General features: G+C 43.5%; 3 protein-coding genes across 10 annotated transcripts; 1 reads left to right on the forward strand and 2 right to left on the reverse strand.

Moving 5' to 3' along the window:
- Positions 1-8615: 8615 nt before the first annotated feature.
- On the reverse strand, positions 8616-58286 carry PTEN (phosphatase and tensin homolog). 2 transcript variants are annotated; one of them, XM_030030218.2, is made up of 9 exons: positions 58118-58286; positions 41921-42005; positions 38434-38478; positions 33204-33247; positions 29579-29817; positions 24009-24150; positions 21517-21683; positions 13091-13315; positions 8616-12215 (listed from the first exon to the last, which is right to left on the reverse strand). In XM_030030218.2, exons 1-9 carry the CDS (start codon positions 58194-58196, stop codon positions 12030-12032), a joined length of 1212 nt encoding a protein of 403 aa, XP_029886078.1. In that variant the 5' UTR covers positions 58197-58286; the 3' UTR covers positions 8616-12029. The 2 variants fall into 2 exon arrangements, with proteins under 2 accessions (XP_029886078.1, XP_040983264.1); XM_041127330.1 differs by lacking the exons at positions 41921-42005; positions 58118-58286 and adding an exon at positions 32162-32301.
- A 7537-nt stretch (positions 58287-65823) lies between these two features.
- Positions 65824-85564, forward strand: ATAD1 (ATPase family AAA domain containing 1). Of its 2 annotated transcripts, none has more exons than XM_030030219.2 (10): positions 65824-65946; positions 68257-68432; positions 70108-70206; positions 70487-70607; positions 72270-72470; positions 73622-73728; positions 76649-76738; positions 78845-78895; positions 81877-82013; positions 82556-85564. In XM_030030219.2, the coding sequence occupies exons 2-10, from the start codon at positions 68271-68273 to the stop codon at positions 82674-82676; spliced, it is 1089 nt and encodes a 362-aa protein (XP_029886079.1). In that variant the 5' UTR covers positions 65824-65946; positions 68257-68270; the 3' UTR covers positions 82677-85564. The 2 variants fall into 2 exon arrangements, with proteins under 2 accessions (XP_029886079.1, XP_029886080.1); XM_030030220.2 differs by lacking the exon at positions 65824-65946 and adding an exon at positions 66608-66680.
- Positions 85565-86315: 751 nt separating this feature from the next.
- PAPSS2 (3'-phosphoadenosine 5'-phosphosulfate synthase 2) lies at positions 86316-116796 on the reverse strand. Of its 6 annotated transcripts, XM_030030211.2 has the most exons (15): positions 116694-116735; positions 116243-116326; positions 106314-106448; positions 100796-100901; positions 98373-98608; positions 97512-97650; positions 97132-97250; positions 96895-97008; positions 96334-96445; positions 94322-94342; positions 92721-92926; positions 91576-91711; positions 90480-90748; positions 89509-89738; positions 86316-89006 (listed from the first exon to the last, which is right to left on the reverse strand). In XM_030030211.2, exons 1-15 carry the CDS (start codon positions 116712-116714, stop codon positions 88865-88867), a joined length of 2070 nt encoding a protein of 689 aa, XP_029886071.1. In that variant the 5' UTR covers positions 116715-116735; the 3' UTR covers positions 86316-88864. The 6 variants fall into 6 exon arrangements, with proteins under 6 accessions (XP_029886071.1, XP_029886073.1, XP_029886074.1 ...); XM_030030213.2 differs by lacking the exon at positions 116243-116326; XM_030030214.2 differs by lacking the exon at positions 106314-106448.
- Between the last annotated feature and the right edge of the window lie 17117 nt (positions 116797-133913).

Below are 133913 nucleotides of genomic sequence, written 5' to 3' on the forward strand. Positions count from 1 at the left end.
GTTTTTTCCAACACTAAAGAGGTAAGTATCAACATAAGGAAAGCAAGAGCAGCAGCTAGTGCATACATCACACAAAGCGGCTCTACTTTTATTTATTTCTGCAATGAAGGAGGGAGAAAGGCTAAAGGAAAACAGACTTTCTGAGATCGCAGCTATTCTGCAGCAGCCTTGCAACCCGCGCCGAGCACGGTGGGTCTGATGCACCGCGCAGTGCGGCAGAAATCAGAGCAGGGACCACATCAGCTCGCGGTGAAAGACCACAGATAAGATAAAAAGTCAACTTTCAGCAGCAAATGGAACAAAAAAACCAAGCTTGCAGCCCTGGTGAGACCGAAGTGCCCGGAGGCTGTAGCTGGGTGATGCTCGTGCACACCATGTCTGCAAGGGCGCCAGGCACCTGTAGGGACACAGAGCAGCCAACAGGCTGTGAAATCCCCACTGGGGCTTTGATTGAGCCCTGACAGCACAACCACCCGCCCTTATTTAAGTGTGCATTGGGGAGACAACCCTGCAGGGGTGATTAACCCTTTCCCAGCTGCCTGCACAGTGCCGAAGCAGCACACTGGTAGGAGGGCAGCAACACCCGATGGCCCTGACCAAGCAAAGGCTTACTGGGAATAAAAGCCTGGGTCATCTCACAAATGCAGCAAAGAGGGGGAAAACAGGTGAGGACCAGCTCTCATGTGAGATAAAAAAGCAGTATTAGCCATAAGCACTGCTAAACCAGCTCATTAATTCAAAACGCTTATTCAAGAGCAACTGTCTCCTGATTAAACTACCTAATAGGTGTCAATTAAAAAAAAGGAAACACATGCTTGAGATAAAAAGTGCTGACTTTGATCTTACAATTTTAAATTCAACACTCAGACCAGACAGAAAAAGCATTTTAGCAATAATACCGCATCGCCTGCGTTGGTAAGCAGCCGGGACACATGCAACAGCCCATAGACCTACGGCAACCGCACACGCAGGACTTCCGCCACGTAAACCCCCCAGGGAAAGCCATCTGCGCCCGTCTCTCCACCAAACTGACACTACTCCACCACTAACTACACCCCCCCCAAGTCACAAAGAGGATGATGCAAAACTGCATGATCTCTTGCCAAATGCAAACACTGCACAGGTCCAGTGGTCACAACTGCACGTTAAGTGACAAGGTGAAATACAGTCGCTGGGCAAATTGCTCCTAAAAGGATGCTTTTGCCATGGCATAAAACTTTGGAGATGTCTTTCTTCTGGAAGTATTGTGTGAAGTTCAGACTACAAGTCTTCAGCCTGGAGAAGAGATGTCTTTGCCAGAGATGTACAAAATGGCAAGTAGCACAGAAAGGAGGAGGAAGGACTAGACTTCCACTGTCTCTTCCAACACAAGGACTAGGAGCGAGCAACTGAAGTTAAGCAGATGTTTCCTCACTTCACCCAAAAGGTCACAGGACCTGTGAAACCCCTTGCCCGAAGATGCAGTGGATGCAAAGACTTTATACATCAAGCTGAGGGGAAACCAGACCTGTGCTTTGAAGATGAATACATCAAAGGTTGCTAAATAGACAAAACCACTTCAGGCTCAGGAAGTCCCTGGCCACCAACTGTTTTCGGTTATGGGCCAGTCTCGTATATGCATACCCTGTTCTTACTCATCCCTGAACAGTCATCTCCAGCCACAGAGGCAGGACACCCATTTTCAATAAGCCAGAAACCCAAATGGTTGTATGGTTACACAGATGTACGTTCAAAACTGTTATTCTTATATTTTAAGGCTTTACAGCAAGATGCTGAGCTAAACAAAAACAAAACCCTAAACCAACCATCCAAAGCAAGTAGTGGGCAATGGGCCATTCAATTCTTGTATTTCAGGTTTTCCTTCAGATATTCAGTCATGTGGACATTCAGCATCCTTTATCTCCCTTCCGCCTCCTTGTCCAGACACCTCACCTTGCCTCTGCCACTCCTCCTGCCTTCCCATTGTCCCTGCAGTTAAACCAGGCTTACTTTGTCTGAAGGAATTCAACTTTTTGGAAAAGTCAGAAGGCATTAATCAAACACGCTATTGTGCAACTATTTTCATCATCAAGTTACATCTGGTCCCTAAGGTCTCTTAATTCTTCATTAAGAAAGTGTTCCATGTGGAAAGAGGCGAGAGAGGAATTGCACACCACTTCACAAGCTTTGCTGTACATGAATATCCACGATTTGAAATAAATCACCCCAGCCCCACAAACAGATGTGCAAAGGAGCCAAACACCAATGGTTTTGTCAAAAGGAAGCGACAAGTAGCAGCGGGCCCACTTCTGCCATGAGTCATCTTACTAGCAGCGTTATGGAGAGAAATCACGCAAAGCTACAGGTATCAAGCAAGAACAGAGCATCAAACCAAAAGCACCAGAGAAATAGCTGACCCATTGACTACCGTTCTGGGTCTGAAACGATGCAAGACCAAACCAGCTCCTACGCAACTGCTGCAGGAAACAGGCTGGTTTATAAAAAGTTCAGCTATAGACATGCACCAGATGAACTGGGCACAGCGTTTCGTCTGAAAAAAGGTCATGAACTTTGTTAGTAAAATGCACTCCTCAAAAGGTAGACAAGTATCAAAGTGAGAACACCAGGCTGCAGCCACTAATATGTCAAAACCATACCCTGAACATCTTAACACTAACAGGTAATTTGATTTTTGGAAAATACTTCTTGGCCAGCTCATGCCACAGCATCTAGATGAAGGTGCAGTCACTGGCACAGGGTCCCAAACTGCTCTCAGAAGAACGTCTTATGCTTAATAGATCCCAAACTAATTTCCTTTCCCAGCCGTGTTGCTTTATACAGCCCCTCCTTGGTCAATGAAAGTGGGTCCAGTGCACACCCACCTCCTTGCACTGCACCTTCCCACCTCCTTGGCAAGACCCAGCTGTGAGCACCAAATGGAACAACCACCGCAGGGAGCGCATATGCACAAGACTGCATCCACCCATCCATCTCCTGGTGTTGTGAAATGTGTCAAATCCTTAACAAACGAGCCCTACCTCCCCAGAGGTGCCGGAAGTCGTGCTCTTGCACTGCTCTGAACCAAAGTAATCAAAATTTCCTACTCCAAAGTTTTTTACTATGAGGACAGGGAATAAGAGGGACAAAGGTGAGCAGGGAAGGGAAATCTCTGCAAAGTACGCAACCAGCACAAGCAACCCCAGCTAAGTTCAAGACCACATGTTGGGACCTTCTCCAAAGACAGAAATGCACAGAACCCGACTTCTCACGGTGCTACAATCTTGCCATCATCTACAAGAACAGCAGAGGAGCCAGGCAAATTAACAGCGGAGAAGTTGATCTTGTTGACAGTGGCTGGCATCCCCAATTTCAGTCCTTCACAGCAAAGCAGTGAGATTCTGCTTCCCCCTGCTTGGTTAATGTCGCAACTGGGCACCATGGGGCAACATTAATAACAGGCTGGAATAAAGTAATTCATACTTATACCACCAGCATCAAATCGCCTTCCAGATATCGGTCAAGAGACGCTCTGCCAAAGCTAAGATTTTTATCAAACAGGTATCCTATGTGAACATAAAAGTTTGGCAGATCTTATCTTATTCCCCTACTATAAGATCTCCAGATCTTACTCGCCTGGAATTTAAGTTTGCCAGAGCTTCAGAGATGAAGGCAGCAAAGCTTGCTCCTTGCAGCATCTTCCTTCTTTGCTTCAACCTGCAGGGAAAGGCAAGGGCAAACCCCTGGAGTGCTGCAGCACAGACCCAACCAGAAAAGGATACCTTGGGTGCCATCCCTTCACCTGATTCAAGATAGTATGAGTCAAGAAGCTGGCAACCAGCAAACAGCCTCTGATGGGCAGAGAGACCTCGGATGGACTCAAAGTGGGAGACCATTCACAGAACTTAGGAAGAAAGCAGGAGTCAGAAGAACAGTTCACAGCACCTTATCTCCCAGTCCCAAAGCTTGCTGCCTCCAGCACAAGGAGCAGAAGTGAAGGAGAAGCAGCAATGTTGGAGGTAAAATCCCTGTGACAAAACCAGTACAGGGTGTGCCATTCTAAGGAGCAAGCCTTCATCAGGGAACTACAGAGCCACCCCAGGTACCCAAGATCTGCATCGCCAACTGCTAAGCAAAAACAGCAGATACCCCCCAAGGAATGTGTTCGCACAAGGTCAATCAGCACAAGAGATTCTCAGGGTTGACCTGGCAGCACCAGTCACAGGGTATCTTTTCAGTGCACTCAAGCAACAAGATTCAGAGCTTAAGCTCTTGTTGAAGGCTTGGGAAATGGCCATCATTCTGGGCTGCGGAGGAGCGTCCAGAGCACAAAGATGTCGGAGTGCCACTGGTGAGAGTATGAAACTCTGGCAAGGAGCACATGGTTCAAAAGGAGGCCTTTGAAGAAGACATGAGAAGCCAAATGGTGAGAGAAAGCTAGCAGCACATCAAGAAGTAATCAAGCAGCAAAATACTTTCCACTCAAGGAAAGCAACCTGTATGACACCAAGTGTCATCCCTCTGTACTCAACAGGAAGAGGTGAGGACATCATCCTGGAGACACTTGCAAGAAGCAGCTTTCCAGATTCATAAAGCAGGGCACAAATACACAAGCTGTGAGCTTGGGTTCTCATACAGAGCTTTTCCTTCCTTTATACACAAAAGAGCTAAGTTGAGAGCCAAGAGGATGGACAACCCTCTGGGGTTAAAATAATCCCAACCTGTTAGAAGCACCTCCTTCCTCTTCTGCTTTTTATTATTACTCTGTATTTCTGTTTAGTGGTTCCCACCTGCTTCCAGCCCTTTCCTCTTCCAATGGGGTACAGTTTATCCAAGATGTCATCAGGCCCTCAGCCCCCTCCAACATCTCAGCTGCAAGTTGGTTTGCCCCAGTAGCCCATCAGTAAGTCAGATCTGAGCAATACTGAACCTTCAGATGGTCAAAAGTCATGGACCAGAGCTACTTTACTGTGTGTCTGGACTTCAAGAAGCCTTGTGAAAAAGCCACATCCTTCCCAAGTGCTAATATTCACGGAAGGGAAATAACTCTCCTCTTCACTTGCGAGTGGATGTTATCAGTCTACTTTCACTGCTGCGTGATCTCTACAGAGCTCTTTGCCATCCTCCCCATGTGAATGCCAACATTTTTGTAAGATGGTTGCAGTCCTACCTACACAGTCAATAGGTGTCAGCCATCCTGTTTCCATAGTTTCAAACACCTTTAAAGCAAATGATCTCCAAGCCAACCTCTCAAAGTCATCTCCCGCCTAAACTCAGCCCTCCAGATGCCTGTCAGAGACCTCTCATCAGCTGTTTATACCATCTTTGCAAAACCTCAGCAAATTTGTCTAAACATGTGCCATCACCCCTTTTCTCACAAGTTCCATGCCTCCACCCACAAGGTTTCTCTCTCCCATTACCAAATCCTGCTTCACATCAATGACTTTGCCTTCTTATCCTTGAAACTCATTAATTTCCATTTAAAACATTAATTCATGCACATGTTTCCATTACAGAATCCTTCCGATTTTCTTCTGCCATTTTCCTTCTACCACAAAAATATTATGGAGGATGGGCACCCCTGATATCTGCCCAGCCCACTTAAATTTCTTCATCCAGCATTTCCCATCTGCTTTCAGGCCCTTCATCTTCCAAACTCCACATAATCCCTATACTATCACTAGTTTGTCAAAGGCCAAAAAAAGTAGTCTTAAGCAGGCTGAATTATACAACAGGTATTTGAAAGTACAAACTTCAGCCTCTAAATACATCATCTTTTATCAACTTAAAACTCTTACATGAACAGGCTCTGAAGCAGGAAAAGGATGCCGCATGAAGGCAAAGTGCCACCTATTTTCACCATGTGGAATTAGCTATGGGACACAAAGTTATCAAGCACAAGAGTCTTAAAAACAAAAAAAACCCAACAAACCCAAACAAAAAAAACCCCCACTAAAACCCTCTTCTACTTTGCCATAGCCAGTATAACCCATACAGAAATATTTGCAGCTGGAAAACATAGCCCAACAGTTAATTAACAAGTTTTTTTTGTGCAGGTTGCTCATCACAAGTCAAGTACATGTGCTCATCGTTCCCATTAGGCTGAATAAACACGTGCAGGTTCGTACAGCACATCAGCAGCTCAATGAGGCAAACACATTTGCTGAACTTGCACAACCCTGACATTTTTCAGAGCTATTCTTTTAAAAAAAGCAACCTAAAAGCGTTTCTCCTTGCCATGCCTTCAGACTGAAGCTTTGTATAAAAAAAAAAGAAAAAAAAAAAGACAAAATAAGAAACAGGCAAAAAGAATTACCTGTCCTATATGGCAACAAAGATACCAGTGGCTAGAAAGTTTGAAGGCAGAGAAGAAAAGCAGAAAATGGGAAGAAACACACAGAAAAATAATGAAACACCATAAAAAAAGCCCAACTAGAAAAAGCCTCAAAGCACAGGGAGTGAGAGATACCACAAAGGCAAAAAAACAAGTATGGGTTTTTATTCTAGTAGACACATCAGTTCAAAATAAATGGATTTTCTCGTCTGCCTAGCACAAGACACTTTCAATTGTACGAAAAAAGGACTAGAACTACCAACGATAGACATGGAAAGAGGGGGGTTTGAGAAGAATAAGGTTGAGAAGAAACCAAAGCAGCAGAAGTAGCAAGCAATTCATATTATGTTTGTGAGAAGACATCTTCCAAAAATGGAGCCAGCTCATTGACCTGCCCTCCCTTTGTATCAATAGCGTCAATCTGTAGGGCTGGTTTGTTGGGCTTTTTTTTTTTGGTGCACCCCTCGTGGGGGTCCAACTGCACCTGGCCGTGCCTCCCAGCTCCCGCTGCACCCAGAACACAGACACCATCACCTCCCCGCAGCACCGGGCCGGTGATCACAGCAGCACATCACCTTAGGGAATCTGGTTAGACTAATATAGAAACATCGTCACTAGCGGATGTCATCACTCATTTCATAACCAAAATGCCAACCAACTGCAAAAAAAAAAAAAAAAAAGTGTTTTAAAAGAGTCTGCTACCAGCATAACTCCTTCTTAAAAGAGCGTAATTTATAACTCCGGTTGCAATTTTTAAAAAGATGCAGTTAATTATTAACAATCACTCCCTGGCTGTCTAAAAAGAGACCCACATAAACTCAGTTGCTGTTTGCTGCCGACACCAGAGGTAGCAAAAGCTCACCAGGGCACCTGCACTGAAGCTTTCAGCAGGAGAGGTTGTCAGAGGAGGAGACGGAAACCACAGGTGCAGGTATGGAGCACATGGGAGTGTCCCCCATACAGGCACCCAGCACGATCCTGGGAAGTGCAATTATCACGTTAGTCACCAGAGCAATCACATGCTTAGCTGTAAATGGAAAAAATGAACATTTTTTTTATGGAAGCAGCTTTTAGCTGCTAAGGACTGGAGCATGGGACTTTTAGTCAACAGGACAAGAATGTAAGTCAAATACAATACTCTATCCACATTGCAACAGCACTTTTCACCTGTCTTCAGACTAGAATCCCTTCGTATATACAGATCTCTATATTTATAGAAGCTACTCAACATATTGAACACCATCCAGACTACTTTCCTTAAAGCTTCCCAACCTTCCTTTCTACACCTTCCCACTCCACTTTCATTTTCTGGATGAAAAACAAGCTTACCCAAAAAAAAGAACATGTATTAACAGACTGGGTACTACAACCTGCTGTTTTATTAAAATGGTGTAAAGCCCTTAACTGTGTCATTCACCTGAAAGGGCCAGACACAGCTGGCAAACACTCCACCCCCATAAAGCACCAAAACTACTTTCTACTCCTCTTACCACCAAAGAGCAGAACAGGCCACAGCACCCAACCTCTACTTGATACGCACACTCTGTGGAGATGCTCAGCTAGATGTGATATGGGGCTGACATTAACACCAGCAGGAAGAAAAGAGGAATAACAAGAGCTACCTAAAGTAACCTGGTTCAGCATCCCTGGGACTCACGGGGTGCAGAACAGTGCCCGGGTTCCTTGCCATCACTAGAAACGCAGAGGCTATCGGTCTCTCTTTCCTAGAGGCTCGAAGGGTAACCCTATCACACAAACTGAGAACACCACGTATGCTTCAAATAAAGTGCTGGTTTAAAGTCCAGTTTGAAAACAGATGAGCAACAAGAATAGAAGAAACCCCAAACCACATACTCAATATGCTTTCCCACTTTCCACTGGGGAAAAACACATCTCATTGCCGATTTAAAGCTACTTTAGGAAAAGACTTTCCAGGTTTGACTCGCGTCTCATTTTGCTGGAGATGCCCTGGTTAACATTAAAAATTTTGCACTTTGGAAAGAGTTCTCTTACTTGGAGACTAAAAATGGTTTAGTTCCCTAGGAAAGCGGTCCTGCATCTCACCATGACAGTATCACGGTAAAAGGTTTGATCTCCCTGCACACAATCTGCACTTCCAATGCCTACACTTGTTTAAAGCTTCTGAACATAAAAGGGTTTTAAGCTGCAGTTCCCTTAAAATCCCTTGACACACAAGGAGCATCCTTTGCTCTAATGATCATACTCAAAATTTCATGGCTTACAAGCAAAATATTTTAACTGACCGTTTCCATACTCAAAATACTTCAATAAAACACCCACACAGTGACAAGAATGAGACTTTAATCAGTTTTAAGTGGAGTTTTAACACTAAGAGATAAAGGGTTGTTAAACACAATAACAAACGGACATCTGATTTGTATGAGGCATTACCTGTACATGTCATACTTGGTTTTTGTGTATTCTCAGTGCATAGCATTACACACAGAGCCACTGTTGCACAGCACAATAGTATTTGAAGAGGCTGAATCAGAGTAAGGCTGCTTAACAGACTGATTTTTTTTTTCTTTTAGTAGCTATATATATATGCTATATGAAAACAGACTGAAAATTTGAACTGGCAGAGAAAGGCAGCTCTGCCAAACACTGCAGTTGGAGCCCCTTTTAGTGCACAGTTCCACCCCATCCATCTGCATGCATGACACTTTCTAACAGTATTTAAAAGGTAAACGAGGCACTTTGTGGCAACCACAGGCATCGTTAACATATTGCACACATTTGCTATGACTAAACATGGAACTTGCACACTAGCATCCTATTTTTTTAAATTTTTTTTTTCTTTTTTTTGAAAGCTGAAACATTTGATGCTGCATGTAAACTCCACTTCAGTTTACAATGTGTGCCACAGGAACGAATCCGGACGCTATTTATACAACTGCCCTTTAATAGCTGTGGCAAATATTTTGAGTGGGGCTACCAATGACTAGGGGATGCTTCAGGGCCTAACAGTAAGCTCTTACCGAAGTGATGCCTTCAAGTAGTTTCAGACATGTAAGCTGCTGCACATCCAAAAAGGTTTAAGCATACAGTCCAGAAACTCAAGGAAAGATTACCTACAGAATGCAGTTCAAGCTAATTATGAATACTGTCATAAATAAAGTTTTAATAAGGACTCAAAAACCTTTCAGTCATAGTAATTCTTGTCAACTTCTATGGGGGTCGTAACTGAAATAAAGTATAGGAGAGTATGTATAATATATATTTATATATATAATATATATATAATGCCATTTTTCCATTTCCAATGACTACACCATAAAATGTAAGCAAGGCTTCTCAAAGACATCGAAACATTCAAAAAAATCAAAACCCTCATTCCAACCTTCACATTCCAAAGGAAAAATAACAGTGCAAAAGCCCATCGCATCATGATTTCCAATTCGGCCCTCAGCGTTACATACCGGAACCGCACCAATCCAATTTTTATTATCCAAAGTGGGACACGCAGCAGTGTCAATATCCGAATACTTTTAAAGCATGAACATTTTTGTTTATTAGCCAACACAACTCTCAACTGTTAAAAAACAGACAAGGTGAAACATGATTCAAAGGGTAAGAGTTAAACGTCACGTCCCAAGGTAACCAACTCCTGCTTGTCAATAACAGTGGGAATAATGAGCACTGGAACCAGCAATCTTGATCCATTAAGCTATTAAAGTCTAATTAAACCTATAAGTCAGAAAGTATTTATCAGCTTTGTTAGAAGTTAGAATCATGAATCTGATGAGCAAAATTGACCAACAGATACCGGAGGAAAAAAAAAAAAAAAAAAAAAAAGCACTTTATACCTTCGTTTACCAATAGTAACTACTGGAAGTCCTGCTTTGTCTCATTCAAATTCTTACCATTAATGCTGCTGTACAGGGCCCTTACAGATTCCATACACAGTTGTTATCTAGGCGAGAACACAGCTAATGAACTTCAATGTCAGCACCAATAAGTTAATTAAAAGGGGGGAGTTGTATTACATCCTAAAAAAAGTATCAATTTGGGGACAGCTATTCATGGCATACTTTAGAGAGAACAATTTTGTCAGCTACTTCACATTTGTATGCAACAGTAGTTGTACTCTTAAGTCATCTGCAGTCTGGGCATGTCAATTATATAGCAAAAGTGAATCTCAAGCCCAACTCCTGGCTATATCCCTACGAACAAATAATACATCACTGCCAGTTTAGAAATCTAATTTGTTGGGTGGTTTGGTTTTTTGGGGGTTTTTTTTTTTGGTTTGGTTTTTTTTTTCAGTAGCAAACAATATATTTGGGACACACTCTGCTTTTTAAAAGTACACATCTTCATATACACACAGCATTGAGAATTTACTGCAACACTGGTTTCCTCTATATCATGTGTAATGTCTGTTTTTAAAACATCATAGGTACTGAGTATTCAAGTAAAACTCCCTAACAGTTAATGACATTTTTTAAAAAAGTGTGCAAAACTGCAAAACTCATTGTAATAGAATGTGTAAGGTCAAAGGGGTGGAACAGCTGACAGAGGTTTGATTGAATAAATGCATCATAAATCTTCAAAACAAACACTAACCTGGAGAATCTCCAATTGAAATTTCCTGTGCACCATTACAAAATATTTTTATATTAATGAGAAAAAAGCTTGCAAGGCAGCATATGAAGTATTCACAGCAGGAATATGATTGAAAAACTAATAATATAAACGTAAGATGTTGACTGATGTATGCACTAATAGCATCTGACTTTTAGCACTGGCCTTGATTACACAGGAGATGGAGCAGCCATTACAATTCAGAAAAAAAAATTAATATATCATTGTCAAATTTTGTAACAATTTGTTTCAAGCCCATATTTTAGTTGATAGCCTCCACATTTGTATGGTTAAGTCATTGTTGCTGTGTTTCCTTTCTGTGACCCCAGTAATTTTTCTCCCTTCATTTGCGGGTCTTTAGGATGTTGTGAAGGTTCATTCCTGTACCCCTATACAGAATCACTCCCTCTAGCTGCCTTTTCTAGCACCATTACACTTAAAAAAATAAAATGCACACACAACAAGCAGTGACAGCGGCGACTCTTCAATTGTCCAGGATGAATTACAGTAGCATGCTAAAGAAAGGTGCATGTAAATAGCCGGATATGGTACACAGGCCAAGCTCCAGCAGACTATATATTCCTTTCTGAGCATTACTTTCCATCTCCCATCCAAAATACATGCATTAGAATGTAGTAAAACCTTCTAGAAACATCTCTTAGCCAACTGCAGACTTTTCTGTTGCCACACAAGTGCAAAAAAAGGGGCAGGATGTGAACCTGTATATTTCTGAAACTTCATTTGGTGACAGAACACAAAAGGAAAAATTCCTACGTATACACATTAGGTCTGTCTCCACTTTTATAAAACTGGAATAAAATGGGAAAGTGCCATGTTTATAGTTCCTAATTGAAGTTTTAATGTCTTTTTGACACAAAAAGGTATATACATATCAGACCTACGTAACCTTTTTTTTTCCCAACTGGACAAGTGTCAAACCCTGTAGATTTATAGGGCAAAACAAGATTGGTCAGGAAAGAATTGTTCCTATAATTGGTAATCTGACACTATGTCTTTTTGCCATTTAAAAAGGTCCTTTTTTCAGTTTATTCAAGTTTGTCACTCTTCGTGGTTGGTTTTTTGTGTGTGTTTTTTTTATCTCCGATAAAAAAAATATTCAGACTTTTGTAATCTGCGTATGCTGATCTTCATCAAAAGGTTCATTCTCTGGATCAGAGTCAGTGGTGTCAGAATATCTATAATGATCAGGTTCATTGTCACTAACATCTGGTGTTACAGAAGTTGAACTGCTAGCCTCTGGATTTGATGGCTCTTCTACTGTTTTTGTGAAAAATAGCTTCACCTGGGAAAGGAAAAAACAACATTTAAAAAGGGAACCTGGACTTTAACCAAGCATAGGTAACAATGCAATTTTTAACAGCATGGCTCCTTTTGCTACACTGAATCACACGAGTGCTCCTCTCTCTACTCTGGAGAGAAGGAAATAAAGAAAGAGCTCTTCTGAGGTTAGCCAGCCTCTCCCTACCACCTCTGACAAAATAAAGAACTGGCAAAGCAGCAGGTTTTTCAAGCCCAGCTGAAGGAGTTCTGCATGTCTGCACCAACCACTGGTACTCGTGAGTTACAGCAGCAGGATGCACCACTGCGGCAGGCCATGCCGCACTAAGCTTTTCAACCATCTTACCTTCTAGACCTCTGCGAGCATAAAAAGAGATTATAATAAGAGTGCACAGGAATGAACAAAAGACTATTACTGGTGACGTGTGTGTGTGTGTGTGTGTGTGTAAAAATGCCTTTTTCATTTTTAAGGCTCATATTCCTCAAAGCTAAACTTACAGGTTAAGGTATTCCCGTCAAGCAGGCACCTCTGCACACCAATTCCGGAATTACTGTGTAAAGCTCAGAGCTCATGGCAATGCAACTGGTAGAGGAAAGATGCTACCTGCGTCTCCGAGTCTCCTACTACACGTCTCTAATGGCTTTGATAAATACCTAAAACAACCCTAGGCCTTTACTCAGTTTCTCAACATCTATCGACTTCCCAAAAAAGCAGATAAACTTACAAGGTTAGAACCTATTGCTAAGTGGCAATACTAATACATTAATTCAATTTCTACATAGATAGCAGTTTCAAATGGTTCCTCCATAAGGCAAGACAGACAAATCAGATAACGTCATGCAGCTTTTCAGCTTTGTTTACACATAATATATACTGACCTTGAAGTTTGGAGAGAAATATCTGTTGGCTTTGTCTTTATTTGCTTTGTCTAGATCGTTTTTTGTTAATGTAAGGATTAAATATTCCTTATCATTATCTGAGCGCTCTGTACTGAAAATACCATCAAGTTCCTGATCTGCAACTAGACTTCCATTTTCTACTTTGTCTGAATTTTCATCCAGTCCTATGAAGAATGTATTTACCCAAAAGTGAAACATTTTGTCCTGGGGAAGGAAGAACACAAAGAACAAGCTTGCTTTAGTATTGACTAGTGGCACATTAATTAGACTAATATCATCATCTAGTCAAGACCAAATTGGTAATATCAGACAAAACTTGTTTGGACAACAGTACATCATTGATTACATTGCATGCAAAGACATTTTCACCAATTGTCCTAGACAATATGCAAAAATCTGCATTAATCAAACTCAATTTTAACCATTTAAGCTTTCAGAAGTCACTCCTTATCAAAAGTTGGTTTTAAAACAATCTATCATACCTACAAATAAAGCAGATGACAATAAATTAAACAAGTGTTAAACTTGTAATCACAAGGCATAGAGATTTTTTTGCTCATACCTTGCCAAGCAGTAGCCAAACCCAACAGACAACCTGTGCGAACCAGCTTAGGTGAGTAGTATTTATCAATAGAGAACATCCTCCCCCATAGCTTCCTGCATAACAGAATGCTTTGTTTTTATACAGAAATAACTGTAATTGAACAAAACCACCCTACAAACACAGGACTCCTAATGCAGTGGATTCATTACTGCTTCATGGAGATGGTTTCTACCAGTCAGACGCTTGCTGGTACTAAGAGCAAGTCAGACTCTGAAAGTGTCTGCTATCCTTCTACTCAACAGGAAGTTTTTAATGAGAAGATGAGGCACTGACAGTTTAAGTATATTCAACTAAAGCAGAACTTGATAGACGACCATCAACAGCTGCAAAGGTGCAAGTTAGATTATCCACTATAACACTGCAACAGGTATACCTGTACAAAGAGGCAAAATACAAATGTATCAGTGATTTTAAAAAGTCACTGGAAAACTAGCTGGTATCAGCCAGTATATTACATGCTTCTTATGACTAGCAGGGTCATTGTGAGTGTCTATTTCCATATGTGCTACTGAACAAGCAGCAACGTTTTGCTCTTGGCCAGACAATCCCTGAAAATGGCATGCCCAGGAACTTCACCTTTAAGCTCTCAGGTAAACAGCTCCATACTATGCACTGAATGCTCTTGTTTTAGTTTTCCATCACTTGCCACACTTTTATCAGTCAAGAGTTGATGTTTCCAAGATCAACTACCATTAGCAGGCTGGTCCTGACTAGCACATTAAGCAGTTCTCCATCTGAAACTGAGCTACATGTACTTCCTCTTTACAAATGAAACCTTCTGTTTTACTCTGATTTGAGTTCTCACGCAAAAGATCCAAAGTGCAAATGGCCAGCCTTCCCACAATAGTTAATATTTCTGCATTTTTGTTAAAGCTGCAAGGGTGACAAAGCTAGCACATACCAGAATCTAACATTCCTTGGTACTACACAGGACCAGTAAACAAACCAACTCCTTCTGAGCTAATTTACATATTTTGGTTTACCAGAGAGAGCTAATTCTAATTTCTTATTGGAAAACCCAGGTCCTGCCCCATCTTCCTAGCTATTCACCTCTGCTGGTAAGTGAGGGAGGAATCAGAGGTGGAACAGAAGTGGTTCTAGTGCGTATCATACGAGCATGCCTCCCTGCTGCAGGCAATTTGGCACCAGCAAAATATCACAACATTTTCTGGGGCCAACAAGAAGGGGGCAGGGAAGAGCTGGACTACTGCTTAACTTACATTCTTCTTCCTCACAAATTAATAAAAACACATACACACACAAATACTGGGAATTCAGAAGTGACTGATGAAAGAACTTCTACCTGCCTTCTCTACCAAAGGTCAGTAGATCCATTTTCAGTATTTTAGGTAAAGCATACAAAAATACTTCCAGCTTGTGTGCATTTCTACAAGAACTTAAGAGACCCCCAGGCTGTAAGGAAGTGCAACAGCAAAGACAAAAGTTAAATAATTCAGTCAGAAACACTTCTGGCAGTTAAGAAGTTATCCACTTCAATGCATGCCTCTCCAGTACCTTTGGGAATCAAGTTAATCTACCAAATTAACATGCTGTAATTACAGTTGTCTTGGGAGACTAACAGATGTTTGCCACTGCCACCAAGTCCCTTCAAGCCATCACATCTATGAAGAAGCCTTGTTGGAGCCCATCCATGCAAGGCAGCAGTCAGCAGGTTCTTGCCAGGCCCAAACTGCTCAATACACTTAGCACCCTCTTCTTCTTCACTAATACTACCTCAGAAACAGTCTTAAAAACACCCACCCCTGGATCTGGAAGTACAGGATGGACATCCTGGGCAAGAAGGTTTATTCTGCTGTAATGCTCCAACAAGTCATCAGTCTGCCTGCTGATGTCTCATGAAGAAAGTGGCAGTAGGCAAAATCCCCAAGAAGACATCTTCAGGGTCACCTGGTCCAGGCTCCTCCTATGCTCACATGATGAGTCCCTCAAAAGATACATAGTCCTCCAAGGAGATGAGACGGCTACTCCTGCTCAAACCAAAAGACCAGTTCAGGTCAAAACTGAAACAACCAATGGCATCAGCTTTCCAGCTGCAGAACAAGAGTGCTTTGGAGTCCAGGTGCTGCCTGCAATAAAGAGCAGGAAAAGGCAAGCCTGAGCTGATGTTTCCAGCACCCGACAACTATGTAAGCAGGTGGATATACCAGCTGCAGTCTCACAACTGGTGAAGAGGCCATCCTTCCAGTGAGGATTTAGAGAAGAAAGCGCCTTTCCACACCATGACCACAGTTAACGGACATCCCACCTCTTGTAGTTGGGGTAATGGTACCACTACATTTCACCCTTCTTCAGGACCACAACACAGAAGCAGCAATGCACTTTGGTGCTGGTCCTCAGTGCCACACATGACACCAGCAGTGAGGTCAGCAGAAGAGAGGACAAAGCTGTTGAACACGCTGCAGCAGATGGATGAAAAATAGCCTATATCAATAGTGCTGAAGCAGCTCTGGAGGAAAGCAGTGCCAAAGCAAAGGCAGCCACTGGATGTAAACCAATGCCAGCAGAAGCAGGAGGCATGGTCTTGTCACGCCTCACCTTAAACTTCATCAGGTGGAGCAGAACCAGGAAGGATTTACTTGGCACTTAAGGGCCTGCCTGAACAAGCAACTGCGAGGCCTCAGCTTTACTGATAGAATCTGGAGAAGACAAGACAGACAACAAACTTCTCACTACACATCTTTTACTCTGTTTTCCTTGGGATAAATTTGCAGAGGTCTTCAGGGACTCAAACTAAACAATAAAACTTGGCTGAGCTGGTCATTTATCCTTTTATCTCCCTCCAGCTTTTCAAAGCATCAAGTTATTTTCCTTCCTTTCCCACTATACTAACTTAATTAGCTTAATAAACTAAGTTCATGGGTACTGGAACACGGCATGGCCACTCAAATTGAGGGAAGACTTGGTCATGTTTTTTGGAATTGGCTCTTAAGGTTAGTAACTGTGTCAGTGCTTTCATTGAAAAACAAAACTCATTATTCAAAGTGAGGATTCAGCCAGCTTCAGCATCAGGCTCCAAGATATTTCATGGGAGACAATGAAGAAAGTTGATGTAATATGGGCCAAAGACAGCAATTTCAAAAATCAAGGCATGAACTGAACTTGGGCTTTATATAGCAAATCAGAATACCAGATCAAGTGCTCACAGGAACACAATTTAATGAATAGGCTTCTGAAAACAAGTATTAGCTAGAGGCTTTTTTTGAATGTGTCTTGCTTCACTTCCAGTTACATCACAGGCATCTGCCTTAAAAAAAAAAAAAATAATCACAGATATATTTCTTCCCATAACCAAATCTGTATCATAAAATCTACGGTAGAGTATCAGACACTTGAGACAGAAGCTGATTTAATCACACTATTTTGACATACAATACTTATCCCTACCTTGTGCAGTTTTTCAGTTCTCAGACTGACAGAAAAATATACCTCACTCTAGAGCCAATATCTGCCTCTAACTGCAAACTGAGATCCAAATCCAAGATCATTTAAGGCATCAGCTAGGAGTTCCCATATCCTCCTGAGAGTTTAATTTTGTGGAGAAATCTACAGGCGCTTATAAATCACTTTGCAGCACCAGCTAAGGGTTTTGGAGATGCTATCCAGCAATCAGAAGATGAAGACCATGTTTCAACCTGTTCCATGCTGGCCTCACAGCCTTCCTGTAGTCACGGCTGACAGAACTTCTTGTACCATTTTCAAATCAACGATTAAAGTCTTTTGACATTTTCAGAGTTCATTCTTCACTGTTTGCTAAACAGCAATCACCCAAAGTTCTCTTGAACTGTGTAGCAAAACTTATCTATACAGACTCAAAAGATGAAATGGCATACCCAACAGCTGAAACAGTGCTGTCAGCCCTGCCTACGCTACAGTCTGGGTATAGAACAGCAGTGACTTACAAAAAAACCCACACCACCGTTTCCCTCTCATCTGTACTGGGAGGACTCCTGAAAAAGGTTTCCTTTACCCCCAGGCTCTGCAGGCAGAAGATTACGAGAGCTTCTGTAATATTTTTAAACAGACTCTCATTGAACCAAGTGATATAAGGATACTCTCTTTAAGATTATCATGTCAACATCAGTAACTGGAAGAAAAAGGCTTCACGCAGATACATAGAAGTGCAAACCTATCTGAGATGGAAGAATAGCCAAGCTACAAGTCAGAGAAACAAAAAAACATGCTCAGCCCCAACCCCCCCTCCCAAATTACTAACTTCTATCCATCAAAAATTTATACATAATAACTGTACTCAAGCCTCAAACCATTTTGTTCTCATATCAGCATGCATTTCATTCTTGAAAGGAAGCAGCCACATCATACTGAAGAAATGGTCCAAGAATAAAATAAACAACTTTATTAGACAAGAAAAGACCAAAAGCTATGGACTTACTAACTGATGCCAGGTCGAACAGATTATGGAAGAGCTGAAACAGGGTAACTTTTTCAAAGCAGTCACCCTCTTACCAACATCTTCTCACCAGCACCAATAATCCTTTGGCTGAGGCCAGCTCTCACTAGCCACCGAATTTGCTTAAACTAAGTTTTGCCATTAAAAACCCCATGACACTCGACTGCTTTAAATTTCACATTGACACTGCAATGCTACGTGCTTAAAGTCATTTGGTCATTCAAGTTTGTTTTGTTTCATGCACAATAATTTTATCCAAGAAGAGCTTGATCAAAGTTGAGGAGGACCCTCCGTACTAGAGAGCTCTGCTACTGTTCTTCAGAGAATTAAGAAATTTGAAAGCAAGTACAGGTGAGCAAATCTGGAGCACTTAGCTGAGATTAGTGGTATCAAACACAAAACCAGACCCAGGAGGAGGACACAGAAGTTTCCTTTATCTCCAGAGATGAGACATGGCCATTCTGCAGCCTGAGGCCCAGAATGGACTGAGAATTACACTTTTAATTAATGTTGTTAGTTTTTTGATTCGGTTTCTTACGGAAAGTTAAAATGCAGATTGGCAGATATGTGATGCCTTTTAACTGTGTGCAAGAAAACTTGTTTAGCAGCTACCTATAAATCTAACAGAAAACCTTGGAAGAGCAAGAAGCAGTGACAGGCAACAGACCTGTAATTCCAGCTTTCATAAACACACATGAATAAACCAGAATCTCTGAAAGATAAGATCCTGTTAGTCCTAACTACGCTGTTCCTCGTTAATTAGATGATCATTGCATAGAGGTGATCTTCTCCAAAATGCAACAAGTCTCCACAGTGGAAGGCCCTCTCTTTTGGGGTTTTGAGTAAAAACTGCATAGAGTCAGTTTATCTAGAAAAGGAACAGGCACAGATGTGAAACACTTGTACAGAGAAATGTGTTCAACTTTGTGCCAAGGTAGGTTTTCTGCCACAAATATTCACCTTTGCCCTATTCCCATCTCAGTCACTTTACATAACAAGTTGTCAAAAGAACCACGTGGAAGGATCTCCTCTACTGCCAAAGCACACGTCAGAGATGGAATATTTCACTAATTCTCAATATGAAGACCTCAGCAGTGGTTTCGTAAAAGAGACTAACATGCTTACATCTGAGAGGATCCACGGACCCAGTCCCATATGCCCTCCATTCATGTCTGCATTTACAGTAGAGCTAACAGAGGTGGTCTTACCACAACTGTGTAACACCATATACCTACTTTCTTTTGTCCTCCATTCTTACACAAGGCTGAGGGCAGTTAGACACCAGATTCAACAAATCTTTGAGGCAGATTATCAAGGTAGTTTCTTTACAAAAGACTTCCATCTGGTGAAGGGACAGCTTCTCTCAGAAAAGCTTGCAGATGTGGAAAGAAGAGCTTTCACCATCTCAGCATTTCTTGGCCCTAGCAGTCCAAAAACACCAAGAAAAGGAGCATCTCTGCACTATCTGTAATCCACAGAACCTGAATAGTTAAGGGTACTTCTTAAGAATAGACAAAAAGAAAAAAAATAAAAATCAACCAGCTACTCAGAAACTACAAAGAGATTCTTAAGAAATGAAACCATGGCTGATATGACACTCTGAAATGAAACTACAGCATAGTAACATGTTTGCTGCGTTTCTGTAGACAATTTTACACACTCTTGAAGACTGAATTTATGCTACAGAAATTGTATGTGATAATGAGGAGCTCTAGTTTATGCTGTCACTGGATCTCAGTGCTCTCTATAGAGGTAAAACAAATACAGGAGTTCATTCCTGGTGCTACAGAGCCAAGATCCAGCATCTGAGCTGAGCACTAATGTTTCAGGGGCTTACTTGCGGGGGGACAGACAGTGCAGCACAATGCTTCCTACAAAGTCCATTCACAATCCATGTATTACTGAAGATAGTAAGGAAACAACAAATTCACAGTTAAGCTAGGACAGAAACCAGATAAAACAGGACCTTGTCTCAGATGTTTGGGTTTTCTTTCATCTCCTCCCTGCATCCCTCACGTCTAGCCCACGGTACTTATCTGTGTGCTCCTTTAAAAGTCTATTCGCAAAACTTGCTCCTGTGCATTGCAGTTTTAAACATCAGTAATTTTAATGTTGACTTAAAGCACAATTTCAACTTTCAAAATGCTTTGTTTTGCAGTTCTCTGTATTGCATATAGCCACATTGACAAAGTAAAACATCTCACGACAAAAGGCAGAAGAAAATATTCCCATTAAGAAACTGTTTAAAAATTTTGCAGACATCAGTGCATAGCAAACAACAGAACATGACATTTCCAGCTAGCGAAATTACACCATTAAACTAGTTAACAATTCCCTGTAACTGAACAAGCCCACAAAATAGCATGCACGTGTATTTAGACACATATCTAGTAGGTACAACTTGCATGCACAGTTATAAGAGACTTATCTCACATTTATGCTTGTCTCCCAGTCCACTCTTATTTTCATGCTTTGCCTGTACACAGGATTCACTCAGTGATGCTCTTAAGTTTTATAACATCCATTAAATAATGAGCAACTATCCATAAAGAATTTTAAGTAGTGAATTCTTTACTCCAGAACATGGTTTAGTGGGCATGAATGATGGTTGGACTCGAAGATCTTGAAGGTCTTTTCCAACCTAAATGATTCTATACAAAGGTAGCCTTTAATCAACGTGGTCTCACCCTCACCTTTCACTTTGGTAGATGCAAACTAGCTCCACAAACACCAGAATTAATGAAACCCAGTGATGAGACATTCATCTTTAAGAACCTGTTGACTTTGGTGTCAAAACAAGTTCTAGATTAATTTTTTCCACAATTGAGAGACTAATAAAATTCTCACTTCTGAGTGAATTCTCTAAATGTCTACTGTTAAGGCATTGCAGCTGGGAACCAAGAGATAGCTGAATAGATTGCAGAAATACTTTCAGAAAGTGCGTAGGAACTCAATTATCTCAGAAATTCAACCAAATTTGACAGATGGGTAGACATCGGCCAACAGCACACAGACAGGATCTTCTGTGCTTGCTCAAACCTTAGGAAAATTTAGTGAAGAAAACAGCTGGAGTTAACTTGCTCAGTATGCAAGGCTATTTTTAGCATAAGAATGTTTCTTCCTCAATTAGATTACTCACTACTACCCAAACGACTGCAAAACATATCCAGTATAATTTTTATCCAACCTTTGTACCAATCTCACCAACTCTCAAAACATCCAGCTTTCATTTTGTGGTAGATTCTCTCCTTGGGAAAACCAGACATCAAAGAATGAAATACTGTGATTACACATCACTGAAGAGTAACCAACATCCCAGCCCTGCATCAGCATTGGCTCAACAACATTTTCCAGAAAAGTGAGAAAACCAACCTTTTTCAACATCTTGTTCTGTTTGTGGAAAAATTCCACTTTGATATCACCGCATACCGGCAACGGTTGAGGGAATTCAAAGTACATATACTTGTCTTCACGTCTTGAGGGTCCTGAAGGGGAGGTGAATATCTTTACCTTTAGCTGGTACACCACAAACTGAGGATCTGCATGGCAAAACAGAGTGTCACTTCATAAGAAATGCCTTGAAGTGTCAAAAAGCACAATATTAGTATCAGAATCACAATCATGAGTTATGATATTTTGAAAGTTAAATAAGTATCTATTAAAAGTTAAGTACAGCAGGGCATCAAACTTTGCTAGAGATTACTGGAAACAACCTAACAGATTTCTGTCCTTTGTAGCAATACTCTCAGGCAACCATAGGGTTCCTAGAAAGTTGCTGTTTCTCTTTAATATAATAAGAAATGACTGTATGAAGTGACAACTTCTTGACTTTTCCTTGCATATTGGCTGTCATCTCTATTATATGGACATAATTGAGAAGTTTTATTCTCTCTCATCCCTTCTTTGAATTGCAGAGTGGGCAGTCATGTCAGCACAAACTGATTTCTACACTCACACAAACAGAACTGTTATACAAACAAAAACAAGGACAAAATTTAACATTAATACACAAACCAGCCACCACTGACAGACTATACAGACACAGACCGTAAGTCTGTCCTGTAAATCACCGTCACCAAAAAACTGCCAGCTATGGCGTAACTTTCCAAATTAAATCTGCAGGGGTAACAACTGAAGTTATAAGGGTTTTCTGGGGAAGCCTAAGCAGATTTTCTTTGGAAATCGCCAGACACCAGCATGAAAGCCAGAAATATTAAATGAAAATTATTTGAAGAGGTCTTTCTGCAGTTGCTCCCGATTTCTGTTAGAATCAGATGCAGACTGCTCTCTAGACAATACACACTGAACCATACCCTGCCATAGAGTCCGTAGCCACCCTGAAACCACCCCTGCAGAGCTCTGGAAGTCCCTGCAGGGCATACCCACACTATCTTGCTGAATGGCCTAGCTATAAAACTGCTACTTATCTCCCTCAAATCCTCAGAGCCATGAAATCCTGTTATCCTTTCGTTTTGCCTGAGAGCCATGACTCTGCTTGGTCAGTGACTTCAAAACAGAAGGAAGATAGCAAGGAAGTCAGATTTACAGTTATCGTGTTGGTAAAATTACTACCATCGCAGTAGATAACACGACTAAGAAATAACACAGACCATTGGTTTCACATTCTGAATAATCACTGAAAACTCCACAGAAACATAAAATATTGTGGTACACAAAGAAGCTGAAGTTGATAGTTACTCTATCTTCTCAGGTGCTTAGCAAATCTTTTGTTTATGCCAACATCCTACTGTGAAAATAGCATGCTAACAGCCTGGTACGGACAAACGAGTTAATGCTCACGAGAGCAATTCATACTTGCAGCTTGATTTCGCAAGTACAGCACAGTTTATCCAAAACATTAAATAAGTGGTAGTTGCAGAAATCTGTAACCTCCACACTTCTACCCTAGAGGCAGAGGTTTTTTGGCAGAGGCTCCTCCCTTCTTCCTCCTCCTGTAAATACAGCTAGCCCGACAAGTAGCTAGCCCGACAAGTTGCTTGATTGCTTCTTATGTGCATTACATGTTCAGGTACTGTCTTACAACAATATTAATAGTGCAGTTTTAATCAAAGCCACAGGAGGCACTGGAATTAATTACACACTGCAGTAATCCCCATAGCAAAACCATTAGAAAGACTTTTTCCACTAACAAAAAATGAACACACAACACTAGGCAGTTACTGCCCTGTAACGCAGCCCACAGAAGGGCAGAAGTGAATTCATATTTATACTTCAAAGTTTCAAGGAATCTGCTGTTCCTTACTAACACACTGTGTATCAGCAAACCAGATTAATCATTTACAGGTGTATTAATACTTTACAAGCCTTCATATAAAGAAAAGTTTATTCCAGAGTGAATTAGATATTTACCCAGTTGAACCGATTTTTTTTTTTTTTTAAACATCATGGGAAGAATGATGTTGCTGTATTTGAAGCCAACATGCCATTAAGCAAATGTTTTTCAGCAATTCATGTTTCCCAAGAGTTGCTATATTAAAAAAAAAAAGGCTTTTTATAAAAGGAGCAAATATCCAAAAATATATATATATATATACACACACACATACAGCATCACTTATCTTCAAACCATTAAATACTTCCCAATTTAAAACTGTAGCGGAACAACTATATGAGTCCTTCACAGACCTCAAGTTACTACATCTGGGAGGATGCTAGCAAACAGACCACACTAACCCAGCAGATTTTGGAACGTGAAGTGTTTAAGTATGATCTCCGCAATCAAGGTGTGCAGCTCTTCGTGTCACATAACAGAATGGTAACCATCACATAACCAAACCAAGTTCAAAGGCCACTGTGTTTCCTTGCGAGAGCTAACGGAGGTTAACGGGGTGCTGGGTACTTACTGCAAGTTCCGCTGCTGAACATGGGAATTGTTTCAAACATCATCTTGTGAAACAGCAGTGCCACTGGTCTGTAATCCAGGTGATTCTTTAACAGGTAGCTATAGTAGTACACGTAGCGTCTCTGACTGGGAATTGTCACTCCCTAAACAGAGGGAAAACAAATGTCAAAAATCATCAAGACCATTTATTAGCATCACTAACAGAGCTCCTGCCAATTACCTCAGAATATAACTAAAGGCAAATAAACCACAAATGAAAACGTAGCTAGAGCACCTGGAATAAACGATCGTGATTTATGCTGAGTATACCTCAGGAGCTACACTGGAGACCAGCACACAGAGTAAAGCATCTAAGCTGGGTGTATCTAGAAAGCAGGGGATTGCTGCACTGCTTCCTACACTGTACAAAAACCCAGCCATGCAGGTTTTTAGTACAGTAACTGGTGACAACCCTCAACAATTTCTTCATTGTGGACCATCCTGGGCACGTTAAGGACTAGCAAAGACATAATCCACCTCCAAACCATTCCCCAAAACAGCCTCTGTACGCATTCCCCTTTTCCCTAGACACATGTCCACATCTCTTGTACTTGTCCTGCTGAGCATTTAAGAGGAAGCTGTTTGCATGCGTTATCTAACACCAGGCAATTAACCGACCAGTCCCCAGCACAGAACAAGCAGGACACTGGTTTTCCAGTTACTTTAGTATGTATCTCCAAACATCCATCCCAAGCAATGAGGCAAAGAATGCAGATTTTTCCATATCTTAAAAACAAACACCTCAGACACCCCGAGGGTCATGTAAAAGATGCTTTCATGCTGCTGCTTTTTTTTGGGCTGGGGAGTTAAGCAGGTGGTGCCTTGAACATACTCTAATTTTTAAGCACCAATACAGGAAGTACATTTTGACAGCAGTTTTAAGTCAAAAGATTCTAATTTTGTTTGCTAATATCACTGTACTCAAGACTGACACTACCTTCTATTAAAAAATGCCCTTCTGAAATGTTTTCACAAAAACCAGAAGTGGAAAGCTTCATTAATACAGGCCAAAGAGCCCAAACTGTTAAATGAAGGACTCCTCAGTTGAACTGCAACTCTGAAGTAAACACTTGCTTTGAGAACATATAACCAAAGAACGTTATTATTACTGATTTTAAATCAACTTAAACTTCCAAGTGAGGGAATAGTTTTAAAGCTCTTAGAGCTAATATTTTTAAGCAAAAGTGATAAAGATGAAAAATAATTTAATTTCCTAGAAAATGCATTACACAGTTTATAACAATCCATACAATATACTTGCAACAGCATCAGTATGTAAACTTTCATATTAAAACTGTATGTGAAATTGCAATAAACAGGTTTTCATAGAAGAGTCTATGAGCATTTTGGTTACAAAACCTGGAACACAGTATTTTCTATAAACTGTTCTAATACCTGCCTCACCTTACAACAGCCATAAGCTAAGAGTGGCCACAGCACTTTTAACTTAGCAAGCACATGAAAGTATTTACTTCCTGCCATTATTTTTAAAAAGTGTTACCACTTCAGCTGTTTCTAAATTACACAAAAGACTTTTCCCTACAGCACTTCTACAATGATCTTCTTAAGCAGCCTTGTACACTGACCGTGGTTTTGGTTCAGATGTCATCTCAGTAGTTATCAGACCCACTCCTTACGGGAGCTTTAAAGTTTGCTTTCCTAGGATCTGAGCTTCATGACTAAGAAAACACCAACCTCAGACCAAACCATCAGTAATTTGCCAATGCTGCCAATCAGAAGAAAACCATGCAGGTAAGGAAAACACATCCTTCTCTGCTCATAGCTTTTTCATGCTGTAAAGGATGTGCCCCATGGAGAAACCCCAGCACACATTATCAGGACAACCAGGGCTGGGACCAGAATGAAGGGAACAGTCACTTTTGCGGCTACGTAAAGTGATACTCAATCTCAAAGCAAAACCAGTTCTCAGCCAAGGTGGCAGTTTTATCCCTCCAGCCAGAGATTTTTACTCCCCGGAGGCACAGCCTTCACCCTGAGATCCTAAGAACCAGCCACACTGAAGCAGAACAGAAAGTCCTCCATTTTCCAAAGGTCTGATTTCAAAGCAGAACACTTTCATAACAAGCTAATACTCAGGGAGGTGCAATCAATCCCCACTTTTACTTAACAAGAATAAAGAACAAGGAGGCAGTTTAAGTACTTTCTCCTCAAGAAGCTTACATTGCCCATCTATCACCATCATCGTTTTTTAAATGGACATTAGATAAGCTGCTCTAGTCTCTATGCCAGAGTTTCACAGGGCACCGTGAAGCTACTGAGCTGTGTAGACATCACAAAAACTGTCAGGTGCTGCTCCTGGTTCTCCTCTCAATATAGCACAGGCAGTATTATGAAGAACAAGTATTTTTGGAAGCAATATTCCCACATTCACTTTAATAACATGCCCTACTGTGAGAGTGAAGCTAAAGCTGCAACCTCAGACTAGGCTTATGGCATCTGGTTTAGCAGAGGTTGTCACCTGAGTACATCGAAGAAACAGGCATCACAACTGATCAGCTCTGACACATAAGACATTGGATATCTACCCTGCTCAAAGAGTCATTCTGAGACTTCCTCACACAAAATAATTGGTTTCCATTTCCTGTTCAGTTACACCACTGTTAGGAGCCATTCCTAAAAATACAACAGTATGATGGTCAAAGAATGTTCCTGAATGGATAATCTCCAGCTCAAGCACTTCAATAGCTGTTCCCAGCTGATACCTATCCGTTGAGTAGACTATGCTTCCTTCCAAGTCTAATCCTCACCATAAAACCCTTCAAGGCAGAAACAGGAATCAATAAAGACCTTCTCCAGCTGTATGAAGGTAAGTTGTCAGTCTTCATCAGTAGTATTTCAGTGTGCATCTTAAGGGAAAAGCGGGTGATAAGCTAACCATTTCAAACACTGGAAGCAGCAGCTTTTTTAGAAGACTTTTGGGGGGGGTTTACTTCTCCCCCAGCTCTGAAAACAGGCTGGACAATTACAGTTCTTTATCCAATTTCAGAAAACAGTTTGTCTTCCTTGGTTCAAAGAGAAAATAAAATTCAGTCCTGTTCTACTACAGTGGTGGTGACTGATAGACACAACCATTTAGCCAATACTTTCTAATCTTCATTTCCTTCTTCTGAAAAAGTTCCCACCACTAGGATGAGTTATGGAAGTCAAAAGAGGCAGCACACAGCGGGGAAAAAAAACCCAGACCAACAGGTTTTGGTCAGAGACAGACTTTAAGACTCAGTTCTGCAATGTCTTATTCCCCACTACCTCTTCCAGGATAACACTACATTAACAGACTATCTAGCAACTGTCAGCCTCATCTACGACTCTCACTTAATGTTGCAAAGGCCTCCGTGAAGCTTCTTCTCCCAGCAAGCACTTGTGAAAAGCTTGCTACAGAAGTACTGAAAGTTGTTCTCTTGACCAATTAGTCACACTTCCTCTGGCAATTAGACTCACACTTCCTGCTGGCATGGACTAAACCCTCTGAAGAATTCACTCTGCCATGCACATCAGTGGCAACAGCGATTTTAGCTATACTATTCTGAGCAGCTATATACAAAGTGCGCCCCTTGTGCTTGCTTTAAACGAAGAAACTTCAGTACCTAATTAAAACCAGTTTCCTTCATCATACACATGTTGGTCCAGCAACAAAAACAAAACAACAAAAAAAAAGGCATTTTCCTGTCTCTAGGTCCTAACAGCTCTTTGGATGCCTCAATTACTTTGAGTTCAGCAAGTCAATTACATAAAGGTGTGGTGAAGAGTCAAATCAGAAAGCAGCACTTGACATATAACACTGAAATATGGGCCACAAGGGAAGAAAACACTCCCAGAACCTGCACTGGAATACCTGTTTATAAATACTACTTTAAGGATTATGTGAATCACATGGTGCCCACTGTCCACATAAAGATAACCATGCTCAAGTGGTGCTGGGAAAAAAAAAAAAAAACAACAAAAAAAAACCAAAAACAAAAACAAAACAAAAAAAAACCCAAACCCAACTCTTCCAGTAGACACATCAAAAACCAAAACAAAGTTGCTGGTTACAGGCAATATTTACAGTGAAGCTAAACAAGCGTCTCACTATTCCTGTTTATGACATTCTCCGTTACCTCAAACATGCCTGGGGTACCGATGAACACCTAACTGACCTTACCCTCAACACACTAATGTGCAGAAATACTACCCTCTTCTAACAGAAGGGAAACTGAGGTACAACATGCTTCACCCTCTATTTGTTAAGTTTTGTAGTTTTCATCATATTTTATCTGGCTCTTTAGATAATCTTTATCAGCAGGAGTAATCTATACTGTTTATTCATCACACAGCTCATTCCTATTCACTATCATGCACTCTTACCAAAAGCCACAAAGTTTTGATGGGAAACCTTGACACTGTCTCCGCATTAGTATTATACCACAACTATCTTCTCAGCAGTTACATGGAAAAACAGCTCCATCTTGTAAAGAGAGCAAACTGAGAAGTTATTTGCTCCTTCCAATGAATTAACAGCCAAATTCTAGAATTCCTTATGTGACACTTTTGCTCTCAAGAGCCTTCAAACATGAAGCTCTGCTTATTAGAGGTCTATAACTGTGAAATTAATACTTCATGCAAATATTACAGGAACACAGAGAGCTCTGTACTTGTGTAGGCTGAAACTGGCCTGCCAGGATGATCCCCCTGGGCTGCTCTACTAACATACACAAGGAAATGATGGAAGATGAGCAGGGAAGCCTGCTGAAGTGACCTTGCAAGTCACACCTTATATTTGGAGAAGATTTCAAATAAGGAGGTTAAATTCCCACTAATGAGGCATAACCATGACAGAAAGGTCCAACAAACAGTTACTGCTAAGTCTGTCTGTACCACTGACAAGGTCTTAACAGAAAGCTCTTGTAGCCATGAACATCATTTCTCTGAAATGAGATCCTCCCATTTCTCCTCAAGAGAAATATAAGAAACTAAATGGCAGCACCTCATGAAGCAGGCTCCAAGGCAGCCAATGTCTGGGCTTAACTACCCTTTTATTGAAAAGGGGCATCCAACAACAGACTCTTCCAGTAGGGATATTCAACTGTAACATGCACTGTAATGACTATGCACCTCCGAACACCACCACAGAAGTTAAGAGAACCTGAGGAGATGAACAACTCATCCATTCAGGCAAAACAAGCTAGAATAATCCTCTTATTTGGGCTGAAAATGCTGAACTCATCAACCGCCTATTTGATGCAACACAGAGCAGAATGCTATTTAAAAGGCTATTTAAAATAAACTGCCCAGATCTTCTTGAACAAGAGATGGACAAACCAGATTGTTTTAGTGTTGTGACTAATTGCTAGTGCTGCTTAGGCAAGCTTTTTCATTTAGAACAACTGCACTGATCCAATAATGTTAAAGCAAAATCAAACCAGATATCACAACTGATGGAAAGTATTTCTTAAAGGGCTTGACTATTCAAATCAACCTCAAGCCAGAAAAGCATATACAGGTAGGAGAACAGAAGAACAGAAAATAGCTCACCTTCTTGTCTCTGGTCCTTACTTCCCCATAGAAATCTAGGGCTTCTTGAGCCTTTAAAAACTTGCCTCGATGCAACAAATATGCACATATCATTACACCAGTTCGTCCCTTTCCAGCTTTACAGTGGATTGCTGCAACATGATTGTCATCTTCACTTAGCCATTGGTCAAGATCTTCACAAAAAGGTTTGATAAGCTCTAGCTGTGGTGGGTTATGGTCTTCAAAAGGGTACTGTGCAACTGCAATGAGAAGTAATTTATCAAAATCTCAAAAGGAAATCACAGCAAGCTCAACTAGACAGGTCAACTTTGTGACAAGCATGCAAAAAATTAACTTTCTAAATAAACCCCCCTGTGTTTCATATAGATAGGTAAATTTTTTATTCCAATACTATTCAGCAATGTACTGCATATGATATGCATTGCAGACATTTCTCTAGTAATACATAAGCAAGCATCCTGCTACATGAAGAGACTATTTCACACCGCTACTTAAATGAGTGGCACAGACTCTGTATCTTAAATCATGAATTTTCTAGAATTTAAGAGTGCATTGGCACAAAGAATAACCTTGTGAAAACCCATTACTCTAGCAATAATTAGACTACCTGCTGAGAGAAAACGGGGCCAGACCACAGTCACTGATCAGACAATAGGAATTTTGCTGAAAAATTCTGAGCACAGTTGGGTCTACATTGGGAACAAACTCTCAGAATTTGCTCAAAGGGGTTTTGAAATAAAACCCTGCAATTTCCATATTAAAAAATGGTAATCGAAAAAGAAATCTCATGTAAGGCACTTGCAATACTTCTAGCTTTTAAAGTCAAACCCCTGAACGAAGTTGTCCTTTTTCTTACATGAATATAAACACGCACACAAACACTTTTTTCCATCTAGAGATGGAAAGAATTTCAAGCGAGCATGCAGGAAATGAAAGAAAACTCAAGAGAGCAAAAAATACGCAATAAGCAGAGACAAGCACCCAAACCTCTAACACCTCAGATAAGATGACAGACAATGCCATGCTAACTGGCAGAATTACATAGGGCTGTACTAGTTTCGTCAGGAGAACAGGACTTTATAAAGTGCACCCCAATTCTTGATCGACAGACTTGGGATCTTATAAATACAACTCTGCTTCACTTAAAAATTCTCAGCTAGAAACAAACACCATCTCCTTTTCTGGTCTAAAAATGAATACATTTCATTTTTTGGCAAGTGTTTGTATTCGTTTCGTAAGTTCTACCCCCTTGTCACACACAAGACTCCTTTTGATGAATCCCCAAGGACTTAAACAGCAGAAGTAAGGGATGAAGTTATGGAACAGCTAAATTACTGCAGCATAAGTCCAAAGCCTTTCAGAGGGACCTGCAAGGACAGTTTAGTCACTCATAGTACAGACCGCCCACTTAATCTCCCAGAAGACCAAATAGGGAAGCCTGAAAAAATGAATAATCTTTGCTAAAGAAGCAGCAAAGGTTAACGAATATGAACACACACTAATAAATTCTTCCACATGGAAGATCCAAAGACTCCCCAAATGATCTTTTTATGTGAACTTAGAGATGTCACTGTTTGCAGCAGATGTAAATGAAAGGATTTATTTAGAAACCCCTAAGAAAAGAAGCTGTTAGGAGATGCTGCGAATTTGTCCGTACAACTTTGAGTCTATCTTAACTACATCCAGTAAGGTTCCCCTGAAAAGGAGAGACAAAGTAGTCCCGAAAAATCCCAAGTAGCAACAGCATGCTGAAGATGCTCTCCAAGATTTGGGATCAAAGGTAAACCTTGCAGTATTTTCTTCAAAGATGGAATGAGGAGCAGATTAAATGGGTGCCCTGTGATGGTGCAAAGGGATTAAGAGTCAGAAAGCAACCTTAGGAAACATTAAGCTGTATAATCTTGAGCAGGTCCATGGGAGCGTGCAGATCCTCCACAGATTTTGGTTCCTAACACTGGAGCACACAGCATGGAGAACTGTTCTGATTACTCTCTCCAAGCTCAGGGACATTGCAAGAAAAATCTCACAGCACACAAAGGAGGGAAAAAAAAAAAAAAAAAAAAAAAAGGAAAGCCTGTGGCAAAGCAGAAAGCATTTCCAGCATAGAAGTACTTCGGAAACTGCAAAAACCCTAGACAGAAAGCTAGCATCCAAAGAAGATGAAGAGCTTTCAACATTTGGTTTTGAATTTGATGCAAGAGCATCCAAGTTGAATAATGAACTACTACGGTGTTTCATGCTAAGTGTACAAACAAGAAGTTCCCTTTGAAATTAATCCACTTCAAAAGATTTTAGAGTAGAACTGTTGTTCCTCTGCTAAGGAAAGTCCTGAGTCACCAATTTGGTTATCTAAGATAACTAATTTGGGGATGAAAAGAAAAAAATGCAACATGTAACTCCGTACAACAGTGTTGGTTTATGCAGAGGAGCTGTGAAAGGTGCTGTCACAAACAACATTTTGGATTAGGATTAACAGTGAAGGCACCTGAGCACCCCCGTTATAAAAAGCATAAATTAAAGCAAGCATATGTTCCGGACATATCAGAAGCACGTCCTCTTCATTTAAGCCTTTTCTCGTCTTACCCAAAGTATTGCTCAAGCAGATCTTAAAATACTTTTTTTCTGGCTTGTATGTATTGAGTGAGGTTTCAGGACACTGTCATTCAACATCGTAAGAGCAAATCAGAAGCGAAGATGACTTCAACATGACAATTTCAGTCCTTCTATATTCAGACATTAAAGCAGCCAATTACATTTTGGTCATGTTCTAAACACCCTCTTTATAACTAGAAGGATGGTTTAAGATAATAATAACAATAAAAAAAAAAAAGAAGTTGAGCCCTTGCTATGATGTAGTATTAGCCAGTAAGGTCAAAATGTATTCATCTCCTACAATTATGTACACACAAGTACTCCTTATCTACCCAGCATTCTGAAGCATTGCATGAAGAGGAACTACAAGCTCTACTACTGTGCACAGAGATGTTTCTCTGCACAAAGAATAAAGGTAAATCTGTATTTATTACCTGGCGAGTTAATACTGACAAAACAGGTACATCACTTTCCACTCACCAAGGATCTGATCAAAAGGAACCCCTAAAAGTTTCCCCATTAGTTCTGGTAGCTCTGCAAAGTGTCTAAGAACCAAATCATCTCAAAGAGGCACCACATGGGAATTAATTTTTTTTTAAAGCAGCTGTAGGTTTGTTCCAGATCTTCAAAAACTTGTTTTATATGAATACTGACAGTGGCTTAAGTGTTCTCCATTTTTATTCCAAGTGACACTTCTGCATAAAAATCAGACTTCTCTAAGTTTCACATCTAAATTCTACAATAAGTTTGCACACTGAATTGAACAGAAACTTTTATATAACCCATTCCGCAAAAATTTTTGCAACAGTAGACTTCTGATTGCCTTATTAAATCTTGATCTAGTTAACTATCAGGAACGTACTTTATTGAAAGCAGCAAGAATATAGCAAGTTTCTCCAATGACTCAAAGCAATCTGACAATCATTCCCTGTGCCCAAATCTCCTACATGACTATTCATCAGCTCCTCCTTTACACCTTCATTCAGAAACACTGAAATTTAAAGAGAACACATACTAGGCAGTAAAAACGTACCTCTGCAGTTAAATTTGGCGGTGTCATAATGCCTTTCAGCACATCTAAAAAAGAAAAATAGACAAGGGCTCAAGAAACATGGGAAAATCATGTATACCCATCATGTTTATGATTTAAAAATATAGCTAGAGCTTACATACCGAAAAACTGTTTTGTTGCAGATGTATAAAGCTGCTCACTAAAATATCAGTTATTTTACTGAAAAACAATTACTTACCCTATGGTAATTGTAGTCCATCAGCATGTTTTAGTCAGTGTGACTCTCAATGGAGACATTCACGCAAGTAATGCAATACACTATTACTTTTTAACACTGCAGTATTAACAGCTCCAGCCGCTTGAGCAGCTTTATGCTCCCACAGAAACACATAAAGAGCAGACAGCCATGACCTTCATCCAACTGACTCTGAACTCAAAACACATGTCAAGACGCCTCAACAACAACATGGGTGCTAGGGGTGATGGGGATCACAAGGACATTTCAAGGACCCTCAGCTAGCACAACCTAAGCAAGCATTCTTCCTCCAATTACAGGACCACAAGACGACCACCACAGGCAACTGAAAGCACCACTGAATATTATAATGGAGATGACTTGTATCAAGCAGAGATTGTGATACTGCTCTCCAAATTGGCATTTGTTCTTGAAATTAGGTGAACTCAAAAAACCCAAAAGGCCAGTCAGCCAATTTTCCCCTCACAGACTCTGGAAAATGACACATTTCTGAAGACTCTGGAGTTGCACCAATGTCCCTCTCGCCTCTCTGTAAGAGACCCACTCCAGCTAGCTAGTAGCACAGCAAACCACAGTGTATTAGTCTTGCAGGATGACTTGCCTAGGGGCAAACATCAGTAACCAGATATAAACAATTCAATCAGTAGGGCTCCAATACAGCCAAAATGGCATGCTGTAAGGGAACAAGCTAGATCAGATCTTGGGGGTGAGGGGCAAGAAGGCAAGAAGTGGATGCCCTCCATAATTTTCCTTGGAGTTGCTCTCTGCAGGCAAAATGACGTGCCCCTACACAATGCAAGTGAAAATGCGGTTCAGAAAGGAAAATGAGAACAATCCTGCCTGAAACAACAGGACTCCAGGTTGAAACACAACGATTTGGAGTCATTTCAGTTGACAAAACACATCTAGATCTTCTGTTCTGATTATAACCTGTACTCTTCATAGGGTTCAAATACCCATACCAGTTTCAGGACTGGTATGAATTTACCTTTCCTTAATAGGTATGTTATGACTGCAGCCTTTGGAGGCAAATGGAGCTTACTCGACACTTTCAGACAAGCAAACTTTTAGGCTCCTATTTGTTATGACTGTTGCATGTAACTGGAGCCTCGCATGTGCTGCACTGACCTTTGTCCACAAGACTCATACACCAGGGACAGAGGCAGGTCTGCTGGGGTTGCACATGCACTCAGCACTTCCCTTTCTCTGAGTTCTAGAGCCTTCTCAACTCTAGCCTCTGCTAGGGAAATTCTGGCAGTTTTTACAGCTCTGATCACATTGCTGACACTTTCTCTGGGTCAGAAGTGATATGGCACAGGTTAAGCTGGCAGATGGGACTCAAAAAAACATTATCTGCACTTGAGCCTTTGAGAAGAAAGGTTAGACACAGTAAGTCCACTCAAGATGGAGTCACCACACCCGGAGCAGCTGTCAGCCATGCCAGACAAAGCCTGTTACAAGCTAGCCAGCATCTGAACTTTGGAAGCTGAGCCTGCTAGGAACCAAAACAGTTAACACAAAGCATCTTATCCAAAAAAGTTTCCTTGTTCCTTTAAAGAAACATCTGGTTCAAAGGGGTAGTAAGAGATGAAAGTCTTGAAAACATAAAAAAAAAATTTTTTAAAAATCCACATATGGGCAAAAAATTTTTTTAATTTTTTAAGGCATTTAAATGCCTTTAAATTTTGAAGTTTGACAGAGTATCAAGTAGAACACCATAAGGGATAAAAAATAGTCTTGTTGATACCAAGGATAGAAACTGAGCACAGAACATAGCCATGTCACTCTTTATGCCCTCTTATGGGAGCCGTACACAACAAATGCAGAGCTCCAGACATGGCTGTACAAAATACACTGCCATTTCATTACACGAAACACATATGTATCTGCAGCAGAGATCCCACCAACACATACTTTGGGGGATGCTTCCATTGCTTAGCATTTCAAATGCATTGGGGTTTTTTAAATACTATTAGACTTGTAATACAGTCAGATCTCCAGATGAAACCTGAACATTTTCTTGGATTTTGGGGGTGGGGATTGGGTTGGCATGGTTCTTGCAGTCTTCCTTACACTTAAAGTTAGTTTAAAGCAACCCAGATCCTACATGCTGCCAGCCTGGCACCTTTCTGATCATAACCATGATCCCACTGAGGACAGGACTATAGGCTGCCAAAAATATGGCAGCCCATGCCAAAGCCCAACCCCATGTACACAGAGGTACAGAAAGTATGCACATAAAATCCACATTTATCATTATACCTCCTTCCTTTAACTATCTGTCTGTAGGACAGATAAAAGAAATATACTGGAGAAGACGGAGATTATTACAATAGGGGAGGTAACAATTTGGCAGTACATGAAGTTAGGAGATGAAAGTAGAAGAACATGTTAAAATAAAGAATACAGAAGAAATAGCAAAGGGTTAAAGGAACACATGAGAAAACCAACACAAACAAGAAACAAAATGAAACTGATTGCTCAAACATTCACTGGGAAGTTAAAAGCCAAGATGCAAGGATGAGGCATAGCTGACATCATTTAACCATCAGTTCAGAAAATTCTCTCTAAATCCTTTTAAATAAAACTGCTCAATACACACATTATCCCCAACTTCATATAACAGCTACCTTAAGGAACTTCAAACACTGTCCTGGGGTTTGAGTTAATTCTGAATATAATCACAGAACTCCTCTGAACTCCCACCTCCTTCTTTGAAACACAGACAATAGGTTGATTATTTACAAAGGATCAGCTTAATCTAAAGAGACACTGTTCTCCGAAATACCTGAAGACTGCAATTTCTTCCCAGCTCATGACCAAACATTGCAACAATTCACCTAGTGGCATTTATGTACTTAACATGTGTATAAATTTTGCCTGCATAAAGTCAGAGATAACCTGGCCTCTCTAGCCAGAGATGTACAGTTTAAAAGCTATGCTTTCCAAGCTGTGCAGTAATCACTTGAATCTTCATTTGCAACAGATCCATGTTTTGGGGAAGAAGAAAACCTGCACAATTTAAAAGGATGTTTTACTCTGCAAAAGTTTTCATCTGAGGGTGAATATAGTAATTTTAGGAAGTTTCACTTGTGGTTTTTTTGAAGTTAGCAACAAGGAAAATCGATGGGGGGTTCTTGCACCAAAAACTGAAAAGTTAAAATTTTTATGTGAAGAACTTAAAGACAAAAACCTTTGGCACACCTGGACAAGTTCTTTCTACAGTTGAAAACACATGTATCAGCAACGTAAATGTCAAAAGCATTTGTCCCATCACAGCTCTTCTCACTTTAATACTTTAAAGTTGTTCCTGTGTAGGGTTGGGGGATTGGTTTTTGCTTTTTTCTAAAGTAAAATGAGGTTGCTAGCATACAGCAAAGTGGAAACTTTTCAAGCACCACCTCCCTGAGGAGCTACTTGTGAAGATGCACAGAAGTCTTACTAAACTCTTACTGTCTGACCAAGCCTAGAAGTTTACACACAGCACTACACTGTTGTTTTCACCTGTCACCTCTCAAGCCAATTTGAAACAAGTTCAGTATCAGGCGGCTCAGCAAACCCTGGTCTTGTAAGTGATGCCAGAGCCACACTTCACAGAAGCTGACGGCTGAACTCAGCCCAAAGAAGCAGGAAGAAATTAAGTTGTATCTGTCCTATTCTGCTTTGCACCCCAAACCAAGCAGAAGCTGTCAGGAGGCTTCGGGGGGGGTCTAATAAAACCACAGTAGTTAGATTTTACATGATACAAATCTCTGTCGCTGAGCTCCCGATTTCAAAGGAAGATATCCAGAAAGTTACCCCTTAGGGAGCTGCACCTACATGCAGAAGGAGCTATCAGCTATCCTCGGAAGCACTGTCCTTTCCACCCGTAATTATTAAAAGGCTAACGTTCTGGAGAGCTTCTACACTGGAGAAAATAACTTTGTTACTGAACTGTATGAAAAGTGTCCAATGAGTTTATTTTAATGCATATTTTATTTGCGTATCTTTTTCTGCCCTATCCTACCCCAGGCTTTACAGACAACTTCAATAGCCAGTATACAACTTCTCAGCTTCTAGTATCACTTTGCTCCAACATCAGGAAACAGAGTTGCTTGATGCATAATCCTTCAGCTAATTTAGATGCATATTTAAATATTTACTTTTAATGACCAACAGATTACCATGTAATGCATTGCCTGGATTTCCATACTACAGTAATTTTTCCATTAATTGCAGATATTTATAAACATATTCATTTTTTTAAAAAATAAAGCCTTAACAGCTCAGAGAATCAATAAATATTCAACTTAGATTTCTGGGGAAAAAATGAGGGGTAGGAAAACCACGACCTACTCTTCAGCATCAGCTGACATCACCAAATCATTTATATAAATGAAATTAGCCTAAGTTAACATATAAAGATGATCAAGGAACAACAACAACAACAACAGAAATCCCTTCTGTAACAAGAACAGCTTTCTGCATAACTAAATTTTCAGAGGAAAACATTACACTTACAAAAGTGAGAAACCATCACATTACCAATTGCTGCAATAGATTTTTCAAAGTAATAAACAGGGACAGTCATGAAGAGTGAGGAAGCAAACAGAACCTGGGTACCTATACAGTTCGATTAAAAAAAAAAAAAAAAAAAAAAAGAAAAAAACAGGAAAATACTCATTTGGCAAATTCTTCACTCCAGACATTAATACACTAACAGAAAGCCTGCTGTGAATTAGTTTTCACTTTTTAATCACATGGTAGAAGCTCCAGATGGGCTAGATGCCAAGTCATTTAAAAGCATTCAAGTAATAGGAATACACACCAGCATTTCATTTAACCTCACTCAGCTCCACTAAATGAAGTAACAGTGCTCTCAATCAGGCTTAATTGTTGTAAGAAATGTGCAAAACATCTCTAGCTCTGCTTCAGTACAGCAACAAACCACTTTCACTCATAAGCTATTTTTAGAACTCATTATTTTGGAAAATACATCTATAAGAGCATACTTACAGATTGTATATCTTGTAATGGTTTTTATGCTTTGAATCCAAAAACCTTAAGTAGGGAAAAAAAAAAAAAAAAAAAGGCATGTATTAATACACATTGCAATAATGTTGACCTTAATTTGCAGCATCATTAAAGCACCATCCAGCATGTGCAGCTCTGCATTCCAAGTCCCAGCTGGCCCTGCAGTGCCTCAAAGTCAAAGAGGCAGCATGTTGCAAACCTCACTCATACAAATAATCCAGTCTTATGAGTAAGACTACTTATGCAACTGAGGAGACCAAGATCTGATCTGCAACTGAAATATTTATTGTTTGGACCAATCTGCACTAATGTCTAAGATACCTGTACATCAATATATTAAACTAAGGAAGGGTTGTTTCTTTTTAAAACAGAAAGCATTGATTACATAAGGTATCTGTAAACACTTACTTCCAATTTAATCATCTACACAAAATGTTTTGCCACAGTGGTAATTGCAATGAAAAAAAAGCAGTTAAAATAACTTCCGTATTCCAGTTATAACAGCCAGAATAATTTATTTTAACTCCAGGTTTTTAAAATGGCCATTATTTGCCACTGAAGTCTGAGGACAGTGCCCAATGACATTCTGGGTTCAGAAAAGAAGAGGAAGACCACTATACTATTTCATTTTCATGCTCACTTTGTAACAAAAACTTCCCATACAAGCCTCAGAGAGCCAAACTGCAAACATGATTCATCAAAATTGCCATGATTATATATGATGTGTCACCTGGCAATGTTCAGGAAGAAATAACATACAAATGTTTACACTCAACATCATCAACAGTGTGTATCTGCACATCAGCCAGAAGGAATTTAATTAGCCATGACAGAACATGCTGTTCAAATTGAAAAGAAACACTAGCTGCTAAAATCCTGGAAAGCTCAAGCAAAAACAAGCTCTAGTTATCAGTCATAATATTCCAGAAGAACCTAGAAGAACTCTGTGGTTAAACCGATGCGTTAAAATAAGAACAGATGTGAACGCTCCTTGTGCAGCATTGAGTACAAGATTCCAATTTCATCGGGAAAAATATTTCATGACTCCCACTGGCGTCCCTGTTGGCAGACTTTGAGAGATTAAAGAAGATGGTGGACATGGCCATTTGTTTCAGGAGATGTCCCCGCTTATTTAAAACACACTGGAGAGCAAGGATAGCTGACTCCGCTTCTGCTAGTAATATCCACAAAGCTGAGTACAAGCTTTCATGCAAGTATTTTTCTAAGGACAAAATACCATCCAAAACCTCTCAAAGCCTCAGTCGCAGGAGACAGCCAGCAGTCCAGGTCATACTTCTCATACAGTATTAGCATTAAATTTGTCAGGATACCAGCTATTCAGGAAAAGCTCACTGGCGTATCCTGGCTCAATACCAATTGCTCCAGAGCTCAAACGCATTGAATTTCTGCATAAAAGGCTCTTGGAAAAAAAATTCCACAATAAAAAGATGACAGGAGCGGATGAGGACCTGCTGATTGCAACATGCAGAATGCTGCATGATGACATTTTGTGCATTATTCTCATTTAAAAATAGGGGGCAACAAATATAACGCTACTTTAGCATCCAGTTCCCTACAGCCAGTTTATCTGCATCTCTCCATATCCTAATTTGGTTGATTACACTTTTAGGTGATCACTACTCCTTTTGATCAGAGTGTTTATGGACAACTTAATAATTATATAGTCATTCCCCTTCAAAAGTCTAATTTACACATATCTACATACTTAACCAATAAAATATATTTTCCTTCATACAGGAGCAACTGAAATCAATGCTGTGAATGGAAGAGGGCCTTCAAAGACTACTGCCTGTTACTATTGATTTGGATTATTCCCATGTCATTTATTCCAAGTCCAGACTTTGCCCCTACTACAATTTCCAAAGGTGGAGTCCATCAGGGACCACATATTTCACGTAGCAGATGCAATGCCCACATCAACTTAATGAAAAGGTGGCTCTGACTGCTGGTAAAGAAAGATTTGAGTTTGTGGGGGAGCCCATAACTGTCCCAAAAGGACAGCAAAAGCTTTTTCTTGTATGCAAGCTGTGTGCAATGATACGATTAGAAAACACAACTTCACGCCTCTGTTAATTCTAGCAGAGACATACACACTCTGCAAGAGTATTTACAGATTGGTATGCTGAACCTCACTGATAGGACCAGCTCTGGAAAAGTGATTTCTCACTACAACGTGACAGAACAAGGTCACTTCAGCAAGCCTCGTCAAATCCAGCCTCTGACATTTTCAGTACTATTTGTAGATAGCGAGCTTCATCACAATGGTTAAATATACAAAAACAAAACCCCCTTGAACTCATCTGAAGCTAAGCACAGCTGCGCAGGGAAGTCGCTACCTCCAGACGACTGATTCTCAGTTGAGGGTTACAATTCCTCCCAGTGTGGGAACTGAGGAGCCGTCTCAACTCATTTCTGTACAAATCTGGATGCAAACAATTACCAGTGACATCCAAGCAGCGCTAATTCTGCCTGCCAGTGATTATGAGAAACTTCTGTGGCATCTCTAGCCTGGGAGCAGCACCTTCCTGTCCAGATACACCTACTTCTAACTTCACTGCATAACCATGCCCCTTACTGCATTATAGCCCCATCCCCAAACATCAAGTCTCTTGGAGAGCTACTGAACTTCTGACCTCAGATGCCCAAGATCTCAAAAGCACCATGCATGACTTAAAAAATCAGAACTCGGGATCCTAAAAACACTAACATTTGGCAGCTTCTGCCAAGAATTCAGTTTTTAATGCAACCTCTCACACTACATTCTCCAGGGAGGGTGTTGACTAAACAAATTACAACAATGCTCCTGAAACACTAAGTACACCTCCCCCAGTTGTATCCAGCAGTTCAGAGTAGATAACTTTATTTGATGTTAAAAACGACAACCTGTAGGTTTTTTTACAAAATGTGCTATAAAGCATCACCAGCAATAACGAATTTTAGGTGATTTTTCTCATCTGCAATTATTGAACACAGCCAGATGTAAAAGCCTTTTGATTTACTACTTTAAATCAAAATTAACTTATCAAGCACTTCATTTATTGATTGAAGAAAGGATATGGGCAAACATATTCTGAAATGCCATCAGCTGAGGAAACTCTCAGCACTGTGAATAGAGGCATAGACTGACATCTTTCTAAAAGCAAAGAACCTCCTTTTACTCCAACGCAATTTACTGAAGTCAATTTTTCACACTGTAAAGCAGAATACATGCATTTGAGATCAACCCAGAACAGCAGTCTGGTCTAAAATTCCCGAAAATATCATTTTTGTTGTTTCCAACATTTTTCAGAAAAGCTAATACGGCATCATCCACAAGATGCAAAATCTTGCATCTTGAATTCTACGAGTCAGAACATGCATCCTTTCCTTAGCAGAACATAAATGAGTGCAGAAAAGGATACTTAAGATTTACAAGAATAAGTTAAGGAAAAGAAAAATAAAGCCTTACCTTACTACATCATCAATGTTGTTCCGGTATACCCCTTCAAGCCTCTCTGCAGGAAAACCCATAGCAATTATGTTTGGATAAATATCTGAATACGCAAGTTATGGAAACATTTGTAAAGGATGCAAAGTTTCTACAATAGCATTAAATGGACATTAATCAAATGTTTAACTCTGTCAAAGTCAGAGCAACAACTCCAACCGACTCCCATATGCTAACAATTCAGCTTTATATATGCAGTAATAAGGGATCTTTTCCAAAATGAGCTGAGAAAAAGATTGCGGGGGGGGGGGGGGGCGGCAGGGAGGCAGGGGAATCCGGAGAAACTTTTGAAAACACAGTACTTCGACCACAGCCACTATAACAGAAATTTTCTTACATGTCAAACAGGTAACTTATTAGAAGTCTATGCTATTGGACTAATAGGTTAACATCCATTAGGAAGGCAATCCACTAGAAAAGCAGAGTCAAGTAATCCACTTCTATTGTACATCATCTCGCTAGTATCACATAGATGCTACGTACTGGTCTTTCTCTACAGTTTGAGTGGCATATTAAATTCAAGGGGAAACTATTAAAATAGTCTTGTGTGACTAAATTGCAAGATGTTCCAAATTAAAACCCATGTCCAAGTCGCCAGCGATGCCAAAATAGGTATACCATGCAAAACAGCAGAACAAACAAAAAAGTGCATTTCAGGCATGTAAGCCCTGGCAAGGCTACAGAAACACTTATGTTTTTATCACTTCCCATGATTTCTACATAACAGACCACTATAGCAGCTGCTAAGGTAGCTCTGAATGCCTAAATGTAAGATATTGTAATAGATGGGAACATACAGATCTGAAAAAGATTATGTTATCTTGTTTATTAAAAAAAACAATTCCCCACTTCTGGAAAAATATTCTAGTTTCTTATTCTGAACTACCTGTAATTCACTTGCCAAAAGCAACCTGAGATAAAGAACTTAGGAAAAATACCTCTTAGCAAAAACAAATTAGCACTAAGGAAAAAGGCCAAATAGGAAAATTGTAAGTTTACATCTAGAGCCGATGTAAAAAATTCACAACAAATTGCTAGAAAATTACTGGTATTTATTTTCCTGGTGGTGTAATGATATACGGATTATTTTTCTTTTTAAACAGAACTCAAGAAAAGAAAGTACTCCCAAGGTTTAAACATTATTAGAAATGATAATGTAGTGAAGAAGCTTCATTGAAAAGCAAAACAGAAATGAAACTAGCAGCTCGAAAACAGACCATACCCTACCACATTACCATACTCCTCCTCAAACTAATTTTAGAAGGAATAAGAACAAAGCATGGTATGGGTGAAGTGGGTCCTGCTTTAAACAAGGGGGCTGAAACAGGTGGTTTCCAGAGGTCCCTTTCAACCTAAATTATTCCGCAATTGTAAGAATCACTTTTACTTTTATGGTTAAAATATAACACAGCTCCAAAGAGTAATCATCAGAATGGAAGACATTGTAGCAGCTTCCAAGATATTAATATTCCAGTTACTTGTACACAAAGAAAAGCCTGAAGTAGGATACAAACTACTTTACTCCATCCTTGCAGGATTCCCACAAGCCTAAGTACTCACAGGGAACCAGCATGGACAAAGTTCCACATTTACACAGTCAACTAGAAGACTTAAGAAAAACATGAAGAACTGAATACACGGAAATAAAGTTTTCTACTCTCAAAAAAAGAATTAGCATTTACTATGTTTAAATCCAAGTATTAATAGACATTGGTTTGCTTGGACTATTCAAAAGATGATTTATGCAGACAATGAGAAAAATATGAAAGCTTTTGAGAAATCCAAATAAATATCTATAGCTGCCTTAAATACAGACACTGAAAGGAGTTTGTGTCTGGTTTCCAATTTATTCTGCACTTGCACAAACCCTAAAAAAAGCTTATCTTGAAAAAAAAAGTTGCCTAACTTTCAGAGCTTGTCATAACTTCAGATACTATCAAATCACATAAATCTTAAACTTTGAACTTCACTCAATGTATTTTACTCCGCAAGCAGTCCACACCTCTTTGTTAAACTAACAAAAGGCACTATATAATTAGCAATGTATTTACTATTTTACCAGTTACTACTTGCCATAAGCAAAAGAAACTGGTTATAAATCATGTGCACCTGCTGTATGCCTGTGAATAAAAAAAAAAAAACCAGTGAATTTCCTTTCACCTAGCACAATCCATCACTCCATCCTTGTTCCTGATTTTAACCTGATTTCTTCCTACTGCCATTTCTAGCATTTATATTCAAAAGCACCTCCTTTTGTGTCGTGCTCTGAGCAGCAGGGCTATATGAATTACCATAGCAAAATAATCCAGTATATTAGCCTGCTTTCCACAGCACTTCTCCGTAGAAGACAAGCATTCATGTTAGCAACAGGGGTAAAATAAATTCATTCTGACATTCCACATCAAAATAAAACTCAGTTTCAACTACAGTATCACCCATGAGACAGATGCCCAAACCTCACCAAATTACCATGTAACTTTGCAAATTTCTATTTGCAATCGTGAGCTTTACTACACATCTTTTTCACACATTTTAGCCTGCAGTTTATGTTCAGATGCTTTTCTTCTGCTGTTGGCTTTTCCTCTCCAAGAGGCTAAGAAACAAGATACTTTCCAGGATTCCCAGCTGGTGCAAGATGGAAGAGAAGCAGACAGACACCCCAAGTGAAGGGAACAGAACATCTTAACAGCAGCGTTTCCAGTTTGCAGGCTCACAGACTTGTCCAAACACCAAAGCTTCAAAACACACAGGCAAAGAGAGAGATAAAAATTTCCAACATAACCGGGGCGGTCTCATGCTTTTGGAAAGTGCAATCCCCTTTTGGCTCCCGCATCTCATGTGACTGCTCTCCCCTCCCTTGCTCCTCAAGGGCGATGCACGAGCAGTACATGCACAGGTCGCATGCATTTCTTCTTTTAAATAGGAGCAAACCAGCAGAATTGAATGCTTAAGCTTAACCCGTGCATCATTACAGGTGCATTTTTAAACCCAGAGCTGGTATTGCAAAAGGTGTTCCACAATATGCCAGTAAGCAAAGAAAATGGCAAAACACTTCGGGGCGGGGGGGGGGGGGGGGGGGGGGGGGGGGGGGGGGGGCGGGGGCGGGGCAGGGAGTATGAATCAATTTACTGATGCTGATTTAATAAAAGTGTTGTATGCTCTGGGGTTTTGCATCCTGATAGCACAAAAACTGAAGTGTTGCTGAAAAACAAATATTCAACAGTAAGCCTGGGAGGGGGGGAGGCTGTTTTCAGAAAAACACGATTGTTGTTTTAAACAGGCAAGCCAATTTCTCCCCCACCTAAATATAATCGTCCTGAAGTACCTTACTTACTATCTCAAAGTACTAGACTGGAATGCAATTCACAGGCCACTGCTGACTCACTCTCCTGTCTGCAACAGATCTGGTGTTAAAGGACACCAGCCCCAGCAAGCAAACGACACCCTTCCACAGAACCCGTGTGAGGCTGCAGGCTTCACCTGCTCCAAACGAAAGCAAGCAACAACTATGACAAATGCATTCATATTGCTGGTGAAGATTATTTATTCTTTTTCATATATGCTCCTGACAAGCATGCTGAAGAAGCACGTTGTTTTGAAACTCTTTTGTTGGTTCAAGCAACTGAAGAACGCCTTTTGCTTTAAGGAGCAACGCAAGATGGAAGAACAGAGTGGAAGTGCTGTTGCTGTTTGTACAGATGATCTAAATCTCTGAGCAGAAATAGCAGTTTCATCACTTAATTGAAAAAGCTGCCATGAAAACCAAGCTCTTTCACCCTTTCCTCTCCTGCAAAAAGATGTCCCAAGATCTGCAGCAAGTGAAGGGGATGGTTGTTACAGCATTGGTACTAGCTTGCTTTTTCCCTGATGCTGGGGAACGAAACAGTCCTCCTCAGGGACAGCCTGTGATCACTGCACAGAAGGGTACGGAGCCAAGCCAGTTTAGGGAGCAACTCTCCACTGAGCATCATCTTCAGCAAGTTCTTTTATCACCAGCCGTGCTCAACAGTTCAGAGACACCACTTTTCACAGTTCAGAGACACCACATTTCACACCTCAGTTAATTTAACATTGATTTCCAAAGCTGAAATTAAGATATTTGCTACCAAGACAAGATTTCTTACAAAGGAGCTTGGAAGCTGGGCTTACATTCAAAGCAAGAATTCTGAGTCATCATGAAATTGGTAATGATACTGATAATTTTAGAAATCTGGAAGAACTGATGACTTAAAACATGCAACAAGTTCATTATCAATTCCAAGCTTTTTTTTTTTTTAGACAGGCAAATGAAAATGGAAAAAGCCTCAGCCATTTATTGAGGCAGTTCTACAACACAGGTAAAACAAAGTTAACCAAACTGTCATAACTACCAAAATTTGAAATGGGCTTTCTAAAAAACATAAAACAAACCCTGCCACGTTTTGCAGAGGTAGCTCTTCCCTATGAAACCCATTCTCAGAAATGGTTTCAACAGTTTTTAAAGCACTCATTCCTTTCTCAATGTTGTAAACGTGGAGGCTGGGATTTTAGTTAGCAATTACAATAAAAAAAAAAATACAAGACACTCATGATACACAGCAGCAAAACACTAAAATGCCATCCTCTACTCAAATTCATACTTCTTACTAACTACCAAACTTCAGCTTTCAAATGAACGAAGACAACACTACTCTATACTCAAGGAACCTTAAAATGAAAGCAACCAATCATTTGCTAAGTTACCAAATGCCACAATGAAAAAGCAATGCTTTGTCTGTACTGAAGACATACCAAAGCAAATAATCCATACACCACTTCAGAAACACCTCTGCTCTAATGCTGTTCATAGATTTAACAAAACACTGTTCTTAAAGCCTGAAATCATTCCCACATGCTAAAGACGACAGTCTTTCCAGTTGCTATGAGAAAAATCCTGTATCATTATGCAAATCAGCAGTTATAATCATTTTCAAAAATAGCTGTCTATATATTTACATTATGCCAAGATCAAATTAAAGAATATGCAGTATACACTTTAAATTTTACATAGATATAAACACAAATTACTCATGTTGGTCCTATAACTGATTCTGCTCACAAATTCAGCTTTTTTCCTAATAATGGAAGGTGGCCAAAAAAGCATACCAAAATATTTACCAATTCTTAAGTTCTTAAACAGCCACAAGAAAGTTGCAAAAATATACAGCTTAGTCTTTCTTGCAATGATCAACATTCTCAATTAATATCTAGAACGTGAGTCACTAGAATTTCTAAGTAATTTTATGAAGTCCTGTTTCAAACAAAGTATTTAATCCCTTATCCTCGCTCTGCTCATGAAGGCAGCTATAACTGAAAAACAGAAAGCAAATGACCTAATCTTCCTATTTTATAAGCATGCTAGAGCATGCAGTGCTTAAGAATTTACATATAGCTTTACTTTTTAAACCCAACACTGATGACAGATTTTAAATCAAAATGCAAATAAAAAACAACTTTAAAACTATTAGCCCTTTACAATCAAAGGCTTCAGGAAGACCTACCAGGCATTAGACTTCAACTTTCTTTAAAAAGGAAATTTAAAACAAGCTGAGTGTGCCTGAAGCTGTGAGTGATGCCCACTGTTCAAGTCATGCTTTGGAGCTAAAAAACTTACTGCAAATCCTGAACCTGACACCTTCAAACAAAAGGACAACAGTCCATTTTTCCCAACCCTCAGTTTCCAGCTTCCAAAATATGAATCTCACTTAAAGAACAGATATAAATTGGTGACTCTATTGCCTGAAAAAAGCTTCACAACTGCCAGGAATGCAAATTTTCACTTCCAGTTCAGGCAAGCAAGGCATGTACTTGCTTTAATCCGCTCCTAAACAGCCCACTCCTCATTCGCGCACAAGCTGCTGTCAGTTTTGCTCCACTATGCATCACCCATCACCCTCCCGGCTGCGGAGAGCCACAGTGCAAAGGAAACCAGCCTCTAGTATTGGGTGGCCAAGCTGCTGTCAGTTTTGCTCCACTATGCATCACCCATCACCCTCCCGGCTGCGGAGAGCCACAGTGCAAAGGAAACCAGCCTCTAGTATTGGGTGGCCAAGCTGTCAACTGCTATGTCCCATTTGATAGTGACACTGAAGAGCAGAGAAACAAGGTGACTTTGAAGTCTCCGAAAGTTGCTTTGTTGTCTCAATTTGTCTGCAATTTTCAGGAACTCTTGACTTCAGTAACCATGTGGTCTAGCAGCGCATCTGGCCCTACCAGCTATGAAATGTTAGCGTGCTAACCTCAAGCCCTTTAACTCCAGCTTAAACAAAACCATATAGCAACAGCAAGAAAAAAAGAACTCTTCTTGCTGTTCAACAGCTTGACAGCCTGAAGCTACAGGGGGAGTGTTACGAGAAGTGTCCACACTCCATCCTCAAACAGATTTAAGAGTCCTGACAAATGGCCAAGCTCTTATTAGTGCCATTTTCTTGACAGCATCCCTAACAACAACAAAAAAGACATAGGAAAATATACGCAGCCAAATCTAGAAAAGTTTCCTAGAATGTATACTGTTTAGCCTGTACACATGCATACCTTTTGTTGGGTTTTTTTAAATAGGTGGCATTTTCATTAGCCAGCATGAAACGCAAAATAAGTTTACTATTTTTCTATGAGTCTGGATAATCAGGAAGTATAGAGGAAATGAACAGGAAGAAAGTTCTTCAGAGCAAAGGAGGATTCCTTGTAGCCAGCCAGCCGCACTTGCCAACTCTACCATCTGTGCCTTAAAGAACAAGAAAAGAGACCAACTCAGATGTGGCTGAAACATTTTATGATTTAGAAGAAATGCATTTAACCCCTTAATGCTCAATATTTCAACTACAACCCTTTTTTTCCTTCCTTTTTTTTTTTTTTTAATTTTTTAATCTTTCAGCTTGTAATTTAAATGCAGCAACCTAGACAAGGAACAACAAAACTGCAGCTCCTTCATTTCCAGGAGGCAAACCTGTCCAGATGAGGTCATGGGGCTGACAACAGGTCTGGAGAGGAACTCAAATTCCTGCAGTGCCAAGAAATATATCAGAAGTTGCTTGAAGATGATACTGCCAGGTTGTCTCGGGAACCAGCTATATCCTCAACTCACTTCCATCCCATAGCAGGGCTGTTGGACCTGCTTACTATATTGCACTTGGGAAGTATTCCCCGCGCAAAAGTCTCTCCCTTCAGCTGTGAGGTGTATGAAATGTGTCCTGCAGCTCTGAGCCATATGGAGGCTTTGCTGAACAACTAATAGGGTCAAGAAGATTGGAAAAAACCCACACATAATCTACATAATAAGCAGGCAGCATTTTTTTTTTTGCAAAACATGGTATCAACCTCATAAACCTCACAGCATAAATACAAAAAATAGTAACAGAGAAGCATGAAAGAAGATGACATCTTCTCTATAGAAGAGCTTGTTCTGACAAATACTGAGAAAAAGATGCCTTAAACTTCCATTTCAACATGGTTTGGAATCACAAATAAAGATAGGAAAGCATGCAGATAGTAAAGGAAACATGAACATGTTCTGAAGAGCTGCAAATCCCTCTAAAATAGCTGATGATACTATAGGACACAAAAAAAGCTACCCTTCCCATTAAGAAAAAGCCAAGTCCAAACAGGAGCATAACAAATGATGCAACAGCACACTATATTATTCATATAAAATTTGATAGAACGAACTCTTCAGCTTAGGAGTCAAAGATTGGGCCTCAACTCCTTACTCAACTTCAAGTCCAGGTCTACAACACTGAACAAAACCCTACAATCCCAACAAGTTTCTAGATGTGATAACACGCAGAGGTCCCGTTAAGAAAGCTTTTTGTTTCTGCTCACGCTTTAGAAGCCACATCCCATCTTACCATGCCTACCCTGGCATCCCAACTAGCTGCAGCAACACACAGCAGCCCAAGACCTAGAGTATGTGCAAGGCTGAGCAGCTGTCCTCAAGGTAATGTGTCTGCCGAGTGCATCTTCTCAGTAGGAGACAACGTATATGAGAAGCTTGACTGTCACATCTCAGTCTGAGACCCCTGAAGTGACAAATTTACCTATTTTAACCCACGAACCAAATTCAACATGAATGCTTTCAAGGCAGAGTACAGGACCTCCCTGGTACGTGTTCTCAGCACACTACCACACTTTGCAGGATCTCCTTTAAAGAAGCACCAGTGTGTACTTAAGCATATCCTAACCTCAAACACCCACAGAAAAATACAAGAATTTTATTCATTAAAAAGAAGTCAGCACATAGAGTCACTACTTTGATATTTACTGACAGGAAGTGAAAAATGGCTCAGTCTCAACTTTCTGCAAGTCTGAAAGGACATCCAAAACTTTCAGAGACAAGAGAATTTCAAACAGCTATCAGGCTGGAGGACAAATGTCACACTAAAAAGCTTTATAAAACTACTATAAGCTACAAAAACTAGGACTTGTATGAATTTATCAAACCTTAATTTGGGGGTGGGGCGTTGGTGATCCAAGAGAAGATAAAGGCAGCAAAACAGGACATCAGGCCATCCTAATAAACCATTTCTCAACAACAAGCCCGGACTAGATAATGTTAAATTTCATTCTAATGAGATTCAGCGTTTTCCTCCTCTAAATGTTAGTACAAAAAAAGGACACTACTTCTCTAACTCACACACACAAGAAATTAAAGAATAGAAAATACACAACTACCTCAATTCTAGCCAGATATATATCCAGACAATGCAATGAATTAAGCAGAGGCTTCTTAAGAAAATTAATCATGCAATTATAAGCTATTATACTGCAGCTCCACAAAGGCAAAATTAAGTTTATAAAGACATTTCTTAAGCTCTTCACTGCAAAATACTGGATATTAAGCAGTTTTTATGCACTGGTGCATGTTGGGGCTGTGAAGCTGGGACTTCATCTTTAAAGGGAACAATGCCAGCTTTTGCAATAGTCATCATCCCAAACACAGACAAGTTGAGTTTAAATTTTTAGCTGCACAGTCAATTACCATTTGAATCACAGAGCCCACTACTTTAGCTACATTGCCTAAAAATTGTTATGAAGATAACCTAGATTTATGCAGCATGATACATGGCCTAACTGCACAATTACTTACTTCCATTCTACAAAAATTCCTTTTTTTCAGGGCCTCATAGGCGAGATGGTAAATGAGGCAGATGACAACAGGAGCAAAGAAGATGCTAACTTGAATTAGAAACTGGAACAAGGGTTTGTTTACATCTGAAATATCAGTCTGGGACTAAGACACATTCAAAAACCAACGGCAATCTCTGAACCCAAAGTAGAGTCAACCACCCACAAAGCATTCGTGTTTCAGAAGAGATCCTGCTCTACAAGGCCACTTATGAATGTTCCCATATTTTCAAATAAATTCCCTTCTTACAGTCCGGAAATCACCATGCCAATAACTCACACAAATGCACAAACGCGCACAGCTTTAATCCCAAAAACCTTCATGGCAGTGCCAAGACAAAAGAACCTACAACTACCCTAGTGTTTTAAGATGAGGCATCAGAAATACCCAGCAATCACTACTCACAACTCCAGGCTATATCCCATTCACCCCCCTCTAAAAGGTATGCAATAATTAACCTTCAATATCTACCCTACATTAGGCACAGTAAATGAATACAAATCACATGTAGCTCCGAGTTCCAGATTACTTGCTGGGTACTTGCACTAGAAAGGAGGTGGGCTTTAAAAGGGAGTTAGCTATGACTAATGACAGCAACTTTGGTCTGTAACATAATTAAGGGATTTGACAGCTCAACTGCCTATTCCCTCCCTTTTCTCCCAGTTTGTCTGAACACAACTATTGTCCCTTAAATCATTATACAAGAACCATTTTCTTGTTTAAACACGTTGTAAGGGAAGACTCTAGGCTAAGGTACCAGGGGTATAATTTGTCAGTTTATGCAGTATTAATGTGGCAACAACATTAATCCATTAAAAATATAATTTCATTTAAGAAACTATTCAGAGATTCACAACTGGCAAAAACAACTTGGTAGACAAAAACTTTATAAATAAAATTTCAACTTTGTAGTTATTAGACTCTGAAGTTTAGTTTTGGCATGGCTTTACCTTTTCGAACACAAGGGTTTTTAACATAATGTGTTAATAAAACACATTCTTTCAGTCACATTATTACTGAACAAATTATATCAATTGCTTCCACAACAAAGAGGATTTAGGTGTCCAAATCATACTCCAAGGAAGAAAACAGAAAATACAGTCACCTCTCTTCTGAGAGAAACTTAGAAAATTCTGTACTCCTCTACACAGCATTTTAGCACATCATTTAGCAAATACTAGCTTTCTCTCCAGCAGCCACTGCACTTCAAAACATTTTGGTAATAAAATAAGAGTTCTTAAATGAGACGCCTTAACTGTGGCACTGGATAACACAGGAAAACCTCAGCTTTGTCCCAAAGAAATCTGCTAACCACCAGCCTAGCAGCCATCAAGAGCCAACTAATCTTTCCACATGTATTATACTGCGGCAATAATAGCCGTTTCAAGCGTTGCATAAGCTCCACACTCAAGGCCATATCCTTTCCCTAAATATGCCGTAACCGTGTCATGAAGTCAGTGGAAGTCACATGTAATTATCTTGAGGACAGAAAGGCCTTCCTGACTAGCAGAAGTTCCTAGAAAGATGCACTTTCAGAATTCATCAACCTTCTTCAAGACACAAGTTGGACCCAGTGTTGATGCATGGCCAACCAATTACACCGAGAGGTAAACGAAGAGCTTAACAGGTGGGATTTTCAGAAGTCCTCAATACTGACCTAACCAACCTCACCAAAGTCACTGACCAGCCTCAACAAAGATAATTTCTCAAGGGCCTCAAGTGCCAACATCTCATCAGTCTTATTGTAAGAGATAATGAAGATGAACTTGGATTTTTCCTTAAAATAGGAACGCTCAAAACCAGACCTACTAAAGCTTGCACTTTATTCAGCATTACCCTCTTAATGTTTAGTGGCAAAGCCTTGGATGTTCTGAAAATTACACACACTTAACCAAGCTTACAAAGAGATTTCAATGAAGATTAGCTTCAGTTTTGTTTTTACCAAAAGGTCACCGCATAAGAAAATTTTACAAAGTGTCCACATTAGCTGTACTCCTTTCTTTCCCCACCTTGAAAAGAACACATAGCCATCACTTCAACAGCAGAGTGACATGAAACCAAGAATCGGTTTGCAGCTTTTGTCCATTTAAAAGTGTGCACAGGCAGTTATTTTTTAACTTCATGTTTAGCTTGTGCAAACAGTCTCCAGCAACACTGCACATTGATTAAAAATTTCTGATGATGCAAGATCAAATAGTTCATTAGGAAGCCTGCACTACATTTAAGCAAGCACAAAGAGATGAGCTGTAATTTGTCAAGCATCTTTTAAGTCTCTTTCCAAGCAACTGCAGTCAAAAAGCAGGGCCGAAAGGAGCTGGGGTTACTTTGAATGGATGCAGCGACGGTTGCACAACAGAGCACTTGCTTGAATGGTGGGGATTTTGTGTGTAGGCTTCAGCTGTCAAACAACGCTATCCACAAATATGCACGTACTATGGCAATATGTCAAAGGGGTTTTTTTTAGGTTGTGTGGAAAAGTAAGTGATCCAGCATGTCTCTAACCCAAGAAGAGAAAATGCATGAACACACTTGCATCTATCACCACCTTGCCTTCTCCATCTGGACAATTCAAAAACCTTTATCCTTGGTAAGTGCAGAAAGACCAATTTTCCCAGGATCAAATACATCCTACAGCAAGCAGGTAACTGAATCAAACTCTGAGAAGTCCCCAGCCAGCACCGTTTTACTGCTGTCTATTCAGACTTCTTAGATGAATTCAGAGCAAAACTGGCACTAATCTTCTTGTCCAAAGCACAAGATCGTCCCAGGCTCCAGAAGCAAAACGAGTCTGTCAGGCTCTTAACACTGCTAACATGGTTTACTCTGGAACAAAGAAATACTTTTCCACCAACAAAATGCATTGCCAGTCGGTTTCTCCTAGTTTCTACTAAACCCTTACTGCACTTGCGTGCAAGAAAAACTTGTTACAAAACATCTAACAAACTTCAATTTTAAAATGAAACCAAATATTTTAAACAAATGGCATTTCCAACTCGGGCTGTATTTTTAAATGCGGTATGTACCTCATGCCACTACTTCATTTTTTTCCTGGAAGCCGAGCCATTTTGAGTGAAGTCACATAATTTAAAATTTCATTAAAAATGCAAAGAGCTTTAGGACTGCAAGTAGCATAAAGCAGTATGATATTCTAAGAAGCTTCCACTCACAATTTTAGCGTTCTCTGCCTATCATTACATGAGACAAACTACATGTGAAATGTGTAAATAAACTGCACCCAACATCTAATCTTTACTGAATATTGCTGCAGTTTATACGACTATGTAGGTCACAAACTACACACGCTTCAAGTAAGCATCAGGGTAGGCAAGCTCTACCCTATGCCCAGGCTAGATGGCCATTTTCATACATAACAGAAGGCCTGGAAATATGAGACAAAGTTTAACCAAAGCTATAATGGGCACAAGAAGCAGTTACAAGATTTTTTTCCACTTTAGTCTCAAATGGTTAAGCCACTTGCTAAACTCAGTTACACGTGGATCTCTTAAGACACAGGCAATCAATGCAATGTACAAGACTTGAGTGCAAGCATTCTCTCTTCACTGTACCCTGCAGTAAAATGGTCAACAACCAAGCCGCACCATTTCAGAAACACCAAAGACTACAGTGCCTCAGAAAATATACTGGTCATTGCATCATAAAGAAATGCAGCCATCTTAGAAGACAGCCATTAATCCAAACTTTCCTTCTCACCCATCTGCACCAAAAGGTATCCAGTATCACAGAAATGAAATAGAAACCCAAATAAATCAGGAATAAATACAATATCTGAAATAAAGTATTAAAAAGCTGATTTAATGCCTCCACCTTTAAAACTTTTTCCTCTTCTAATTTCAAATTTTTTTTTCCAAGAGGTGCATAAAAAGACTGCTCAGAGAGAAAAGAACATTTGATAAGTAATGTCAGTATGTTTTTTAAAGACACTTGTTTCGTAATTAACACATAGGACTATTCTGTGTATGTAAAGCTACTGATTTTGAGAAGTCACCATTTCCCTTTCCTAAAACCCTACATTATCCACACAAGCAGAATTCTTAACCAACTCATCAGGAACTGGGAGTCCCAAGCATGATGTACCGTACCATACATACATCAGTACCAGTTTTAAAAAGATTTGACACAGCCCAACAGGAAAAAAAAAAAAAAAAAAAAGAGGTCCTCAAAGGGGACTTTGACACTCCAGCACCTAACCCAGCCTGCCTTTTGGCACTCAGGTGTTCCCTGCAGTGCCTTGGGAGAATCAGCCACAACCAAAATATAAAGACTGCAAGTCTTTGTCCACCTGGGACACTGAGACACAAACCCTGCCTCAAAGATGGGTAGAAGAAAAGACAGACCACAGAATATAGGCTGGAAATCAGGCACCTCACCTGGATTCACTGTAGATTCATTTTATCCCCACTGAGCTATCCAACTCATGTCAGTCTTCCTCTTCTAGCTTGACAGAAGCAGCTACCCTGAAATAACCAGTAATCTGTAACAGAGGACACTCCTACAGATATGGGTGCGCAGGGAAGCAAAGCTAACCAACAGCAGAAATGCAGATGGTAGCTTGTTTCGTTCTCAAAATTTTAAGCTCCAGCACACGGTGAGAAGTACCTTTGAGAACTTAAACCCTGGTCCTGCTACCATGCACCACATGCCTTCCCGAACAGCTTGCTTAAGTTTCGAGTTTTCTCTTTCTTCATCTCACATCGCATGGTAGGAGAGCTAACTCCCAGCTCAGTCCTCTGTCTACACATGTAAGAAATAAATAGGTCATTTTCCAGCTGCCAGCTATGATGAGCAACAATTCCATGAAAGCCCTGCAAAAAGAACAACTCCAAGCCTGCACAAAGTGATAAAAAATTAAACTTTCACTTCTACAGCAATGTCAACCTTCAAGCAAAGCTATTATACTGTACAGGCAGCAGTCTTCATTCATTAATTACCCGTTCAAAATGTGCAGCTATGAAAAAAAAAAAGACTGAGTATAAGCTGCTTCCAAAGATATTTTTGCAATCATGAAAAAAACCACCTTCTCCATAAATTTCATTACAGAACTGCAGCTAGCTACTCCTTTTAGAAAAACTTGCCTAAGCCCAGTGTTCAGTGGCCTACTTCTAATGCAAAATTCTAAGAATAAAATTAATGAGACAAAAAAGTAAAAAATAAGCAATAAACTCCATCTGGCATATCATTAGCAACCTTGAGCAGGAAAATCCAGGTTCAACATTCACCAATTTTCCTGCCTGGAGCAGGTGACTAGCTAAAAAGATCTGTTTGGGTCAAAAAAATCTCTCCCTACCACTGGCACATCTGGGCAAAGATATCCAAAATACCAACCTCTCCAACTGCAAAGCCAAAACCTCATTGTTTTGCCACCACTTAACACTTTTCACAACCCCAAAGTTCCCAGCAAACCCATCAGGCAGAGGATAAAAAATCTAACTCAGATTTCTGTCATTAAGGCAGCAGTAAGTGCTGCGCTGGCCTATGTCAGCATTACAGCTGCCCTAGTTGTAGGCCAACAAAATGACCAAGTGCAATTTAAGTGCAAACGACCAAGTGACGTTTAAAAATGCAAGTCTAAAATTACATTTTATCAGTACCACGAGCAGAATGCAGGAATTATGTACTAGAGCTGCTGGTTTTTAACTAAAAGCTCAGCAGCCACCTGCTAAAGTCAAGAACCTTTCAGGCCATTTGAAAGCCACCAAAATTTTAGGCCAAGGCTCAGTGCAACAGGACGACATCTGCATAATTACAGCTGTAACCAGTTTTGATCCTGCCCAAGAACTGCATTTATTTGTAGCACTTGCTAGGACACAAGCGTAATTGCTCTAAAACCCAAAAAATTTCACCCTGGTCTTGTTGCAGAACAGAAAGCACTCTCTCTATAGGGGTAAGTCTAGCTGCGAACACTACTGTCAATATCCATTTTTCCTAGGGCAGTTCCAACTTTTAAGTGAGGTTCTTGCTCCAAAACCTCTCAAACGCAGTAATGATCTTTCTCCACCACCAAGAAAGACCATGCCCACAGCACAGCCCCTACATACCATTAACTCTGCAAAGCTTTCGAAGCTAAACATCTGCCTGCTGCTGCTACAGCACATCTGTTCGAAAGGCCACCGAAACTATACACTAGCAACCCTTCTCTATAGTTTGAGTCCTTATTCATAATTGCATACTACTTCCATATTCCAGAATTAAAATCCTCCTTGCCGAGATCCAACGCACTCCCGCCTGTAACACATCCTCGCGTTTACTGTATCCAAGATCATGCCTAAGCGCAGTTCCCGCATCGCATTTGGAAAAAAGAAGTGGTTTTTAATTTGGAAGAAGCGATTGCCACCTCTTGTCATCAAGACCCTTGCTGCATTGTACGGCAGCCGAGCACAAGCTCTGCCTTACTGACTGTACGACAATCAAGGCAGAGGACACAGGCTTCGCCATTCCTGCCGCGCAGACTGAAGCAACCCGGGTAAAGTGATGGGCCTGCTGTGATTATATTTGCTATTCAAGACGAGTTACTAAATCAGAAGAAAGAAAAAAAAAGCGCTGTGGACGTGAGTCACGGCAGGACAGGCGTATTTGCTATGTGAGCCGAAAAATCAACACAGCCAGAGATAAGCGGCTGACCCACGTTGCTCCGGAGCGGGCAGGGGCTTCCCGGGCCGGGTTGGGGGACACGGACAGACGGACACAGCACCTCCGCGATCCGGGGGTGGCAGCAGGCAGGCCCGCTGCAATCGCCGAGGAGCGCTAACGTTAATCCTCGCCATCGCGGAGCTCCCGTTAATCCGCCCGGCTGCCGGGCCCCGCTCGGCGGCCGTCCGGACAAAAGGAGGCCGAGGCGGCGGCGGGGTAGGGCGCGGCGGCCCGGGCGAGTCCCGGCGGCAGCCGCCGGCCTCCCGGCGGAGCTGCACCGGGAAGCGCGTTAGGTAACCGCCGCGCAGGTCTGATGCAATAGCTGTACGTGCAGCGCCCGGTGCCGGGCCACGTCCTCGGCGAGAGGATACAGGTCAGGTCCAGGTCGAAGCCATCCTCTTGGTATCGCCTTTTGTTCCTGCTGACGATCTCTTTGATGATGGCGGTCATGTCTGGCAGCCGGGGACCGCTCCGGGACAGCGCGCAGGGGCCAGGAGGCGGCGGCGGGGCGCGGGGCCGGGAGGCGGCGGCGGGCCGGCGGCCGGCGGGCGGCCCCGGGCGCGGGGCCTGCTGCGCCGGCGGCTCAGCCCCAGGCGGGCCCACCTCCCCCCGCGGCGGCAGCTCCCGGCGGCGGCGGCGGCGGCTGCCCCCTCCTCCTCCTCCTCCTGCCGCCGCTGCGCCGAGCGGGGCGGGAGCAGCGGCGGCGGCGGCCGAGCAGAGAGGGTCCGGAGCCGGGCCGAGTCCCTGAGGGTGCCGCCGCCGCCGCCGTCTTTGAGGCGAGCGAGGCGGAGGCGGAGAGAACAGCTCTCCGGCGCTCCGGGCCCCAGCAATGGTGACAGCGGCGCGGGGCACCCCCCCGGCCCGGCCCCGCTCCGCCCCGCTCCGCTCCGCTCCCCGCCCGGGGCGGCGGCGGTAGCGGCGGCGGGCCCGGAGCCGCGCGGTGGGGCCGCGCCGCCGGGCGGGCGGGCGCGCGCTCCGCGGCGGGGCGGCGGCAGTGGCTCCTTAGGGCGTGCGGGCCGGCGGCGCGGCCTGGCTCATCCCCCCCCCCCGGCCTGCTCCGCGCCCAGCAGCGCCGCGCCAGCGCTAGACTCCCATCATGGCTGCAGCTTCCGAGAGGGGAGGCAGCGCCGCCCCGCCCCCCCCCGCCGCCTCCGCCGCCCCGAGAAAGTAGTCCCCCGTGAACGGACGAGCCGCCGGCCCCTCCCGCCGACCCGCCGCCTCTCTCACCCCCACCCGCCACCCCACCCTCCTCTCGCCGCGCCGCACCGCACCGCTCCCGCCGCCCCGCGGGGGCGAGGAGGCGGCGGGCGGAGGGATACGGGCGGCGCGGGGAGACGCCGCCGCGCCGAGCGGAGGTGCTGCGACAGATCACGTGGGCGGCCCGCTGCGCTCGCGGCGGCCCCTCCCCCCACGGGCGGAAGTGGCCGGGCCGGGCCGGGCCGGGCCGGGCGGTGAGGAGCGGAGCGGGGCCGGGCCCCGCCGCCACCGGGTCGGCCGGCGCGCCCGCATCGCCCGAGCCCCGAGGGGAACGGGAACGGGGCCCGTTCCTGCCCTTTGCGCTCCCGCGGCCTGCCGGCGCTCGGGGCCCGCGGCGGGCGAGAGGACGGGGCTTTCTTCAACCGCCCCCCACCTCCCTCTTCTCCAGCCAGGTCGCCCTGTAGCGCGGGTGGGTGCCATAGCGGCTGCCCGCCGCCCCCGGTGAGGTTCCTGGGCCTGGCAGGGGCCCTGCGCTTAATGTAACCGGTGGGGTGGTTGGGTGTGTAAAGGACACGGTGCGGCCCCGAGCCCCGCGGGGAAGGGGCGGGGGGGTGTCAGCCCATCGCCAGGGGCCTCATCCTCCCCCCTCCGCCCCGGCGCCACCGTTGTGCGCTTTAGCGTAAAGCTGAGTGAGCCGGGCTGGCTGGGAGCCGCTGCCCTCCCTTCGCCCGCCGCGGTACGTGAGCACCTACTGCCCCCTGCAGCCGCCCGGGCCCGGGGTGGGGCGGGGGGCGCTACCTGCTGCCCTCGGTGCCTGCCGGGGCCACCGGCAACCGAGCACGGAGGTAGGGACATGGAGGTGGGCCCCTGGGTCACGCCGGGCTGTCTCACCGGTCGTGGCCGTGCCGTTTTCGTGGAGTTTTCTGTCCCACTGCTTCGCCCATTGGTCATGATTATCCTGATGGGGGGGGGGAAAGCGCTGTCTCTAGATCTCCAAATCGGCCTTTAAATTCCTTTAAAGCTTCAGCAAATAAATCCCATTGTACAAGGTTCTTCATGCTTTATGCTGAAAACTCCTGTAAGTCTTTGGGAATTGCCGGTGTTAATGATTTGCAGGAAAATGACCATCAGGTAGCCCATCGCAGCCTGAGCTTCTGAATATGAACTCTGGCTGCAGTCTCAGTTACCAGTTTCCATCTTTCTCATAGTTTGGTAGGGCATGTTTGGGGGCAGGGGCGGGGGGTTGTGTGATTTTTTTCCTTTTGAGTGCAGATAGGTGAAATACTAGCCTATTGAGGTAACACAAAACAAAATTTTAAGGCAGCTTGGAATGTATGACTTCTTAAAGCATCAGGAATGGAATCTGCTGGAGATCAGCATCTGCCCCAACTGCTAAAGGATCAGGAGAGAGCTTGCCGGATAATACATTTGAAGAAACGGGGTTACCAGGCAAAATAAATTGGTAAATCTGCCTTCCTCAAAAATACTACCTTCATGTCATTCTCTTGTTGGGCAGTATGTAATGTGAGGGATAGCCCACAGAGGTCAAAAATAACATACCTTCAAAGGAAGCCTATTTAAAGGGAGCGAGAAGGCCGTTGTTTGGTTTACAAAGGGGTGATGGACGTCTCCAAAAATCCACAAGGGACAGAAGCAAAAGGAAAATGAAACCACTTCCTATACAAGTAGAAAAGAGACACCATGGAAAGGACCAGCCTGACGGGAAGAGGAGAACCCATGCACCCCTTTTTCCCTTCTCTCCATGAAAAGCAGATGACATAAACCAGGCAGGTGTCTCCCTAAAGAACAGATCCTGGGTTCAATTCCTAAGTCCACCTCAAATGTTTTTGAGGCTGACAGGGAAAGACACCTTGCCAAAGAGACTTTGTATCTTGCTAGACCCATCAGACCACAGTAAAGATGGCCCTTGCAGGAATACGAGCAGGAAATCTCTCCATGGTTTGCTTAGTAATTGCATTACCCAGGGAATGGCTGTCAGATACGTTTGAGCAGGGCAACTTGGAGAAAAGTAGCACTTGCTTATATATTGGTTGGATGCTATGGGAAATTGGTTAAGTCTGGCAAGTAGGAAAAATTGGGTAAAACGTAGTACTCTGTGTGTATGAGAAGATTTATTAAATATCAATTTTTGCATATATAAATTAGGCAATACTTCACAAAACTTTCCTTTTCCTTTCTGAGGAACAGCAAAAAGGAATTCAAAAGTGCTCGATAAAATCAGTGTCTTGTTTGATCTTTAAACAGCTTTTAAGAGAGGTGCTGAAGTCCAGCTGCAGATGGCTGGAGCAGGAAGAGGAATGGGAGGGTGAAATGCTACGCTTTGCCTTTAAGGGCTCAAAATAAACTAGAACATAAGGTGGAGGGATTTCCTGGGTTGCTGCAGCCTTCAGCCTTTGCAAATGCTATATTACATAATTCCTTTTATAAATGTATCAAGTTTCATCTTAAGATCTTTTGCCACCATTATTCCCACCGGGAAGCTGTTCCCAGAACCTTCTTCTGATTTTCCTGCTAAATATATTTGTGACTGGTTTGCATCCATTTATTCTTGTGCCAGCATTGGCCTTAAATAGCTTCTACTCCATAGCCTTTATCCTTTTTACCCTTTGTGGGCTTACAGGCAGAAATGTCCTTAGCCGACGTCTGACTATGCTAAGCCAGCTGAGCTCCCCTAACTTTCCACTCTCCCTCGTCTCAACAGCGACTTTCTGCTCCAGTTTCATTATTATTTATTTCTCTTTGATATAGGTGACCAGAATGGCATGCAGTGGTCCTAAGGGTATCTTGCCAGCACCAAGGACAATGGTATTAATCCCTTCCAAACTCTGCTAGGAACTTTGCTCCCAAGACCTCTCAGGGCCTTGTTTTCGTGATCACATTGGCAGCTCATAGTTGTTTTGGGACCAACTTGTGTGTGTGCAGTGAGATCGTACTGTTACTTTCCCAAACTTCAAATGTGTGAAATGAAGCCATGAAACCTACTTTTAGGTCCTGGACTGGGAGGTTTTCCATACATGAATGGGCAGATGGGTTATCCAATACAGATATGGCTAGCAAATCAAGACCATCTTTGAAAACATTTCTGAAAGTCCTCAAGTCCCAAGACTGGCCCTTTCTTTCTAACATCTGACTACGTATATGTCACTAGGAAGTTGATATAGCTTAATTGAAAGTCCTTTTGCTAGATTCCCAATTCCAAGTCAGACTGAGGCTAAAAAGCAGTCTGAGTAGTAGATATCTATCTGTGACCATTGTGTCAGCAAGGCCTGAGAAAGATTTTCATCACACCATGCAGCGATGATCTTTGTAACAACAACCACTGCTGAAATCTCACAATCCAACCTGCGGGACTATGCCAGCAATTGGTAGGATAGGGAAAGAGAACGTAATTATGCCACCGTGAATATTCATGCTGTGCCTCCATCTTCAACTCTGCATACAGTTGAGGGCCCACTTTAAAAAGTTAGCTAGAGGTCTATAAAATCTTAAGTTACGGAAGAGGTTGGACAGGGACTGTTTACTTTGCTATTTCTTCAATATAAAATGTAGGGGTTCCAGATGAAACTAGCCGGCAACAGGTTCAAAGCAATAAAGAGGGGTAGGTAGTGTTGTGGCATGAAGTTAAATTGTGGGACTCAGCTACAAAGTGCCACGGGTGCCCAAAGTTTTTAAGGAGAGAGTAGACAAATTCATTTAAAAAATGGCTGTAAAATACAACACATTCTCTGACTGAGGGAGTCTTTGATCTGCGAGTTGGTGAAGCTCGGAAGAGTCTTCTGGGAAAAAAACACTACATGCTTTTGCCCAGTTATGAAGCTGTTCCTAGGCATCCCCTTTCCTCCAGCTTGTTCTTTACTTTCCCATCTCTCATTTTGTTCTTTCCATATACTTTGCTTTGCTTTCTATTTATCTCATTTCTTCCCTATTCCCTTTCTTTGTGTGCTCTTGTTCCCTGTGTCTTGCAAACCCCCTTCCTACCTCCAACCACCACAGACACTTCTGATTTTAATATACCACTCCTTTCCCGTCTTGCTCCTGTTCACATCACTGGCAAAGCTTGGGTCAGCCTGCACTGACTGGAGAATGAAGTTCACCAGAAGTAACATGTTTCATAGCAAAGCACTCAGCAGTCAAAAGCAAAACAGTACATATGCCCTGCAGCTTTCATCTTACCTTCTCTGATGGGTTTTCTAACTACACTAGGTCCTTTCAGTGACCTGTTAGTCCTGTATTTGAGAGTTACAGTCTCCTAGAGTCCAACCGAGTCATCCATATGTTTGATTTGAAATTTTTCAATTGGGGGGGGGGGGGGGGGATTTCCAATCTCATTTTTCAATATCAATCAAAAAAAAAAAAAATCCCCCAAATGTTCTCTTTTTCCACAGCTGCAAAACCAAAATTGATAAACAAGTATGCCAAATGAGTTTTAACTCCCGTTACCACTTTCTAGATCTGTCCTTAAGTAGGAAGCATACTCCTTGATCCAAAGTAGCCAAGGCACGCCAAGCACTTGCAGACAGCAGCTGCCACAAAGACCTTTTTTCTTTCAAGTATAAACCCATGATTTCTGGTACCTTCCTCTTTCAGATGGATACTTTTACTAGAAGATACGAATGGAAAACTAAGGCCCAATTCACATGAACACTGGAAAGGAACAGTCAGTCAGCAGTAGCCTGGTTGTGTCTCCTGGCTCCTGTGGCTCCTGATCAACCTGGTGCATGGACAGCACAAGTGACGGCAAAGCAACACCTCACCATGGCCAGGTCTGTGCAAACAGGGAAAGCTCCAGCCGTACCAGCGGGATGGAGACTTCATGGAGACCTCTGTAGGATCAGCTTCTAGAAGGAGTTAAGTCCTACGTCAAGCCTTCGGCAACATAAAGGTTTTAAGACTGTGTATTTAGGAAAGCAGGATGAATTTGGTGTTTCTTACCACTTTTAAGAAATGTTTGTTCAAGAAATTAAAATCTTTTCATATTTTGAGAAATTAGGACCCAATCCAAGGTACGCATTCTGCACAACATAAACCAGAAGCTTCAACCTGACCCTGGTCGGCTTCTGAAAAGTTGCATTGCTCAAAATTTTTTTAAGTGTTTTTCAGCAGAGGATTTCTTTCAAAGGTTACCACCACAGCTGTCAAATAGCAGTGACAAAATGTACGTTTTAGGCTTTTATTACTTGTGTGTGTGCGTTTGCATTTCTCCTTAATTGCAGCAAACCAGATGTCACTTTTTAAGAGTGGGAGAAAAAACAGAAGGGTCCTAAATATTTTCCTACAGTAATGGTAACTGGAACACAATAGTGTTTTCCTAGTGCGTGAAACGCAGACAGTGAAGGGATTGATTATCCTTTTTCTGTTCAAAAGGAGTGATTGCAAGAACGAGTATAAGCCTCAAATTAATAGCAAAAGTTGTCAGCATCACTGATTAGTTTATTTTTAAAACATCAAAGGGAAACTTCATGTATTCTACATAGATTGGGGGAAAAAAAATTCTCTAGAAGATTAGAATTTATTTATCGTCAAAGACTGGAGGAGGAGCAGAAAAGGAAGGCCTTCTGTAGATCAGTAGGTGCATTTAGACGTTGATACATTTATTTTCTGATTAAATAGACTTTTTATTTGGAAGAGCTGTGGCACACAGAAGAGGGAAATACTGATTCGTCTATACTGATGAAGAAGCAAAAGTTACTTCAAAACTTCTGGGTTTTTTTTAATGTTTTGGATCAGGGCGAGGGGGTGGTGTATATTAATCCAATAAAAGGAACCGAACCAAAACTGCTGGAACAGTACTTTGGTAAAATCACAACCACTTTGAGAAGGTATTTTTTTGCACGTGGATTTGATGACAGAAACACCACGCACCACCAATGCGGTGATGGATGGATGACATCCCAGCCAGGTCACTGGAGAGTGTGCCTGGGTTTCGGCACGAGCCAGCTTGGCTGCGGGAAGGAAATTTGGTGTCACGTTCTCTACCTGAGGTGGCATTGGTGGAGAAATGGCGGAGCAGAAGCAGCAGATCTGCTCCGCAGGTTCTCGTCTGCATTAGCCACCGGGAGTTTCAGTAGACTCCTCAGCGGGTGAAGCACCTGCGTTCCTGTGCGAGGGATGACGTTTAAAAATAACCCGTAGTAAGTGTTGTATAAAAAGCTAACTGCTCTTGACAAATGAGTTACGATCCCCAGTGAGCAGGCTGAATTTTGTTAGGGAGCCCCTGGACAATGTACGAACTGCAGGTAAGAACAAGACTACGTGACAAGGGACTCTCTTAGGAGCAAAGCTTGGTGTGAAGGGCTTCAGAACTTCAGTGGCATTGACCCAGGAGCAGAAAGGTTGAAGAGAAGTTGCACAAACTTTGGATTAATTACACTTATGCTGGAGATCCCCTTATTTTAACCTTTTTCTGGCCATTTTTCTGTTACTGTACACGGGGAGAGCGAGTTTACTGTTTTCATTACAAGCTGCAACGGGAAAACTATTGCGTCAGTATCTTTTGGTAAACTGCTGATAAATTCTTAAATTTCGATGATTTTCATTCCGGCAGACGCCTGTAGCAGCACAAAGCTGCCAAATTCCGCGTGTTCCACGCTTGAGCTATCAGCCTCTGAAACGCCGCTGCTTCCGAGAGGGGACGGAGAGCGTGTTTATTAGGAGGCGGGTGCCGGGGCAGGCTGGGCTCGGGGCAGGTCCAGGTCCAGGTCCAGGTCCAGGTCCAGGTCCAGGTCCAGGTCCAGGTCCAGGTCCAGGTCCAGGGCCCGCGCGGAGCGGCGGCTCCTTCTCTGGCGGGCTGAGGGCCGGCGCCGGAACCTTGGTGCGGGGCGGCGGGAGCCGGCCGGAGCGGGGAAGCGCGGGACGCGCCACCGCCGAGCCCGGGCCCGCGCTGCCGCCGCTTTCGCTTTCCTCCGCCTTCCTCCCCTTCCTCCGCTCGCTCGCCGCCGCGCCGCGACCCGCCGGCCGTGCGTCCGAGAGGCCAGCCCGAGGGGTGAGTAACGCGGCGGGAAAGCGAGGGGCCGCGCGCCGGCCGCTTCCCGCCGCTGCGCCGGCACCTGCCGGGCGGCGGGAAGGTCACGGGCGGCGGGTCCGGCCCGGCCCTCTGCGGTGCCGCCTTCGCCTCAGCGCGCCGCCATGGCCGCCCCCCGGGCGGCCGCCGCTGCCGCCGCGTCCTCGGCGGGGCCGGGGACCCACGAGGCCTGCTCCTGCCTTCGCCGGGGCCCAGCGGGCGGCCCGGGAGGCCAAGCGGGGCGGCGCGCCCCGGTGCCGGCTCGGCTGGGCTCGGCAGGCCGGCCCTACCCCTTCCCTTCTGTCAGCTCCGGCCTCCGCACCCCCCCCCCCCGCCCCGGACCGCGGCTGAAGCGGTCGGTCTCGGGGGCCCGGTCGGGAACCGGCCCCGTGCTCTGGGCCGCTGCGCCGGTCGGGGCGGGGGAGGGGGGGCGTAGAGCCGAGTCCTTGACCGGGAATCGTTTGCTCTTGCCCGAGGGCTCGGGGAAGGATGAGGGTTCCCCACCCGAAACTGAACTTTCCCTCTAGCTGCGCTGTGGGAGCTGAAGGGGAACCAGCACCGCTTCTCCTTTTGGTTTCTTTTTAATTGCTGGAAGCGTCGGGGTGCAGCCAGGCAGAGCTAAACCAAAACGCGCTGGTAGCCCCACGGACCCAGAATTTGCTGTTCAATTACCTGTCCTTCTCCTTATCTCGGCGATCTGAACTTCATGTAGAAAGGTTGGGCTTAAAATTCTTCCCTGTTAAAGCTTCTTCTTACATTTGGTATTCAGGGCAAGGGTTGCATAAGAAGTGGGTTTTTTTCACTAGTTTTTGGGGCTTTTTTGGAAGCTTTTTTTCCTTGTTTGCTGAATATTTAGTGGGTGTGGTTGATGGTTGGACTTGATGATCTTGAAGGTCTTTTCCAGCCTAAATGATTCTATGACTCTACGATATATAGCACTTTTGTTTTAATAAATCAAGCTTAGGACAGCATGCAGAATCTTCTCGTGCTGTATTACTTGCTTAGATGCCTAAGCAGGCAAATTTTAGTTGATTTCCAAGCAGGTACGCACAGCAACAGCCTTGATTCTTAAATTTCTAAACAGAGAATGGAGAGTTAAAAAATCCAAAACTGTTTTAGTGATCCACACTGGAATATAGCAGCAAGCCGTTGATGTCTTTTGGTAAATGTATCACGGTACTTCTCCTAATTCCAGTCTGCTGAATCCTTGTAAACAGAATCTGTGGTATGGCATCGCCTTGAGTTGAATACGGGGTCGACAGAACGCGACCACTAGCCAAGTGAGGGGGAATTCAAGGATATCTTGGCTGTAGGTAGTCCGGCTTTTCCCTGGCTGACAGCTCAGTTTGGAAACCAGCCAGGGAGTGTTGGAAGCTGCCAAAGGAGTTGCCACTGATTTTGCCCTTGCAGCAGGAAAATCGGGCAGTGAACAAGGAGAGCTTTGGGGGTTCTCAAGCGGAAACCCCGCCAGTTGAGGAGAAAGTAGATTGGGGAAAGAGGACCCCGATTTTATAAGTCATTTTTCAATGTTTTAGGAAGGGTTTTTTTCCTCTCTGCAGCACACTTCCTTAACTTGAAGGTGCTGTACTTTCTGGGTTTGGCTCGTATAGCAGCCAGCCTTTTCCCTTGATAGCTGTGTGCCACATCCAGCATTTTCAGTTTCCCAGGGATATTAATAACTCAAAATATATTCTGCTAGGTGCAGGCTCCAGCTCTTAACCTCATTTTATTCAAATACATACAAGTCGTTGAATGCTCCCTAATGTGGCAATTGGGTGCCTTTCCTTTAAACTTCCTCTTGGGGAAAAGAACTCCCTGTTTAAATAATGTAGTTAACTTTGTCTCCACGGCTTAGCATTCTTGGGGCAATAACAGTCACAAAACACCAGCCTTAATGGAAATGTAAACTTGGCACTGAAATAAAGTAATCTTTATTACTTTGGCTATTGTATAGCTGAAAGGAATGCAGATTTCTTGAGGGAACAGTGAAATCAGGACCTTTTTGCATGCAGTCAATCAAGAAGGAAGGCCTCAAGTTGTTGCTGCTGTTTTTTCTCTGTTTTACTGAAACTGAAAATGAAACTGTCGTTATACTTGGTGCTGTGCTTTTTAATCTTATGTGCTTTTATATGTTGGGGTTGTGCTATTGTTGAGATATTTCATTATAACTTCATGGTAAGCTTTATGCCCACAGTGTGCATGGGAAATAGTTTTTATAAAATGGTGCTTAAATACAAGGCAGATATTTTTTCAGCTTTAATTTTCTTTCTTTCTGTTCCTCCCTGCACTTAGTGTTAAACGGCAAAATGGTCCATGCTGAAGCATTTTCACGTCCCCTGAGCCGGAATGAAGTGGTTGGATTAATTTTTCGTTTAACCATATTTGGTGCTGTAACATATTTTACCATTAAATGGATGGTTGATGCCATTGATCCGACCAGAAAGCAAAAAGTAGAAGCTCAGAAACAGGTAGGATTTTATTCATAAATATTTCTGTGAAATGCTGTCTGGTTCATTACTGTTCATACGGAGAAGTCTGCTAATTGAAAACTGGACTTGCAATAACCAACAAAAGAATCAACAAAAGCGTGTGGAATAATCAAAAAACCTAGAATTATTTTTTAGTAAATCTCAGGATCTAGGCTGTTAGTGTTTTCAGTGCTTACATTTTATAACAAGTTAAAATCTCTACCTTGAAGTGGTGGAAAAACTGTTGAATTGGAGCGTGATGTTGTCTCTAATTACCTGCAAGTATGTGGTCCCAGTGCCGTTTCTGCTTCTGACAACTTTGCTAAGCAGCAGTCGCATTAAATAATGCTCTCTTCAGTCTCTTGGTTGCTTTTTCATACCTTGAGCAGAAATAACGTAATTCTCTGCTGCTTTTTGGCAACTTAATGGCAGAGGCAGGGACTGTAGTTACTCATGACAAAGAGGAACACTGCTGTCCAGTTGCCTTTTTAAGAATAGCTTGCACTTTGTCCCTCTCCCTATGTTCCCCTCCCCACCTCCAGTAGCAGTCAAAATGTCCTTGAAAGGGGAGAAGAGAAAGTGAAAAGCCTTATTGCTTAAGTTGAACTAGAATGATTCATGGGGGTTAATGCTCTGGGAAAAGATTTAGGTACGTTTCAGAACCAAGTGTTAAATGTTTCCTTTGGAAAGTATTGAAGGAAATGTTGCAACTTTTTTTTGTTTTCTGGCTGACGCAAATTTCATGGACTCAAACAGCAGTTTTGAGTAACCTAATTCTGTTTTGGGTGGGTTTTCTTTTTTAATGAAATCTTTAGTTAAAAAATTGGCTCCACTTTAAAAATCAGCTTTCACAATCTGTGCTAGTGCCAGCTATTATATAAGAGGTTGCAATATCCCAAAAGCATGTCAGACTTAACCACAAGTTTGAGTATAAAGAGAAGCTGAATTGTGAAAGCGTGTTGACACAACAAATGACTTTTCCTTTTAAATTGGAAAAAAGAAAACATTGAATACATAGAAAAAATTGACTGACTTCTGTGAATTATCTTTTTTTTTTTTTTTTCCTTACAAATATATTAATCTCTCCTTGATACAGTGCTGTGGAGGTTTGGGGGGGCATGCTTTTTATAATAACACAATTATATCTTCCATTAAAGTCCATGCGTATTATTTGCAGCATTGTGAGTGAAGATAATTAAGCATGTGAAAGAACTCTAGAGTTCTACTTAATAACAAGTTTCGGGATTTTCATCTGAAAGTTTTTAAGTGTAACATACCTGTATTAGTTTAGAAAACTCCTGTAGACATTATGGAAATGATTTTGTATAGAGGTTACCTGTGTGTCTGCAAACCTGTACTGAACAGCAAACTCTGTGTCTTAATGTTTATTTTGGTTGCTTTTCAGGTCATAATGTATGACTCGTGGATTTGGGGGTGGGAGGACTGGTGTGACGCTTATTTGTTGGGAACTGAGACATATGACTTAGTTTCACTCAAGTGACAACAAGTCATTAGTAAACAGCAGAACCTTCTACTTCAGAAAGATTTAACTTCTTTTCACATGTGACTTCTGGAGCAGCTTTTCAGACTCCAAATAGCAGTTCTTGAAAAACTAATTTTTGACTTAAGCATTCAGTTTCTTTGTCTGATATTCTTGGCATTTTATTTCCCCCAGGCTGAAAAACTAATGAAGCAAATTGGAGTGAAAAATGTCAAGCTTACTGAATACGAAATGAGTATTGCTGCACATCTCGTAGACCCACTTAGCATGCATGTAAGAAACTGTTTTCCACATTACTCCGATGAAAGCACTTCAGACATGGAAGATCTTGATTTTGGCTTTGGATTACATTATTTGTCATATATATGTATCTGTGGAAATACATAGAAAATATTTCTGTAATTTAAAACTAAAATTGCATCATTGAGAGCAGAGTTTTTTTTAATCACTCGTCTTTTTTCTTTTTGAGGCCTTGCGCTACTTTTAAGCTTGTGGATATTTTTTGTTGGCAGGGACTATGGTGATCATTTCTAATAATTTTTTTCCATATTAGGTAACCTGGAGTGATATTGCAGGTTTAGATGATGTTATTACAGATTTGAAAGATACTGTCATTTTGCCCATCAAGAAGAAATACTTGTTTGAGAATTCCAGGCTCTTACAGCCACCAAAAGGTAGGAAGGAAATGTTACAGATTTATATGTTGGTATTAAAAAAAAAAAAAAAAGAAAAAAAAGTTACCATTACCCAGAAAGGAAAGAGGAAGTGGGTTGCCAGTCTGAAGTGCAACCATTAGGACTGATGCCAGGGAAAACCCTCAGGTTTTTTCTCTTCTCTTGCCGTGAAATCAAGTTCTAGTGAATAAGTTTCGTCTTAATAATGCAGCAATAATTGCTTTTCAGTTATTGATGTTACATTTTGGTGCACTGATCTATGTAACCTGCATTTTTAACTGCCTACACTGTCAATTTTTTTTCTTTTTATACCCCATCTTGTCCTTTGGCACAGGTGAGCTATAACTGTGCTGTACAGCTTTGTATGCAACCTTCGTTAATATTTCTACAGTGTCACAGAAACATAAGTCATAAACATGAGACGTCAATATAAGCTAATCTTGCAGTCATGTCTCTGTTCTAGTCCTAGAAATTCTGGTGATTCAAAAAGACAGAGATCCAATTTTTATTCTGGAGATCTCTTGATTTTCTCTGGAGTCGAGTTGCACAGTGTTGAGGCAGTAAGGAAACTGGTGGGTGACAAATTAACTTTCCAACAGTAAAGCAGAAGTTGGACTCTCTCTGCTGGAGTGCTTACAGCCATATTTGCTGTATGTTACTGCAGACAAGCAGAATTTGAACCTAAAATGTTGGAGAAAATGCCAAAGTTTATCTTTACTGCTCTGATCCCTGGAATATTGTCTTCTGAAAGTTCTCTGAAAATTATTAATTACTGCCTATATCTGTGAGCATCTCAGTTTCGTGTCCTAAGTGATGGAAAATGAAGCACTTTTGTAACTGGTCTAGTTTTTCCAGGCTACTTTCTGTTTAAGTCACAAATTGAAACTGTCTGGAAAATTACTTTAATGTCATGATCTAATAAGCTGAAGGAAAAAATTATTTTTTATTTATCTTTTGAAAGTGGACTTTCCATATAGGGCAAGCTCCCCAGTTTTATTAGTGGCTTGCACCATGTGTTAATAGGAAGTCATTGCTTCAGAGTAGTTATGTTTGTGGTTGTCAGTGACATGAACAGAAAAAAAACCCTAGTAATTCTCTGTGTTTCAGGCTTGTTTGACTTAATTTTTTTTCTTTAAATTGTTTTTTTTACAACTATGTTAGAAAAACACTACTGTGAATTCTTTCACTATGACAAGTTTAAAAATAATATGAAATGTCATATTTAATTGGGAGTAATTTGTTTAAAATGTTTGTGGGCTCCTTTTTTTTTTTTTTTTTTTTTTTTTTTTTTCTCTACCCCTCTGTGCTAAGTTTTATTAGCAAGGCTGAAACTGGCTATAAACAAGGCCTGTCAAATGCTTACAGGAAGTAAAAAGGGTTTTAGTTTTATGTAACCTTTATAGTCACAGTAATAGAAGTAATCTTTCAGACAAATGTCTCCCTTCAATTTCACCATACCTGGTTTTAGATATTCTTAGCTTTAATTTTATAATAAGGATATCTTAAATAACTCTGTATTTGATTTGATGGAACACTGTGTAACTTGGTTTCTTATCTTTTAAAACTTGGATAAAATACACGCCTGGACACTATCAGGTCTGTCATACTAAAGCATGTTTTCTGTACAGCGACCAGAGAGCATTAACACCATTACTTTTGCAGGAGTACTTCTCTATGGTCCTCCTGGTTGTGGCAAAACGCTGATTGCCAAAGCTACAGCAAAGGAAGCAGGTTGTCGATTTATCAATCTCCAGCCTTCAACACTGACGGACAAATGGTATGGAGAGTCTCAAAAACTGGCTGCTGCTGTCTTCTCCCTTGCTATAAAGCTCCAACCGTCCATCATTTTTATTGACGAAATAGGTAAAAATCTATCTTTTTTTGTAAGTAACTATAGCAGAGTGACATTAAACTGTAGGTTCAAGTTGATGGGTATATTGATCTACTGTCATCTTTTCCTTAAAAAGAGTGATAATGGAACAAGGTTTAGCAATATAAATAGTATTGTAAAGTAATGGTGGCAAACTAGGAAAACCAGTGTATTTCTTCCTCGTGTTAGTGGAGGAAATTACAAGTAGAACAAGTTGCTGCTTATTTTTGGTTGGGCTAAGGTGGTCCATGAGGAAAGCTTTTCTTCTGTCAAGGGAACTCCTTATTCAGGAAACCCATCACCAAATACACTTCAACGCTTTTGCCGTGAGGGCGCATAAGGGAAAAGAAAATACGGGTTTAGGAGAGCTCAGGAATAATAGTTTAATAAGGCTGAAGAAGTAGGAGGGGAGGTTCAGCTAGGAAGACAGCAAAGGTGCCAGTTGTTTGGTGCATTTGGACTTGTCACATTAGTGTTGAAGTCCCTGTGAACTTGAGCAGGTCAGTTTAAACTTGCTTGTTGTCTTGTAGCACTGGTGCTTCTTAGAGCGAGTTGTATGTTTTGCAGAAACAGAGCTGACAAAGCTTTTGCTCTTTCCACAGTTTAGGTTTATGAATGGGCTACATTTTCAAGATGCTTTTTATCCTTTTGTTTGGGTGCAAAAAATGTGGTGTTTTTCTAGATGTTGGAAATTCTTTAGGCAACCACTAGCAGAGTTAGAGGTCTGCATAACGAAGTGTATAGCCTACTTTACGTTAGTCCTGCAGCTTGCTGTTCTCCTGTGCTTTGGTGTCTTCTAGCTTGCCAGACTCTGAATGCTTCCATCTCTGCATGAGAAATTAAGGTGAAAGTTACACTTTCAGTGAATTCAGGAAAGTGAAAAATTGGAGCACAAGATTTGGGACAGTCTTGTGTGATAGGTACATATTCATGTAAGGTAGTTTAAAAGATGTGCTTAAAAGTATGGTGAGATTCTGCTTTCCTATTCTTCATTGTAAGAAATACTTTTCATCTGTTGAAAATGTTTATCGAAAAAAGTATTTACAAGGTAGAGAATAGCACAAGTCTGCACGTGAGGAATCAAACAGCATAGTTTCTATGGCAGGCTTGAAAGTAAACTGCTATACTGAATCCCTTAATACAGATTCCTTCTTACGAAGTCGATCGAGTTCTGACCATGAAGCTACAGCTATGATGAAAGCTCAGTTCATGAGTCTGTGGGATGGACTGGACACCGATTATAACTGCCAAGTAAGTACAAAGGATGACAAGAAAAGTAATGTGATTCTTCCCTTGGTTATTGTGCATTGAGCCATTTGGGAAGAGTAGCAGATTGCACGTAGTAATAATTGCCAAAAGAATTCCTTTACCTGTCAGTGATTACCAGTATATTATGGGAATGGGATGAGTTATAATAATAGATCATTTTTCTTCTTGAGAAGACTGGTTTTTTTTAAGTATTTTGGTTTTAGTTAAGAAGTGTTATTTTCAGAAGCATCTTAAGTCTCAGTAATATAGCTGTATAGTTTGAGCTGCCAAAATTGGGAATTTTTAAACTGTTTGGAAAAACGTTTTGTCAGCAATGTTTTCTTCAGATGAAGTGAATCTCTGATTTCAGGAAAGGTATTGAAAGATCTGAGTATTCATCCCAGTTGCAGGTTGGTTGGCTTGTTTCCAGAAAAGCATTGGACTAGCATAAGACAAACATTAGACTCTGGAGTTAATCTGAAAGGGTAGAGAAATTGATGCTATCAAAAGACAAATTCTGTTAAATGGAGCCGTGCTTTCATCCCATTATTCCTGTAAGCTTCTGTCCCCCTCCCATAATCTCAACAGAAATATTATATTTTGGAGAGGGAAAAAAAAATAAAAAAGCTGCTGGTGCTGTAAAAACAAACAAACAAAAATATTTATGAAATAAATGACTTGAATGTAGCATAGACAAAGCCTGCTTGGTGTGTTTCTGAACTTTCACCTGGAGGAATCTCTTTAAGGCCTTTGAAAAGGATGTTTTTTTCTTCAATTTTAAAATTTTCAACCTTTTTAATCTATATTATTTTTGTGAATGAGTTCCAATGCTCTGACCTCCGTTAACTCTTTGTAAAATCTGCTTTTCCTCCTCTCTCAAGCTTGTGCTAAAGATTTTTTTCGGTTGATTTTTTTAAAAACTGATTAGAACACAGTGAATATATGTACTGAGGAGCTTTAAAGCAGAGTGTTTGCTTACCATTAATAAGAGGCCAATGGTATGAACACTTTAACTGGAAGCTAATGTGATCTTGCAAGCACACATTTCTTCCGGTGTTTGAATGTATTATCTTTTTTCCCAATATACTGACAACTTCTTGGAGCAAGTCAAATTGTTCATTCTCTGCAGTAAGACAACGCTCTTACCCATCTCTCGCATTCAGCATGCAGTGCCTGAACACGTCACTCCTGTCCTTTACTCGTACGCCTCTTCAGGGTAGGGGGCCACTGAAGTAAAATGCAATGCAAACAATTGGCTGGGGACACTGCAGGGGTTGATTCAGGTTTCTGGGGAGTTTTTCAGCAGGAGTGTTTTGTTTCAATACCATACTTCAGGCTCCTCCCTGAGATGTCATTGCAATTAAGGAAGTCTTCTTTAAGCAATGGTTTTGACATTTGCATTGTCTCAGTTTTTGACAGCCAGCTCGCTGGACTCTTTCGTTAATTACAAATGTTTACTTGGGAGCTTTGGGTTGCTTGTCTGATTCTTGCCAAACAAATTTCCTTTGAATAAGGATTAAATTTGGCTTTTGTTACAGTAACAAAAATTCCAAATGCTAGGAGGAAATTGTAAGTAAGTGTTGTGATGAATGTTATTTGTTCCTGTGTTGACTGCACCTGAAAAGCATGTTCAGCTTTGGGCTAAACCTGCCAAGGATACAGTCTTGAGTCTGGCAGGAACTTGGGGCACAGTGCCTGGAAAACAGAGCTGTGCTGCTTGAAGGGACAGTTCAAGTCTGGAAGCGCCATACAGCCGCATTTGTGCCCTGTGGGGGTCCCACATTCACGGAACCTGCAGACAGAGCCAGTTTTAGGAAGGCTTGTCAGCTCCGGGGACGCAGAGGGGCAACGCTTTGGGTCCAACGTTGGGCCTTGATGCAGATCCTGGGGAAGTACAGCATGGGTATGGTGATGCCTCTTTGCAAGAGGCAACTCAGCCAAACATTAGCTTGTGTTTGGCACGCAGGCAAGCGCAAAGCGCTTGCATGTGTAATGCTATCTAGAAAGTGAAGACTGCCGGAGCCTTGGCAAAAAATGCACCTTTTGGCTTTTTCTGGGCGTAGCAATTTGCCACCGTGTAATTAAGCCTCTAGGTGGCAGGGTGACTCTGCTCCGGGACATGAAACCCAGCCTGGCCAGGGGCTGCTGCAGAACAGTGACCCCAGCCAAAAGACCAGAAGCATGTCAGGAAACCTTATTGATATGAGATTAATTTCCCTGACACTTTCTACTTTCGTGACTGGATATTACAATGTACATAACTTACAATAACAAATGAGAAAGCAAGGCTGATGTGAATGGGAAGTAAATTTGTTCTTAAACTAATAACTGGAATGCAGTCAAATGAGGTAAATACTCTCCTTGTATTGAACTTGGCTTGTACACATCTAATGCACTGCTGTTACAGTATACCAGTGCGTATAGGTTCTTACTGACTTTTAATGCTTTTTTTTAGTGCTTAAAAAAAAGAAGCAACATTTTAGTGCATGCAAAAGCTGCCAGTTTGGTCGTCCTGGTGAACTGATTGCCTTTCTTTTTTCAACACAGCACAGAACTGCCACATTTCTTAATACCTTATCAATACCTTCCAGACCACCAGGAACTAAAGAGACATCGCCAGGACTTATAAGCAGAAGTTTTGGGTTACTGCTTAGAGTTTGAACTTTCAAATTGGGCTCAGAAGGCTTCAGACTAATGTAAAAATCTCCACCCAGCTGGTAATCTGTGGCACCAATGCTCTCTTAAGCTGCCTGTTTAAATCCAGTTGCTGAAATGGGTACCAAGAAACCTTATGTAACTTCTTTAAATGTCGATGTTCTTGATAAGCGTGGAAGAATCACATGTTTGGTTTTGAAACTCCAATACGGCAATGTTTTCAAAAGCTGGTTTCAGGCTGACTAGTTTTTTCTGTTGGTATATACAGGTAATAGTGATGGGAGCCACCAACCGTCCTCAGGATCTTGACTCTGCAATCATGAGAAGAATGCCGACCCGGTTTCACATCAACCAACCTGTAAGTCGCGCCAGGTTTGCCTGAACAGTGTGCCTAGTGGCTGAGCTGCAGGCAGGTGCCTTATCAGCCAGGAAATGTACGTTTCGGGGTTTGGTTTTGGTTTGGTTTTTTTTCCAAAGAAATAGTGTATTATTTTGATCTGGGTTTAATTTTTTAGAAGCACGTATAGAACTTTGCTTTTTAAGGTGAAGTTGCTTACAGAAATCTTGATTCTTTGGGTCTTTTACCTGAAACAACTCCATGTACTCTGAGAGCTTCCCACCTATTTTCTTCATCTGTAAGAATGGAGGGGCTTAGACACCATGCTCTAGAAAGAGCTTAGTTTTAACTTGAAAACAATCACAAAAAGCACAGAAGCAACTGCACACACTTGCCTACAGGGAGAGTGGCACACAGGTCAGATGGTATCAAGAAGCAGGTCTCAATACATAGTATTTTGTTTTCAAGTGGAGAAGAGGGAATGAGATCTGCATACCAAAGCCTACATTCTTCTCAAGCCTTTCCACAGTCAGGCGCTGCAAGCAATCTGGAAAACTGTTTTTATTCCACTTAAGATTTATGCCAAACATGCAGAGTTTGGTCTTTATCAGTTATGCTAGCCATCACAAGGTTACCCTTCCTATACATTTTGCTATTGCCATCTTTTTCAAGGCATTTTAGTCACGTCTGAACACTTAGGGATATCACAAGACATTTTTTATATCAGTATTATAAAGACTTCAGTTGTGGTTGTCATTATTCCCTTCTGGCTACAGAAATACCCTTCATTATTCATTTTTTGCAGAAACTTAGAGACAGAACTGGAGGAGTAAAACTCCTATTATTGTGCAAGAGAGTAGTAATGTTCCCAGACCCATCGTGTTTGAACTGGCTTTCAACTCCTTGTGGGCGGATACTTTTTGAAACAAAGCATTTATAACCTAGTAACTGCTTTTCTGCAATGCCTGCTCATAGGGTTTCATACACCTTACTCATCTTCAAGTTTTCCTTGAATTAGTAATGGGCAAGGATGTGTATTTTAGTACTTTATCATGTCTTTCTATCAATAACTGTCGTTAGAAGGGTGAATTATCTGCAGGTAACAGCGCCTCAGGATATTACAGGGGTTGGCTCCCTCTCCCAGGATCAGAATTACAACAGGAGGTGTCGTTTAGGGCACAGACACGTAATTTTCCTTATCCTGCTACAGCCACATCATCAACTTACTGCTTGTCTCTTGTTCTTGTCTGCGGTACTTTGCGATACAACCAAGACTGGCTACAACTCTTTTATTGAGGGCCAAGATAATTTTTGTGTGCTGTGGGTTGGAAGTGTGCACAGGTAGTATCGCTGTAGAGTAGCTAAAGCCTTGCAGATTTTATAACTAAGTTTGAGATTAAGGTGCCCAAAATTACTTATAAGAAATTATCTGCAAGGCAGGGGGAAATGGAAGAAGTATTTTTTGAGACAGAGTATGAACTGTTCAGAATATCTATGGGGTAGCTTTTTCCCTTTTTAACAATGAAAGTGAATTTAGGACAAATTTGGTTTTGGGAGACACAAAAAAGAGTCTCTGCTGCCTGTGTTTTACCATGCTATTAAGGATATGCTCACTACTTAACTGTTTCTTTCAGTAACCTCATCACAGTATGTTATATTGCTTAACATTTCCCAAGCATTATCTGTAGAATTAAATTTTTTTTTTTTTTTTTTTTTTAAGCAGAACAGTTTATCCTCTTCATCTGATTTAGCAAAGTGTTGAAAGCATCCCTTAGATCTAGAGAGTCTGCCCTCCGTTAAAGATGGTGGGAAATCTTTGGAGACAGCTGCTTTCACTTAGGGCAAAGTAAGACTAAATGTCAGTGCATTTTCCCTTTCCCTGTAGTTAGTGTAAATGTATATGCTCAAATGTTTAGTTTCATGTGCTCCTGTAGTCAGAGTACCCTAGATCTCATTTTGCTGAGTGATTTGCCGTCAGATAGGTTTCCTTAGCATGTATCACACCTCATGTTTGAGGGACCAGCTTGTGTCACTCAGTTGTGACTGAAAGCCCACGCTGTGCAAAATCGATAGGTGTTACATATGTTTATTTTTGTACTCTAGTAACTTTAAACTCTTTTGTTTAAGGCTCTGAAACAACGAGAAGCAATCCTGAAGCTAATTTTGAAAAATGAAAATGTAAGTAGACTTCTTTTAATGGTTAATTTGCCTTATTACTGTTGTCATGAGTGCAAGCTCTGGAGTTGTAGAAAACATATTTTATAATTGACTGTCTTGGAGTAAGGTAGAGATTATCTACCAGGGTGTTTCTGATTATAATTTAGGAATCTTTCGTGGTTTTAGGTGTGGCGTTCAATTAAAGCAGTAGAGTTGCCTACTGCTTTAAGCACGAGCCTCAGTCAGGGCAGCAGTCTTGGCTTTTGTGGTGAATCACCACCTCCGAGGAAAATTACTTAATTTCTTAGTCTCCATTTTCTTGTTATATAATAAGATAATATATTTATCTCTAAAGATGCTGAAGGTGAATCGTATTTGGAAATCACTTTGATCAGTGAAAAAAATTTCAAGACATCATGAAGCAGGGAGAAGAGATACTGATTTTTTTTAACTCTGTACAGTCTGTTGGCTCAAGCCAAGAAAGGAGGAATGACATTTTTTGACAGTGCTGCTTTTTGCACTTTGATCCCTACTTCGTATTTCCTTTAGAGGAAAGCTACTATAGATATTGTTACTAATATTGTATGGTGTTTGTGCCACCATCTGCATTCCAAGATGAGGGGAAGGAGTAGCTGTGAGCACATCTGGTACCGTGTCTGTTGGCAGGATATGGGACCTGTGTTATCAGAGGTTCCTGCCAAATGTAGTCTGCAGCACTAATTTGTCTTGAAGTTAATATTGCAAAGTGTCTCTTGATTCAGGTCTATCCTAATAAATATCATTTGTTAGTAAAACCAGCTTACATTTTTTAAGAGGCCTAAAAATCACAGCTCATCACTGCAAATGGCTGAGATATTGGGGATGATACTTTGCAAATGGTCATTTTGGATTGTTTATATAGGATTAGGATATAGGTTGGGTTTTTTGCAAAGTACTAGACGTAGGTATGAAAACAGAACTGATATGAAATGCCAAAGGAGCTGTGGAGGAAGAGCTGACCTATTTGCAGAAAATCTCAAACAAACTAAAACGTCTCTTGCGAGTGGTGATTTCAGACTTCAGACTTTCAGATTTCTTTTCAAGAGCTGTTAGGGAGTTGTGCCAAATAATAGACCTTTATCCAGGCTCCCTGAATATCTGCAGCCACCCAGCCCTCACATGCAAGTGGACTCTGTCTCCTTTGCCTCAGCACCTGGGCCTGGGAGTTGCAGCACCTTGGCCTTAAGGCCTTCAGCAGAAACATAAATTGGCTCCTGATTATGGACCTGAAAGAACACAAGGTATATCACAGTGAATCACAGCCACATAAATAACATTTTTCGGGGCGTGTGGGGTGGTGGGAAATCAGCCTGTATTGGTTATCCTGTAGGAGGAGGAATTGGATCTCTCAAGCCCAGCTTATTTCCAGCCAGGGTGACAAACTTCCTGGCAGTCCTTCACATGACAGGTGTAGTCATGCCCTCTGTTTTCCCTGCCTGTCTTAAAATCTTATTTCTTCTTTCTCACTTGAAGGGAAATCCTTGTTAATGCCTGCTATACAACATGCTCATTTTCTATTTGTTCAGCTGTGCTGCTCCATTCAATTCTTGATGGCCTTCAGCCTGACACTGAGCAAACACATTGCAGATCCACAGCTGACTGGTACTGGCTTTGGTATTTCTGTGCAGGATGATGCTTTAAAGCAAAGCATTTCAAGACAGCCGGGCTGTAGTGTCTGTCGGAGGCACTTTGGTGTAAGCCAGATGGCTCACTCCAGACCCAAACCAGAGCACTGCATGCTGAGTCATAGGTCGGGGAGCTGGGGCTCAGGTACAAGCTCAAGAGACAAGCCAACAGGACAGTATCACTGTAACCCTTGTCTTTCAAAAAAAGTGGGAGGAATGGCGGGAATTGGAAGGGTGCTCAGTGGATGTTGGTGCATTCTTGGGTTATCCTGGGGAGTGCACGGGTTGAAGGGGTAGTGGGAAGCAGCAAAGATTACACTTGGGGCTTTGCCTTCATCACCACAGAATAGTTTCCCTCTTAGAAGAAGTCATCCCATAATTCCAGCCTTTTACTAGACTAGTTTGGCTTTAACTTTTTGAAAGGGAAATACTGATGCATTGGAAAATATGCTGAAAGGGGCTATTATCAGAGATTCTGTAAACAGACTGAAAAAACATGGGGTCTCGGCTGGAAAGAGTTCAGTCTGATCCAGTGCACAGAGTTAGACATTTTATTTTGCCTCCAAGTTCCCCATTTTGTGGTTGTATAAAGTAGGAGCAGTTGTTCAGTAACTCCACAGACAACTGAGTTGCTGCGATAGTGAACGACTGCTTTTCAACTTCTTATTCTGCACTGAAAGGTGGCAACAACAAAACATAAATGTGACGGGAACTTTTTCCAGCCTTGCTGTGTTACTGGTCAAAAGATATGTTCATGAAAACAAAATGCACTCTTTCAAATAATGTGAAAAAAGTGCTGTGGCTGTGAAAGGAGACCCGCTGGGTAGTGTTTGTTGTCTATAGATAAGATAGCACGTAGGGTCTGATCGAGCCTTTTACCAAAAAACGCAGTGTTGTTGCAGGAAACCTGTTTGGGCATTTGGGAAAACTGGTCATTATTTCTGTGATCCAGTTTTTGCCATCCAGTAGGCTTCCAAAATGGCTTTGTCAGTAACAGAATATACCGATATGATGGTGCACTTTCGGTTGCCTGTTCTTTTTTCTTAATCAGCTACAGAGTTTTATGAGATGAAGCATCAGTTTTATTTAATTAAATGAACTACTTGGAGGGTTCAAAGTGTAAGTTAATAATTTTCTTTTAGTTCTCAAAAGAAGTCAAGGCTGAAAAAGATCTTCTTAGGGCAGGTAAAAATACTTGGAGGTGACTTTCTTGTCCTGGGTGAACAAAGTAAATAACTTCAGAGTTCTCATGCTCTGACCTTTTTTGGGTTTTTTTTGGTGTTTTTTTTTTGTTTGTTTGTTTTTGGTTTTGGTTTTTTGTTTGTTTTTTTTTGACAGGTGGACAGGCATGTAGATCTCCTAGAAGTTGCTAAAGAGACCGATGGCTTCTCAGGCAGTGATCTGAAAGAAATGTGCCGGGATGCAGCACTCCTCTGTGTCAGGGAATATGTTAATTCTGCCTGTGAAGAAGAGACGTATGTGTCTTTATTCTGTCTGTTACGATAGCTGAACAGCAACTGTGAATGCTCCTGGTGCTACACACTGTCCCAATTATTAGTTTGAATTTTCTGATTTGAATTGCGAATTTATAGAGGTTTAAAAAACCTTGCTGTGATTAACAGAAAGCAAGAGGTTCTCTTTTTCTTGACAAGTTGCCACTATATAACAAAAAAACCCGAACAAGTAAGTTACCTTTATTCATTTTGACTATGAAAATAAGACTGTTTGTTCCAAGGTGTCAAGCTTGAGGTGGCCTGTGCCAGCAAGTGGTATTACTCCACTGTATTTACCAGGCTTACATGCTGGTAACGCTCTTGCACGCACGTAACTCCACTTGCTGTGATGTTCCTCTGATGATGTCCCATACTTGCTGGTAATACATGCACGGACAGGGGCGTGTTTCCAGTGTAGTGCTGGATCCATGTCGGAGCTGCTATTGTCAGTGATTGCTTCTCGTTGTTTGAATAGCTGTTACACAGCACCTGAATCTTGCTTTTTTTCTTTCTCTCTTTTAAAGCCATGATGAAGATGAAATTCGGCCTGTGCAGCAACAGGATCTCCACAGGGCAATTGAGAAGATGAGAAAATCAAAGGATGCCACACTGCAGAATGTTTTGATGCATGTTAGTTTAGATTAAGACAAAAGAGTGTGTTTGCAGTTTCTGATGTGATTTAGTTTGACTTCTGTAATCAGTTAGCAAAAACAATGTCGGGGGTGGGAGCGGGGATGTTCCTTGAATAAGGGAGTTCTGTTTCTGGAATTGTTTTTATACAACAAATTCTAAGTTATTGAAATTCCGTCATGCGCAACTAGAAGTGTAACAATAGATCATGAAGTGGAACAATTATAGCCCAGACCAAGAGCAACTGCCTGTGTTTTGTCCCATACTCAATACACTGTGTAGCCTTAAAGCAGGTTCTGACGTGGTGCATGGGTTCAGCGGGTCACCGGTGTGGAGGGGAGACGATCCATTACCAGTTTGTGTATATACGTACGAGTGTGTGTGTATGTATTAAATGTATATATCCACACCTTTTTTTATATATAGACATAATCTGTAGATAACTTGAGTATGGAAAATCTTTTCTACTTACTGAATCAAACCAAATCAGAAGATGTATAGATTAAAGATTCGTCAATACTCAATTCACACTTACTTCTTCCTTTTAGCAGCAAATATGAAGATAGAAATTCTGCTTCTAGAATAACTTTCAGGCAAATTGAAACGTTACTGACTTTTCTTTCACATTACCACTTGAAATCTGGTGCCATTTAGTAAAGATAGTAAACTGCTGTAAAAATGTCTGAATACTTTTCATTTTGTATGAATTCTGCTTTTTGAGGCTTTTTAAACAAATGCTGGTTTTATTTTTATTTTTCCCTTGATGTGAGTAATTAGAGTAGAATCTTAACTGGTCTTTCATAAAGCCCCACATATTATAAGCTCTCTGAAATTGTGGCTTTCTGATCTATTATGCATTGTAACGAGGGCTTGCTGCTATTTAACCTCCTCTGAAGACCCACTTCTGCACCGTGGCATTGTACCATGAAGTGTCATGCGCATAGCTCTGAGGCGCGGGGTGAGGGGGGTCGTTTTGTGATGTTTTGCTCTGTCACGTGCTCTGATCTGCGAAATTGAAGAGAAGAGAATGGGTTTTAGGTTTATAAATGTGACTTGGTAATGTTCTGCTGTACTTGCTGGTAACAGTTTTAGTAAATTCATGTAACGTTACGTGGTGATAAAGGCAAAGGGTTAAAAAATGTAAGTGGCAACAGTGTTTTGGTAAAGTTATTGTCAGTAGGCTTTCAAGAACTTGATTTTTCTTCTTACAATATTACGAATTGTGCACTAATTAAACACAAGTACATAATCGGAATTGTTCAAACCCCTGGGGTGGTATGCTGTGTCACAGCTCTGCTAGCTATCGAGGGAAGGTAAGCACTGAAAACGAGATAAGGATGTAAAATGAAATGCACTGCAAAGTAAACCAAAGACAGCTGGAGGTGGCCATCGGAGAGTATCAGGTGCTGGTGCCAATTTCTGTTAAGCGCAGCTTTCTCATTGCTGTCCCTTTGTCTGGCATGCTGGTTGTGTAATGCAGCAGGTGGGTTTGACCTGATTTAATCTCCTTGGGTACCAAACAGGGGGAGGTTTTTTAATAATTTAATAATTGCTTTGCTTTTTGATATGGGGGTAAAAGGTCTATGGTAAATGCATGTTGCTCTAACACAAGGATGTAGGACGTTAGGCATGCCAGAAGTACTGGGCTGTGGAAATCTAAAAAGTCTGGGGTGTGTGGAATGCTAATCCCACTAGTCATGTTAGGAAGTGATGTAAGCCAGCGCTAGCTCTGGGAGAGCCCGAGTTCAAGCACTAGCCTTAAACATGCAAATCGTGCTACTTTTATTGGAAGCTGGTTTCTTGGGAGGTTTGAATTATGTGTGTGCCTGATGCAGGTCTCCAGCTATTCAGTTTGTTTTCAGTGCCTGCTCTGACTCCGATGTTCTCCCAGCCCCTCGCGGTAGCTGTTACACCTGAGAAAGGCCAGGCTGGTGCAATAATGCAGCTTGTCCTGCGCCGCCTCCTTTTTTTCAAGGTGCTTCCTACTTAGTGAAGACCTCGTGTGGGCAGCCGAAGAATGCCATCTTAATAATTTAATAGAGTGAGTGCAAAGTGTGTTCTCAAGCAAATTTAAATGTCAAACTGAGCGCACAGGAATAGGAACAAACCTTTCACTGTTTGTTTGCAGATGCTGGGGACATCCTCTAGTCACTCCGGTTTGGGTGTTTCTCCAAAAACCTGGCTGTTTGCATGCTGGCTGGATCTTGCCTTTACCTCATGCCTGTAATGCATTGCTGCGGGTTTCAGGGACTGATTTGCAGAGGCGCAAGAGGTTATTTGTAATTGCCCCTGAGGACAGTTCCCACAGCTGGAGTGCGATTTCCACTTTTCCAAGGACTTTTCCATACTTGCCCGCTCCTGCTGCTGCTTTGGGAGTCTTTGTCAAAGCGCAGATCCTCTTGGCAGCTTGCTCAAAAGGTGGGGAAGCGGTGGGGTTTGTCATGCAGGAACGTGGCCGCTTTCATTCCACGGTCTCCAGGGGCTTGGTCCAGGCTCCTCACCGTTTGATCCTGCCTCTCCTTAGAGCAGGGACAAGCCTAACCCCTCTCCTGCGGCTCGAGGGCCAGTTGCCCAAACCGAGCATTGTTTCACAGGCGTGGGCTGAGGCTGATCTAGTCTCCAGCACTGAGCTCTGAGTTGTAATGCAAAGTGCCATGTGAAACAGGTCTTTCTTGGGGGTTTAAAGGTGGAATCCGCTGGCAGGAAGAGGCATAGACATTCCCAGCAGGCAAATAATGTGCTCAGGACCTGTTCAGCTGTAGCGGTCAGCAGCAGACACTGTGTACAGTACAGACTGTACCTAAATTGTCCCTGGGCTGTATCTTGCCAGTCTGATACTGCAGCGCAAACAGAAATCTTTGGAGTAGTCTTAAGTAACAGGTAAATAAATGTGGTGTTTGTTTGCTCTGTGTCTTTGTTGATTTGTTGTCTGTAACCTTTGCCAGTGTGTCCATGTTTGAATTCTGTAAATACAGGGGGGTTTTGTTGGTTTTTTTTTTTTTTTTGGAGACTGGCTTGGACAAGGGCATCTTTTCCCTGCCTGGTGCTTGGGAAGCCCGGGATGTGGCAGCTAGGCAGCCAAGGGTGAAACCCAGGGTGCTGCGGGGGATGGCTCTGGGTGAGCAGGGTGCCAGGAGCCCCGGCAAGATGAGCAGAGGGCACAGCTAGGGCAGGCGCAGGCCAGTGGCCAAGGGCCTTCAGCTCCATTGAACAGAGGCTAGCAGGGCTTGCAAGCTCTGCCTTTGTCAGTCCCAAAGCAAGGAAGCATAGGCTGTGGTGCTCTCCAAGACCCCCAGACCCTTTCCAGCAAGTCTGCGGGGAAGAGACCAAGTGATGCAGCATCATCCCTTATTTCTGCAGGGTTTTAGCAGCTAAAAGGTGCACAGAAGACAGCGCAGTCACAATGTTTAAGTGTGACTTGTTCAATGCTACCCAGTCCAGACAGCAAAAAAGGTAAATTAGATGAGGTTTCTGAAAGGACACAGGCTCTGTGGTCAGCCTTGTTGCTCGCTGGCCCAGCCCTCACCCCACCCCAGGCACTGAGCATGCAAGGCTAGAACCAGGCAGGGGCTCCCACTGCTACAGACCTGTCACAGCCCCAGATGAACCATGTGGTTGTAATTTCCCCCCCCAAAATTACAAAGTGAGAGTTAGTTACATGTATAAATATTTATTTGTACTAAAAGTGAGTGTTTTGTAGCAGAGTATCAAGTTCAGAATATATTAAATCATGAGATGCATCAGCTGAGGTACAAATTCCAGTCTCATGTCTTTAATAAATACACTATAAAAAAACTAGTCCACATACTCTAGGTTTATCAGAGGTAATCAGTACGCTACACTATTTTAAAAGGATAATACAACATTTGTGTTTTGCTGTAACCATTTAGATTTACTGCGGGGGTTTTTTTTAACCTTTTGATTATTTTAAGAGGAGCTGTGACAGCACTATTTCACTACTTAAAAACGACAAATATTGCAATTTGCAAAATTTGAGTATTGCTTTTGTCTTCCAGGTCCCTGCCAGAGGGCCTGAATGTAAAAGGCACTGGTGCTAGTGTGCTTTCAGCTACTTCCATGGGCGTTGCAGCATTTTTCTTCAGGTATAATACAGCTTTGGGCTCTTTGCTCGGGATACTTAGAAAAAAAAAAAAAAACAAAAAAACAAAAAAAACCCTAAAACAGCTGCCAAATGAAAAAACCTTTTTGCAAAAATATTCCCAATCGCATACATAGTGTCGGACCCTGTACCATGGCCACAGCAAAACAGGTTTTTAGCTTGCGAATGTAGCTCACTATCCTAAGTTACAAGCGGAAGCGTGATTGTTTTTACTGAGCATAGATCCATCTGTAATTAAAACTGAAGTACAAGAAGAGGAGAACGCTATTTCCATTTCATTTGAAACCACATTCTGACTGGTCCTCGGGCGTCTACTTAAAAAAAAAAAGAGGAGTACAAAAAAAATCATCAATTCAGGTTGTTGCAATAACTAACAAACAGGTGCATAGCTGTCTTCCCTCCCCTAAAAAAACCTCACACCAGAGCGTGGTGGCCGGGGAGGCGGCACGCTCCTCGTCACCAGCACAGCGGGGCCACAGGATCAGCCCTTTCCTTGGGAAAGCCTCCTCCGACCCCAGGCAGGATGCCGAGGCACAGGCAGGGGCAGGCAGGCAGCTGAGGGGCTCCCAGCCACACAGGGCATTGCGCTCAAACCTCAACCACCCCCGAGACATGCACTGGTCCCGGTGGGACGTGCTTGGGGTGAGACGCAGATGGGACCAGGGAAAGCTTCGGTGTTCAGTCATGCCGCTCAGCCTCGTCGGAGGTCACCACAAGAGCTGCGAGTCAGCAGAAAAGGCTCACGTCACACACAGCAGCAAAGTCCGCTTTGGGGAGGAAAAAAAAAAGGCGGCAAGGTCTGCAGTAACTTTCCACCAGCCAGTGCCGAGAGCAGCACCAGCCACTGGCTCTTGGCTCGGCACCATCGCCCTTCACACAGCAGCACCCCACGTGGCTGGGGGGACCCAAGAACTTTTCTGTCATCCTCTGGCTGTCCCCCAGCTGGAGCCAGCATCACCATCCCACAGATACAAAGTAAAATCAGGTCACCTATACCCACACAGGGCTACGGGTATGGATGATGAGGGCAAGCACTTGAGCCATCTCTCGCCTGGTTTACCAGGTACAGCTGCTCAGATCCACCTCACACCATGATTTTGCTGTTTTGCCTTTGATTCACCTTTTGGATGGGAGGAGCGTGGGCAGAGGAAAGGGGGATCCGATCCTGCCGGGTGGGAGGATACCCACAAAAGCATGTAAACAGCATGCCCAGTTTTCGCTTGCTGCCCTGAGCTTTCTCAGAGATCTCCCGGACTTTACAGTGTCTCCCAGGACAGCTCCCCCCGCCCATGGGCCCACCAGGCTGGGAGCTCAGGGATCGCCACAGCAGAGTCCCCACAGAAAGCTGAACTCGGAGCACCAGCAATGCTCAGCCCAGGTTTTGCTTTGACTAGAGAGGTCAAGCAGGAGGAAGCAAGGCAGAACAGTGAGCAATTGTCTTGGCCACAAGGAACTGGTGATAGTCAAGGCTGATTAAAAAAAAAAAATCCTTTTAAAAAAACGGCGTTAAAAAAAATCCCGCTGTTAGTTTGCAAAAATTGTCAAAGGCACAACCTGGAGGGCAGTGACTGGATCCAAGCACTGAGTGCCCGTTTCCCCCTCCCACCCTGGCAGCAGCAACTGCTCCTCTCTTCAGCAGCTGCTCCTGCCTCTTCGGGCAGTGCTGGGCGAGGGGTAGCGGAAAGGCACTTCTTCATTTTTGCTCCACGCAGGAGACAGACACGTTTTTATTCTGGTGCTGAGGTCCCAGCTCTGCACTGGGGGCTGGTGCATGGCCCTGGTGGCACCAGAACGATGCAGCTGGCCCATCCAGGGGCTGTGCTGACCCTCCTGCAGCCACTCTCAGCTGGGAATGAAGGGCCCGCTGCCCTTCCCTTCCAGCTCCACTGGGACACTTCCAGCAGCTTCAAGGGGAGAAGGACCAGGCTCAAAGTATTTCTGATTAGTAAAATACTCTCTGACCCAGGTAGGAAAATCCTACAGTCAGAGCATTGGAAATGCCACGCAACTGATCTGTGTCATAGGGAATCAATCAATCATTGCTCACTCTTAATACAAGTATTTCTAGGGAGGAGGAGCAGCGTTAATTATTTTTTTCCAGCGACTGGTAGTACTCGGTTAGGACTTTCCAAGCTTTGGGGGCCATGAAGCCATCTGGTGGGTTTTCACCTTCACGAGCAAGCTTCCTCATGCGTGTTCCCGAGATGAAGTCGAAATCGTCGTGCCTGCGCAAAACAGAGACAGGGGTGAAATCAGCACAACCGGCCTGAGTCGTCCCCAGCACAGCTGCTCTGCCATGCCAAGCATGTGGCTGGAAACCTCCCGGCACCGGCGGCACGCACCAGTGGCACCCGCCTGCGGCTTCACGCCTGGGTTTACAGTCAGTAGCAATGGGGTTCCTCTTTCAAGAGGAGCTGGAGTTGTACATAACATGCTTCTCCAGCTGCGAGAGGCTGTATTTCTACTGCCACTTAGTCCCCAAACTGTTTCTCATCCTCCCTGGTGGCTACAAAGGCGCATCTTTAGCTTCATATGACCTATCCTTGACACGGTGTCAGCTTTTGGAGGGAGCAGTGGGTGGCTTTCACAGGTTCTTCCCCCATTTCTCTCCTCAAGAGGAACACCAACTGCTTTTCCCTCTCCCCTGGCAATCCGCAAGCCAGACGCGATCGCAAACTACATGCGCTGTGTAGGCTGAAGAAACAGTGATGCTGCTGCCTGTGTTACCTTCTTGGGTCATAAAAATCCATTGCCCTTTTCAATTTATTGTAAGCAGCCACCCGGAAGGGGATGATTTCCACCGAGGTCAGGCCCGGCGCCATGCTGAGGACCTTCCCTCCCTGCGTGGGCTCATAGAGGTCCTTCTTGGTCTCGGGGTGAGGCATGCCTGCAGGGTCGCGCCCCACGATGTAGAAATTGGCCCCAGCAATCATACGAGCTCGGCAGTGCCACTGCACCTGCAAAGGAGAGACACAAGGAGCACTGGCTGAGGGCTGAGCAGCAACTGAGCTGCCCGCCCTGGGCTGCAAAACAGATCCTGGTGATCCACACGCAGGAAGGAAGGAAGGAAGAAGATGTGTCAGCAGCCTTGCTGCAGTTTCTCACAGCGATCAAGCCGCTCAGACTCATCTTGCACTGATGGACCTGATGCAACATCATGGTTCTCCTAAGGACATGTATTTCAAGGGAAACACTGGGGATGGGAACTGGTCTTGTCCCAATTTGGCAGCAGAGGTAGTGGTTTGCTTTTTGAACATGCAAAGACAGTGCCCACTAGCCACTGAGCCCCGCACAGGCAAAGGCTGCCCACGCACCCCTCTCCTTCCTCCTCCAGGGGAGGTTCAGTGTCTACCGCTTTCATCCCACCGATTTAGGGACAGAAGGGAAGCCACTGGGAGAAAACAAAGGAGCGTTCCTGCCCAACAGAGAAAAAGGTCACAGTAGTGACATTTGTTTCTAGCCCCCTTCTCCCCAGCTCTCCACACAGCCTGTGAAAGCACGGGAGCCCACGGAGCCGAGCTCTGCTGGGAGACAGCTGCCGTAGCAAGCTGCAGGCAAACCATGGTGGGAGCTAGTAGCGATGGAATGGCTACCAACTCCCCCGTGGCTTTCTGGAGCTGTGCGGGCAAGCTGGCAGCAGGCATCCCCACGGACAGCCTTCATGCCTTGTCATGGTGAGCAGCTGACACCTACGTTACCTCTGTGGGGCCAGCATAGAGCATGGGAGAGGGGAAGATGGCAACAACGGTCGACTTGGGGTCCAGGACTTGCTCCTCCAGCACCGCTGCGTGCTGCTTCATCCGCCACTCCAGCGGGACATCGTCATCTTTGGTCCATCCTCCCAGGGGGTGCAGGAGAAGCACAGGGTTTTTGTAACCCCTCTCCAGAAGCTGGCGCCGCGTGTCCTGCATGAGCAGGGCGTGCCCGTTGTGGACGGGGTTGCGCAGCTGAAATGCAAAGACAGCATCTAAAAGGGAAAGATTCAGAGGGTCACAGGCTTGCACTGACCATCAGACCCTGAGGCTTCATTTACACACTATACATTTCAGCACGGTCATAAGATATGTACGTTGTTAGATCTGTGTCCTGTCTTCATGTGAGTGAGGCCTTAAATACCTTAGATGAATGTTTCATACATGCACAGTGTCTCTTCATCACTCTGCCAAGTTTATTTGCATCGCACATCCTTCCTTTGGGGTCAATTTCAGTCCTATCAGTTCTCCTACAATGTTTTTACATGCCACTGGACACCTCCACCGAGTTCCCTGACCTCTTAAGTGACCTGCCACCTCTCCAAGCTACAAGCCACCATCAGGAAGGCCAACGCTCTCTCCCCAAAGTGAAGGTAGGTGTCTGACGCCTGCCAGCCTGCGGGGATAGACACCTGGGAGAAGACACCTGGAAGAAGACACCTGAGCGTGAAGGTCAAGCACATCAGCGCAGGGCTTTAAATGCCTGGGGTGCAGAAAGAGAGGCTCTGACCTGCCAGGGAGGACACAAAAAGGATGCTCAGACACTCAACACTTTCCAGTCCCATGCTTGGAGAGGCCTATTGAGGACGAAGCCCATCACAAGCACTGTCCTTAACCAAGGAGACCCTGCGCCACTTTTTGTGCCATGCCCTGTGCCCCTCTTACTGCTCACCCCACCTGAATTGTCCCATTTTGGGAGCACAGAGAAGCAATTTGGCAAGTGCTGTGAGCTTGAAAGCAAGTAATCACAGATCACACAAATCTCCCGATGCCATGTAGGGCAAGAAGAGCCATGTCACTGGTGCTAACCCAGGGCACTCACCAGCATTCATTTCTCTGAACTTCTGCTTGAGAGCAAGCGGTGTCAGGCGGTACTGGTCCAGCCCATCATTCCATTTGATCTTCTCCAGCACAAGGAGGTCTCCACCAACCAGCCAGTCTCCGCTCTCCATCACCATCTGTGAATTATGCACACATGCATTACGGAGGGGACAGCAAAATATCTCCTCTTCCCTTTCCCAGTCTCCTTTGAAAAGTGTTAGGCTTGACTCCCCTTGCAGGGTGATCTTCCCTTCTTGTTCAGCACACTGTAGGTGGACAATGTTCTTACAGGGACCACGTGAACTGAACATTGTGAGCAGTGCAACCCCATAAAGGGAGGCATCAGTAACCAAGTCCCTACCACTGCACCCATCTGGGTGCTGGACTCCTCTCTGGCAGCCAGGGGTCTGCAAGTTATGGCACAAGACCTTCCTCCACCTCACTCTTTGCTCTCTCCTCCTGGGAATATGCAGGAGGAATAAGCCTGTTGCAAGGTGAGCAACTGCTGCTGCACAATTAAAAGAGGTATTTTAAGGTAGGGGAAAAGAATTAACACAGCTTTAGCTTTTTTAAGCAGACAGCTCAAGTCACTCGGTGTAACCTGGAACTCTCCCTTTCTAAGGGATCATGTGCTTTGTACTGCCAGAGAGTAAATGGGAAGAGATAAGCTGTAAAAATATAACACCCTTGTTGGCTGCCTGTACAAAACAGCCAAATTGAGGAGTAAAACACAGCTAAAAGGAGCACGAGTCAGCGATCTGCAGCATTCATGTTTGGCAGCATCACTGAGGTCGTTACACCCCAAGCACCAGAAAACTTTAAGGGCTAAGTTGGTGGTCCTGTAGGCACACCGGTGAAGATGAGTGAATGAAAGGAGCAGCTCCTCAGCAGCATGCTCGTTTTCCCTTTCACCTTGTGCTTGTTATCTGATGCTCTTGTTAAGCAGCAAGCGCAGCATTAACTCACAAGCCTAAAAATTCAGTCCTGCCTGCTTGGGACACCAATGGTTCCCAGCGAGAAGCTGGCATTGGAGAGCAGATAGGGCATCCACAGCCCTCGAAACCTTGGAAAGGTTCAGTTTTCCTGCCCCTGCCCGCATTTCCCATCCTGGCCAGGCTGCCCAGAGCAGCAAGGGGACAAACCTACTTTGACATGCGGGTGCTTCGCGCAGGTGGTGCCCCAGACACGGGCGCATCGCTCCTCCTTCCTGTGCTCGAAGTACTCGGGGCTCTTCAGGACCGCCACCCTCTGTCCCGCGTAGCTGAGTGCCAGCGCCTCGCAGCCCTCCAGCTGCTCCTTGTCCTCCGTGGAGATTGGCAGCACAATGGGGATGCTCAGGTTGACAACACCGTCTGGCAAGAGAGAGGGATGATTTTAACGTCCTCCAGCCTTGGGCACTGGTCTTGGGCACCGAGTAAACAGAGGTTTTCAGAGGCACACATTCTCCCTTTGGAGAGCCAAATTTTGCAGGGCTAGCTCAGGGATTCACCATCAGCCGTGTAAATTTATTCACTGCCCCTTTTTTTTCTGCACTGTTAACAAATAGCGACATTAGTGGAATGCAAAAGCTCCTCATCTTTGGGCCAGAGATGTCTCAAAGACACCTGGAGCATTTCATTACTTTCTGGACTCTTTATCTCCCTGGAAAGATTGGTTCTTCTCCAGTTAGCTTGTAAAGTCTCTTTGAAAAATGTAAACATACTTGGAAAATGCAACCCTGGATATAACCCCTACCTGGCTCCCTGCCAGGAGAACAACCTCTATTAAGATGGCTCCAGCTTGGTGTTCCCTGGGACACGTCATTCCCTGCACATCTCCTGAACTGCCTCTTCAAACAGGGAGAACACCGTCACACTTTGCTTTGGTTTTTTCTAGATATCTCTATACTGTTACTCCTCCTCCTTTTTATCTCTGCAGAGTCCATTTTTAATCTATCTTCTCTGTGTATACAGCAAGCCTACATTTGCACATGTAGCTTCTAATTTCAGTGTTGTCCCTAAATACCTAGAAGTCATGTTGGTTTTATCCCCACTCCCTCAGTTTCCCAGTCCTCCACTAAGGTCCTCCCATTTCTCCTTGGATATCCTGGTATTAATATAGAAGAATCAGTCTCTCCCATGAGTTTCCATTCACAAACATGAACAAACAAATCACTGATTCAATTTGTTCTGATCTGACTGAAATAATTTTGGCACCTTGAGAGTCTTAATTTTTGAGGATTTTGACTATGATGTAGATTTTTTTTAGATCTTTATTAAAATGTTTGCATTTACTTTTAATTCACAACTAGGTATCATTCATCTGCCAGACAGCAATTTTCAAGCACCTCCATGAATAATCATAGTCACATGGGATCCAATCAATATCAACTTCATACATTTAAATTATATTAACCAGTGATCAGTCAATAAACTCAGCATGGAAAAAGCTGAATTATGAAACCAACAAATGATGCTGAAGCTGAGGATCTCCATGCTCCATTTCCAAATGCTAGATGCAGAGTTTAAAAAAAAAAATCACTCCAGCAAAGGTAATTACAAAATTACATGACTGGGATTTTTGTGAAGACCGGTCAGCAGGACATGGCCTGTGTCATGCCACTTCGGAACTGGCTGAATCATAAACAGGCCGTGGTTGTGTCTAGTCTTAATTTTCTTTTTTGGGTAAATCTCAAAAAATTACTTTACAGCAAAAAAAATCTAAATTGAAGTAATTTCTGTACAATTGAAGAACAGTTATATACATACCAGCTACCGAGCAATTCCTTCCTGGGAGAATACAAAACACAATTAAGATAATTAACACTCATGGGCACCAGTGACAGTAGCCATTTCAAGAACCAAAGCCGCTCATTTAAAACCTCCAGCAAGCACTGCGTAACCACAAGCCTCCAATGGTGCTGCTCCAGCCCCTCTCCAGCGTCCACGCATTCAACATGGGTCTCACTGGCCGGGAGCGATGTCCAACACCTACGCTTTCACTGTCACCCAGTCTTGACAGAGGCACGCGTCACTGGTGTGGAGGGAAGAGTGTTGGAGACTCTGTGGCACTCCTGCTGCCCTACAACGTGCAGATCCACCTTTCTTCCTGGTGGCCATCATGCCCCCACACAAAGCACCCCATTCACCCAACTGTTGGTAGTATCAAGGTGGGATTTACTGCTCAAAGTCCGAGTGAGAGGAGCACTAACTTGCACAAGTCCACCAAAACAGTTGCAGCCCTTTCGGGCACAGCTGGAGCTGCCAAAACCACCACCCCCACCCCAGGGCAAAAGGACTGGACCAATGACTCTGGAAAGACCAGCCTCAAACTTCTCTTTGGCAATGTGCACCCCAGCCTTGGCACCATGAGATGGAAACCCCGCACCATTTCCTAAAGCTCAGCCAAGCAAACCAGGGATGTTCTCCTTCCTGCCCAGATGTCACCCTGCGGGCCTGACCATGGAGATTTTGAGTTTGGAGACCTCCGTGGAGACAAGGTGGACCGGGGACTGATGTTGATGCCCTCTACTACAAAGACCTTGCTCTGGAGAGTTCATCCCCCCCAAAAGCCCGTGTCCTGGGCTTTGTCCCTGACCCCGCAGAGCTCTACAAGTCCTGAACATATGGCCACGGACCCCAGAGGAGCCGTGCTCAGTGATGCCAACAGGTTTGGGGGGGGGGCACCCCAAAAACAGATGCCAAGACAAGCCTCTGGTGCTAAGTGCAGAGCTCTGGAGCAATGCAGTCATTACAGGGCGCCTCTGTGACCTCATCAGGCACAACAGGCAGCTCAAAGACCACAGATCGGGGTCTGATAACAAGGACGTGCTTTTGAACCCTGTTTGCAGACTAGGTGGGAGGTAAAAGGCTATAACATGTCTGAAAGCAGAAGCCCCCACACAGACACTCCTTTGGTCCAAAGCAAGCAGTCCCGAGCTTTGCATCTGCTGCACGGTGCCCAAATCCTAGTAACAGCAGCAAGTCACTGCCCCGTGCAACCACTGGATCCTCTAGAAGGAGGGCAAGACTCAAAGGGACTCGCTCACCAAGATCCCAAATCCCTGAGGCCAGAGATCGCTATCAGGTCTACAAAACCCAAAGTGAGCACCCTGCCTGCCTGTAAAGTCACAGCGACGGCATCTACAGCTGGGAAACAGGACAGAAATATCTACCGCTCCAGTCTCAGCTGTAGACAATCACTGCCTGAACACTCTTTGCCCCTTCCAGGGTTGAAGCACCTCTAACATGTTGCTAATTAATAGGTAAATCTGATTTATTTCAAGTTACGGTAATGGATAAGCAGGAAAACGGGGGGGGGGGGGGGGGGGGAGGTGAAATCAGGCACTGCTCCCGTTTCCAAGGAACAGCTGCCTTCTCCTCCCACCTCAAATTGAGCTTGGCAGCCTCCCTGCTTACTTGGCTTTGGGTTGCATCTTTATTTACCCTGGTATCACTGAACATGAAAAGAGCTACACAATGGCTCTCAAAATGTTTGATCGGCACTGTGCGAGATGTCAAAGCTGTGTGCCAGGGTGGCAGCCACAGCACACTGAACTTTGTCACCTTTTGTACCCTTTGGTGTGTTTCGGAGCACAGCTTCCTGGCCTCCACGGTCCTTTACGAGCCCTTGCATTTAACAGGCGAGAGTAAAGGAGGAGAACACCACAGCCAGGCATTAAGCTTTTCTGTATGGCTGCCTGCCAAGACACCGTGGGGTAAGCATCACATCCCGCAGCGGCTTGCCGGCCAGCGTTAACGCAAAGCGTGGGGATTCGTACCATTCAGCAGGGTGCCAAAATGGATCACTTGCAAGTACTCTGCCTCGCGCATGAAGCCGGTCAGCGGAGTGGCCCAGCCTTCACTCAGCACCTGCACCCACTGCAGATCCAGCTGCAAAACAAACCCAAACGGCACTCCTGTCACCAGGTCATGCTCAGAGGTTGCTTTTCCTTCCCTTCTGCTGCAAGAGCACTCTCATTTGTTTTGCTTCAAATATAGGATGTTCATAAAGGGGGAGAAAGCCATGGGGGGGGTTGGTTTGGGGTTTTTTTTTTTTTTAAGTCAGACTCATGTACTTTCATAGCACAACTGCTTGCGGGGCTGTACTAACACAACAAAGGAGACTGACAGCCCTGGCTTGCTACAGCACAGGGTGGAGACACGGCAGAAAATGGCTGAGGATCAGGACCACACTTCAGCTCACCATAAACCACAGCCACAAAAGGACACAGCCATCTGAGGAACAAAGCACCCTCTAGCAACACCCCTGTTGAAGCTTCTACCCTTCAAACAGCTAAATAATGACGGAATCACAGCACAGCATCCGTGCATGACGATACCTTAGTGATCTCAATGGATGGCAGCATCTCTGCTTCAGCTTGGACACTATTGAGTTTATTTTCAGGTACAAACAGCTCAAGAACATCCTTAATTGAGCCATGGGGCACGATGTTCTGAAAGACAGAGACAGAGAGCAATTGTAAATAACACGCCATTTTTTAAGGGAACACCAAAAAGTCAATATCCGAAAGCAGATTTACAAAGCTGCCAGTGGCGGTGGTGTAAAAATGACCTACTTGTGTCTGGAGGAGCTCCACAACCTGCTGAATACATTCAGACACTGACGCAACATTCGTTTTCAACACTAGTTCAGGAGATTCGGGCTTCTCATACTCTGAGTCAATCCCTGTGAATCCTACAGACAATTAAACCCAAACTAGATTTATTTAATGTAATACTCGGTGCTCTAGAGCCAACAATGCTGTACAAACAACCAGCAAGCATTCAACCATACTGGGTACAAGTGACACTTGTGACAGCAAGATTAGGAAAGCAGGATACTCTTGTGCACTACAAAGAGCCTCTAGTAACCTACCTCTACGTGCAGAGCTGCAACAACAGAGCTACCCAATGCTTTGGAAATCAAAACGCAAAATAAGAGCTCACTCTTCCATACCTTTGATCTCTCCAGCTCTTGCCTTTTTGTACAGGCCCTTCACATCTCTGCTTTCACAAATATTTAGAGGAGCATCTACAAAGATCTCAAAGAAAGGAAGTCCAGCTGCCTCGTGAATTTTCCGCGCATTTTGACGATCCTGTTAGAAGAAAGACAGGAAAAACATATATGTCCGAATTGCAGCAAGCACCTTCCTCCTACATGATGTGCCCTGGAACTCGACACAGGTAAATTAGTCTCTGGTATAGATTTATTAAATTTACACTAATTCTAATAAGGGGTTTTCATCTCCCTTCCCCCTTTTTCTTTAAATATGATTTAAAAATCTACAACTTTGACCTGTTTTCAGCTTTTTCTATCTGAAACATCAAGAAGATCTCTTCATTAAGCAGGACAGCAGAACTTTAGAATGTGAATAATTATCTGCCCTGGGTCAAAAAAAGGAACTGCTTGCATTGGCTTGATAACAGCAGCTACTCGGTATTCTCCAGAAGGATAAAAACACAATCAATACTTCTTCCAACAGAGCAGTGATAGCACTATTGTTTCTATGCCTCTTTTCTGCCTCCTACCAAGTTAATAGTAGGAGCCTCTGTAGGGAGATTTTAAACTTCTCTTTGCTTTTAATCAATTTGTAACATTGAATATATTCAAAGAGGTCACGTCAAACTGCCCTCCAGAAATTTGTCCTGATCGCCTGTAGTTCTGTGTATTGGTGGTGTCTTACAAAAGAACAGAGAAGTTAAAAGGAGCGTCTGATGGCATATATAGGAAGTCCTCCACGTAAATCTCTCTTCCCTAAGAACAATCATGAGATCAAGACTGCCCAGAAGAGAGCAGAATATGATGCAGCGAGTTTACCTTTGCAAAAGGAGAAATGAAACTAGTTATGCAGACGAGCCCAGCATCAGCAAACAGCCTGGCCACCTCTGCGATGCGGCGGATGTTCTCCTCGCGGTCCCCAGCCGAGAAACCCAGGTTTTTATTCAAGCCATGCCGAACATTATCACCGTCCAGGGAATAGCAAGGGATGCCATGAGAGACCAAGTACTCTTCCAGAGCAAAACCAATGGTTGTCTTGCCAGCTCCAGAAAGGCCTGTTGGAGACAGAAAAGTGAGGTTCAGGTTTGAGGTCAAAAGACTGAAAATGACAGTGTAATGCAATATCTCCTGGGACATGGGCAACGAAAATCCTACTGTCTGAAGTTGCTTTAGGAAGGCATGAGGTAGGGAAGTTGGATTCATCTTTTTAGAGCCCTGGTGAACCCTTCTTATTGAAGGGGTGGCATTAATGCCGTGAGAAAAGCTGCTATATCCCAACATCTGGAGGCGTTCAACCCAGCAGTGTTGCAAAAGTACCTCTTGCTAGGCCATGGTGGGACAAACAGGTACCAGTCAGTAGGGGAAGCCTGAAAGGACGCTGTTGCCTGTAAGTCTCTCAGCATCTTCCTCTTCCTCCTCCTGTTCCCTCTATGAACAGCTGACAGCTCTCCCAGGCTGAACCCAAGGAGACATTCTTGCTGCAACTGTGTGGGGTGGGGACAGGCTCCAGCAGCTGCAATTGCCCCTCTGCATCCATGGACACCTCCTTCTGCAGGAGCAGCACCCACAGATCCGTGCGAGCAGGAGCAGGATGGTTGTGTAGACAAACAGCGCATCTTCAGCTGCCCACGTCTCCTGGAGTCATCAGCCAGAAAGACAACAATCCAAAACGAGGTAGCTACTTCCCATCCCAGCTCCATCCACTTGCACAAAAAGCACTTGCTATTGGCTCTGTCAGAAAGCAGCAAGTGCACATGGAGAACCAAACTCCTCCTTTCCCTTGGGTGGGGATCCATGCGCTGAAATCTCCTTGAGATGGAAGAGGACCTTGACTTAGGAGAGATAACACCTCCAAACACCACACCTGTCTCAAGAAACACCTAGCCTTGGAAAATCTCCTATGGAGATAGCATCATCTGCTCACCTGTTTTTATACCCTTTGCATAACATCTACTATTGAGCACCCATGGAGACAAGACCCTGGGCGAGGTGGACTTTTGGTCTGCTGCAGAACAGCCATGTTTGTGCTGGAGAGGAAACCTGGCTGGGCAGAGATGAATCCTGCTGGCTGTGCCTTCAATTTCTGTAGTACAACAGACTAACTGACAGCTCTCCTGAGCTGGCAATGTAGGGCATTCAAATGCCCTTCCATTTAATCCATATAGTCCATGCAATAACATGCCCTTCCATATAGTCTCTTAAAATTAAATTTAAAAAAGTTAGGAGACCACTGTCTATTTCAAAGAATAATCATCAGCCAGAGAAACTCAAACCTTTCAAATGCAAGATTTTTGAGTGATATTCAAAAAAAAAAGGAAATTGGATTTTTGGCTTCAGAAATTGTATTAAAGCAGATCAGGTGTTGGCCACCTTTTTGAAATTGAAGAAGAGAACAAAACAGAAATGTGTTTTAATCCAACATCTAGCACGTAAGCTATTATGAAGGCAAATCAGAAGGGCTTTACAAACCCTTCCAAGTACATCTTTCAACATCTTCCGCCAGTCAAAGAAAATACCAATATTTAACAAGCAAAGAAACAACTGGACAAGTGGCAAAAGATAGAGTTGTGTAAATATTAGTGGAGCAAAATAAATGCAGTTGTCATTTCTAGCAGCCTCTAATCCCCAAACAATGAGTTTATCTTTCAAAGCAGAAGAGCAGGGCAACACATCAGAAGGCATACGAAATGAGAAATAACACAAGAAACCCACAGTGGCTATGCAAGGAATTGCTTACAGTGCGACTTGCTTTCTGGGAGTATTTATTTTTCAGACAAGATGACTGCCTTGTTGTGCTGCTCATGAGGTCACTTTAAACACAGTAAACCTAGGTATCCCAATAAACTTCACACTGACCCAGAATGAAGACATCCACATGCCATTTTGGACAACCCTGGGCACGTTTCACTGGCAAGGACTGGCTGGATTTGAGCCAAGGCTTCTTCAGCCATGCACATGAGAACAACAAGTGCAACCCTTAGGGCTTCTGACCTGTTCAGGAGGCCGATAACAGCTGTGGAATTCATAAAAGCATTAGTTATGGGTAGCAGCTGCCAGGAAGAATATCTTGCTGCGCCAGCACCGCATGTTGGTGTTTCCCACGTGTAAATGTTTCGCAATTCCCAGTTCACAAGGAACGCTGACATTTCCTGCAGATCCCAAATCCCCACCTCTGAGCCATACTTATGTACGCAAGTGGGTTTCACATGTGAAGCCACGCTTTCACGCCCAGACGAAAATACCTGTTAGCCAAACCGTGCAGCCTCGAAATCCACCCCTGGTACCGACAACTTGTCCTCTCTTACTCCTGCTGACGTGATGGGCTTGGTAAACCACATTGGTTGATCCCTGATGAAAACAAAGCAAAACAAAACGCTCCTGTTACCTCATTGTCCTCCGTACAAAAGAAAATCTCAGCTGGGACTAATATAAGGGAGAGAAACACAAATTCATTAAAAATCGGCATGAGCCATTGCAGTGGACTTGGTACAAAAGGGAAAACAGCAAAGAAAATAGTTGCCTTTGGCGTAAGTTGGATTTCTGTCTGAACAGCAGACTCATTTTTTGAAGACAGTATTTGCCTCTGCTCAAAGCCCTTCTGGTGGCAATGCCTCTGCATCCGCCGCTGCCGGCAGTGGCAGAAGTGCTTTGTGCACTTGCTTTGCTGCAGGAGTGCTGCCAGGTGACTGATACACCCGCAGGCAGGCTGGGGAGGACACGGAGTCCACGTAGAGATACAGGCAGCACACTCCCTGCTTCTTTGGCATTTTAAAATACAGCCAGACACGCCTATTATTTTAATTACACTTGCAAAACAAAAGCAACTTAAGGTGCTAATTTACTTGCCATGTTTAACATAACACAGCTGCTAAGAATTGCAGCTGGGGCAAGAAACGGCAATGTAGCAGGGCTGAGCTGAGCGAGACTGGGACCCAGGCAGGGAAGACGGTGGGATGGGAGGCAGAGAAAACAACACTTAATATGTATGCATGCACTTCCCAATGCAAAGAAGGGACCAGTACGATGCCAAGCTGGAGGCCTGAATTTTAGTGCATCCTAACATCGACCTGCTGTAGCAGGGCAGCCCCAGAATCTGGGATGCAGCCTAAACAGCCTGTCTGTGCCATGCAGCTCCGGCAATGGTACTTTGACAAAGACTTTTTGCACATAAAATATCTACAAGACCTTATTAATTATGAGGATTGTTTCCAATCAAGGCAGCCAAAGGAAAAGTCTCGAGAGGGAGAGAGGATATAAATATTTTCTCCCTAGCCGGATTCTTCATGACTGTAGGTTTATCCATTTTGTATCATCAGTACAAGAGCAGGTCTAGGCTTTCCCATGATTTACATCTCTCTATATAAATATTTCTACATTTGAAGTCACAGCAGGGAAGTGATTATCTTTCATGTGTCCAATAAAAAAATTTTGACAAGAAAAAAAGAGGAATGGGAGAGACAATAAAGTAAAAGGTCACTCTTAAACGTGTCAGCAAAATAGCCTGATTTTTTTTTCCCCCTCTGCTTGCTGGCCCATTAACATTTTAACATGATCCAGCAAAGGCATAAGCATTCATTGGAGACTTGGTATTTTGTATGCAACAGAGGGCTCTGCCTGCACAGAAATCTGTGTGAAAATTATTCCATAGCAGAAGAGAAAAAATACCCTCCTCTCCTCACTTGTTTTTATTACCTTTCAGAGAGGCCAGCATCCCAGCAGAGACCAATCTCCCACCACAGTGATTTATAACTATACTCGGAATTTCGTGTCCATTTTCAATTCAATTTTAGTGAAAGGCTCCAAAATTAGCCTCTTTACACCTGCAAATTTGCCATCTGCAATTGCTTGTGGGCACGCTGAACGGCTACCCCACTACACAACATTTTAATTTACTGCTAAGAATACCTGTGTACAAAATAGTCATAATAATGGTCATAGATCTCGCCTCCAAGGTTAACTCTCGGCAAGCCTCAACGTCGGCACCATGGCTATCAGACTGCACTGGAAGAAGCTCTGGGAGGGAGAAGCAATTGCTCCAGAGCTGGCCCAAGGTGACTGATTCCCACCCTGTGCCACCACCATACGACTTGATGGGAAGTCCCAGGTTAAAAAGGTTTTCAGGGCTGCTGTCTCAACCACCTCCAGCGACGCATCTTCTTGCTCCAGGACTCTCACTTCCAATTTTCATTGCCACAGCCACCAGAGCAGGTCCCCAACATCGCTTCCCCCTTCCACATTTATTTCAAAGGACAAAATCAACTATTTGGGGGTTGGAGTGTAGTGGACAGACAAGACGCTGTCTGAAACACAGCCTGGGTACCACAGCAAAACAAAAACAAAAAACAAAAACCTCTCTAGACCTGACCCTGAAAAAGTGAGTGAGCCCAACACATCCTGGTGACTCAGAAAACAAAAGATAAGTAGATCAAGATTTGGTTTTTGTGGGTTTTGTGGTTTTTTTTAAAGGGGGTTGTCAAAAGTCTGTATGAACAGACAGCACCACCATGGTTTAATTTTCACCCATCCCCAGAGTTTCAGGCTTCAGCAGCGAAACTAAATGAGCACACACACAAGATCCAGCTGACAAAAATAATCCCTTCTCCCAAGACTCACTGGTGTGTTTCTGCTGTGTTTACTCCTGGTTGAGCTCTGGCACTGCTCTGAAATTGTGTCGCGTGGCTAAGGACCCTCAGCAAAGCACAAGTGCCCAAACTCACGTTCCGAGCAGCTTGCCACCACTCAGCCCTGCAGCAAAACCTCCCCTGCTGCAGCATAGCGCCTGCCCAGTGATTAAACCCTCCTCAAGCGTAGCATTCCAAAAAACATAAAGCAGGTATTTTGCAATTTGTTTGCAAACCACAACAGACAAGACCAATATTTCTGTGTGGAGAAATGAACCTGCATGCTTCAAATCTCTGTTTCATGCCCTCTGCATCAGTAGGAACTCCAGCCGCACACTTGCTTTTGCAAACTGTTGATCTGCTGGATCTGTCCTGTATGAGATGAACTGTGATAAAGTCTGTGCCTCAGGAAGATGCAGGAACTAACACATTCCTATGTGGCTGATGTAACAAGAGTGTTATGTTGAAAGTACATGTTGCTGTGCTGTAAATCTGCAGTGTGCACGCATCTCAGAGCTTTTATTTTGCACACTGCCATCTTTTGGAGCTTGGAAAGCACCACTGAGGGCATTTTTGCAAATCAGCAACACTCTCAGACCTCTCCTACCTGCTGCGAGGTCCAGACAGTACCAAATCCCTCTGATTTTTCTGCTATGTTAATAATCTTGCTGGTAAACTCTTTCTAACCCTGGGCAACTGCCTGCCACACACCGACTCAAGTTCTTGTTGCCAGCTACGCCAAAAGTAAAAAAAGACAGAGAAAAACATGAGCACGCAGCGGATGGCTGGGCTGGCAGCTTGCTTGGCCAGAAACGGGCTGTTCAGCAGGAAACACCGACTTCCCACCTAATCATCCACTAGCTGGGACATAGCTTGGGAAGCCAGAGCTGAAGCATGATCAAATGGAGCAAGGGCACTACCAAAAAGAAGCATCAGTGGCCCAAGAGCAAACCCTGGAGAGATTTCATCTACAAACATCAGCGTCCTCTGCTCTGAGAGCTACCATTGCTCAATTCATGGTGTCTGAAAAAGTAACCTCAGCTCTTCCTTAAGTATTTGGCTCTGAAAGGGAACAGCTGTGGTTGCCCACATAAATCGAAGGTTGCATGTGACCACCCACAGGAGAGGTGTTATCAGGGAGCATCTTCTCTCATCTGATAGCTAAATGCACGATGTCTGGGGGACCTCTCCCAACCATTGCTGACATTTGTTAGGAGCAGAACCACTGCACGATTAATAGAAAATGCACTAGATGAACAACATTTAGGGTTGTCCCAATGACTTACATGGATGATTTGCCATCTTCCACTAGAAATTCAAGTATGTATAAACTCTGGTCCTTAGGATGCAAGGCAGCATCTCCTCCTGCCCCCACCTACCCATTTCTTTAGCCAGCATCTCCATGGCTGCATAACAAATAGGACCAGGGCGAGAACCAAGTGTGAGTGCCACGTGCCACAGCCAAGGAGTGGAAACGAAGGAGGACAGACGGGAGCTGAGCTGGGAGCTGAGTGGGACAATCAAGAGATCCCCTAAGCGCATACAACCTCCTCAGGCCAACCCTTGCTCAGCCATCCATAGAAGGGAGAGCTCTCCAATGTTGCAGGAGGAAAGATTTTAAAGATTTCATTAGAAAGCGGTGCTGGTCATTGCAAAGGCCGGTAAGGTCTAAACCAACATCCTTATTGCACCCTTAAATCCCCTCTGCCGCTGCAGGAGTACCTCTGCCTGCTGTAACTGGCACAGGCAGGGCACTGGAAGCTGTCCAAGAGCTCATGGCAGGCTGCAGCAACACCCAGCTCCAGAGAGGGACTCCCTCCTGAAAACACAGCTCAGATCAGCCCAAGAAAAAAAGCCAGCAGACAAACGCTCTCGTAGCACAGTGCTATTAAGGGCATGTTAGTCACAGGTCTGGCTCATTTAGCAGAAGGGCCAGCCTCACACGAACACAATTAGCATCCAGCTGGCAGCTAGCAGCACTCACAGCCCTGGGGAAACCCTGACCCAGCAGGGAGGGTAGGGTCAGGACTCCCCCAGCTGCATTTTTATTTAAAGGGCTATCTCACATAATTTGGAATATGATTCATTTTTTTTTCCCAGTCAAGCATTTAATACACACCCTATTTTGGTAATGCAGCTTGGACATCTCTCCAGGAGGGGAAAAAAAAAAAAAAAAAAAAAGCTTTCAAAATGTTTTCAGCTGATCATATTTGCAAATGGTAAAACAGGCTTTTAAAATTATAAAATGATCAAGCAAGCTTTCAAGTTTGAAGTTAAACACTTGCTTAAGCCTTTGGAGACTGATGTAACTTATTTTTTAAAATCCCCTCCCAAATCCTGCCATCTTACTGGAAAAAAACCCAAACAAATCAGATCTTTTGTCCTATCAGTTGAATTTGATGCATAAAAATTAAGTTTATGGGACTTTTCCCTAAAAAATTCTTTTCTTCTACCAGGGCAACTCCCACGGCTGCTGTTGCAAATGGGCAAGCTGGCATAATGGAGAAGATAAAGTGTCCGTCACCAACAAGGGGGAAAAACCTTCTGTAAGTCATTTGCTGCAGAAAAGCAAAACTATTACATTCAAAAGAAAAGCAGGAAGAAAAGAAAGAGGGGGGGTTTGCCTGTGGCAGCAAAGATTCGATTACGATCATATTGAAGAACAATGGAGAAACCTCGGAGTTTCTGAAGTCCTCATATGGCTCTTATAACCCTAAACCTATAGACTTTTCCCAAACTTGAGTTTGATTCATTTAAGGGACTAAGGTGGTAAATGCCTCAAAATCAGCTCCATTCTTTCCCAGGGAAAAACCCCACCAAGACAGAGTTACCCTGGAAATTTTGCCCATTTCGCCTCCCAGGATTCCACTATCACGACGCAGAGCCTGGCTTGCAGGTCCAGACAGGGAAGTGGGACTTCTCAAGCACCCGACGCATTACTGCACTGCCTGCCTTCCTGCTTCCCGTACCATCATCTGCCCTCTTTCCTGCACGTGGGACTCGTCTCCTCTCCCACCACCCATACATGAGAAGAAATAATGTTATGTTTTCTTTTTAGACTTAGCTGAGTAATACAGTGATGTGTCACCAAATACCCTGCAGAGGTTTCGGGGCTGGGGTTGCCAGCATTCCCTCGCACCAGGCATGATCCTGAACTGGACTCCCTTTCTTCATTCAGCGCTCTGAATAAACCACAGCAGAACTCAGTCGCTCCTTGGCACCCTCCGCCTTTGACGCTTGTTCCTTTTGGCACCGCTACCTTGGCCCCTGTCCCCTGCCAGGAACGTAACACAGAAGATCTTAAGAAGACCAGCAGAGATATCCCAGTTACCCAAAACAACCAGTCTTTCAGCTTGGAGACAGACGGTTGGAGATGCCAAACATTGCTAACACACGAGGTTTTCAAACTGGTGTTAGCTAAAGTGTTTTTTCTTAACCCGCAGGAATTTTTGAGGTCTTAGCAAGACCTTATTTTTGATCGCAGCTAAAATATTTTTCTCTTGGTATAAATTTGCATGTATTGGGTTGCCACAATCAAATTTTATACAACCCTGGCAAAAAAAAAAAAAAAAAACCAACAACAAAACCAGGCTCACGTTCCAGTCACCTTGCAAATCAGATGCTCATTTCTAGACTGTGTGACTTCAAATCAGCAGGTTGGGCATTAAAATCTACCTCTCTGAAGGCACCCAGATCAGGCGTTTCTTCATCTCTGAATTACATGATGTCACTGCTCTAATTTCCTCAACACAGGAAAACCAGTGAGTCATCCTGCGCTCCTACATTTGAGACAAATTTGCAATGCCAGGACAGATGTTATAAAAACAATCTTCCCATCTTCATTCCAGAAACCACAACGGACAGCTGCATGGGCAACAAATATTTGACAAACACAGCATCTTGTCAGCCACTGACAAAAATAACAATTTAAACAAGAAATCTTTCCATAGTTGCCCTATTTTTTATATTCAGAGCAGTTCTGCTAAATTACCTCCCCTAAATAAAACCATTTCAGCAGTTCAGCTCATGCTCATTTTGCAAATAGGTTTGACATTGCAAAAGGAGAACTGCTTTGCTCTGATGCCTGGGGTCTGTTACAAGGCTGCTCTGGATCACGCCAAGACCGCAGGACCACTGACAATGCAAAACCAAGTTATCTTGCAAAAAAGAGGGAACAGAAATTATGTTCTTGCTGCAGTACGGATAAGTTTTGGGATTGAACACCCATAGAAAGCGATCAAGCACGTCTATTTAACCTCTGAGAAAACCAAAAAGAAGGGAATTATGCAATGAGAAGGTAGGTGACTAGTTAAAAAACAAAGAGATGGTGTAGGCCTGTGACCTCCGCCAGTGCACAGAGCCGTGACTGACAGCCAGCTGAGCTGCTTTGCACGGTGCAATGGCACCTGCCTGAGAAATGCTGCACCAAAACAGAGCAGCACACCACTGCTCCCCTACCAGGAATGACTACCCAGTACACACAGCCATGCTTCTGTATCTTCTTTTGGAGAAAAATATCAGGTTACGGAAATGGTAAACTGAGTATCAGTCCTTCAGCTTTCAGGGACAAGAGGAAAGGAGGACAAGGGTACATATTTTGACTATACATTAACTTCAGTATCAAAAAAGCTTCCAGGTGGGAATTGTATTTACATGTAATCATTTTTTTTTTTCTTGAATACAAGATTTAGGAATTTAATTAATGGGTTGTGGCTCTCTATGGTAAATAAGCCACTGTACATGTCCCATCTCTTACTGTGACAAGCTAAGACACCCTTAAAACAAGCAAGGCAGACAGCCAGGACTCCTGCACCACACACCATGCAAAGAAAAACTTGCAGTACAGTGTCAGGAGATCGTCAGCTGAGCTACTTTTGTTGGGTTGCAAGATACAATCAAAACCACAAGCTCTGCTGTTCAGAGATGCCACAGCAGCTTACCAGCTTACCCAGACCAGCTTACCCAGAGAGTCCTCCAGCGAACACCAGGAGCCAACGTGTCAGAGTGATAACCCATTTCATCAAAACCATTCCTTTTGAGAGCTCCAGAAATTAGTTCAACAAACCAGGACTGTCATTAACTTACCTTTAAAAGCTGAACTGGCATTGCTCTAACACAAAACACAGTGAGCCACATTCAGCAGTTCTGTGTCCCTATTAACTCAGTTTGCAATAGGTTTTCAAACTTGGAGGCCAACATCTAACTATGGCCATGAGCATGCAGGTGGGACACCAGGTCCATCTTCTGCTAAGAAAGCTGAATCTCCTTCCACCCTCCAAGCTAGCACAGGTGGAACTGAGCCCATCTCGGCTCTAAACAATATGGAGACAAGATACCTGTTTTTAACATGCTGTCGTGGTTTCAGCCCAGCCGGTAACAAAGGACCACGCAGCCGCTCGCTCACTCCTCCCGCCCCTCTCTGATGGGATGGGGAGGAGAATCAGAAAGGAGACAAGACAAAAAAACCCGGAACCTCGAGGGTTGAGATAAGGACAATTTACTGGGACAACACAAGAAGAGAAGTTACAACAACAGTACTAATAAAAGAATATACAAAACGAGTGATGCACAGTGCAACTGCTCACCACCGGGAACCCAACCCTCCACCACTTCCCCCACCGAAAGTGGAGAGAACTCCCCCCAGCCCGCTCCCCACTTATATACTGAGTGTGATGTCACATGGTATGGAATAGCTCTTTGGCTAGTTCAGGTCAGCTGTCCCGGCTGTGCCCCCCCTCCCAGGTTCCTGTGAAAATTAACTCTATCCCAGCTGAACCCAGGACACATGCCCATGATATTCCTCTCAGGAAAGAAATCCTTTACCTTTTGAGAAGCTCTAGCAGTTTCACAAGCAGTGGGAGCTACAGAGGATCTGCATTTCAAGCAGCTTCATCAGGTTTTAAAATATATATATTTCTGTAAAAGAACTAATCTTCTTGCATCACTTCTCCTCTGCAGGACATCGTGGCAGCCTGCTGAAAGAATAAAGCTGGACACAAGCCCAGGCTGGTGGTGGTTTAGCATCACAGCCTCTCCCTGCCTCATTTGGTATCCAGGATGGACACGCAGTCTTGAACCTGGCGTCTTGAACCCCATGCACTTGACTTTGCAATGGTCAATGGTTGCCAGCAGGCGACAGGAGATCTCTCTCCATGTCAGCGATTTTTTTTAAGGTTTGCAAAGTGCAAAAGCAGCAGCAGGAAGGACTGCGGGGGAAACTCGGCCAGAACCACCACAGAGGACACGGTTAAACAGGGGAACTCTGCTGGGCAGACCAAAAGTTCACTTGGCTGGAAAAAATCATTAAGATGAATTCATGGAAGGAAAGTTCATCAGGGACTATCAGGAAGAAAGGCACAGCCTCTGGTATCTCAAGTTGTAAATAAATGGAAGCTGGGACAATGCCCTGTGGCATCCCAGCCATAGACTCGTCCCTAGCCCGCACTCTCGGCTGCTGCTGGAAACTACAGAGGGGGGCAAACAGACCTTCCCCTCACTCAGTACCTCCTCAGTCCCCTCGCTAATTCTGTTGGCTGAAGGCAGGGTTGTTTTCAGTCATACCGTTGAACATGCCACACTACACAACAAGCTGCATGAGAAAAGTCTAAGTTGAGGACTCAAGTTCAGAGACGCCAGGATGAAGGTTTCCTGCCCCATCTACCTGTGCATCTGACCCTACAAGCTGCAGGACAGGCTTTTAATTACGTGAGTGCACACAGGGTCACCTAGACCCTTGCCTAAGTCAGCACCAAGAATGTTGTACTCTTCCTGAACAAGTGACTATTCAGCATTTCCCTCACCCTTCCCCAAACCAGGTGTAAGCACAGGTCTTAATCATTACACGCTACTCAAAGGCTGGTTGAAGGACAGTTACACATTTTCCTTGGTGATTATTATTACTTGGTCCCTCAAAAGTTCATGCAAACTCCCAGTATCTCTCCGAGAGGGTGGCATCATCCCCAATTTTACAGCCACAGAAGAGCAGCAGAGAGTAAGGCAAACAGCAGATGAAGACTTGAGCTCCCACGATATTTAAGCCTTATAAAAATGACACGTTTGAAGAGCAGTTCCACTGGACTTCAGGCAGCACCTCCAAGAGCTTGATGCTCCTCACATCCATCCCCATGGCCTCAGACCAGTTTTGCAAAGATGGGGGCAGATGCAGTGAGTTGCCCCAGCCATGGTTGAGGTGACTCGTCCAGCATCATGCCCAGGGTCCCTGGCAGAGGCAAGCATGCAACTCAGCACCCTGCAGCAGTAGTCACCTCCTCTAAAATGAGGGGTTTGTTCCCTCTTCCCACAGCCACTGGCAACACAAACAAATGATCTTCCCATCAGAAAGGCTGGGCAGGCCTGAAAAATTACCTCCCGTCCGACACACATTTTTGCACCACAATGGAAAGCTGAAAAACGGTTTGATATCGAAGAAAACATTTTGTTCTGCCAGAGGCTGCAAAGACCTCAAGGTCAGAAAGTCTTGGAAATGTAGGTACAAATGGTGGTTTTCCAAAGATGCACAAAAAAGCTCATCTCAACAAACTACCATGCTACATCTAAAGAGAAGCCACATTGAAAAAAAAAAAAAATTACGTAAACCAGCTCCTTTCTCAAGCTCTGCTCTCCAAACAGGCCAACACATTTTGGTACCCACTCAGTAGATAAAACTTTTGACACATACACTTGTAACCGAGCCAAGCTGCAAGTAAACAAAAAAGGACAGCTCTGTGAGGGATGGGAGGCAGTGCTAGCAATGAGCTACCAGCCCTACAGGCAAAATCCTAAATTCCCAGCGTCCCATTTCGTGACGCATATCCACGCCAACTGCCTTGACCAAGCTGTTTTTTTGCATCCCTCCTTTTGTTAATGATACACTCCAAGTAAATTTTCACTTAGAAATTATTAAGCTGCGAGACCATTAGGGAACTATTTCTCACTTCCTACAGCTGTGATTCAGAGCCAGATCAGAGATAATCATTAGTCACCCTGCTCACAATAATAGTAAATTAATAAACAGCAACCTGAATTACATGGCGTTTCTCTTAATGGACTTTTAAGATACCAAAGTGTACGAGCACTGCGACCAAAGTACAAGTTCAAGGCAGAGCATACCATTAGGAGCATTAATACAGGCCCTGCACACTGCTTATCTTTTGTGGGTGCGTACAGCTGCAAGTTTATCTAAAGCACCTGTTTTCAGATAGGCAAGGGCTTTTCATTTTTAAAGGCTATTTAAAGACACCCTCCAGGATCAACATCAGCCCAGCAAAAAAAAAAAAAAAAAAAAAAGCAAGTATGCCAGTACTTCTCTTGAAAGTACTTTCTTGAACCCTTTAGAAAAACAAAAACCTCATGGCCTAAATCTAAGCTGCAGCTGCAGTGCACATGTCTTGGTAGCATGGGGTCTTCAAAACCATTCACTGTCTTGCCTAAAACCACTTGTAGGGGCTACCGAAGGAGAGCATGGATGGAAACCTATGCCTGAGTTATGGGTTTTGGCATGGATTTGTAGCTGTCCATGACTTAATCAGTGCAACCCGAAAACCTGACAAGGCTGGAGTCTGTATTTATCCAGGAGTTCAGCAGCAGGACAGGAAACAACATGCTGACTCAAAGCGCTTCAAATCAAGAGCTGGAGAAATTACATTCAGGTTTAGGTGCCCTGGCCACCACCCCAGATGGCACCACCATGCTGACCGCCACCAGCAGCAGCAGTGCTCAGCTGCGCTCCTCCAAACGAGGCTGCTGGGAGATGAAGAGATGTCCTGAAGAGCCACTAGTCCTGTTGGGAAAGCAAAAGATTAACCTCCAAGCACATCCGCAGGGATCAGGCCTGACCTACCTGCCTCTCCCCTTGGAGGGAAGGGGTGTTCAGGCAGCAACCACCCACCCCAGGAGAAAAACCCTTCCAGTTTTCCACATGCATGCCCTTCTACAGCCCTGGAAGATGCTCTGTCCGTGCAGCCTCCTGGAGAACACACCCTGCTGCTCCTGCTGCCACGGCACTACCAGGGGACACCAGACAAGCCTTCCTGCACTTGGAGAAAGTCCACCAAGGTCCCCAGCTTGCAGCTTCTGGGGCTGGACCGCACCAAGCTGATTATTTCATTCTCCATCCCCTGGAGCGGTCAGCCTGCCTGAACCACGGAAAGAAAGAGGCATTCATGTTTAGGAGCCTGCAACTTTTTCTGACTTTTCTTCCCTGAAAATCCCCAAATTGAATATCCCTGCTCTTACAGAGCAAAGTATGGTTAATAAACATGGGTCTGGCACACTGGCAGCCCTGTAAAACAGCACAAGTGAATGAAACAGCAAGGTGCGGGCAACAGACTGGAAAGGTAACTTTTTAATACCAAAGGACTTCAAAAGAAATAGGGAGAAGGGGAGACAGCTAAAGGAAACAACAGAAGTTGAAATAACAGTGTATTGAGATAGTTAATCTGCTGACCCTTCCGTGATCTTCGAAGAAAAGAGACAGAAAGCAAAAAAAGTGATATAAAATAAGCCAAGAAATACTAAGCACACAATGAGCAACTCGAAAACAATCACTTTTTACTGTCAAGGTGCAATGAGTTAGGCACTGTGTTTCACAAAATAAATCACATCTGTAAACCCAAGGCTTCTGAAAAGCCACGCTAATTCCCTGAAATCAGGGCTCTGCTGCCTGTTGCACTGTCATCTGCGCAAGTGTCACTGTGATAAGCTACCCAGAAATGCTTTGAACATCAACATCCTTAAAGATGTTTTGGTCTTTATGTTCAAGGCAATAATAAAGAATAAGCATGCGAAGAGATGAATGCATGGTTTAGGGTTTTTTTTAATAAACTTTTTATTCTACATTGCTTTGCAATTAAACTGATGAAGCTGTACATATGTTACTGCACAGCCTGTGATATCACTTAGTCCATCTGAACTCTGCCCTGTGGCTGCACTTTTTTCAACATGATAATAGTTTTCAGGCAAAGAAACTAAGCTTCTTCATATTTTCCTCAGGGCTGTCATCTGATCTTGTGGGTTTTTTCATTCTCTTTAAATAAATAAATAAATAAACCCTAAATTATTTTTACATGTTAATTTATCTTTAAATAAGACCACATAATTTGCAGCTGTGCATCTAAGCCCTACACAAGCAAAACTGAACTATCAGAAGTTACAGCTTTGTGATCCACTGGGCTATGGAAACAGCATCCTGGTGGAAGCGAGGGATGCCGCATGCCATGCCATTCAGCTTCCTGCAGACACTCTTAGAAGACCAGACAGATGACAAAGCTGTAATGCACTGAAAAAGGCAGTTTCAGTACTGGGCTTTCGTTCTCCCCATAGCACCTGTAAGGACATCCAAAGAGAAACCCACTGAAAGCAGCCAGCAAGAATGACATCCACCCGCTGCCAGGTGCAGGACTCTGGCAGCTGGCTCTGAACACCTCCTATGTTGAGCTGCGTTTTCCACACACCCACAGGGACATGCAAGCCACGCCGCCAGTCACCCCGGTGAGGTGCCAGCCCTTCCAGGGCAGGGCCATGCCTGTGGGTTTGGGCTCCATGGCAAGCTGTTTCCCTGGAGCACACTGTGCCATCTGTATCCTCCTCGTTATGAAAACACTGCTCGGCAGGGAGAGGTAACGAGCTGCGGAAATACCAGCAACGCCGCAGGTGTAGGGAGAACAAGCTGCTATTTCGATGGCTAAAAGAACCACTCAGCCCTGAATGCCGTGCTGTGCAAGAGCCCACACAATAAACAAGGGCAGTCCCACAGCTCCATGCTACTCGCTGCAATTACTTTATGGTGTACTTCCTCCCGAGAGCAGGATTTCGCCACTGGGGCACACAGGAGGCCTATGTAAGGAACATTAAGTCTTTAAGGTCATCATTAAAGACCGTTCTTCTCCCCAAAAAGTCAGTCCTGAAACTGGTCAGAAATAAATGCTTTCTGTCAATGAGGTCTGTGAACAGAAAGACACTGCCTGGCATGTAGAGGACTTCATGCCTCTTGCAATGTCATGAGCAGAAACGAAGAGAGCGTTTCCATACTAACCAGCCAAAGAGAGATTCCTGTGCACGAAGTCTTGGATCTTCAGCAGAATTAAGGTGCCTTGTTCATTTTTAAGGACAACACGTGCAGAAGTAAAAAAATTTAAGTTTTCTTCTTTGTACCTTACCGTAAGCTTCTATTAATAAATGGGTGTGCAATTAAAACATCCTCAAACTAGCCTCAAACTCCAGAGGGCATTCAGGCTGAATTTAGGTTTTAAATCCTGGGCTTATAATTAGTCAATTTCCAAAATGAGAAGCATAGTCAAATAACATAGCCAGTCCATCTCACAACAGCTAGCACTTACTGCCCCTCTCAAAAGCTGACAGCTAATCAACATCACCTGCGAAACCCATTTTTGACATACTCTCGGACAGTGAATAATGCTGGAAACATTCAGCCTCACAAAACCTTGTCAGTGGGAGAAAGATTAACACATCACCCACACTGTGAAGAAGTGGTAAAACCTGAGATTTTTTATTAGTAATAAGGATTTTTATGAGTAATAAGGAGTCATGTTACCAGGAGAACGAAAAACAGGGATTAAGTAAAGGGTAAAAGAAGGACGAGCTGCTGTACTAATAGGGATCTCAGCAGGGCAAATTAGTCTGTGCATCTCATCTTCATTTTCTAATGGAACCGTCTCAGCTGTTGCAGCTGTAAGAGATGTCGTGAAAAATTCACCACCATATTAAAACTCCTCTGCACTACAACATTTAGGCTGCTAGTTGCAGGAGCACATTGTGCTGTTGCCTGCTCCTTCATTAGGCAAAATTTCTGATACATTGCTGATGCCTTGAACCTCACTGTGTAATTGTGCTGAGACTGAATGCAATTGTCCATGTGCGTATGCAAATAACTGTGCTGATCAAGGGACCCCTATCAAAGTGAAATGCCTCATCCTGTACCTTTGATATCAACCTGAGATGGCTGGAACCGAGGAGACACTGAGACCGCATTAGGAGCAAGACCTTCATCTACGCTCTGTGCAACGCATCTCCCTGGCAATAGACCGGAAGGGTCATTAATGGGATATCATTGCTGTTTCATCATAATTACCAAAACATGGTGTAATTAGTGAAATCATGCCTTTTCTCATTCTATCACATACCTGGCAGATAAGCACATGAAAATACGCCTATAACTGTCAAGCAGATAGCATCTGTTTTGACAGTCATGGTACAAAGGTCAGCCATAATCTTGCTTATAAAGGTCATTTTTCCAGCCTAGGGTGGAGGCAAAGGAAAGGGATTATTCTGAAAGTTAGTAATACCTCTCTCCTGTCACAGCAATAAACAAAACTCCCATACATGGCTCACATCTTGCACCTCCCCTCCCTGAAATAATCCCGAAAACCACATTTTCACGTTTCCAGGAGCACCCTGCTGCACAGGTGCCCTTTGTTACGCGTGGTTTTGGTTGCATTCCTATCCGGACAGATTACCAGTGTGTTCAAAATGCATTAAATCCACCTGAAAAATTTACAACAAGGAAAAAAAAAAAAAATAATCAACCAGCAAAAGCAGCCCGAAAGACTTACGTCAAGAGCTCTTATGGTTCTGATTTAAAACCTGGAAGACGTATGCACAGCCAGAGGGACCCAGATCTCACATCCCAAATCCAAGAACTAAGGGAGGGCAGCTGGCAAGCGGAAAACAATTTCTGGCTGTGGCTGCGATTTGCAATTTTAATTTCTAACTGAATTATGCTCTGGCTATTTTTCCTTGCTGTGTATTTTATTTTTTTAAAAAAACTGGCTCTGCAGCAACGCTGAAAGCCAATGGCTGGTGGTGACAGCTGTCTCACCAGCTTCTCCCCCGCTCAGGGTGGGACCTGGGCAGAGGAAACCCGAAAAGCCGAAAAGAGTGAGGCAGTCGCTCAGCCTTCTCCCCGACTCGACCTTCGGCCTCGCCTGGGCGGCCACTCTCTGTGAGGATCAGCGTGGCAAGCACCAAACTCGGCAGCTTTCGGCACAGCCGTGCGGGGCACGTGCAGGACAGCATATTTGCTGAATGCCAGCGGAGGGATGCGTGACTAACCTGCGGGACAGCCGGCCCCTCGCCCGGGTGCCTTGCAGGGCGTGCGAGCTCACCCACCACGCCTTTGCACCAACACGGACCGACCTGCAGCGAGAGCGTTCATCCTCAGCACCCAGCCCCGTAACGTGATGGTTTTAATATCCTTCTGCGAGGCGACGGGTGCACCCAAAAGGAAAACTCTGGGTCCCGTCCCGGCGTTGAGCTGAAGGCGCCCACCAGCTGCCGACGGGACCCGCGGGGCTCGATCCCCTGAGCCGAGGGAGCCCGGGGAGCCCACGTCTCCCCAGCGCTGCCCGCCTCGGAGCCAGCCCCGACGCCCCCGGGGAAAGCGGCGAGGCCGGGGATTTAGGGAGAGGGTTTCCTCAGGAAGCTGGACGTGCCCCACAGCCTCTCTCAGCCCCAGCCGGCCTCGGCGGCCCCCCCGACCCCCGGCCCCGCGGCGCGGCCCTACCGTCTGCTGCCGGCTCGACATGGTGACGGGCGGCGGGGCCAGGCCGAGCCGGGCCGGGGCTATAAGGGCTCCCGCGACACGTAGCGCGTCCCTGAGCCGGCCCCTCTCGCCCTGCGCCCGCCCCCGCCTCCTCCTCCTCCTCCTCCGCCCCGGCCCGGCCCGGCCCGCAGCGAGGGGAGGCCGGCAACACCCGGGCGGGGAAGCGGGACCGGGGAGGGACGGAGGGAGGGACGCCCCGGCCCGGCGAGGGGGCTCTGAGGTAAAGGGCCGCAGGGCCGGGGGAGCGTCATGGGGATGCGGGGTCCGGCTCCCCCGAAGGACGAGTCGCCGCTCGCCACCGAGGGGATAACACGCAACGACAAAGCCTCCCAGCGCGAGGATGCCAATCTGGAATTCCCTTAAAATTAACGACTTGGGGCTGAGGAGTTTGGGCTCAGCTATGGCACCCTGCCTGCGGCCACAGAGCCGAGAGGCAGGCTGGCTTCCTGCCGTCGGGGCAGGGAGGGGGGGAAAGGCCATCATCCAGGTAAGGACGGGTCCTGCTCCCGGCCAGGAACCACACCTGCGTTCAAGGAGAGGGGGAGGAGGAGCAGGATGCCACACAAAACAAGTCGAAAAAAAATCACCTCCCAAGGATAACAGCAGTGCCTAAAAACAAGCCGTGCTGTAGGCTGGCCCCTGGCCGTTTGGCCAACATGCCAAGAAGGCTAGAAACACAGAGGAGTCTACTGGCACATAAAGCTTAGCAGGTGAAGGGAACAGAAGCCCATGCCTGACAGCTTTGTCCAAAATCCTCAGTTTTCCACTGTTGGAAAAGCTCAAATCCCAGAACACTGCTGAACCAGAGAATGGGCAACATCCTGGTGGAGGGAAACCACGCTACATCCTTGGGATGGCCTGTGAGCCAGCAACAGAGGAAGAAACATTCCCCATGGGTGTATAATTCTGCACCTGGGGATGCATGGCCCAATCCAGCATGGCACTTGCCCTCCGACCACTTTCTCCTAATCCCTACCCATCCATGAGTCCAGTCCAGGACTGTGAGGAGAGCTAAGGACAACTATGCACAGTGCTGCCTCTCCTCTAGAAGGAGATAACTCACTTCTAATCAAGCCCAGAAGAGCAAGCACTCTCTCTCGGTCCAACATGCAGAACTTACTTTGGGCATGGGAGTCGTGGGCATCTCCTGGTACCTGTTCACCACACAATCACCAGCAGCCATGCATGTCCTTCACTGTAAAAATACTCCTGTTTCATCTCTATCCTTTGTTCTGGCAGAATTTAAAATGCTGGTGCCCTGAATGAAGGCCCTCGATGGAAAAGGAAAAGATGGTGGGATTTTGCAAAGCTCCCTAAGTGGGAGAAGGACCCTTAAAACAGAAAATGGGAAACCCCAAGGGAGAGAGGAAAGGAAAGACAGTGGAATAAGCGGGGTTCCTCAAATGAGGACTTGCTGGAAGAGGAACAGGGCCCAGCATGGGGAAGGAGGAGCAGGGACAACTTGGAGGTGAAGGAGTAGGGCTAGAAGGAGGCAAGCAGCACCTGTTCAACCAACTCCTGAAGCCAGGCAGCTATTACAGTGCTATTAGTTCAGTGCTATTAGTTCAGTGCTATTAGTTCAGCTATCAGATGAACTAATCCCCAGTGTAATTCCAGTTAAACCCACAGTATTACATTTGGGGTTAACTCAGCTGAATAATACCAGGGTAACTTTTTTGCATCTCTCATTTCGTGCCTTTCCTTAGATTGGTTTTTTGATTGTCCAGCTGCAGACATTAAGTTCCTGCCGTAAAAACAATATAGCATGGTTGGAAGAACAGGCAAACAAGCCTGAACACATTATCCATTGGAAAAGCACATCCTGGTACACGGAACCTTTCCACAACCATTGCCTAGCCAGAACACAGGCTACACCTCGTCCCCTGGAGGACATCACGAAAACGACACGTTAAATGACTGAAAGTCTGTGGGTGCGCAGCAAAATGGCATGAGCTGCTCAGCTTTCCCACAAGGAAGGTGGCATCCAAGCATTATCCAAGGCTGCTTAGCCTGTTTAGCTGCTGCTCAGAAGCGACTCTGGGTGCTCTGATTTTTGCACAGCATAGAGTCAGCATCTCATCTTTTATTTGCACACAGATTTGAGTAAATTTCTTAACATGAGAGCTTCATAACTGATCAAACCAATATTGACCTGGCAGGAAAAGTATGTAAAATCTTGGGGAAAATACAGATGATTACAGATTAATCATAGTTGTCATTGTACTTGTGGCTCTGCTATACAGGAGCATAGAAGAGCCTGTTATTGTCTCTGATGAGTTAATTATGCATCTTAATTTCTGTAAGTATTATTTTCAGGTGGGTTTTTTTATTTAGTTGGATAAAAACAATTAATATTCTCCTTCTGCAGGGTGAATTTTAAATTCACATCTTTACACCTTTACCATGTGTACCTTTCCTTTGTGTACCTTCAGTAAAGAAAAAGGGTTGAAAACATGCCCACCAGACCAAAGCAAGCAGGGAAATACATTTACTGAAGAAAGAGGAGCAACAAGAAGTGGTCTGTGTAAAAGAAAAGGCAGAAAGAGGGGCTTCTGTAACCACAGACTACTATAAACCATTTTGGCCTGATACACAACTAGTTCCAGTGATGATATTTTTGAAGGAAAAATAGTTCTTTCTCATTAGAAGTGAACAGTAGAAAGGTCAGTGGAAAGAGAGAAAACTTGTGTTACTACGTAACAGAAGAAAATAGCACTGAGAGCATGTAACACCTCTGTGTTTCCCCTAGATATCTATCAGTGAGACGGAAAACAAGTCAACGTTATCTCCATTTGTTGCATCATTCTTTACTTCTTACTTCATCAAACTGATCTCCCTTCTAGGAATTAAATTGCTCATAACGTGCCTGAGAATTTGAGAAAATAAGAAACATTTTGTGTATAAAAGATCAAGGTTTATTTCTCCCCTATTTTCCCAAGAACAATGCAGAAGGTGGTATGAACTTCTGTAACATTAACTTCTAATAATTAAATATATATGGCTATTGCCTCAAGTTTTAATTTGTGTGTGCTTTTCAAGGAAGTAATTGATGAAACAGAATCAGAAATTAAGCAAAAAATAAAAAGATCTAGTTGCTTACCTCAAGAGACACGCAAATCAGTGACACTCAATTAATTTTCATTAAAGAACTTCTCCGGCTATTTAACAAGCTGTAAGAGCTTCAGCCTACCGCAGCTGGAGAAAGAAGCAGCACTACAGCAAAGCAGGCAGGGGGTCAAAATCTCTCCAGATGGAAGAAAAGGGCACTTGAACAGCCTCCCTGCTTGGTAAAAAGCAGCTTCAGGAATGATTTGGCAACTTTCGGGCCCTATTACATATGCTAAAGCATTATAGGAAATATTTTTATTTGCAGGTATTCTCACTCTGCTTACAGGATCAGAGACTTCTGTTCCTCTCCTTACTGGGAGGGCTGGAAGAAACTTATGCCCCATGTATCTGCCCTTGTGCACGCAGAACGGGGATTATTCAGCACTCCCTTGGGAAGTCTGTATTGCCCTAACACCCCAATCTCAAAGAGGCAGTAAATCTCTAGACAAGAAGGTCTCTTAAGAGCCCATTGTGCAATGTACTGTTACAGTAACAGGACCCACAGAGAGCAAAATCTATACATAACTCCACCAAACAGGGGCGGTGAGCAGCCGCTCATGAGACATTTGCTACAGCCATCTTCCCAGTTCAAAATCCACCACAGCACCTTCTTAATCAAAATTCCTATCCAAGCATAACCCAAGAAATTACCCCAAAGTCCCACGACTCACATGAATGCTTGCAAGCCAGGCACGACCACTGGTTTCCTCAATACCCACCTCAACATGCCTAGTGTAACAAGTTCACCAACAACGAAATGTCACTTGCATCCCCCTGCCCACTTGCAAGGTGGCGGAGGTGGAAATTAAAACAGGCCACATCCTTTTTGCTCATCAGATGGTATCAACCCCAGAAGTACTACAGCCTTTGGGGAAGTGTCATGGAAGGAGAAGAGTGTCCCTTGCAGCGTTCTCCCACATGAAAGATATAAAGGGGTAAAGGTCACCGTTCCTGATTTTGCACAACTGTGTACTCTTAAATCCTTGCACAAATTCCCATAACTTGCTGACATCTAGCTGGAAAAGCATTACCCAAATTAACATCACAGCCTCAGGAGAAGGAGCCTAAAGATCAGCTGCAATGTTACTAGTGACACCATTCCCTCTGCAGCTCCTGCCTGCTCTGCATCGTATGTTTGGCAAAGCAGGAGCAAAGGGTGGAGGAAGCAGGAAGGATGGCCAAGCTTCAATTCGTGTGCCATGGAAGCCAAGCTCTCTCACGTGCCAGGGCTATGCTAGCCAGATGAGCGATCCTCCCTGCACTCAAACTACTCCACTACTAGACTGTCTCTGCTCTATTTGCTTTCCTAGCATCAGGGAACCTGCAGATAAAGGCTTCAGCTTCAGTGCCTTGCTTAGTTTTTGAAGTGACAAAGTTGTCATCTTCAGCACTGTTTCTTCTCAGCTTCTCCAGCTTTGCCGCCACAGCATTACTCTGCAAGTTCACTCACTACCTGCAAGCAGTGAGGAAGCGATCCTACAGAGGATAAACAGCCTAAAGACAGTTCTCAGGAGGGACCCCACGGGGGAAATCAGTGGAGAAACACCTAAGAAAGGCAGACCCAGGATGAGCAGCTTCTGGTCGTATGCAGACAACAAAGTCCCAGGAGAGGCTGTCACGCCAGTTAACGGAACATCCTTCAGTCACCAGGAGTCTAACAAATTCTGCTCATCAAATACCGAATACATTAAGATTGGCACCTTTGAAAATTAATTATTCCACAAATTAACATATCTAATACCTTTGGCATCAGCCCACAAAGATACCAGCTCTGCTACTGAACTGCCCCAACAATCAGTTCCAGCTTATCTACCTCACCTTTCACCCATGGCTTTTCACAAAGTTTTCAATCCTATGTATAAGTCAACTCTGGATCTGCAGCCCTAAAACTTCACTCATGAGATATCAAATCAAAAATAAACTACAAAAGCAAAGCAAAGCACAGCATATTGGAAGCACCAGAGATACAGGCTGGTAGGGCACTAGCTGCTGGCATAAGCAATTAGGCTTTTTAATGAGAGCAGCAAACTTTATTTTTTCCTCTCCTTGTTCTATAATTCAAACACGTGGGATCATCCTCACAACTCTCAGAAAGCTGTTGGAGATAAACAAAAGCTCCAGAAGCATCAAAAATCAGCCACAGACCTCCAGTGTTGGCAATACCCTCTGCTTTTGGGGACTGCTACAGCCAGCCAGAAACTGTAAGTTCAAAACCAGTTTGCTAAGATTTCACAATAGGAGAAACAAGCCCAAGCCAGGAACAAGCTTTGCACCTACATGGGTCTTTGCATCTTTAAAGCATCATTCAGAAGTCTGGAAAACAAAACACTGCTCTCTTTTTAGAACAAAGAGGGGAGGGAGAAGAGAAGAATATCAGAGTAATCAGTGTCTTCTAATCATTGAAGCAGGAGATACATTAAACTTCAGGTTAAGCACTCAAACATCTTTGCATCCTTCCATAGCTCACCAGCAGATAGCAGAACAAGGGTGAGGAGAGAGCTTTTAACAAGCTGCTATCTTCACAACTATCTCCTCCTCTAAGGACAATTTAACAGCTGCCTTCTGTGCTCCACGCAATTCCCACTGATGGGCACATGCACTGACCCCTATCCACCTACCCACTTCTCATATTGCTTCAGAGCTCACTTTAAACAACCCAGATCTGGGATTTCCAGGTTGTTTTTTTTTAATCACTGTGCCTCAGTGACACAGTCACTAATGCTCACCATCAGGCTCTTACTTTCCTACACACCCTCCAGTCTGAAACTGACAGTTCTGAAGGTTCCCAGTGCAACTGGTCCAGCCATTGGGATGGCATCCCCACACAGCAAGCTGATATGTAGCAAATCTCCATAATCATTAGGGAAATGGTAATAATGAAAAATGTACAATCACACAGCTGCTTCTTTCACTCTCCTTTTTAGAGCAGGTACAGACATTTGCCTTGTCCTCCAAGCACCGCTCAACACCCAGATCTCTAAACTAAGTTCTGACAGGGGTCCTTAATTTTTCTCACTCACCCCTTCATTCTTATTTCTCTTTTTCCTTACTCATACTTCTCTTTTTTTTTTTTCTTTTTTTTTTTTTCCCTTTCCTTTCCCTGTCTTTAAAAACCTACAGTGCCTTAGAGATTTCTCTGCCAGCCCTGCAGAGGCCAGAGCAATCTCAGCTCCCTTTTGCAGACAGACCACATGCTCTCCTTGCATTTGTATGCCATAGCTACAAGAGCAACAGCAGGTGATGCAACCAGGACAGCAAAAGATTTCACTCCAAGGAGCAGACAATTCAAAGTGCATTACAAACCCAAGCTATCACCCAGCCAGGGCAGATGTGAGGCTCCAAACCACAATCCAAATGGCTCGATGTCTCAGTGAGGACGCTGGGCTCTGTATGTGCAGCTTCACCTAGGGAGCTAGCACTGAGATGTTCAAGCAATGGCTGCTTTCACAGCAGAGGAGCTGGTGTTCATCTCCGGATGCAGACATGCAGGTTGAGGCTTTGAAGACACAACGCAGAGATGGTGCAGGTGATGGAGCAAAGAGCTATTGGGCAAAAGCCCTTTCAGTTCTCATTTGGCGTTTATCTGCCTGAAGGCTGCTGGCGCTGCCTCATCTTTAGGTTGGATCTCAGCAAGAAAAGTATAAAATATATACCTACCAGGGCTTGGACGATACTCTACGGGGAAAGGAGTATTTGTCAGGAAAATGGCAGCAGAAATAGCCAGCAATTTCTGTCTGACTTACCACAGCTAGTCAGGGCAGCCTGTAGATCCAAACACGGAGGAGCTCAGCCAAGGCAAGACTTTGATGCTGCAGTTTGCTCTACTCATGAAAGTGTGTTGTTTTCTTTGCACTCACCTTGAACGATGAATGAGGAACAATCAACTTTACAAATCTCTTTGGAAGCAAGGCAAGGATTCTTATCATTTTCATAGGATCATAGAATGGTTTGGGTTGGAAGGGACCTTAAAGATCATCTAGTTCCAACCTCCCTGCCATGGGCAGGGACACCTTCCACTAGACCAGGTTGCTCAAAGCCCCATCCAACCTGGCCTTGAACACTTCCAGGGATGGGGCAGCCACAACCTCTCTGGGCAACCTGTTCCAGTACCTCACCACCCTCACAGTGAAGAACTTCCTTACATTTAACCTAAAGCCACCCTCTTTCAGTTTAAACCCATTGCCCCTTGTCCTATCACTACATGCCCTTGTAAAAAGTCCCTCCCCATCTTTCCTGTAGGCCCCCTTTAGGTACTGGAAGGCTGCTATAAGGTCTCCTCAGAGCCTTCTCTTCTCCAGGCTGAACGACCCCAACTCTCTCAGCCTGTCTTCATAGGAGAGGTTCATCAGCCCTCTGATCATCTTCATGGCCTTCCTCTGGACTCGCTCCAACAGGTCCATGTCCTTCTTATGTTGGGGGCCCCAGAGCTGAATACAGTACTCCAGGTGGGGTCTCACAAGAGCAGAGTAGAGGGGGACAATCACCTCCCTCAACCTGCTGGCCACGCTTCTTCTGATGCAGCCCAGGGTACAGTTGGCTTTCTGGACTGCAAATGCACATTGCCAGGTCATGTTGAGCTTTTCGTCAACCAACACCCCCAAGTCCTTCTCCACAGAGCTGCTCTCAATCCATTCTCCACCCAGCCTGTATTTGTGCTTGGGATTGCCCTGACCCGTGTGCAGGACCTTGCACTTGGCCTTGCTGAACTTCATGATATTTGCTTGGGCTCACCTCTCAAGCCTGTCAAGGTCCCTCTAGATGGCATCCCTTCCCTCCACCATGTCAACTGCACCACACAGCTTGGTGTTGTTGGGGAACTTGCTGAGGGTGCACTTGATCCCACTGTCCATGTTGCTGACAAAGAAGTTAAATAGCGCTGGTCCCAGTACTGACCCCTGAGGAACACCACTTGTCACTGGTCTCCACCAGGACATGGAGCCATTGGCCACAACTCTTTGAGTGTGACCATCCAGCCAATTCATTATGCACCAAGTGGTCTATCCATCAAATCCATGTCTCTCCAACTTAGAGACAAGGATGTCATGCAGGACAGTGTCAAATGCTTTGCACAAGTCCAGGTAGATGACATCATTTGCTTTTCCCTTATCCACCAATGCTGTAACCTCATTGTAGAAGGCCACAAAATTTGTCAGGTATGCTTTGTCCTTAGTGCAGCCATGTTGGCTGTCACCAATCACCTCCTTATTTTCCATGTGCCTTAGCATAGTTTCCAGGATGATCTGCTCTATGATCTTGCCAGGCACAGAGGTGAGACTGAGTTTCCTGTAGTTCCCAGGTCTTCCTTTTTTTCCCTTCTTAAAAATGGGGGTTATGTTTCCCCTTTTCCAGTCAGTGGGAACTTCCTCAGACTGCCACAACTTCTCAGATATGATGGATAGGAACTTAGCCACTTCATCCACCAGTTCCCTCAGGAACCACGGATGCATCTCATCAGGTCCCATGGACTTGTGCACCTTCAGGTTCCTTAGATGGTCTCAAACCTGATCTTCTCCTACAGTGGGCAGTTCTTCATTCTCCCAGTCCCTGCCTTTGCCTTCTGCAACTTGGGCCATGTGGCTGGTGTGCTTGCCGGTGAAGACCGAGGCAAAAATGTCATTGAGTACCTCAGCCTTCTCTGTGTCCCAGGTAACCGGGTCTTCCACTTCCTTCCAGAGAGGGCCCACATTTTCCCTAGTCTTCCTTTTATCACTGACATACCTATAGAAGCTTTTCTTGTTGCCCTTGATGTCCCTGGCCAGATTTAATTCTATCAGGGCTTTAGCTTTCCTAACCCGATCCCTACTTGGACAATTTCTCTGTATTCCTCCCAGGCTACCTGTCCTTGCTTCCACCCTCTGTAGGCTTCCTTTTTGTGTTTGAGTTTGTCCAGGAGCTCCTTGTTCATCCATGCAGGCCTCCTGGTGTTTTTGCCTGACTTCCTCTTTGTTGGGATGCATCAGTCCTGAACTTGGAGGAGGTGATCCTTGAATATTAATCAGCTTTCTTGTGCCCCTCTTCCCTCCAGGGCTTTATCCCATGGTACTCTATCAAGCAGATCTCTGAAGAGGCCAAAGTCTGCTCTCCTGAAGTCCAGGGCAGTGAGCTTGCTGTGCACCCTCCTTGCTGCCCTAAGGGTCTTGAATGCCACCATTTCATGGTCACTGCAGCCACGGCTGCCTCTGAGCTTCACATTGCCCACCAGCCCCTCCTTGTTGGTGAGAACAAGGTCCAGCATAGCTCCTCTCCTCGTTGGCTTCTCTATCACTTGGAGAAGGAGGTTGTCATCAACACATTCCAGGAACCTCCTGGATTGCTTATGGCGTGCTGTGCTGTCCCTCCAACAGATATCAGGATGGCTGAAGTCCCCCATGAGGACCAGGGCTTGTGAACATGAGGCTGCTCCTATCTGTCTATAGAGGGTGCGTCATATTGCAGTAAAGATATGTATTTATTGTGTGTAATTTTCTGCTATAGATCCATTGCCTTTGCCCTATGTGATTTCTTTTCCCTATCACAGACTTTGGCCTGTATCCCTACCTTGTCCCCTTTACAATACTGGAATAAAGATCTCTGTTCCCAAAATTACCCAAAGGCTCATTTTCACAAACTCGCTTTCCCTACAGACTGCTGTAATCTGGGAACTCAGGCGAGGAGATTAAGCACCACATATGTCTTCTTCCAAAAGCAGGTTAGCACAGAGAACGGCATAAGATAGCCAGCCTGGTATCGTTGTAGATAAAACTGTCACCAAAGCAGTCACGATCGAAGGAGAGTCAACAGAGGTTAAGGAAGGGCCAAGGAAACCTAGCCTTTCTAGGGACAGGTAGTGTTACAGCTGGGCAAGCACAGGCAGGTAGCAAAGTCAGCTCCTATCACAACATTTTGAAGTCTAAGTTCATCCTAATCCTTTTACAAAGACACCAGCACTTCACAAAAGCAGCTCCTATCCATCACTCCCTCCGTCTCCAGACTCCGGGCAGTTACGAACATGAGCTCTCCAGCACCAAGCACTTTTTCAGCCAACACAGTGAACAACCCCATGGTATTCACTGGCTTTGTTGTTTGCCCATTTTCATCTGTCTTTACTCCTGTGCAAGGACAATACACTACTGAATTTTAGCACTTTTTTCCCCGTGCCATTTCCTAGTGTAATTTGTTACACAGGTTACCAGGCAAGCTATCTAACCAAGACAGATGTATGCTGCCACCAACTAAGATAAATAGCCATTCCTACAGGGAACCATGTTAAGGAAAACTTTTGCGAGACTTCAGGTTTGATGAACTTTATCTCAAGTTTGTAATTTTTAGAATAATGCAGAGAAGTCTTTTACCATTCTCCTAGAACAGCCATCCTTAATTATAGGTGATAAGCTTTAAAACATCAGGGTGTCATTATTTACTAGTTGTGAAATCTATTGGGTGCTTTATCCAAACACACTGATTTTCTACACAATAAGTAGTGTCCTTGAAAATGCATATTGCATATAAGGAAAAAAACAGAAAATAATGTTTCTTTTCTCAGCCGTTTCTTTCAAGTCACTAAGAATATGCCCAAGCCCACGCTGCCAATTGTGTGCCAGGAGTCCCTTGGCAAAGGAACAGCAAGTGATACCTCCTCCCATGAACATCAAACATCAACTGAATCACTGGCACAAAGGAGGAACAAGCAAAAAGCAATGAGAACAAGCACATCTGGAGCACTTGTAACCCAGTGGAGTTGACCAAACCACCATGTTGCTCCTGGCAGCTGTCACTGGCAGCTGTCATGAGGGAGAAGAGACATACTGAACATCTTATTTTGTAGTGGCTGGGCCCAGAAGAACCAACATTCTGCCAGGACATTTCATAAAGGGCTGTGGGTATGTCTCGACACACGATTGTCCGTTAGCTCACCCCATGTCCAGCTGGAAGGCAGATGAGACTAGCAGTTCGGAGGTTCGCATGAGCTCAATTCCCTAAACAGAGCATACTTGGGTAGTGGAAGGCCCTGCATTTATAAGTCTTGGATGGCATCAGACTGAGCATGTACCTCCTCAAGGTGTGCTTCAGTGATCTGCTCTCCCTCCCTCACAGTCCACCTTTAAAAAGCCATTAAAAGTTAGAAGAACACAGTGCACTGAACCAAAGCAACAACTATAAGGCATGTTCTGCTTGCTGAAAAGAAACCAAGAGACTTGACTGAACAGCAGCTTTCCTGCTTTGAGAGTCCAGTCCTATTCAGGCTTCAGCAGAGCACTTCACCTGGAGTTACTCTGCTGACCCAGACACTCAACCCCTGTTGTCAGTATAAAAAAGGGAGATGCAGAAAGACCAAAGTTTTGTTTATTTGTTCACCCTGCTTTGTTGCAATAACGTGACCTATACTGCTTCCCTCATTTTTCCACACAGGTTTCCACAGGCATCTGTGGAGACATTGGCTCAGACCTCAGCCCATCTCCATCTGAGGCAATGGGAAGTAGTGCAGAACACAGTGGATACTTCCAATTCTCCTCCTACACAAAAGCCATCCTCTGCTCAGCTTTTATGAAGCATCTACATCCATTTAGCCACTCTCACATTACGCTTCCCCGACTTGAAGGAAAACCTTCTCTCCCACCCGCCCGCCTCCAGCAACCTTCTCTCACCCCAAATCCAACATCATGCACAGCCACTGGACTTCCACAGCAAGCCAGCTGAGGTCTTTTTGTGCTGGCCTTGAGCTCCTGTTTTACATCATAGTCACAGAAAACTGAGTTTGGGGCACTGGGGGCACCTGGCAGCAAACAGGTAACCTAGTCAGTCAGATTGAGCTGCTTGGGAAGAACCTCAGGATGTAAAGAAAAGCCTCTTTCTCAAAATGGGTTAACAGCCCTTTAACTTTCAGCAGGATCAAATGTCAGTTGACATTCATGCTACAGCAAACTAAGTGGCCCCAATAACCATGACACAGTTAAAAACCACCTGAAAGCTCTCCATTGTCATATGGGATGGAAACAATTTCTCATTTACCATGAAAGCTGTCTCCTCCTGTTTAGCTTTCTGATCCAAAGGCTGCACGTGAGACCTTAAGAAGTAGGTCACATGAGCCTCTGCAGTTAATTTTGTCTTGCCTCATTCAGCTGGAAGCCTGCAGCTCAAAGCACCACCTCCAGATTTGGCTTTTACACCCATCACGAGCCCCATGCTGAAAGCTGGTTTGAATCAGCAGATGCAGCACCTTCTGGAAAAAAAAAAAAAAAAAAAAAAAAAAAAAACCAAAAAAAAAACCACAAAAAAAAAAAAAAAACCCAAAAAAAAAAAAAACCCAAAAAAAAAAAAAACCAAAAAAAAAAAAACCCAAAAAAAAAAAAAACCCAAAAAAAAAAAAAAACCAAAAAAAAAAAAAACCAAAAAAAAAAAAAAACCAAGAAAAAAAAAAACAAAAAAAAAAAAACCCAACCCCAAAAACCAAACCCAAACTGAAAAGGACTTATCAAGAACCCATTTGATTTACCACCTTTCCTGCCTGACCAGGGACATAGGGCACATGGGCACAGAACAGTCAGGCCATGTCACGCTGGGAGTGACATTCACCACCAATCTTGCATGGTGAGGTTTTACAAGAAGAAAGCATGGAGACGGAGAAAGGGGAGATCTGCTGCAGGGCAACACGGGAGTATCCATCTCACCTGACCTCAGCCCCAGAAGAAGAAAGGCAAAGGGGGAACCTTCTGATATTAGCTGTTGAGGCACTGGATAAGCAACCCCTGGAGAGCTTAGCTGTAAACCCAAACATCCAGAATCCTGGTGGATTCAGGGCAGAGCCTGCATTCCCTACAGAAGAAAGACATGCCATTCTTTGCCACACAAAGGCCTAAGAGGGCTGAAGAACAGCCCAATAATTCTGGGTTATGTGAAATGAAATCTGAACCCCAAAGGCTTTCTGGCAAAGCCAAGCCACAGCAGGACTTTGCATATGCTTCACGCTTGAGAGGACTGGAAGCACGGGGCCCCAGGCATTGGCTTTTATACAGCAGTACTGGATCATAAGAGCAGTGGACATGCAGGCAAAGAGAGAAATCCAGAATATAATTAGTAACACTCTTTATAATATAAACAAATTTGTTATATGCAAATCCAGGCACAAGAAATTACCTGTGACGCCTAGGGAAAACGTTCTGTAGCAGAAGATGGGAGCCAGAGCACAAAACCTCCACGGTGCCGCAGAAAACACCCCTCAACCAACCAAATAAATATAAAAACCTCACTTGCATAATGATTAACCTTCCCAAGAGGGAAGGGAGGGGAAATCTCACTGCAAGCGAGCCATTTGTAAGACCTCATCTGGAAAACTAAGTACAATTGCGGTCATTTATGTTGAGAACTGAAGTGAAACAAGAGCCAGTACACAGAAGAAATAAGTCAGGTGAGAAGAAGAATCATGAGGAGAGATTAAGAGGGATCGACTTTTCAGTCTGTACTTTGCCAGATCTGCTACGAGATGTAAGTGGCATCTCCAAATGTACCAGGAAGGTCAATGAGCATATATATGTTGGAAGACAGAACCAGGACACAAAGGCCAAGTATAAAGTTATAGGCTGGAAATCAAAAGACAAAGTTTTTGAATCTCTCTTTTGGCAGATATACCAGGAACTAGGTGGGTTAGGGTTTTGGGTTTTTTTAAATCAATAGGTGGATACGGTTGTGAAAGACATTCTGTAAAACAGTGGCTGCAGAGGACACGTGACAGCCTACGGTATCTCCTCCCCTGCAACATCAGGACAATTGTGGGTTGTCCCTTAGAACAGCACGTTGTCCATCTGACTAAGAGTCATCATTCATTTCTGTAAGTTGAGCAGTAATGCTTCACATGCATTAAATAAAATACACCTAATTACAAGCATTAAAATAAATAAGCACAATGGAGTGGTCAGAGAGGATTAAGAGCCATCTCCCTATGCTTTGGCCAGAACTATCTGGCCAAACTATCTCCTCTGTAAGAGGAGACAGTGACTACAGATACGCTGCTTGACTTTAATTTCCAGAAAAATACCAGAACAACGATCAAACTCTTTGTAGGCATGGAGAAGCCAGCACTGAGATGAGTAATAGCTTGCAAGAGCTGCCCAGTTTTGCTCTACAGCAGAAGTGAAATCCAGGGATGCCAGACTATGACAAGGGCTAGAAAAGCCTTGGGCTGCTGTTTCAGATGACATGGCTAGTGATGCCTACACCTGTAAAAGGCAAAGGAAGCACAGATAAAGAACTTGGAAAACCTGACATAGAGGATAGTTCACCATCCAGCTAGGAAAAGGTATCCAGCAGAGTCCTACCAAGGTCAGATCTGAGTCCAGCACTGTTCAATACCTGTTCAATATATGGAGAATGAGGGAAAAATTGGTGCATACTGAATTTGCAGCTGGCACCACATAGCAGATGCACTGAACAATAGATGAGAATAACAAATGCCCTTGACAAACCATCAGCAGGATAGAGGATGCCATAGAGGGCAGGAGAATGGAGTAGAGAACCTCTCAAAAAACTCTTTTCTACCTTATTTTCCTATGCTGCCATGCTTTGAAGCTGTGCAACTGATTGTATAAAAATATTCCCTCTACCATTCACCTCTCATTAAATTTATTCTAGTGAACCAATTATTCATTAAAAATTACCATGATTACAAATGCAAGATAGTGTTTTCTAATGTTTACGAATTTACAAAATTGTTCCAATTTTTACAGGTATTTTTACACAACCAAAATACTCCGAGAGCAGTAAATAGCCTCTAATAGCAAGAAGGAGGAATACATTATGCATGGAGGACAGTGTTTTCTTTGAGAAACAACCATAGAACATTGGTTGCTGATAGTTTTAAATAATGTCAGGAGTGAGATGGAGGTACCAGTGAAGAGCTCCACACACAATGGCCTGATGCTCACCATCTATCAAGGGAAGAAATGGGATGCTATTCGGTGTGGGGGAGGCGTGAAATAAAAATCTAGAAAACTTAACAAGAATTATAATTTCACCCCTTTTCACATCAATGGTGCACCCTCACCTTGAATACTGTGGGCAGGTCTGGTCCAGTAAATGTATTTATAGGCAGGGTAAAACCAACCCAGAGATAAAAGTAGCAATGATAACAATTAGAAGAACAGAATGATTTCAGCACAAGGAACAAATAAGCAAGATTGGTCTCTCCCATCTGGGGAAAAGAAAACACAAGCTGCAATAGTAGGATGAAAAGAGATCAAGTGTTTAACTCCTCTCCCAGTAAAAACGCTCCAAGGAATCAAACCAACTGCTGGTGTTCAGGAAAACACAACACTGAATCAAGATCTCAATCACATAAAATGACTGAACTGCTCCAGAATACATGCCAAGCTTTAGCATTTGCATATGGTAACTAATTCTGTTCATCGAGTATGTCAGAAAGCTATTACTGTTTTTAATCACAGCTCTTAGAAACGTGGCTGAATTTCCTGTCTAGCAGGTGGGAACCTGAAACCCTAGAAGATTATACATGGTTTTGGTATCTTAATTTTAGATACATTTCACTCCTTTTCAAATGAAACAAAAGGAGCTGGACCTTCATAAAGCCTACAGCTGTGCTCCAGCATCCACCACATCCCATTGCAAGGCAACATCTAAGGCTTTGAGTTAGGAAAGCAACAGAAAAGCCATGTAGGAGAGAAACTGATTAAGAGCTATATATAAAGCTAAACACAAACCCATTTTCCTTAACTCAAGAAAATCCTGTAGCCACAAATGGCCAGTAATAAGGAGCGTGTGGGGAAATATTTGCTTTATCCCTACACATTTGCTTAGGTACCACGTCCTACCAAAAGCCAGAGGTCACCAGGCTAAAGGACCTTCAGCCTGATCCAACCTGGTGGGTCTTTCTGGGGTGCATACTTTGCTTCCCAGGATCAGCTGGGCACCTTCTGTTTCTGTAACAGGTTCAGGATTTGTTATCACATCCCGTGAAGCGTTTGAGAGCTACAGGTCAGTAGTGTGAAAAGTCTGCAGAGCTTTTCTGACCCCTAAATAATAATAATAATAATAATCATCATCATCATCATCAATTCAGCTAGCTCCTTCCATCCTAGTCCTTCAACAAGAATCTCTTCCCTGAACACCAATTTTTTTGTTTTTGTTAATTAAACACAGTAAGGTGTGCTCAAACCTTTCAACAGAATGTCAGAAAAACAATGCTTGCTTTAAACCCTTTTTCAAAGGAATTGTTTAAGAAAACACAAATCTACCAACATAAGACCACATGCTGTCAGCATGAACATCCCTGCCTCCTCTGTCTTGATTTTAAGTAAAAGTATCTCTTTAAAGTATTGAACTAAGTTGGAAAAAAATGCAGGTTAATCTACTTATAATCTTCATTTTCCACTTCTGGAAGCAAACAAGGGAGGGGAAAAAAAGCCTTTACAAACATCTACCTGTATCAGGTCTGGAAGTAGAACCTAGCTCTGGCCTGGCATATACTTCACAGTCAATGAAAACCCTCTTCAAAAACTTTGTCAACATCAGAAACAAAGCCATTTAGAAAGAGTTTTCTACTTACTGGACCACAAATCCTGAGAAATCAGGCAGAAAAACAGCACTCAAAAGCTGAACTGGATACACAGGAGTTGCTGAGTCTTCATGATGAAGATGAAGGTGGCAGCATATCAAAAGACAAAACACACCCACACACCCATTGGTCAAAACAACACAAAACACAGACCAGGACTTTCAAAAACAAAGAAACCCACTACACCATGCACAAATCAAAGCGTGGCCTCACCATCACACGACAACATGGGTGACACAAGTGCAGCTGGCCTCAAGACAACAAATTCATAGGAGGAGGAAGGGTGGGGAAAAAAAAAAACCTCCCCAGAAACCTTAAAGTTATGAACTCTCCATGGCTTACCCAGTCCTGGTACCATGCTTTGGTGGCCTTACCAATGTTTACTCTTTGCATTTGTATATAATTCTTCTTTTGATGATCCCTAACTGTCTATCCTTCAAAGACTGTGGAGGACACTAGACACCTTCATTCCAGTCCAGTAAGGTCAGTTCTTAGGATGGACAGGTTTGAAATGACTGACAATCAGGAGA

This window comes from Aquila chrysaetos, chromosome 11 (assembly GCF_900496995.4).
Source record: "Aquila chrysaetos chrysaetos chromosome 11, bAquChr1.4, whole genome shotgun sequence".
In the NCBI taxonomy this organism is placed as follows: Eukaryota; Metazoa; Chordata; class Aves; order Accipitriformes; family Accipitridae; genus Aquila; species Aquila chrysaetos.

Excerpts from the sequence above, each read along its gene's own strand:
- PTEN (XM_030030218.2), bottom strand. The coding sequence starts at position 58,196 with ATGACCGCCATCATCAAAGAGATCGTCAGCAGGAACAAAAGGCGATAC. Across the intron at positions 42,006-58,117 it reads CTTCGACCTGGACCTGACCT|ATATTTATCCAAACATAATT; the intron begins GTATCCTCTCGC and ends TTGCGTATTCAG. Across the intron at positions 33,248-38,433 it reads CATTACAAGATATACAATCT|ATGTGCTGAAAGGCATTATG; the intron begins GTAAGTATGCTC and ends TTTCTTTTTTAG.
- ATAD1 (XM_030030219.2), top strand. The coding sequence starts at position 68,271 with ATGGTCCATGCTGAAGCATTTTCACGTCCCCTGAGCCGGAATGAAGTG. Across the intron at positions 76,739-78,844 it reads GGTTTCACATCAACCAACCT|GCTCTGAAACAACGAGAAGC; the intron begins GTAAGTCGCGCC and ends CTTTTGTTTAAG. Across the intron at positions 82,014-82,555 it reads TCTGCCTGTGAAGAAGAGAC|CCATGATGAAGATGAAATTC; the intron begins GTATGTGTCTTT and ends TCTCTTTTAAAG.
- PAPSS2 (XM_030030211.2), bottom strand. The coding sequence starts at position 116,714 with ATGTCGAGCCGGCAGCAGACG. Across the intron at positions 92,927-94,321 it reads AAGGAATTGCTCGGTAGCTG|ACGGTGTTGTCAACCTGAGC; the intron begins GTATGTATATAA and ends CTCTCTTGCCAG. Across the intron at positions 89,007-89,508 it reads GATTTTTATGACCCAAGAAG|GCACGACGATTTCGACTTCA; the intron begins GTAACACAGGCA and ends TGTTTTGCGCAG.